Source organism: Gobio gobio, assembly GCF_949357685.1.
Source record: "Gobio gobio genome assembly, chromosome: 25".
In the NCBI taxonomy this organism is placed as follows: Eukaryota; Metazoa; Chordata; class Actinopteri; order Cypriniformes; family Gobionidae; genus Gobio; species Gobio gobio.
In genome coordinates, this window is record NC_137121.1 from 7,779,347 (window position 1) to 7,923,525 (window position 144,179).

At 38.8% G+C, this 144,179-nt stretch overlaps 6 protein-coding genes across 7 annotated transcripts in view; 3 read left to right on the top strand and 3 right to left on the bottom strand.

Annotated features, from left to right (window-relative positions):
• cyp19a1b (cytochrome P450, family 19, subfamily A, polypeptide 1b) overlaps nt 1-3,754 on the top strand; it is a gene marked incomplete at both ends in the record, with an annotated part of 9,889 nt that extends 6,135 nt beyond the window's left edge. The window contains 4 exons of the mRNA XM_079808863.1: nt 876-987; nt 1,076-1,238; nt 1,518-1,759; nt 3,488-3,754. Coding sequence (XP_079664989.1) covers nt 876-987; nt 1,076-1,238; nt 1,518-1,759; nt 3,488-3,754 — 784 coding nt within the window. The remainder of the gene's footprint in view (nt 1-875; nt 988-1,075; nt 1,239-1,517; nt 1,760-3,487) is intronic.
• Nucleotides 3,755-5,564: 1,810 nt separating this feature from the next.
• ap4e1 (adaptor related protein complex 4 subunit epsilon 1) lies at nt 5,565-23,587 on the bottom strand. The gene is made up of 21 exons (XM_079808883.1): nt 23,313-23,587; nt 21,876-21,947; nt 21,667-21,790; nt 20,954-21,027; nt 20,760-20,881; nt 18,959-19,118; nt 18,348-18,514; nt 18,150-18,223; nt 17,180-17,302; nt 16,991-17,100; nt 16,778-16,917; nt 16,281-16,393; nt 16,074-16,192; nt 14,665-14,961; nt 13,956-14,067; nt 12,981-13,119; nt 9,929-10,175; nt 9,293-9,823; nt 8,870-9,060; nt 7,500-7,663; nt 5,565-7,402 (listed from the first exon to the last, which is right to left on the bottom strand). Exons 1-21 carry the CDS (start codon nt 23,439-23,441, stop codon nt 7,242-7,244), a joined length of 3,369 nt encoding a protein of 1,122 aa, XP_079665009.1. The 5' UTR covers nt 23,442-23,587; the 3' UTR covers nt 5,565-7,241.
• Nucleotides 23,588-24,535: 948 nt separating this feature from the next.
• On the bottom strand, nt 24,536-40,872 carry gnb5a (guanine nucleotide binding protein (G protein), beta 5a). Its single transcript, XM_079810423.1, has 11 exons — nt 40,612-40,872; nt 37,199-37,335; nt 37,072-37,113; nt 36,854-36,930; nt 31,663-31,795; nt 31,438-31,581; nt 28,327-28,418; nt 28,000-28,048; nt 27,809-27,905; nt 25,375-25,541; nt 24,536-25,297 (listed from the first exon to the last, which is right to left on the bottom strand). The coding sequence occupies exons 1-11, from the start codon at nt 40,727-40,729 to the stop codon at nt 25,286-25,288; spliced, it is 1,068 nt and encodes a 355-aa protein (XP_079666549.1). The 5' UTR covers nt 40,730-40,872; the 3' UTR covers nt 24,536-25,285.
• A 1,210-nt stretch (nt 40,873-42,082) lies between these two features.
• Nucleotides 42,083-80,578, bottom strand: myo5c (myosin VC; the record flags this gene model as incomplete). The annotated part of the gene is made up of 41 exons (XM_079809095.1): nt 42,083-42,708; nt 44,547-44,627; nt 44,740-44,914; nt 45,932-46,235; nt 46,313-46,463; nt 46,966-47,055; nt 48,482-48,636; nt 48,706-48,804; nt 48,883-48,967; nt 49,391-49,559; nt 49,647-49,710; nt 51,878-51,971; nt 52,057-52,237; nt 52,321-52,398; nt 52,476-52,539; nt 52,624-52,717; nt 55,876-56,056; nt 56,158-56,221; nt 56,300-56,393; nt 56,483-56,647; nt 58,672-58,818; nt 58,899-59,064; nt 62,725-62,936; nt 63,020-63,131; nt 64,627-64,713; nt 64,830-64,927; nt 68,085-68,213; nt 68,299-68,382; nt 68,469-68,591; nt 68,935-69,075; nt 69,172-69,253; nt 73,330-73,595; nt 73,685-73,791; nt 73,872-73,979; nt 75,834-75,915; nt 75,996-76,139; nt 76,232-76,388; nt 76,525-76,669; nt 76,752-76,920; nt 80,210-80,320; nt 80,552-80,578. 41 exons carry the CDS (start codon nt 80,576-80,578, stop codon nt 42,556-42,558), a joined length of 5,238 nt encoding a protein of 1,745 aa, XP_079665221.1. The 3' UTR covers nt 42,083-42,555.
• A 9,762-nt stretch (nt 80,579-90,340) lies between these two features.
• On the top strand, nt 90,341-106,045 carry LOC307121797 (von Willebrand factor A domain-containing protein 5A-like; the record flags this gene model as incomplete). The annotated part of the gene is made up of 17 exons (XM_079809555.1): nt 90,341-90,380; nt 93,136-93,338; nt 93,422-93,635; nt 95,742-95,908; nt 95,982-96,096; nt 96,169-96,344; nt 96,428-96,519; nt 96,604-96,748; nt 99,754-99,833; nt 99,912-100,026; nt 100,113-100,271; nt 101,675-101,778; nt 101,856-102,106; nt 105,432-105,458; nt 105,555-105,673; nt 105,756-105,879; nt 105,966-106,045. 17 exons carry the CDS (start codon nt 90,341-90,343, stop codon nt 106,043-106,045), a joined length of 2,211 nt encoding a protein of 736 aa, XP_079665681.1.
• A 30,702-nt stretch (nt 106,046-136,747) lies between these two features.
• Nucleotides 136,748-144,179, top strand: part of LOC307121235 (polyamine deacetylase HDAC10-like) — a 15,263-nt gene continuing 7,831 nt past the window's right edge. Inside the window, exons 1-9 of one of the 2 annotated variants that reach the window (XM_079808768.1) lie at nt 136,748-136,969; nt 138,435-138,569; nt 138,664-138,760; nt 138,844-138,941; nt 141,800-141,904; nt 142,038-142,106; nt 142,208-142,334; nt 142,485-142,550; nt 142,964-143,023. In XM_079808768.1, the coding sequence (XP_079664894.1) occupies nt 136,905-136,969; nt 138,435-138,569; nt 138,664-138,760; nt 138,844-138,941; nt 141,800-141,904; nt 142,038-142,106; nt 142,208-142,334; nt 142,485-142,550; nt 142,964-143,023 (822 nt within the window). In that variant the 5' untranslated portion in view covers nt 136,748-136,904. The remainder of the gene's footprint in view (nt 136,970-138,434; nt 138,570-138,663; nt 138,761-138,843; nt 138,942-141,799; nt 141,905-142,037; nt 142,107-142,207; nt 142,335-142,484; nt 142,551-142,963; nt 143,024-144,179) is intronic. The other variant, XM_079808767.1, reaches the window with a different exon arrangement.

The following is a 144,179-nucleotide window of genomic DNA, read 5'->3' on the forward strand; positions in this document are numbered from 1 at the left end:
GGACTTTGGGGTGGTTTTTGGTGGGTCTCGACCGCAGGGACCAGGGTCTAAATCATGGGTGGGGAACGTTGATCCTGGAGAGCCAGTGTCCTGCAGAGTTCAGCTCCAACCCTAATCAAACACACCTGAAGCTAATCAAGGTCTTCAGGATTACTGTTACAGGCATGTTAGTGTTTTTTTCAGGGTTGGAGCTAAACTCTGCAAGAGAGTGGCCCTCCAGGACCAACGTTCCCCACCCCTGGTCTAAATGAAGTTCCGGGAAAAAAATGTCCCACTCAGAAATCTCTGCTCACGAGGTAGTATGGACCGACGACTAGGTTCAGGCTTTATTAAGCTTATATGCGGAGGACGAAATCCAGCGGGAACTGGAAAGTCACGTGCAGTCCTACGTCACCGGAATAATTTGCCTAATCTTCAGGGTACTTTAGATCGTGATGAAAACGCAGACAGCAACAGGTCTGAGAGGGGGAGACCCTGAGACAAATTGTACTTGGTAATTTCGGTGGAATCGCGGCTTTTGAGTATAGAGAAGCACCCAAGGTCTTCAGGACTACTAGAAAGTTGCAGGCAGAAGAGTTTGATCAAGGTTGGTGCTAAACTCTGCAGGAAAGTGGACTTTGAGGGCCAGAGTTGAGGGTTGATAGATTGAATGAATGATCATTTTGCACATGTGAATGTTTCCAGTTAAAGGTCATGTGAGCAATTTTTTGCATGTATTCTATTATTTTAAAAAAGTAATTTTATCAAGAATTTTGCACTTTTGACTTTGATGCTGATACATGATGGCCATTTTGAAGAAAAGGTATGTGGTTGAAAGGCTCTTCTCTAAGCAGTACTTTTTTCATGCATCCCCTTTAAGAAGTGTTTTCTTGCAGAAAAGAGCTGCAGGATGAAATGGAAAAGCTGGTGGAGCAAAAGCGACAGGCCATCAATAAAATGGAGAAGCTGGATGAGACGGACTTCGCAACGGAGCTGATATTTGCTCAGGTGCGTTAACAAACACGTACTCTTCACATATGTACCATCTCCTACAGTAAAGCAACAGAATGTGTTAACTTACCACGCGTGTCTGTAGAACCACGACGAGCTGTCTGCGGACGACGTGAGGCAGTGTGTGCTGGAGATGGTGATCGCCGCTCCAGACACCCTCTCCATCAGTCTGTTCTTCATGCTTCTGCTGCTGAAGCAGAACTCTGCTGTGGAAGAGCAGATAGTACAGGAGATACAGTCTCAGATAGGTACGGTCTTTCACAAGACAATTTTATCTAATGCAGATTTAAGGTGGCCAACCTGGTGACTGGAACGTGGTAGCTAGTTGGTTGATGGCCCAAGGTGGCTTACCAGCATAACCAAGATGGTCTACCAGGTCAATATTGGCCCCAACAGGTAGTAGTCCAATCTAGACCATTTGGACTAGGTAGAAACCAGGTTTTTTAACTGGATTTCCCATCAGAAATGATCCTTTGTGCATGATAAAAGACGTACATCACTATGACTTGTCTTTCTTGTCCTCTCAGGTGAGCGGGACGTCCAGTCAGCCGACCTACAGAACCTGAACATCCTAGAGCGCTTCATCAAGGAGTCTCTGCGGTTCCATCCAGTGGTGGACTTCATCATGAGACGGGCTCTGGAGGACGACTACATCGATGGCTACCGGGTGGCAAAGGGGACAAACCTCATCCTGAACATCGGACGCATGCACAAGTCTGAGTTCTTCAAAAAACCAGATGAATTCAACTTGGAGAACTTTGAGAACAACGTAAGAACTGGGAGAATCAGATGTTTAATATCACGCAAATCTGGATATAAAGGGCTTTTTTCTTCATAAATTGGTGCATTTGTAGACTTTATGCCTATTATTCATATTCTTCCACAAATATCCAAATACGTAAATTTTTCCTATAACAGAGGGAACAATATTGATCTGTGAAACTAGAAAATGGAAAGTGAAAATATAAGCTATAAGATAAATTTAAGATATCTATGTTTTTAGTTTCAGTTGGGAACTAGCTGAAATAAAACAAGTTTAAGTTGCTTTATATTTTATTTTACTTCAGTTAACGACAGAGGTGGACAGTAACTAAGTACATTTACTTGAGTACTGTACTTAAGTACACTTTTTGAGTATCTGTACTTTCCTTGAGTAGTATTGTTTCTGGAAACTTATGACTTTTACTTCACTACATTTGAAAGACAAATATCGTACTTTTTACTCCGCTACATTTCTATCAAGGCCCTCGAAGTAGAAAGTCGTAGCCGCTTTGAAAGTGAGTGGATGATTTTTCTTCTTTAAAACAGGATTTGTTTTTTTTTGCAGACAACCTATCAGTAATCACTCTTGTAGGATCACATGAAGTTCAATGATTTCCAAGTATTTTTTGAACACTAATCAATTGATGGCAAAATAGAAGGCGGCAGTTCCCAGACGCAGTGCGCGCAACCATGGTCATACTTAAAAGTTAAAATTCAGAAGAGCAGACGTGGATAAGTCTGAAAAAGTGCGAAGACAAGAAAGTGCACACAGAAAGCTGCCTCTCAGACGCCAGACCACAAGTACTGAGTTTTAGTCTATTGAATCTACTATAATCTTATTATAGTCAATTAAAACTAGACTAAAACTAAAACAATTCAGATGCCTAAAATGTTGTAGTCAAAAGACTATGACTAAAACTAAATCAAAATTAACACTGGTATGAAATATGGTCGGTCAAATGATTTTTATAGATTTACCCGCCAAGTTGCCATAGCCTTGTGGATACAGCGCTAACGCATAAGTAATGTTCGACAATGATGTTAGTTAGCATGCAAAAACTACATAGTTGGACTAATAATGTTAATTGAAGTCCTTTCAGAAATATGTTTTTACATAATCCTGTCAAATAAACACAATTTAGAAAGCTTTCTTTTCTAGTATGATTTTGACTTTGATAAGAGCTTTGTAACTTTTAAGCAAGTATTTAAATGAGTTCAAGATATGCTAGCATGTCAGATGGAGCATGACTGGCTTAAACCACCATGATGGAACAGCGTGCATTCATACAACAATGCAAAAATAATAAAATAATGTGTTTACTTTTACTTTTGATACTTAAGTACTTTTAAAAGCAAGTACTTCTGTACTTTTACTTAAGTAAAAATCTATCTTTATAACTTTCACTTGTAATGGAGTAATATTTAACCAATAGTACTTTTACTTTTACTCAAGTAATGGAGTTGTGTACTTTGTCCACCTCTGGTTAACGGATATTTAATTTCAAGTAAAGGAAAAGTTTTTTATCGTTTTAGTTTTCGTTAATGAGAATAACCCTGAGACATACCACCATGGCAATAATATGGTATTCTATGAACCATGTACCTTTTAATACCACAGTCATCATATAGTACTAGTTTTTTTTTTATGTACCATGGTGATATCATAGTTTTCCTCGAAGTAAATACCATTATACAGGAAAATGGGTTTTGCCATATAATACCATTACTCTCTCAGGTTCCCAGTCGATTCTTCCAGCCGTTCGGCTGCGGCCCGCGGGCCTGCGTTGGGAAGCACATCGCCATGGTGATGACGAAGGCCATCCTGGTGACCCTGTTGTCGAGGTTCACGGTTTGTCCACGTCACGGCTGCACCATCAGCACCATCAAACAGACCAACAACCTCTCCATGCAGCCCGTAGAAGAGGATCCCGACTGCCTGGCCATGCGCTTCATTCCCCGAGCTCAGAACGCCAGCGGAGAAACGACGGACAGCCACACCTGAGAACGCCAGACGCAAATGACCGAAGAAAAAACGTTTAGAGGTGCACTGAGAAATTTCCTTTTATACTGGGTCCTACTGAAGCTTGTTTCAGCCACAGAATAAAACCTTTTAAAAAGATAATTGCGACTTTTTGCGACTCGCAATTCTAACTTTTTTCTCGAAGTTGTGAGATGTAAACTCACAATTTTTGGGGGCCAAGCACAGATGGTGCGATGGCGCTATTGTATCCGTTAGTTTTCTTATTATTATTATTCTTCCACCATGGGAGTCTATGGCAGCCCATAGAACCGTTAGTAAAAAGTTGTGACATTTGGCACACTGATAGAGGTCAGTCCAAATATTTACCACAACAAATTTGGAGTCTCTAACTCAATCTCTCTAGCGCCACCAACTGACCAAAATTTCACTTATATTTATGCAAATTTAACTTTTGAACCATAAGGGCTAGAAACAAAATTCTTTTTTGTCATTTTCCATCATTCAAATTTTCCCACCAAAAAAATGTAACCAGATAATTTTCAGACCATGCTGGCAAAAAGTCATCAAAAGCTTTTTGATAAACCCAACCGTTCTCAAATTTGACGAAGAGCACGCCAAATTGGATGCAAGGCTTTATCTCCGCAATGCTTTAGCGCATTCAGACCAAACTTGGCTCATGTCATCCCAAGCATGACCTGAGGAAACATACAGTGTTTCGGCACAGCGCCACCTACTGGTCAGAAGATATACAAAAAATGCTTTTATTTTTGATTATAACTTCTGAATGGTTTGCCCAAAAATGATAAAACTTGTTAGATTCAGCACTATATTCTGAGTCAAATGGCTATTGTGGGCATCGGCCATTTTGAATTTTGTCCTAAAATGCTGTATTTTAAGAACGCATTAACACGTTACAAAACTCTGTACCATCGGGACCACGCCTTGGAGGTACTCAAAATGTTTCGAGACAGCCATATTTACTTTTTTTCTCGCAATTCTGACTTTTTTTCTTGTAACGGGAACTTTATAACTTGTTTAATAACGTTATTTTTGTCTCGCAATTCTGACTTTTCTCACAATTACTCAAAATGTTGTTTCGAGACAGCCATATTTACTTTTTTCCTCACAATTCTGACTTTTTGTCTTGTAACGGGAACTTTATAACTTGTTTGATAAAGTTATTTTTTCCTCGCAATTCTGACTTTTCTGGCAATTACTCAAAATGTTGTTTCGAGACAGCCATATTTACTTTCTCACAATTCTGAAACAATTCTTGTAACGGGAACTTTATAACTTGTTTAATAAAGTTATTTTTGTCTCGCAATTCTGACTTTTCTGGCAATTATTCAAAATGTTGTTTCGAGACAGCCATATTTACTTTTTTCCTCGCAATTCTGACTTTTTTCTCACAATTCTGAAACAATTCTTGTAATTGGGACTTTATAACTCGCTTAATAACGTTATTTTTATCTTGCAATTCTGACTTTTCTCGCAATTGAAAGTTTATATCATGCAATTTTATATCTAGCAATTCTGAAAATCAATTGCAATCGAAAAGTCCTTTATTTTTTTTGTTCTGTGGCGGAAACAAGTCTCCCAAAGATCACTTTTTTTTTTTGTTGCAATTTGACATAAATACAAATTTCAGTTGAACTTACCTCAAACTCAAAGTCGCAAACCAGTCAGTCTGCGGTAACATCATATACAGGTATTATAGACCAGGGGTTTTCAAACTTTATGATTCCAAGGACCCCCAAATATGATAAACCTGTTATGAGGGACCCCCTTCCTAAAGTCCTTCTATCAATGTGACCCTGGACCACAAAACATAAGGGTAACATTTTTTTTAATAAAGATTTATACATATATCTTCATGGAACATGATCTTTACTTAATATAGGGTAATGATTTTTGGCATAAAAGAAAAAATTATAATTTTGACCCATACTGTATTGTTGGCTATTGCCACAAATATACTCGTGAGACTTATGACTGGTTTTGTACTCCAGGGTCACTTTTTTTTTTTTATGTATGAAAAAAACATTTAAACTGTTAGATAAATAATATGACATTATAAATACAACATGTTGTTTCCAAAATTAAATTGGCTATACTTAATGTTGGATGTAAAAACCTGAAGAAGAATTTAAAATTATTTGTATAAGCAACTTTCACAATAAATGTATGTAAACAGCTCTCGTACTGCATTAGGAATACTGCCTTACAACTCCAGTGAGCGAGATAAAGGGGACTATAGTAGCTATAGTATAAAAAAACTCACTAAAGATACAAAGCAAACATGTACAATTCTTAAATTCAGTTATGATGTTCAGCAGACTTTAACCAGTCTCTTTATTCCCTGAAATTTTCTGGGAAACCCATAGACATAATGACTTTTTGTGCACCTTTAAAGTTTTCTAGCTAACTCCCAAAAAAATGCAAGAAAACTAGTTTGTAGTTTATGTTGACTGGCAATGGCAAAGACATGATTTGAATGATCCGTTTTGTCACGTGTGCTGATCTTTACATGGTACTAATCTACAATACAGAACTTTAACACACATGCATTCAACTACCAAAGTGATTACAGTAAATAGTTCCAGTACCTTATTTGCTAAAGTCTATGATCTGTAGTGCTGCATCCAAACTAACCACGTAAATTCACAACCCATTTTACTTCCCTAATGTGATGTATTTTTGATTAAAACAGTAGATTCAATGAGCAAAGCACTTGATTTTATTTACTGGAATTGATTGGATCGTGAAAAGTGGATGTTAGATAAAAGAATGCAGGGAGGGGCTGAAAAACGAGGGCTTGGTAACGTCAATCAAAAAGGAAGTTCTAGAGATCATAAAGATTATGACGACAAAAAAAAAAACATTTTCCTTTCGAATAATAATCAATTAATCATTTAAATTACGAAAAGGGACATGAGTTGAGAAAGTAAATAAGGTCAATTTTTATTTCATGTTGTTTTATAAAAATAACCTACAGTTGTCATAGTTTTGTTCAGGTTGATTATATTATGCATCTCTGAGGAGATTCTATTAAATATGGAGAAAATATTTAATAGAACAAATAGACACATGCAACATTTATAAATATCTGGAAAATATATGATGGCCATGTACACACTGCTTTTTAGATTATGCAAAACTGCTTTTTTTGCTCTAATAAATTGTACCACTCAATAAAATGACACTTTGAAAAAAAGCCATATTTCTTTTTTTTCCTTGAAGAATGAATACACCTACCAGAGAACAGACCAAACCACAGGCTGGAAATGTTTCAAATCAATAAATACTTTTTACTATATGTACTGTAAATTTGACAATGCAGTAACTGTGTACAAAAAATATATATATATATATATCATTAAAATTATTAGTCAGAGCTTAAGACACGCAATACACAGGTATTGCTTTTTTTTAAACGGTCATTGCACGACACCTGAAAACATTTAGTCCTGGAGCTTCCCTGGAAGTTTGTGCGGAGGCTTGTGGGTTGTTAGTGTTCTGCGAGAGCTCTCTGGCAGTGGTACAGGATGCAGTCTGGGAGAGCAGGATGAGGAGAGCGCAGCCACATGGCCAGAGCAGCGCCGTTCACTCTGCAGTGCAGAAGACAGGGGGCGCCACTGAGCAGCCGGCATGCTACGATTCCCTCCGAGCCTGAAAGAACCACACAGAAACGAGAGTGTAAGTTATGGTGCATGTGCAAATGGAAGGTGAAAGGTGACGGTACAATGGAAGCTATTGGTCAGTTTACCGATGATGTCCACTACATGCAGCTGCAGGGCGTCTTTGAGAGCGTCCAGGGTGGTTCTGAGCGGGTCACCACCAGCATCTGTCAGCAGTTTCAGATTCTGTTTGACGTCATGAGACAGAGACAGCCAGAGCTTCCCATATTCCTCTGTGGTTACCACCAGAGGCCTGCGTGTGGCAGAGAGAAATGAGTTCATTAAAACAAGCCATAAAAGCTCCAAACTGAAAATCTTTGGGGTGATTTGTTGTCTTGTCTTTTGTTTTTCACTTTCATTTTATATTTAGTGGAGGAAAAAAAACAAAACATGATTAGAAACTGCAACCTGGAATCTGTTTCACCTCAGTGGAAAATTCACCTACAGAAGTTTATGTTGGATAAACAATATTTATTTTCTTATGAATATAAATAGGATGAAAAATATTTCAATATTATATTTTAATTATTTCCTAAATATTATTCTTTTTTTTTTTTAAATAATTGATTAAACATTAATTTATGATAAATTAATGTATAATAAATAATTAATTGTATCATTTATTTAATTAATTAAAACAATTAATTATAATAATAATTATTCATTGTTTTAAAGTTAATTATTTTATTTATTTACTATTTTAATCCTATTTAATATTTTAATTTACTATTTCTTTTGAAAAAAAAAAAAAAATCTAACCCAAACAAACATATAATAAAAAAAATCACTAAATATATTAATATTTTACCAGGTGCAATTGTATATATTAAGATTATTATAGATAAATAAAACCACCATTTTTTTTACTTGAAATAAAATAAACATTAACAGAAATAACCTTATTTCATTTTAGCTAATTTCTTATTTTTATTTAGTTTAAATAGATAATGATTAAAACTGATGTTATTAAAAATGATGGACAAAAACGCACAACATTACTAAATATAAATATAAATGTCAAATGTAAAAATAATATTAATTCAAAGTATTAATACAAATGATAGTTTATTTTTATGAATTTTAATATCTTATGTCATTTATTATTTTACATTGATGCATTATAATTATATATTTTATTTCAATGATTATTTATTGTATTAAAAATAAATAATAATTTTCTTTTAGAGACTAGATCATGGATTTAGAGTGAATGCGGTCGTAAAAAAAAATATTTGTAAATGTATTTATGCTAAATTAAATTCTACAAAAGGTCATAATAATTATCTACTATTAGTTTGGCCAAAATTAAATTACATTAATATATGCTAATTTAGTTAATCAAATCAATTATTGCATTATTTCTACAGTAATCATTTAATAAAAATATAACCAATGTGTCTTAATTGTTAAATAAGTCCGCAGTCAGGTAATGTTTAGCGCAGTGTCAGACACACATTACCTGATAAAGTCGGCTGTGGACAGTGTCCCAGAGAAAGGGAGTGTGTTTGTGTGTCCAGGTTGTGTTTGATAAGAGACGGTCCCGCTAAAGGACACGCTTGTGTGAGGCTCGTCCATCAGCAGAGCGTAATGACACACAGACGTACTCTTTCCCTCCAGACAGTCTACGACATTCCCTCTCAAACTCGCCGTCTAAGACAGAAGAGTTTGCGTTAGATCTCATCTGCTGTCATCACTGTACACACACACACACACACACACACACACACACACACACACACACACACACACACACACACACACACACACACACACACACACACACACACACACACACACACACACACACACACACACACACACACACACACACACACACACACACACACACACACACACACACACACTCTGACCCATTACACACCTCCAGCTCCTCACAGGTCAGCTGTACCGCAACATCTTTTATTACAGTTTCCGTGGAGTTACATATGAAGATGACGAGCAGCAAAGCTTCATCTCTGAACATCCGGCAGGAGGCCAGGGACAGGCTGGGGTCAGAGGTCAGGCTGACGACATCAGAGTGAGGTAGGTCTTTGAGTTCAGGGGGTAACAGCGCGATCAGATCTGAAGACGCGGACGGAGGATGTTTGTCCTGTATCGTGTTGGGCCGCACTATAACCATATCGCTGCCCAGTATCTGAGACGTGTTTGCGCGCCTGTCGCCTTCCGTGTGTTTGCTTTGGCCCAGGCCATTGGCTGTGGTGGATTTGGGCGTGGATATGGATGTGGCCGGCTCCTCCTCCAGCAAACTGCCATACAGGAAGCTGTCAGTCGTGCTATGCGAGGAGCGGGACGAGGAGTCGGAGGATCTCTCGCTGGTGCCTGATGAGGATGACGACTCATGTGGGCGGGGCTTTTTTCGAAAGCGAGGGGGCGGGGCTTCGGATTTTCCCAGCTGAGAGGAAACAGAATTAGCATGTTCACTACAAATGCAATGCATTTCGGACTACTTCTGGACCTGTGTACTCGTATCACAAGATGATAAGATAAAATCTCTCACCAGAGATATGGAGCTCTGGGCTCCCAAACCAACAAACAAAGAGGAAGCCAGCTGCTGTTTGTCCAGGTTTTGCGTCGAGGGCTCCGGCTGTGGCTCTTTTCGCTCTGCTGCCTCCTGCTGGCCGGAGGGATGAACTGCAACGCTGGGTTCGTCCACTGGAGGCGCTGTCGCTGCGGTTTCTTTTTGTGGAAGATACCCATCTTTCCCCCAAACTCTCTTTACACCCTCGAGAATCAGAGTGCTGGAACTGAATCAAACCGTAATATTATGAGATATTATTGAAATTATTTCTATTTGAATATATTTTAAAATGTAATTTATTTCTGTGATCAGTGTTAATTTCGTTGACGCTTTTTTTCACTGATGAAAACGAAATAAAAACTAGTGTTGGATGACAAAAACTATGACGAAAATCAACTGTCATTTTCGTCAACAAATAAAAACGAGACGAAAATGTTAGGGAGGGACGATTAGGGAAGAGATCCAGTCAGAACTGATGTCCTGTGTAACAGATGCGCACATTTGATTTGAACTGATCTAACCGCTGGAGAACACGGCCTCACGCATCCCCAATACAGCTCCAGAGCGGCTCACAATCAATGAATAACACATTTATGCCACGCAATTGTTTATGAACTAATGCTGATGAATAACGACAATGTTTACTTTATGATGTTTATATAGTAATATGTTTTAGACGGCTGTAACAATGCATATTTTATCTCCCTCATCTGAACTTGAATGAGCTCCTGCAACTGCAATAGAGGGGCAGACATTTTTCAAAATAAGAGTCAATGTGTATTTCGAGCTTGTTTATAATTACAAGTCACGCATTATATGTTCGTTTTTGGTTACACAATAAACTGTATTTCATTTAATTCCCATTTAATTCATAGTCAGGAGGAAAGACCAGTATTTGACACATATTCAATAAAGTATCAGGGTTATAATAGTTCACTAAAACCATTAAAAAAATCTTCATTACTTGAAATTAAATAAATGTAAACTGAAATTTTAAATAAAAAACTTATTTGAAGCTTTAGCTTAACCTGATACGGCCTACTGACTAAAACAGAAATACAAAGTTATAAAAACTATATAGCTGTTTTTAAAAAACAAACAAAAAAGTGAATTGAGCTCTATTTCATGTCAAAATGTCAGTTCAAGTGACAGTCGGTTATGTAATGCTTAAATGCTTAATGTATTACAATTTAACTAAACTCATTAGATTTTAGGAGACTATGGGCGTTTTCACACCTACCTTGTTTGGTCCGGATTTTCGGACTTTTCAGTTTGGTCCAAATCAAAATTACAGGTGTGAAACCTCCCCCTACCACGGTCCGGATCAAACAGACGAAATTTGGTCCGACGAAAAGAGGTCGTCTCGGTCCGGATCAAACTGAACAAAGGTTCGGTTCGTTTCTAGTGTGAAAGCATTTTCTGTTTGGTTCGGACTTTCAGACCATTTACAGGAAGTTCCTGTTTATGTTTAAATATTATAATGTTATTTTTAAATTCAATCTAGGCTACATTGATTATGAAAAGTGAAAATATGCGCAATATGTCAGAAGACGGAAGGTCAGAAATGATTTTGAACGAAATTTTGCATGATTTTGCTTATGAGCCTTTCTTTAATGTGAATTTCGTTTTGTATAAATTGTATTTTCATTTTAATCAATGTTTCATCAGATAATTGCCTGGATTTAATAAATAAGAAGCAAATAGTCTATAGCAGACAATAATCGCGGGAGCGATCACATGCTTTGCAAATGAACTGGGGCACATTCAACGCTCAAACCGGTGCGCAACGTTTTGCTACGGTTTCCGGTTGAACGTCATGTTTCCTGGAAACGGTGCGCACCGGTGTGCAACAGGTTTGAGATGCGTTTTTTCTCGTTTGGTGGGTGTGTCAAATATGTCAGTCCAATCAGCAGCAACATGTATATAAACCACGCGGTATTAAAGAGATAGCTCGAACAATGGGTCCAAGTAAAGATGTTTACAAATGTGTCCGCTGCAGCTCAGTATACAAAACAATTGAAGATATTAGAAGACATGATTGTCGTAAGAGTTTATATATATATATATATATATATATATATAATCAACATGATGATGTATTTATTTATATATTTAGCTTCATTGCAAGGCAAGTTTATTTATATACCAAATTTCATATATGGTAATTGCTTGATATGCAGTGAGAAAGAAAATACAAGCTATTAAAAAAGTAAGAACTAGAAATAAAATGATTTAAATTAGAATTGATTACCAGGAGATTAAAAAGTTAAATAAATGTGATTGGGGTGTTGTCATTTATTCTGGATGGCAAGGGAAGTGATTGCGTGTATTTTGCAGTATTAAACACGTATTTATATCGATTTTATCAGACTCTGACGAAAATTCCTCAAAAAGAACACAAAGAATGGCCTTCTCGGCTGCCATAGTTACAACTCTTGCGTCAACAGAACAGGGTGTTCAACGCAGCACCGTTTCCGTTTAAAAAACGTTTTGCAACGTTTTGTCGGGGCTGAACACAGCCCTGGATCGCGTCTCAAATAAACCGAAACTCAGCAGCTACTCATCTCACAGACATGAGAAATATGTGTATATAAAGCTTGAAATGTCCACTTTTAAACGTGACGAAAAGAACATAGTCAAGCAATGCGCACCTTTCAATAGTGGCAACGATATGCGTCCGTTCCACTGATCTATATCAGTGGTCTGTTCATTCACTCTAGTCAAAGACGCTGACGTCAGACACACGTCCGTTTACAAACCAATCAATGTCAAGATGCCGCCCACATAGATGATGACGAGTGGACGCAAATGTGTCACGTAAAGTTCTTTAGTGAGCTCGCATGAATGCAATGTGAAACCAAACCAAAACTAACCGAAAGTATCAAATGCATCAAAACGTGAACTTCGGTTCGGACCTTGGTGCGGACTTTCAGGTGTGAAAACGCCCTAAATCTACTGTAGATTTAGTCGACTAAAATCTTATGATATTGATATGATACAACCAAAGACAGCGTGCCACACGGGTACCCACCTTTCCTTCTGAGAGAGTTCAGTGCTGTTGCCTGAAAGCCCTGAACTGACGGACAGCAGTGTGGGAGACTGTCTGTCAGTCATGCTACATGATGAGAAACTTACAGGCAGAGAAAAACTGTACGGCTCCAGATTCAGTGCTGAAAAAAAAGGCCAGTCATACAAGTTTGGGATAACATAAGGGTGAGTAAGGGTGTGTTCACACTTGGCATGTTTGGTTGGATTAAAACGAGCCCTGGTGCGATTGCTCTGTTCGTTCGGTTCATCTCAATAAGTGTGAATGCTGCCATCTGAACCAAACAAACGGGCCGAGTCCGCTGGAAAGACAAACTCTGGTGTGGTTCGACTGAAATATGTAAGCAAACACGGACCAAAGACATCTAAACAAACCGAAAACAGGACACAATGTCACAAGATGCGATCCTAAAAAGGGCAGAATGCTCAAGCATACCCGTTTTTTTCTCGCCATAGTCGCGATGTTGCTCATCACAGTTCGGTACAGGCGTCAGATCTTGGTTTGTGTGTGTGACGGAAGGATTCCAGACAGTTTTGACTCCTTTACACACTTTATAAGCTCTTCACGAGTTCTCAACTGGTCAAAATACCATCATATGTAGCTACGCACATACAACAAGCGCATTTGGATGTTCGGTAAGTTCCGTCGTGAAATATACGTCATAAAAGCCGGCCAATCAGGTTGTGAACATATTCCTATGCCTTTAGGTTTGGTGTTAAAATGACCATGTGAACACCAAGCGAACCAGGACTATTTTTTTTTTTTATCCGGACCTAGCAAACCAAACTACAAGTGTGAACACACCTTAAATGTAACACACCTTATATTACAATATAAAATGTGCATTTTTGGGTGAACTATCCCTTTAAGGGCAGGATAAACATACATGTGGTAAACGATAGAGTTTACTATAGAATAAATAACAATGGGCACATGGATGAGGGGTAATAATGGCTGTACCTCTCTCCTCAGAAAGCTCTTCCTGTCTTTGATGAGGAGGTTTATAAGGTGCGGCTCCTGCAGCCAAAGCCTCCGACACAAACCCATCCAGAAATGACAGAGAAGAGTCGACCTGTGTAGAAACGGGAATGTTCAAAACGTGCCTTTTGAACAAAAACTGCCCGTCACAAATTTGGGGTAAGTGCGTTTTTTTTATTTTAAGAAATTAAGATATTTATAATGTTACAAAAGATTTCTATTTCAAATAAATGCTGTTCTTTTGAACTTTCTATTCATTAAAAGATCCTGAAGAAAATCAGCACAACTGTTTTCAACATTGATGATCGTTTGATGATCATGTGATTTCTGAAGGATCATGTGACACTGAAGACTGATGCTGAAAATGCAGCTTTGATCACAGGAATAAATTACATTTTAACATGCATTCAAATAGAAAATATTTATTTTAAATTGTAATAATATTTCACAATATTACTGTTTATTTTTGAGCAAATAAAAGCAGCCTTGGTGAGCAGAAGAGACTTCCTTCAAAAACAAACCAACCCCAAACTTTTGAACGATAATGTACAGAACTCTAAGTAATATGTGTATCAATTTACAATGAAGACACACCTTTAGAAATGGTCTCTTGTTCACTTAAAGTGCTCTAAATCTGTCTGTTTTAAGAGTGAAAACACCAACAAGAGGAATTTGTCATCATGCCTGTTACCTCCATGCTGTCCCAGGGCGCTCCACGGGGCAGGACCCACCCATGGAGCTGCGAGTCCTGGCTGAGGTGACGCAGCTCCAGTGCCTGCTGACGGAGCACCGTGTCCTGGGAGGACGAAAGGCTCTCAGCCAGGTCCAGAATCAAGTCTGTCTGGCCCTCGGAGATCTTAGTCAGGGCAGAGAGAATCCAGACCCGTGTCTCTGAGCTCACGCTTCTCTGATCCAGCAGCTTCGTCAGGAGTCGGATGACCTCGCGCTGATCCACACACTCTTGGAGGTGAGAGTATTCTCCAAGAACCTGAATACACATACACACACACACAAAATCTTGAGTTTCCAGAAGAACACCGATTCATCTATTATCATTCATTTCAAAGGCAATATATATATATATATATATATATATATATATATATATATATATATATATATATATATATATATATATCTCCACACCGATCAGGCATAACATTATGACCACTGACAGAAGAAGTGAATAACACTGATCATCTCTTCATCACAGCACCTGTTAGTGGGTGGGATATATTAGGCAGCAAGTGAACATTTTGTCCTCAAAGTTGATGTGTTAGAAGCAGGAAAAATGGGAAAGCGTAAGGATTTGAGTGAGTTTGAGAAGGGCCAAATTGTGATGGCTAGACGACTGGGTCAGAGCATCTCCAAAACTGCAGCTCTTGTGGGGTGTTCCCGGTCTGCTGTGGTCAGTCTCTATCAAAAGTGCTCCATGAAAAAAACTGTGGAGAACCGGCGACAGGGTCATGGGCGGCCAAGGCTCATTGATGCCCGTGTGGAGTGAAGGCTGGCCCGTGTGGTCTGATCAAACAGACGAGCTACTGGAACTCAAATTGCTCAATAAGTTAATGCTGGTTCTGATAGAAAGGCGTCAGAATACACAGAGCATCTCAGTTTGTTGTGTATGGGGCGGCATAGCCGCAGACCAGTCAGGGTGCCCATGCTGACCCCTGTCCACCGCCCAAAGAGCCAACAGTGGCACGTGAGCATCAGAGCTGGACCACGGAGCAATGGAAGAAGGTGGCCTGGTCTGATGAATCGCGTTTTCTTTTACATCACGTGGATGGCCGGGTGCGTGTGTGTCGCTTACCTGGGGAACACATGGCACCAGGTGCACTATGGGAAGAAGGCAAGCCGGCGGAGGCAGTGATGCTTTGGGCAATGTTCTGCTGGGAAACCTTGGGTCCTCCATCCATGTGGATGTTACTGTGACATGTACCACCTCCCTAAGCATTGCTGAGACCATGTACACCCTTTCATGAAAACAGTATTCCCAGGTGGCTGTGGCTCTTTCAGCAGATAATGATAAGTGAGAAAAGTACATAACACTTACTAAGCACCAAATAATAGTACAAACAGGCTTTCCTAATTAGTACACACCCAGCTCATGACCTGAAGGAAGTGTTGGGGCAGCTGAGAAGCGTCCTCCTTCAGCACCGTCAGATACGAGTCGACAGCATACAGCCGTAACTCATCATCTTCCTCCTTAGACTCGGAGCCTGAGGCAAAAAACACACCAGGAGTGTGAAACAAGGCACCTTCTGCTACAGTCTACAGCTCTTAAGATCGCCTATACTTCTCGTTTACCCTCAGCCAGCAGTCGCAGGAAGTTGTTCGGGACGTCCTGTTGCAGCAAATCTCCACCGATGGAAAAAACATCACTCATCGTCTGAATGAACCATGAGTTATCTGGTGCAAACGTAAGGGTTTTTATAGGAACATAAGACGAGATATAAAAGCTGACATACAACACATTTCTGTTAATTTAATAGGAACTAACTCTAATTAAAAGTTGCACATTGCAATAGTCTTTTCTTCCCTATTGTGATGCATTTCTGAGTGAAACCGCTTCTCAAACAAGAACAAATGTGGGGCGGGACTTGATTTGGTCCATCTGGAATTGATTGGATGGTTGTGGTTTGCTATTGGTCGATCTCATGTGAGTGAAAGGTTGCCCCGCCCTCATGTCATCAGAGAAGAGGGAGGGAAAGTTATTTTGATTAAAGGTTATGAGGGCAATATTCCATAAAACAAACCAAGAACTGTCCATTCTGATTTCCTAGCGACTTAAATTAAAAGGATATTTTTCAGCAAGCTCTGCAACTTTTCCGACCAGATGGATGATGGTGTGCTCGTCGCTGCAGCCGCGCAGGAAGTCCAGCATCTTCTCAACGATCACGGTCACATTCTGAGCGTTTGTGATCCTGAACAGCAATTCAAGAGTCTGAGAGAGAAGAAAGCGGAAGAGATGAACAGAACGCTTGATGTTTTGGGTCTGAGTGTGGTCTGTTTGTTACCTCTCTCTTAATAGTGAAATCGGAGTGGTCCAAACACTCAATAATGGTCATCTGATGCTGCAGGGCCAGTTTAGCATCATGCTGGACGACGTACGTCAAGGCTTTCAAGCCTGAAAACACACCAGTATGTGAGCAGTTAAAGCGAGTTTAGCTTAACTAGCCAGTGAAAATCAAAAGAAGGAATTTTACCAAGATATTTGAGGTTGATCTTTGGAGACAAAACAAAATTGCCAATGCATCTTGCCGCTTTTTCCAGCAGATCAGCTTTGGGGTGTATGGTGTAGACGGCCTTCACACACTCATACAGGATTGCTGAAACAGACATTATACGTTAGTTGCATTCATTTTGCAGACAAATTACAGTTCGGTCCATTAGGTTAAATTTAGACTAATAGCATTCGTTTAAATGTTTTAAAAGGGAGCAATATGCCCTTTTACAAAGTCTTGATTTTGTTTTTTGCGTCCACATGAATAGGTTTTAATGCCTGAAATGTTAAAAAAAAACATCTATTTGATTGTTGCGGCTCCTCAGTTCCCAGTCTGTCAGTAACGCTCTGTATAGTTCCTGTCTCTATGAAGCTCCTCCTTCTGAAAAGCACAATGTGCTCTGATTGGTCGGTTGGACCAGTGTGTTGTGATTGGTCAACCGCTTCAAACATGGCCTTTACCATAACCGCAGTTTCACTACTAACAGGGCTTGACATTAACTCCCGCTAACTTATTTTTTTTAATTTTAGTCTTTTAAAAAGGCATCTGGAATAATAAACTAAGTGCAATGTAGTGCTGTCAAAAATGTAGATGCTGAAATATCTGAACCGCTTCCAACACTCATTTTCCTCAGAATAGACACACAACACCAGCGTCTCTTTCTCTCTCTCTCTCATCTCTCCGACAGCGAGTGACACACAACTCGCTGCATTCGCTCCGGAAGAATATTGTTGTTGTTTTGCTGAGTTCACACTGCCCGATTTTAGCCCCAATTTGACTTGCTGACAGGTTTTTGCGAAATCACAGACAAATGCCCAAATTCATATAGGCAAATCGGTGCTCGTGCACATGAGTGACAATCACCCAGTGTGAATTATCAAAGAAAAAAGTTGATGTCAAGCCCTGGTGATGGTCAAATTACTGTTCGGTCCATTAGAAAAGATGATTTTACCGTAAGTGATGTTGTGGTTCATTTCCGCTCTGCGCAGAGACTCATCCAGAACTTCATACATCAGCTCACTAGTGCTGAAAAATCAACAGACACATTTTACATTCGAATTTCAGATACACTGTGTACTTTCCCATGTTCTTTTAGTGCATAATGTGAGTATATTTGCAGCTTGTGATTTGCATGGCGGCCCCTCTGTACCTTTGGTCCTCTCTTCCGAGGAGCGAGAGGATCCTGAGCAGCTGGATCTGCAGCCAAGGCGCAGGAACATTGTGGTAGTGAAAATCCATCGGGAGTTTCCCACCCACCACCTGCTTCAGGATGGCGACGAAACTGCTTGTCAGATCTTTGTAGGCGTCTGGACTCTCCTGATAAAGACAAAAACATCAGATGCGACGACAAGTGAAAAACTGCACGACGGGACAAAATTTACAGCCAATTAGAACATATGTTTAATATACACTGTAGCAACCCCAAACACTATTTGGATGCTTAAACCAATTAAACATATGGAAGCTTGTTACCATCATGGATTCTTTTATCTCACTATTTGCAAGAAATCAAGTCAGAATTTCGACATATAGACTTTATATGTTATATGTTTATTTCTCTCAATTTTCATTTTATCTCTCTATATATATTTTTTTTTTTGAGATGTGAAAGTTAGAATTGTGAGATAAAAACTTCCATAAATATGAGGTTGTAGCTGGTTGGGTTATGAAAAACCTCTGATTAATAAGGAAGAAATCATATTTAAACCATTTGTATTGACTGTATTTATAATGATGTTTGCTTGAAGTTCAGATACCAACCCTGATCAGCTGCAGGTAAATGTGTAATGATGCTGTCATGACACCCGGATCTTTGTCACACAGGGCTTTCCGGAACTTGGCGTGAATGTGCTGGACTTGATTTGGAGCGAAAAGATAAAACTTATACAATGCCAGGACGGCTTTCCTCCGAATGATCTCCCTTGGACAGGAAAGAAAGACAGGTATATGAGTTATTATTAGACTGATGATCAAATTGAACAGTATATTTATTTGACCGAAATTCACACTTTTCTACTTAACTAGCTATGAGTGATTAATATTGCAACTTCTGGTAAATCTGGTTCATGTTGAATGTGCGTTTAACAATGTCAGGTAAATTAAATAAATATATCTAAAATTTATATTAAAACATTGAATTTCTGTAAACAATGATTAGTTATTGTTAAAAAGCTTCTGCATGGCGGTTATCAGACGCATCCAAACAACTGGTATTGGTTGTAAATAGTGATGTTATCATGAACTAAAACGATTAAAGGTCAGTTTTGTTAATTTAAATAAAATAAAATATACATTTTAGATGAAAAAATTTCAAAAAATTCAATGAAAAATTTGATGAGGCCTTGGCAAGTTTAACTAAAAGTACTAAATTACTTAAACTAAAACTGAAATAAAAATAAAAGTAAAGCTATACAGAAATATCTTTCTAAAAAATCTAACAAATTACTAAAATTAAAATGAAAACTAAAGATATAAAAAAGCTAAATTAAAACTGAAATAAATAAATTAAAGCTATACAGATTTTTTTTTTTAAAAATGACAAAAAGCACATTAAAAAATACTAAAATTAAAATGAAAACAAATGATAAAAATAAAATCTAAACTAAAACGGAGATAAAAAATTAATTAGAACTATATAGAAATATTTTGTTAAAAAAAATGACAAAACATAAAAAATTACTAAAATTAAAATGAAAACAAAATACAAAAAAGCTAAATTAAAAACCAAAATAAATAAATTAACGCTATACAGAAATATAAAAAAAAAGACAAAGCACATTCAAAATTACTAAAATTAAAATGAAAAAATTATAAAAATAAAAGTTAAACTAAAACTAAAATAAAAAATAGCTAAACTAAAACATAAAAATTAATTAAAAATTAAAAATGTAACAATTCAATTTAAAAAATTTTAAATTAAAGCTAAACAAAAATATAAACTTTTTTTTAATGACAAAAAAAACATAACAATTACTAAAATTAAAATGAAAACAAAAAATATAACAATAAAAGCTAAACTAAAACTGAAATAAAAATAAATTGAAGATATATAGAAATATTAAAAAAGAACTAAAATGACAAAAAAGCACATTAAAAATTACTCAAATTAAAATGAAAACAAAAAAATATAAATTAAAACTGAAATAAATAAATTAAATTAAAATGAAATATTTTTTTTAAAAACTAAAAAAAGACAAAAAGCACATTAAAAATTACTAAAATTAAAATGAAAACTAAATTCATAAAAATAAAAGCTAAACTAAAACTGAAATAAAAATGAATTAGAACTATATAGAAATATTTTATAAAAAATTACTAACATGACCAAAAAAGCACATACAAATTACTAAAATTAAAAATATAAAAATAAAAGCTAGTCAATTCAATTAGTGTATAAAAATGCTCAAATGACACTAGTTGTAGATGAACAATATCGGCCATATTTTATATTATATCTAAAGCCTGATCGATATGGCTTTTAGATGTGTTCAAGTGTTCGAATAAGAAACAACGGTTTGGGTGATTTCTGTGTGTTTCAGAGGAGCGAATCCGTCTGGCTTACTTTGGATGTGACAGCTTGTCTTCTACCAGAGGAAGGACAGCAGGAATCATGTCTTTGGGGAAAACCTGAGCTACAACAGTCAACGCCATGCACGCTTCAATGAGGTTAGTGCTCTGAAGATCCTGCCACAGAGGTATGAGACGTTCAGTCACACAGTCACATGTTCAATCCAAAGTCCTGAGAAACAAGCTCACCTTTAATACTGTGTTTACCAGCAGCAACAACAACTCATGGCCCTCGCTGAGGAACAGAGACACTGCCAGGTACCCTGAGCCCACAACAGAATACAAATCATACACATTCAGGGACCAAAATTGATCTTTTTTTTTCATAAAGAATCTCCAAATGGAGTTCTGGAGTCAAAATAATAACAATAATAGTAGTAGTAGAGTATAATAGTGTATACTATAGAAATAAATAACTAGGTTAATAGACTGGCAGTCAAAAGTTTGGAATAATTACGATTGTTTAAATGTTTTTGAAAGACATCTGCTCACCAAGGCTGAATTTGTTTAATCAAAAATACAGTAAAATCAGTAATATTGTGAAAAAATATTATGTTTTAAAATAGCTGTTTTCTATGTGAATATATGTTAAAATATAATTTATTCCTGTGATCAAAGCTGAATTTTCAGCATCAGTCATATGAGAATGATTTCTGAAGGATCATGTGACACTGAAGACTGATGCTGAAAATTCAGCTTTGATCTCAGGAATAAATTACATTTTACAATATATTCACATAGAAAACTGTTATTTTAAAGTGTAATAATATTTCACAATATTACAGATTTTTCTGGATTTTTGAACAAATAAATGCAGCCTTGGTGAGCAGAAGATTCTTCTTTCGAAAACATTAAAATTATTAAATATTTCTGACCGTCAATGTATATTCATATATACGTACCCACTCTCTTCTCCAGGACGCCGCCCTGCTGGGCCAGTTTGATGGCATGAATGTATGTGAAGGAGGCGTCGTAGCCCAGCATCTCACAGTACATGGCCCGCACCATGACCTCTCTCATCTGCCTCTGTAAGAACCAAACACACACACTGGGGTCAAATACTCAGCCTCTGAGTGGCAGCGATGGCGGCGCTAATGTGTGTGCGGCTCACCATGGAGGTGTTGGGAGACGACACCTGCTCCTTCATGGCACACAGCTCCTGCTTCATGAGGTTCTCCTCCTCCTGCACATGCACATCAAATGAGAGGCTTTACAATAAAAAAAAAAAACACTGCATTGCATTTCGATATGTGGCTGCTATGACCTTGATAATGTTTTGTCTGTATATGGGTTTTGATTCTGTGGCGACTTTTTTTGTGCATTTTTTTTAAAATACAGTGTTTTACAATATTTATTTTGTATTTTTTTATCATTTATTATTTACTATAATATTCTAATTTAGAATAAAAAAATTAATTGGCAAAAATATTAATACATTAAATAATATATGTGATGATTCTGAAGGATCATCACTGATATTATCATGAACTAAAATATGAAAAATCAGTTTTGTTAACTGAAATAAAATAAAATATAAATATTAGATTAAAAACTTTATCTTCATTTTATTATTACAAATTATAAGTTACAGTACTAAATTACTAAAACTGAAATAAAAATAAATCAATGCTATATAGAAATACTTAAAAAAAATATATATAACAAAATTACAATAATTTTTTTACATTTTAAATTTAAATTAATTTTGAAAACTAAAAATATAAGCTAAAATAAAATAAAAATACATTAAAGTGATATAGAAATATTTTTTTAAATAAAGATGACAAAAAAGCACATAAAAATTACTAAAATTAAAACTAAAAATATAAAAATAAAAACTTAACTACAACTGAAATAAACATTAATTGAAGCTATATAGAAATACGTTTTAAAAAATATAACAAAAATGACAATAAAAATGACAAAATTACCAAAATAAAATAAAAATACATTAAAACTAAAAAAAAATAAAGATGACAAAAAGCACATAAAAATTATTATTTTTTAATGAAAACTAAAAATATAAAAATAAAAACTTAACTACAACTGAAATAAACATAAATTAAAGCTATATAGAAATACATTTAAAAAAATATAACAAATGACATAAAAAAATACATAAAAACTAGAAAAAACAAAGATGACAAAATAGCACATAAAAATGACTAATTGCAATGAAAATATGAGCTTAACTAAAACTGAAACAAAAATTAATTAAATATTTTTTTAAACAAGAAGAAAAGTCATAAATACTATTCTAAATAATATATACTAGTATTATACAATAAATATTTACTTTATTTTATTGTTTTAATGAAATGCAAACCGTTAAAAATACAAATATTCTGTAAAATCAAGTATCTTGATAATTAAATAATTTTAAAATAATTATAAAATGTTTATACTTTTTAGATAAAGTAACGTTACAACACACAAAGCAAGACACTACTGTCACTGCGTAACACGTCCAATACATTATACATAAATTAATGACATGTCAGTATGTGTATTTCTGCTTATTCCTGTCATAAATATTGATTTTACTCACATGTTTAGACGTCAGTTCTGTGATGCTCTTGATTAGTTGTTTTAATCTGTTGGTGATTTTTGCAGCTCCAGTTTGAGAATCAAATAAACCCGGCAGAGCACTGAGAGTTTTCTCCACAACATCACTCATTTCAGCACGACAGAACAGATGATCGGATTATGAGACACAGCCGAGGCCCTACATAAAGATAAGTGCCCTACAGCAGGAGAAATACCATATAATACACCTACACTACAGTCAAAACACACCGAATGAAAACACAAACCATCATGACTAGACTTTCTCGCCGCCTACAGGAAGTGCGCTCGCTGCTGTTTTCATAATAAAAGTCCCACGAGTGATTTTATGCCTGCTTCACGACCTTTTTTTATATACCCCCCCCCCCCCCCCCCCCCCCCCCCCCCCACACACACACACACACACACACATACGAATTATCGTAAATACTAGTTCCCTAGTTAAAAATTAGGACCCCCATGAACCCCCTCTCAAGTCAAAATTTGAAGGTAATCACGACTTCAGAAGTGGGAAATTCCCGATAGCACGTGAAGGCATCATTACTGTGAAAGGGATATTTCACTAAAAAATTAAGTTCATACATCAATAAATAAATTAAAATAAGTGTGACTATTTTTTATTAAATTATAAATAAAATTAAATAATTGTTTCCAAAATGTAATAATTGTTATTTTTTATACTTTCACTGTCAATTAAACTATCAATTTTTTCACAAAACTATTTACAGATTTTTAAGCAAGTAGCAATATTATGAAATTTGGTGAATGTAAAAAAAATCATATTAAAATAAATGAAATAAATAAGTGACATTCTCGATAGCATGTGAAGGCATCATTACTGTGAAAGGGATATTTCACAAAAAAATAAATGAATAAAATAGTAATAATAAGTGTGATTGTTTTTAATTAAATCATAAATAAATGTCAATAATTGTTTCATTGTTTCCAAAATTGAATAATTGTTATTTTTTTATACTTTCACTGCCAATTAAATCAATACTTTTTTTTCTCACAAAACTGAGATTTTTAAGCAGAATGAAGTAGCAATATTATGAAATCGGTGAATATATAATACAAATCATATTAATATATTAAAGCTAAATAACGGAAAATGAATAAGCAAAATAATTAGGGTCCCACGGAAGGAAAAATTATGTTTTTTAATGGAGTTTGAAGTGAGGCTAAATGATGAAACGTTTAATTTTTGAATGAATTTTCTCTTTTATTGACTATACAAAACTCACTTTAACCATTAGGTGTTAATGAACAGTTATGCTAACATGAAATATCAATAAACAGATAAGTAACACATACAAAAAAACAAATCTAATATCATTAAACATGAAATAAAGAGACACCACATGGCTTTCCGAGTTTAAAATCCATTTATTTGGTTTATGTATATTGACATCTGTGTCCAACCTATATGATATTATGGTATATACACTTTGCTACAGTAAGAAAGAACAACTAAAGTGGCATAATAATTCAATGACAATCAGACCATTATGAGCAAGAGAGCATAACTAAATCTGTTATCTTGCATATCAGATATAGTGTCGGCTAAACAATCTTTCCCGTTTCACTCATTAACAATGACTCAAGTCGTCACTCTGGTAAATAATCTCTGTTGACCCTCAACCTCATGCACAGACCTAAACAACATGGGATACATTTGTATTTTTTTAGGATATTGTTTAAGATAACGTATTTCTTGGATCAATGTGTTCACACACGCTCATACACACAAACTAGAACAGCATTATAGAAGGGTAGTTGCTGCCATAGGAACCATCCCATAATACCAAGTGTGACTGTGTTGATTAGATCTGGATGGGCTAAAGTCTGTCTGTCTCATATACTCTACTGCACTCAACACATCATTCGAGTCTGCGGTTTCCTTCATTCCAGCAGTGAGAAACGTGACACACAGCCAGTCTGAGGCTCAGGCAACATTCAGGCCCAGATCTAGAGAAAGAAAGACAAACTCTGAGACGTTCATCGCAACGCTTAATGCACTGTATTAAGAAATGTTTCCCACTTACCCGTAATGTGTGATCCCAAGATCCCGAACAGAACGCTGTCCCGTCCGGAGAGACGCGGAGGGTGCTAACTCTGTTCTCGTGTCCGAACAAGATGGACACGCGTTGGCCCTTTAAGACGTCCCACACATTGATGGTGTAGTCATTGTACCCACCAAACAGCAGCCGCCCTGCCCAAAGACATCAGCACAGCATGAACAACAAACTCCTTCAAAAAGCAAATGAACCTTGGTAGCTTTTTGCTAAACAGACATTAATAAATTCTATAGTGAATGAACTAAAATGTGCTTTGCTATGGGATATTTTTGTTGACTGCACCTTTAGGAGACCAACTATGTGTGAAGAAAGAACATTTTGGCATTTTTGGAATAACAGCATATTTGCACACGTTTACAGTAAATATTCTGCATACCATTTTTTTAAATATAACCTGAATAAGCATGCACCATGCTAGGGGTTTTCAAACTGGAGCAAATAAATAATTAATAATATATTAATATTATATATATTATTACATATAAATTCTATATATTCTCTACACACACACACACACACACACACACACACACACACACACACACACACACACACACACACACACACACACACACACACACACACACACACACACACACACATATATATACACATTATATATATATATATATATATATATATATATATATATATATATATATATATATATATATATATATATATATATATATGTATGCTTGTATGGTAATTAATATATGTGTGTTAAATAAAATAGGTAAAATAATTTAATATACAACACATACAACAATTATTATTATTTATTTTTTTTACAATTTTTTACATTTTACATATATTGTAACGTATTCAATATATATATATATATATATATATATATATATATATATATATATATATATATATATATATATATATATATATATATATATATATATATATATATATATATATATATATATATATATATACAGTAAGTTAGAATTAGTTTTTTTAATTAATATATATTATTAATATATTTATATTTATAAATGCAACATATTTTATATATAAACTTCACATATATTGAATAAATAAAAAGTTAATTAAATATATATATATATATATATATATATATATATATATATAATATATATATATTATATATATATATATATATATATATATATATATATATATATATATATATATATATATATATATATATATATATATATATACCCTACCTTATGTGGGTGTGTGTGTGTGTGTGTGTGTGATGGGTAGGGGTTAGTGTAGGGGGATAAAATGTACAGTTTGTACAGTATAAAAACCATTACGTCAATGTAATGTGTGTGTGTTTGTGTGTGTATGTGTGAATGAGTGAGTAAGTTTAATATATGTATGTTAAATAAAAAAGGTAAAATTATTTAATATACAATACATACAACACTTTTTTTTTCAAATTTTTTACATTTTACATATTTTAACTTATTCAATAAATGCAAACTTTATTTATATAAAAAGTAAGTTAGAATTTGTTTTTTTAAATTAATATATATTATTAATATATTTATATTTATAAATGTTACATATTTTATATATAAACTTCAAATATATTGAATAAATAAAAAGTTAATTATTTTTATTTTATATATATATATATACCTTATGTGGGTGTGTGTGTGTGATGGGTAGGGTTAGTGTAGGGGGATAAAATGTGCAGTTTGTGCAGTATAAAAACCATTACGTCTATGGAATGTGCGTGTGTGTGCGTGAATGTGTGTGTGAGTGTATGTGTGTGTGTGATGGTAGTTTTAGTGTAGGGGGATAAAATGTACAGTTTGTACAGAATAAAAACCATTACGTCTATGGAATGTGCGTGTGTGTGTGAGTGAATGTGTGTGTGTGAGTGAGTGTGTGTGTGAGTGAGTGAATGTGTATGTGTGTGTGTGTGTGTGTGTGTGTATGTGTGTGAATGAGTGAGTACGTTTGCTTGTGTGTGTGTGTGTGTGTGTGTGTGTGTGTGTGTGTGTGTGTGTGTGTGTGTGTGTTTGTGTGTATGTGTTAGCATTCCATTCCATTCATTCTGGTTTGTAAAGACTCAGTGAAGCGACTAAATTATTCTTTCTGAATATAATGAGATTAATTACAATTATTTTATAGTTATATTTTTCTCTTCAAGTGTATAATATACATGTATAGCAATATCTTCTCAACTGTTATCAGACCAATCAGATAGTGACATTAACATAAAAAACTGTGGTTGATATCACTTCCAGTTCATCACACTGAGAGCGCACTGAATTGTGGGATACAGTTCACTACACAGTGAGGATAAGCACTGCACATTTTGCAAAAGCAATAGATTATATGAGTATACAGTATACATAACATATTACCATTAATATGATACTATGATATTTCAGACAGTGTCACTGCTTACCGCTGAGAGAGAAATCCACACTAGAGGCTCCAAATATGATGCTCTCTTTGGAATAAATGGCCACCTCTCTGTCTGCCCTCAAGTCATAGAGACGACACTATAAACACAAACAATAAGGACAAGATTCAATGCATTTTTCATTATTTCAACACTGGAAGTATGAAAAAAACTTGAGGAAAGAAAAGACTCACAGTAGCGTCGTCTGAGCCTGACGCGAAAGCATCTCCGCTTGGATAGTACCTGCAGGGATGATAATAAAATATGAGCAGTCATGTGACTGCCTCGCTCAGTAAACATCCGACAATACTCGAAGGTGCAGCCAAAGTCCTTTAGAAGACAAGTCAGATCAGTCGACGGCCATGTTAGCAATGCTTCTTCCGTGCCTATACATGGTCATGACATTTTGAGTGTTTACACAGGCTATAAATTTTGACCAGCATCGAAAAGGCCTTTGTGTAGTTTTTTTAATGCTCTATGACAGAACCTGAAGGGGGGAAAACAGGCCTGAGGAAACTTACCGCACGCTGTTGATGTCTGATTCATGAGTCTCAAAAGACTGGACACACTGTCCCGTCCGCAAGTCCCACACGCAAGCCTTCTTATCGCAGCCCTGAGAGACGTGAGAACACACAGGTCACTGCACAGGCGTGTTAACGGCTCCATTGTGCTCATGTGTCTGTGTGTGAATGCTGTGTGTGGGCTTGTTCTGCTACTCTTCTGGGTCACAGAATGTCCCCTGATGAACAGCGAAACCAGACAAAACCTCCTCGAGGGGATGATTCGAAAAAAGGTTGATAAAGTGACTAAATTTAGCTCTGATTCATATTTAAAAATACCCATCATCTACCCAATAATTCATCATGTAAAAGACCTAGGCCTGGTTTCACAGACAGGGCTTAGATTAAGCCGGGATTAGACCTTAGTTCAATTAGGATATTTAAGGAGAGGCTGCTCACTGCAGAGCAAACCCACAACTCTATCCCTCCACCCCATTGGAGCTGGCCACAATTTTGACATCAATACCATGGGGAAAAACTGCCATATAGATATTTTTAATATGATCTCATAATCTGGCAGCAGGTTTATTAGGCTGCTGTCACTTTAAGAGCTGACGCACAGATCCATTACACTGTTACACATGCGTTTTCTTTCTCAGCTGTTTACATTCACTTTAAACAGAACAGACTGTGTTTACGTGAATAGTCACCAAGGCTGGCATTTTGACATTATTTTTGTGTGTTTTTGACTGTTTAAGCGCAATAGGCAGCGGAAAAGAGATAATTTTAGAGCCAAGAGGCGGCTTTATGTGCGTTTTTTTCCATTTAAATTTTTCTGGATTCTGTTCTTTTCCCCATTACATTTTTTTGGACCCCATTTTTAAGGGTTAAATAAAATTTGAGTAATCAAAAAGCCTATTTTTTTTTCTCAAATTCCATTTTATTTTGTACCAAATTCTGTTAAATTTTTCTGGATTCTGTTTTTTTTCTCCCCATTTTAAGTTTTCTGGATTCCCTTTAAATGGTTTAATTCAACATGTCCTCCAACTAATACGCCTATATAGGTTGTTTGTCACTTCCCAGAAATACAACCCATAGGAGCGTTTAGTACAGTTGCGCCCCTATCGACAACAGGACACTTTCATTTGAATTCATGAAATACGACCCATAGGAGCGTTTACTACAGTTGTGCCCCTATCGACAAAAAGACACTTTCATTTTAATGCTTTGTTTCCAAATATTTGCGTCATATTTCGGGTTTTGCGTAGCTCAATTGATAGAGCATTGCAAAATACAACATCATGTAATCATGTGATCATGCAATCGTGGGTTCGATCTCAGGGAACGCATGTGCTCATAAAGTGTATATGCCCTATAAATCACTGGGTAGGTTTAGGGGTGGGGTGGGTGTAGTTGTTAATAAAAAAAGATTTTTGTTAAATGGAAATATGACAAATGGTGGTAAAAAGTCTGCACGCATTTTGATTGGTAACGACAGTCATACGTCATTTCATGATGACAGACGTAACACGACAATGTCATTATTTTTACACCAGCTAGACGCCGCATGACTTTAAAACGTAAATAAAGGTCGTAATGAGGTGCTTGAAAAACGACCTATAGACAGTCTGGTTTAATTACATTTTATTAATCAAAAATCATGTCTCATTAAATAAATAAATTGCAAAATTGCATTTGAATAAGATAATCTGACGTTGTTATTACCGAGACAGCTTTGCACTTAAGTTGCCTAGATCCAGGCATAAATTGGTTTTGATTTAAAGACATTCACGGCCTATCATCTGCGCGTTGAACTGCAATTATCAGAGGCAGCTGAGCGAACGAAATAGTGTATATATACAGTAGTCAGGTGTGTTGCCATTCGGGAAAGCGAACGGCTTTTGAAGCAGGTCGGCGGAGCGCGCATGTAAGTTTTGAACATATTCTTTAGTCCTGTTGCACGACTCTAGTGGCTTGATTCTCCTACTAATATTTTATTTATTTATTTTATTCAAATGCAATTTTGCAATTGGCTATGGCAGTAATACAAGGCTAAAAATCACACACAACGAAATAAAATATTAGTAGGAGAATCAAGCCACTAGAGTCGTGCAACAGGACTAAAGAATATGTTCAAAACTTACATGCGCGCTCCGCCGACCTGCTTCAAAAGCCGTTCGCTTTCCCCTTAAATATTATTTATTATATATTAAATATTTTTTTTAATATATATTTTATATATATTTTATATATAAATATTATTTATTATATATTAAATATTATTAGTGTTAGTATTGTTGTTACATTGAGACATGGCTAAATTCTACTGTACAACAGTAACATATTTCTGTCACAATTTCTTTAAGTTAAACTGAACTTTTATTTTGACGGGTTTGAAGACTTCCTGTGAAGAGTTTCTGTGTGTTTATTTTATGACGTTTATATGTTTTATTTTTATGATTGGAAATCATAGGGCCCTCAGTGTGAGCACAAAATCTGCAGAAATGAGCAAAATAATGCGCAATACGCGCAATCCCACAGTAAAAGTCAAGCCCTGTAACAGCAACAATATTCATCCGGAGCGAATGAAGCGAGTGAGTGAGAGGAGGCGGGTTTGTGTGTCACTCGCTGTCGGAGAGAGGAGAGAGAGAGAAAGAGTGTGTGTCGTGTGTCTATTCTGAGCAAAATGAGTGTTGGAAGCGTTTCAGATATTTGAGAATTGATATGTAGCGATATTTTTCGACAACACTACATTGCGATTTTATTATTTCAGATGCCTTTTTAAGACTACAATTAAAATATATATATATATATATATATATATATTATATTATATTATATATAAAATTCAACTCGCCAAAGTGGCTGCATTAATGTCAATCCCTGTGCATCTTGAGACAAAACATATTTTAAGATATGTCATGCTTTGGCAGATCAAACATGCATTTTAGTCTGGGATGTATTTTAGTTCCTTGTCTGTGAAAGCCTAAAAAAAAGAGGGATGAATCAAGTGCAATAAGACCAAGAGAGTGCATTAAGAAAGTAAATAGGGACAAGTTGATCCCATGTTGACTTTAAGGTTATGTAAGGTGTCGTGTGACATTCAAGGCGAGGGCCAGTGTTAGTTCCCACCCCTGACACGAATGTGTTTCCGGTCTCAGAGGGGGCAAGGTCCAGACACAGCACATCAGCCGCGTGTCCGTGGAAACTCTGCAGCATCTGACCGCTCTCTACATCCCAAAGAGCACACGTGCCGTCGCCGCTAGACGTCAGGATCTACCGCAAAAACACAAAACGCACGGCAGTCGGTACAATGCAAGACACCGTTACATTATTCCACCCTTCATTGAAGCATACCTGCATATCTGAGTTTGTAAAGCAGCATGCAGACAGGTAGTTGGTGTGCATGGCCACTGATTTCTTCTTGGCGGCAAGGTTCTCGTTCTTGTCCAGGGATAGAGGGTACACAGAGCACTTATTGTCCAACCCACTGAGAAAAACAACAGATACGTTAGTAAAATAAAGAAGATAGCAAGCAAATTCCCACCAATAATAGCTTCATATGTGACACTGGAGCACTGGTCATAAGTCACACGGGTATATTTGTGGCAATAGCCAACAACACATTGTAAGGGGCAAAATGATCCATTTTTCTTTTATGCCAAAAATCATTAGGATATTAAGTAAAGATTATGTTCCATGAAGATATTTCCTATTGTAAATACACTCACCTAAAGGATTATTAGGAACACCATTAGGGATGCACCGAATATTCGGCCACCGAAAATTTTCGGCCGAAAATGGCCCAAAAGTGCATTTTCGGTTTTCGGCCGAAATACTTTTATCACCGAAACAACACGGCCGAAATGTTGTGATGACGCAAACAGAAACCGCGACCTGCACGTGCTTGTCTGAAGCAGTATATTTGAGAAACACCCACGTCAGCTCAATGCATAAGCACTGACAGCCAGAGCTCATGTTCTCGATGAGAAGAGGAACAGACTTCACTGTGAGTTCCCACACAAACATCGATCAACATGTATCACGAAATTCAAACGATAAATGCCGTTTTGACGCTCTTTAATGTGGAATCACTGATCACATCACAGTTCAAGCCGCGGCGCGCGCGCGCGTGAACGCGATCATCTGTGAGCGCGATCGATCATCTCTTCCTTAAGAATAAACATGAATGAACATCTAAGGTATGTTGAGGATACATTAACACTTACTGTCACGTATCATATGTGGTGTAATCGCTCAATCAGTGTTTCAACAGCGAAAAGACGTCAATATAACTGCTTGTAAACTAGCCTAAACAATGTCATGCAACTTTAGCATCACATTTACCTCAGGCAGTCATTCAGTGTCCACAGACTTTTATTCACTAGAGTAAATCAACTCTTTCACTAAATATATGACCTATATTAGCCGTTATATTCATTATATTCTACTTAACCTGTTAATGATATCTTGATTATTTCCTGTATGTTTAAATAAACCTGTCATGAAAATGACAGACACTGTGTATAAATGATTATATTTCAACAACGAATTGGAGAAAAAACAATTTTATTATTAGATTATTAGTTATTGCAAAAACTGCCTTATGTGAAGTTTGCATGTTTGCGTACTATGTTATTTGAGTTTTGATTATTAGACCTAAAAATAAATAGCAACTGAATTTGTGCTAATAGTTTGGGCTCTGTTTTTAACCTTTGATATTAATGTGCAAGTAAGGGCTCCCTATATAGTTTACAGCAATATCTTCAATACACTTTTAGTTATAATTTAATTCATTTAAGGACAGATACTTTTTTTTCCCAGTAAACCAATAAAAATAAATAAAAAGTCATTTTGTAAAACTGCTGTACCGAGCCGTCAGTTTTGTGTACCGCTATCCCTATTCTACAGTTAACATATGGGCTCTGGCTTTGCTTTGATACACTATTATGTTGAAGGCCTACAGAGAAAATTGTTGTATCTTTAAGCAGTTGCACTTGTTCTGAATGCACTTTCTTGTAGTAGTCCTACAGAGAAAATTTTAAAATGCACTACACCTAAATGTACTTTGTTTTTATGAGAGAACATTTAATTTTAAAATCTTTCTGTAGGCCTGTACATTATTATTTAATGCACAAATGAGTGGGGTCAAGTTAAACATTTTAGTTTGAATTTTATTTTATACTGTGCATTGTTGCAATGTGCTAAATAAATATTGGCATAATTTGTAATTGATTTATTCTTTGAAACTTTAATATTAATTTATGCAATTACAATGCCTTGATTTTAGTAAAGTTAGTAAACAGTCATAGCCATAAATGCAATGGTACTAATAATTGGCATAATTTATTTCGGTGTTTCGGTTTTCGGCCTTGGTTTCCTCTTTTTCGGTTTTCGGTTTCGGCCAAGAATTTTCATTTCGGTGCATCCCTAAACACCATACTAATACTGTGTTTGACCCCCTTTCACCTTCAGAACTGCCTTAATTCTACGTGGCATTGATTCAACAAGGTGCTGAAAGCATTCTTTAGAAATGTTAGCCCATATTGATAGGATAGCATCTTGCAGTTGATGGAGATTTGTGGGATGCACATCCAGGGCACGAAGCTCCCGTTCCACCACATCCCAAAGATGCTCTATTGGGTTGAGATCTGGTGACTGTGGGGGCCATTTTAGTTTTAGTGAACTCATTGTCATGTTCAAGAAACCAATTTGAAATGATTCGAGCTTTGTGACATGGTGCATTATCCTGCTGGAAGTAGCCATCAGAGGATGGGGACATGGTGGTCATAAAGGGATGGACATGGTCAGAAACAATGCTCAGGTAGGTCGTGGCATTTAAACGATGCCCAATTGGCACTAAGGGGCCTAAAGTGTGCCAAGAAAACATCCCCCACACCATTACACCACCACCACCAGCCTGCACAGTGGTAACAAGGCATGATGGATCCATGTTCTCATTCTGTTTACGCCAAATTCTGACTCTACCATCTGAATGTCTTAACAGAAATCGAGACTCATCAGACTTCAGTCTTCAACTGTCCAATTTTGGTGAGCTTGTGCAAATTGTAGCCTCTTTTTCCTATTTGTAGTGGAGATGAGTGGTACCCGGTGGGGTCTTCTGCTGTTGTAGCCCATCCGCCTCAAGGTTGTGTGTGTTGTGGCTTCACAAATGCTTTGCTGCAAACCTCTCTTGTAACGAGTGATTATTTCAGTCAAAGTTGCTCTTCTATCAGCTTGAATCAGTCGGCCCATTCTCCTCTGACCTCTAGCATCAACAAGGCATTTTCGCCCACAGGACTGCCGCATACTGGATGTTTTTCCCTTTTCACACCATCCTTTGTAAACCCTAGAAATGGTTGTGCATGAAAATCCCAGTAACTGAGCAGATTGTGAAATACTCAGACTGGCCCGTCTGGCACCAACAACCATGCCAAGCTCAAAATTGCTTAAATCACCTTTCTTTCCCATTCTGACATTCAGTTTGGAGTTCAGGTGATTGTCTTGACCAGGACCACACCCCTAAATGCATTGAAGCAACTGCCATGTGATTGGTTGATTAGATAATTGCATTAATGGGAAATTGAACAGGTGTTCCTAATAATCCTTTAGGTGAGTGTATATCATAAATTCATTATTATTAGTAATATGCATTGCTAAGGACTTCATTTGAACAACTTTAAAGGAGATTTTCTCAATATTTAGATTTTTTTGCACCCTCAGATTCCAGATTTTCAAATAGTTGTAATCTCGGCCAAATACTGTCCTATCCTAACAAACCACACATCAATGGAAAGCTTATTTATTTCGTTTTTCAGCTTTCAGATGATGTATAAATCTCAATTTCCAAAAATTGAGCCTTATGACTGGTTTTGTGGTCCAGGGTCACATTTCGGTTTTTTTTCAAGCAAGGATATTTTGTATTTACTGAACTTGTCCTTAAAAGGATAGTTCACCCTAAAATAAAAATGAAGTCATCATTTACTCACCCTGGTGTTGTTCTAATGCCGCATGTCCTTCTTTCTTTTATGGAACACAAAAGGAGAAATAAAAAAAAAACGTCCCACTCATGCTTGTTCATGTAATGACAGTGAACAGCGAGCATCTTTAACACGACACGAAATACCTTCTTCTCTGAGGTGAATATATCCGCTGTGTTCGTCGTAACAAGTAGTTATTGCGTTCTTTACATCTGTCAACTGTCATTCTGACTGTCATCAGACAAACGGTGTTTAGGTCTGGAGATATTTGACTCATTGAAGAAAGCACACAGATACTTTTTAGGGATTTCAAGGCATTTTTGTTCATCTTGATTTCTCACAACTTACTAGCTCTTTCTGGCTGAGACGGGGTGAATTGTGGCGCTAATGGAGACAAACGAACACACAGAGAAAACCAATGGCCATGGTCAGGAATTTTTGTGTGTCTGTTTTTCACAAAACCCCGATCGTACACCCCTAGAACACTTGGAATATACAACATGTGCCACATGGGATCATTCTGTGATACTTTTGTGTCATATTTTTAAAGCGTGATGCTGTCGCCATTATAAGAATGAGCACAAGCGGGACATTTTTTTTTTTTAATTCTCCTTTTGTGGTCCATAAAGGAAAGAAGGGCATACGGCTTTAGTACAACACCAGGGTGAGTAAATGATGGCTTCATTTTCATTTTAGGGTGAACTATCTTTTTAAAGTTGAACTGTGTAACATCTGCACCAACTAGTGGCACCAAATGGGACTGCATAAAATATTGTTTCCAAACAGGTTTCCTAAAAACTCCCAAAGCCTCTTCTGCTCCGTCCACTGTCGCTGTATTATTTATATACTATTATACATTTTAATAATATTTAGAATAAGTACTTATTAAACTAACTCAACTATTAATGATAATAACCCTGTCCAGTGGTCAGAGAAACAGGAGGTCCTGTCCAAGTTCATTGCGCAAACAAAGGGATGTAATGCTCTTGATCAGAGGCGGCCTTTGCAATTCGGAAAAAAACAGTCGGAGGCCTGCCAAAAAAACACTGTATGCAATGGGACTGCAATTACTTATTTTTAAAATGTTATCTCATATTTCGCTAGTAACTCTTTCCCTGCCAGCGTTTTTGAAAAAAGTTGCCAGCCACTGCCAGCATGTTGAGGGCCCCCAGAATATTTTGTAGTATGAATATCTGAACATGCAATATATATAAAGAAAGAACAGACCTAATAGCCTATTAACTTATTGTTTATTGAATTGATGTTGAAAAATATCACACTGATATTCGGGAAAACAGCACTTTTTGCTCATGTGATATTGCTTATAAATATTAATACAAGAACTTATACAGAGACTTTTTTGCAACATATCTTGGTTTTTGGAAGCATTTTAATTAATTTTGGCTGCATTTTTGCCCCAAGTTTCCATAAATATCCGATGTGTGCCGGTGTGTGTGCTACGTGATGGCGGGCGCAAGCGCAGGCCACTTCTGTTGCAAGGCCCGTTTCAAGTGAAACACAGCAAAGGCCGCTACTGCTCTTGATTCAGAAAGGAGCCAGAGACTCACCCACAAGCCACTGCACATCCAGACGGGGCGTAAGCACAGGCCATGACCCACGTACAGGGCATAGTCACTGCATGCTCCTGTCAAGACATTTGAAACAATGAGAATGGAGCTGTGGAATATGTAATTAAAAAACAATAAGGCTAAGTTAAATAATGTTATTAAAAAAATGGGACCACACTTTATATCAACATTCGTCATTATGAGCAGTGTCTTTTCACCTTATTTGTTGTAAACGCATCCCATACAATCACCTTTCCATCCTAAAATACAGGAGAAAATGAAATAATTAATGTTAAAATGATAGCATGTAAAAATAGGCCCTTTATTGGATGTTTATAGACTGACCTGAGACGAGCTGACGATTCTCCTCTTGTCTTTACACCAGTCCATACACAAGACTTTATTCCCATGGCCTTTCAGCGTTCGCCTGGTCTTCATGACAAACTGACCCAAAGCGTCGATCTTCTCCGCCACTTGATGAACTAATTGGAAAAGTCACAATATTAACGTTTATTTCCTGTTATCCCTAATGAACCTGCCAGCATATTCCTACATCACACAAATAAGCTGGCAGTAATAATAGCCTCTTATCAAACCATTAGTGAACAAGCCTTTCAAAAAAATAAAAGATAAATAATAAATGACAAACAAAGTAATCAAATCGATTAATCGCATCTGTAAGGATCGGTTTTGGTGCTAAGACAAAAGCTGAGATACAAACCCCAGCAATAGAACAATAAAAGTCACTAATCTTGAGAGAAGATCTCACAGAAACTGTGGGACGCCACCCTGATGAAACATCCCCCCCTCCCCATTTTGCCCTTTCCTTGCCCTGTGTTCAAGTCACCAAATCCAGATATACCAGTGATGATGTATCTTGTAAATCTATTGTTTATCCCTTTCATGTTTGATGTCTTTTTAAAAACTAATGAGAACTCTGTTCTCCTTTTGAGGAGTCTCTTCAAAGATATCTGATCCACTCCCCCAAAACCAGGTGTTTGTGTTGCAAATATTTACAACCCTTTTGTTCTGGTTGGAGTATTTAAGGATTAAAGCTTTCAGTGGGAAAAAATTCTGTAGCCAGAACCCCCATGCAGTCTGTGTGAGTGTCTTTGGGACACACAGTCACACACACACAGTCACACACACACACACACACACACACACACACACACACACACACACACACACACACACACACACACACACACACACACACACACACTGCATGTATTGTGCCAGACATGATGACTCTTTGCACATTACTTTGCGATTGTGTTTTATGTTTTTACGCTGATCAGTTGTGTACCATGGATTCTTGTTTATTTATTTACTTTTCCTGTCTGGCCAAAATAAATGTTAATCTTGATTTATCTTGTAATCATTATTCTAGTATGGATCGATGTAGACTCCTTAATTACCGCAAAATCTAGTGTTATGATAGATCACACCGATGACGGCACGACTGAAGCATGGGGCGCAGCGTGCGCGATATTCCGATTTCTGACTATCGCTGGATTAGCAAGTTGTATTCCGTGGATATTACTAAAATTACACTTTTTGTTGAGTGAGCATGGGCAACCACTTAAAGGTAACATATCCACTCTGCATCCTCTGACTAATCTCAGAAGTTACATTTTGTGTCCGTGAACGCGCCTCCGGACGCGTCTGTCTCTCTGCGATATTGGGTCTCTCGATGAACGAAAATGAAAACTAGGAAGATAAAAAGAAAATCAACGATCTAAATTAAATCGCAACTAATCTTAAAATCAGCTGATAAACTCTAAACGTAACACACTTTAGGAAGTCACATAAAATTGGAGTCAGATAAAATTATTAATGGAGCCAGATTTAAAATGAGATATCAATAAATTAAGAGAACTTCACCAAAATACTGAAAAGGCTTACACGCAGAATTCCTTTAGACCAAGCCGTTAGCATCCGGTTTTTGGGCTAAATGAATGGAAGTTTACACATCTAACATAAAAGTTTGTAAATATATATGTGAGTGTGTATGTGTTTATATATATATATATATATATACACATACACACACACATACATACACATAAATACATTTTAAAGGTTTAAAAGATAAATGAAAATTCTCCTTATGAAGTATTTTTATATCATTTTAATTAGTAACTACAACTATTAGGAATTTTGGCCGATACTAATAAACGGTAATTCTTTGTATTTGAAAGCCGATAACCGATATATCGTGCATCCCTAACTACTATTTAGGTTTCTTTTTTTCTTTTCTTTTTTACTTCTGTTGTAGTTTGAAATAATTATACCATAAATGAATAAACAGAACACATTAAAAACTAATTAAAAAGGACAAAAGCACAAAATAAAATTACTAAAACTTAAACTAAATAAAAAAACAACGGTATAAAAATGTAAGTTAAAGCCACAAATATGTAATTTTTCGCCGCTAGAGATCGCTCATTCAAAACAAAGGCGTAGCTTAAAGGTGCAGTGTGTAATATTTATGGGGATCTACTGACAGAAATGCAATATTATACACATAACTATGTTTTCAGTGGTGTATAAAGACTTAGAATGAGCCATTTCTATCTATCTACACACACGGCCGGTCCCCTTAGTCGCCATTTTGTGCCGCCATGTTTCTACAGTAGCCCTAAACGGACAAACTTCTCTACAGAGCGCTAGCTACTCTCTGCTCTCTTCGACGACGGCATTTTTTGTCCTGTGTCAGCCACTGTAGCTTTTCTATGTGCTCCGAAAAGGAGAGGGGATGCAATAAACAACCTCACCACTAGATGCCGCTAAAAGCCACACACTGCACCTTTAATGATGCCTGGATTTCGCTGCACTTTTATTATGCCGTAGACAAGCGCTTCCGCTTCTTCCGCTCATGCGTATGTGGGGTAACGTAGCGCTGTTTATCATATTACACACATTTGAGTGTGTAGAAAGTTGTTATAATGCTAATCTGTGCGTTCGCTCGGCGGCTACTATGAGACACTTGTTTGCACACTATAGTAAATCGATATTAGGCGTGGTAAAACATGGTACTCGCGGTAAATCAAGAAAACGAGATTTAAACAATAAGACTAACTGTGTTGAGCTGTATAACAATGATTCGTTTTCTGTCAATGAATGATCCAAACAGTCACTCATCTGTCTAATAAAACACATTATATATTAAAGCGGTGTTTCCATGGTTTCTACTAAATACAACCGGAAATCGAGGGTAACGCGGGTATGATGTCATTGATAGGTGGTTAAAATTGCGTATTTCTTCAGATTTAAACATTCTTGGAAACATTTGGGATAACCTAAGAACACAAGTCAACAAAATATATAACACTGTTCTAGTGATTTTTAGATATTTTAATCTAAAAATCTTACATATTGTGCCTTTATTCACACAATCCAAAATATTAATACTATAAATAATACTAAAGTAACACTGATTCTTAGTAAAGACTGCCCTGTTTCCTAGAATATCATAATGTGATGCAGAACGGAAAATAAAACGCTCCCTCGCCACCTCCACCATTATCATCCTCATCACCTTTCGACACTAATCAGTTTATCTAAATGACTGATTGCTCCGATTTCCTCTTCGGGCTGATTCCCGGTACACATCCTGATACATAACGGCAGCTGTGATCCTGACGTTAAGCTCCAGACATATGTCTTCATTAAACAAACACACACACACACACACACACACACACACACACACACACACACACACACACACACGGCGGTTTAACGGTTCTTACGCTCGACATCGTGCAGTTTGGCTCTCTCCTCCTCCAGCTTCGTCTTCAGCGACTCGGACTCGGTTTTGAGCGTCGTCAGAGTGTCGCCAGGCTGCGCGTCCACCTCCTGCGCGGCCATTTCCACGAGAAAACACGAGAGAAGAGTGTTTTGTTGCGGAGAGGAGAGCAGGGACACGGAGGAGAGTCTGGAGACGGAGCGCACAGATGGATGGTGTAGCCGGCGTGACGTCACGAGGGACGCGCACACGCGCGCGCGCTCTCGCTCTCTCTTCAGCATCCGTCTGAACCCCCAGAGAGCCACTCGGATGTGCGTTATTATATTCTCCTGATGATCAATATGTGTGCTTTCAACATCTGCAAGGGATTCCCAAATCCCTGACTGGAAAATAGATTCTCTGTAACTTTACTACTCCATTTTATCAGTCTCAGGATTAACCTAAAAAAAAAAAAAAAAAACTTATTTCACAATTACTTATGCATTTACCTTCATTTAAAAATGTGATATATATATATATATATAAAGTTTAATACTAATATTTTTTTTTTAACTTTAAATAATAATACTGTAAATGAAAGCTAAATAGAAAACTTAAAATTACTAAAACCTAAACTAAAATAGATTACATAAAAATGAAATCTAATTTAAAATATTAATGCTAGTATATAAATAATTCTAAAATAAGTATCTTAGTAATGAATCTCAGCATGTTTTTCAGAATATCATAATGTGATGCACTTTATCAATCTCAAGATTTACCTCAAAATAAAAATATTAAAGTTAAACTAATTTCACAATTATTTATGCATTTTACCTTCATTTAAATTTTTGAAAATATTCTTAAAATGTTTGATTAAAAAGTGAAACCTATGTGTTTTGGAATTCCAAATAAATAAATACATAAATATACGAAGAAATGTAAAACAATAAAATAAAATAAATAAAAAAAGAAATGTAAATCAATAAATGAGTATGTATACTTTTATTTCCTTATTTATGTATAAAAGTATTTTTTACACATTTTGTATTTATTTATACATTCATTTATTTCAACTTTAACATCATTTGTTATGACTATTAAGCAACACCAATATTAATAATGATGTATTTCTTCTGGTATACAAGACGGAGGTATTGGATGTACAGTTTTTAATGCATTGATTTTAATAAAAAACGTGTACTGATAATTTTCATTACCTGATTAGAGTATGGAGAATATGCACATGATGCACTCAAAAGTAAAACATTACAGCAATGAATAATTGGGGGAAAGGCTTAATAAAAATCATAAAAGGCTTAAATGTTGGTTTTATACATATATATATATATATATAGTATATACACAGTTCAATGAAATGCATCCTGTGAGGTTTCCTTCTCTAGTCCTCAGAGAATTAACCATCATAAATATTGCATTTCCACTGCATATTGTGAGAGCTATGGTGGATGGCGAAGAGAAGGAGGACTCATTTGGCAGTTGTGTTTATTGATTTATTTCTGACGTATAAAAAATTCAACGGAAGAGCAATTTGTGACAGTAATTATTTAGGATTTACAAAATGGAACTGAACATTGGAGGCTGGTTTGGGTTATTGAAATGCATGTTACAGTGTTTGTTCATGGTTGATCTTGTAAAAAGCTATTCTAAAAGATACTGTTTAGAGAACATGTGATTAAAATATTTATAAATAAATCTAAAAATATACAAATGTTAGCAATAATGTTAGCAGTGTTTACATAATGCATTCAGGTCGGCATAGACACATCCTGATCATAAGTAATCATAATAACACAGTTAAGTCTTCAGAACTAGCAGTTTGCCAAGTACAATCAACATTTCTATGTAATTGGTTTTAGAAAGTTATGTCTCAGGAAAAAAATTAGATGTCTAAGCATGTTTGCAACTGGCCCCTGGTCCTGAAGTCACTAAGGTCCGAGGTTAAAGGTCAAATACGAGTGGCGAAGGCCAGACGGAGGCTGCTGGGCACCTGTAGGAGTTCCAGTGCTTGTGGCGACGAGCAAAAGGGAAAGGTGACCTGGAAACGATACTGTGCATCCATCATGAGCTGAGACGAGCCCTCGCGCTCCTGCAGCAATGCCTGTTGCCATGGAGACAAAAACAAAGGCCAATCAGAGGTCTAGGTGATGCTTGATGCTCAATTCTACAATAGAGTGCATTAGTTCCCACCCCTTTTTCAGCAGCGCTGGTTCCGGAAGTATTATTTCCATTCATTTTTCCCATAGGGATTTTAAAAAGGTCTTTGTTAAAGAGTTATTAATACATGAACCAAGACAATCAGCTACAAAATGAATCACAACATTACAAACTTTGACTTGAAGCAAAAAAGTATTTGAAAATCAGACAAAATGACAAGGCTGTGTACTTAACAGCTTTAATGAGGGAAAGAACTACAATTCCATGAAGCACCGCGAACAGCATTATCGAATTAAAAACAATGGAGAAATATTAAACTTCTCATGTACAAATTTTGATTTTATATATATACACACAAACATTTAAGTATTTTGAAAGCGTAGAGAGATCGACTCGATTACATATGTCGCAGTGCTTCATGGGAGTGGGTGTAGCTAAAGATCAATTTTGGCGCAAATTGCTTTTTTTGACTCACTGACTGGTGGAATTTTCTGTACTGTATTATGGGTAATGTAGTTTTTCACCAGGAGTTCTGCTGTTAAATATGATTATTTTAAAAATAAGCTCAAATGAGCATTAAAGGTGCACTATGTCAAATGTTTTCAGTAAAATATTCAAAAACCACTAGGCCAGTGTTATATATTTTGTTCAGTTGAGTACTTACAATATCCCAAATGTCTCCAACTATTTGTAAATCGTGAGAAAATGCTATTTTAACCAATGAACCGGGACGTGTGAGGGAGTCGCCTGTCGATTGTGTCATATCTGCGTTACCCTCAGTTTCCAGTTTTATTTTGCAGAAACGCTTTACTCTCACTGCAGTGTGAACAAGTGTCATAGCAGCCGCCGAGCGAACACACAGAGTAACGTCATAACATAATTTTTCAACACACTCAGATGTGTCTAATATGATAAACAGAGCTGCGTTACCTCATACTCATGACTGGAAAAGCGGAAATGGCGGCGCCGACTGTGGCATAATAAAAGTCCCGCTGCTCGCGAGGCGTGTGTTGTTCATCTCATTAACAATCGCTCCAGCGGTTCCTCAGCTCCACAACACTCGCTCCTGCTCTGCTTCAGACTACAGTAACGTTAATAATCTCATCCATGAACATGATTTCTGCCCGAGTCCTATCCCGATTCTTTTCCACCGGCTGTGAGGTGAAGACCACATGTCCCAATATTCTGCGCTCAATCAAAGGAGTTATCAAACTATGCCTTTGTTTTGAATAGGTCGACCTCTAGCGGACGGAAAAGTTACATAGTGCACCTTTAACAACCTCGTAGCTCACAGAAAGGCTGTCTAAAAGGTTTATAAGTTATTGTACAAAAATAATTTCCCTATGGAGAAAATGAATGGAGCTTTTTACTTCCGGAACCCGACTGTTGCTTGATTTGTGATTATTTACCTTTATACTACTGTTCAAATGCTTGGGGTCAGTAAGATTAAAAAAAGAAAAAGAAATTAATACTTTTAATCAGCAAAGATGTGACACTACAGACATTCATTATGTTACAAATGATTTATATTTTAAATAAAGGCTGTAAATGCTGCTTTCTATTCATCAAAGAAAGTATGTATCATAGTTTCCATAAAAATATGAAGCAGCCCAACTGTTTTCAACAGTGATAATAATAATAAATGTTTGTTGAGCAGCTAATCATCATATCGGAATGATTTCTGAAGGATCATGTGACACTGAAGACCTTTCAAAAACATTAAAAATCGTACTGATTCCAATCTTTTGAACGTCTAGCTGCTTAGAAAAAGAAAAATCTTACCTGCACTTTGCGGACAAAGGAGGGAGTCACTCGCTTTTCGAAATCATCAATGGGTGTGTAGGAGTTAAGGATTTTCACTATCTAAAAAAACAAAACACAACCAGATTTATAAATGGAGACTAAAGAATTGACACCTCTAAAATAAATTCCTCTAAAATGAATTAGTGGCAAAACGGCAGGGGTAAAGTGGCACCTGCACGGCTGAGAGCTCGGGGCATCTCTGCTTGATCTCGGCTGCGTCTTCATCTGTGGTCTTGTTGACTTGAAGAAGCCAGGCGACCTGAGACAGCGGCCCCAGCGTTTCCATGGCGCAGCTGCTCTGCAGACCCTTCTCTCGCAGCCACTCCTCTAGATAACTGATGTTACACCTGAAAAAGAAAGGCAAACTACCATGACACCCATGCTATTTGTGCAATAGATCTCAACTTAATTTCCTGAGTGATGATTCAAGTCAAACGATATCCACTGCAATCTCTTTCTTGACTCACTGTTTGATTGGTCAACCAAGTTAAGACATTTCTATGCAAACTCTAATTAAACTAATTAACATGCAACATATTGGAAACTAATTAAAAAAATATACAGTATTCACTACTGTTCAAACATTTGGGTTTGGTAAAAGTTTTTAAAGTTTTTGAAAGAAGTCTCTTCTGCTCACCAAGGCTGCATTTATTTGATGAAAAATACAGCAAAAATGTCAATTTTGTGAAATATTATTACAATCTTAAATAAATGTTTTCTTATTAAATACATATTTTAAAATGTAATTTATTCCAGTAACGGCAAAGCTGAATTTTCAGCAGTGTTATTTTAGTATCATTGATCTACTATTAGAGTTTTTATTCATATTTTGAATGTTATATATATATATATATATATATATATATATATATATATATATATATATATATATATACATTTAGTTTTTGTAATTTTGTGTGTTTTTTAAATGTCTATATAGTTTTTATTTCAGTTTTAGTTATTTTAGTACATCAAGTTAAACTACATTAAAATGTTTCCTTCACAATTAGCAGAAATAAAATAAATGTTATTTAATTGATTTAAAATATATCAAATCTATTTTATTTTATTTCAGTTAAAGGATCTTTTTTTATGCTTATTTATTGTTTTAGTTAACTATAATAACCCAGATTTTAGCATCTTTGATTTTTGAAGCATCTTCAGTGTCACAGGATCCTTCAGAAATCATTCTAATATGCTGATTTGCTGCATTTCAGATTATTATTATGTTGAAAACAGTTGTGCTGCATCATATTTTGGAGCCAGTTTTTCAGGATTCTTTGATGAATAGCATGCATTTATTTGAAACAGAAATCCTTAACTGTCACTTTTGATCAATTTTAAAAAGTGGCGCATACACGCACCTGATCTGCATGCCTTTCCGGCAGGAGCACAGGTCCTTACGGAGCAGGATGCTGTTCACCGAGGTGGATCCGATGAGGTAGAACAGCTGTCTTATGACCTGACCCTGCAGCTGCGGCTCCATGCCCTGCTGAGCCATGCTGGTGTGGAACGAGCCGAGCTGCTGCAGGATGGAGCTCACGCTGAACGCCTCACCCTCGCTGAGGTCCCCGTCATCATCGAACATGCTATTCGAGCGCTTACGGAAACCGGTGGGCTTCATGCTGGAGATTCCCTGGAGGCTTTCGTGCTCCAACATCCCGGTGACTGAACAGAGAGTGGATTGTTTAACAAGAAGGACAGAAGAAATCTACGTTGTATAAACGTATCAACTTCATCCATACTGATCATGGGAAACAGCGCGTCCTCCATCACACTGATGAACTGATGGTAGATGTTGATGGCGAGGTCGCTGAGAATCTGCCGGTGCTCTGACAGGTCGAAGTTCATCAGGCAGTTCTTGGTCTGACGAGGCGTGTTGTGCTTCATGAACTCCTGTTGATGGAGGAAAAACAAGGAATCTCATTAGTTGGTTTCAGGCATTGAGACAAGACAATAAGATACCCTTTGAAATCAGGTGTTGATGTATTAATAATAATGCGCTTTAGGAAATGGAAAATACAGAAACTACATACAATACAATAAATACAGTGAAACAAATGTTGTACGCTTTATTTTATCTTTAAAGGGGCTATATGCGTTTTTCTGAAATTTAAACTCGCGACTGACGCTCTCATTTTCTGCTCGCTCTCGCAGCGGTGGTGACGCCACATCCGCAGACAGCGCGGGAAAAAACGACCCGCCAGAAAATAGGAAAAATAGGATACAGGCTTATAGGTGCACCCACTGTGAGCGGACAAGGTGTCAGTATGCTCATCAGGAGATGTTTGAGTCATAAATGGTTAAATAAAAAGGCTATTGTTACGTTTATTTTGGGGAAAAAGTTGCATATAGCCCCTTTAATAGCGAAGGAGAAAGACACAGAAAAAGGCTTTACCTCGTCCCCGCTGTACTGTTTGAGACAGTTGAGGAAGTGATATGTGTTGGAGAGCCAGAAGGACAGAACTTCAAAATTCTCCTGGTTGCCCTGAAATCATAGTCATCATCATCATTAAGGAAACTCTAATGTCAGAGGATTCTGTAGAGCGTTGATCGTTTTCAGATGTGATCGTGTGTTAAAAAGTGGTCAAATACATGCAATTTGCTAGTTCAGTGATTTGGTGATGTATTTTGGTCATGCCAGTTTTGTAAGACTTGCATTAGTTTGCTCAAATTTAAGACATAATGCAACGTGTGTTAGTAATTCATATTTCGGCATAAAGACTAAATAAAATAATTAAGCATGTTTTTACAACTATTACATTTTTGCATTGTCATTAAAAAATAGATAAAACTTCCCCACGAATTCTCATATATATATATATACAAAGATCAGGCATAACATTATGTCCGGTGAGAGGTGAAGTGAATAACACTGATGATCTCTTCATCACGGCTCCTGTTAGTGGGTGGGATATATTAGGCAGCAAGTGAACATTTTGTCCTCAAAGTTTATGTGTTAGAAGCAGGAAAAATTGGCAAGTGTAAATATTTGAGCGAGTTTGACAAGGGCCAAACTGTAATGGCTAGACGACTGGGTCAGAGCATCTCCAAAACTGCAGCTCTTGTGGGGTGTTCCCGGTCTGCAGTGGTCAGTCTCTATCAAAAGTGCTCAGAGGAAGGAACAGTGGAGAACCGGCCACAGGGTCATGGGCGGCCGAGGCTCATTGATGCACGTGTGGAGTGAAGGCTGGCCCGTGTGGTCCGATCAAACAGACGAGCTACTGGAGCTCAAATTGCTCAAGAAGTTAATGCTGGTTCTGATAGAAAGGTGTCAGAATACACAGAGCATCTCAGTTTGTTGTGTATGGGGCGGCATAGCCGCAGACCAGTCAGGGTGCCCATGCTGACCCCTGTCCACCGCCCAAAGAGCCAACAGTGGCCCGTGAGCATCAGAACTGGACCACGGAGCAATGGAAGAAGGTGGCCTGGTCTGATGAATCCTTGGGGAACACATGGCACCAGGTGCACTATGGGAAGAAGGCGTGGCGGCGGAGGCAGTGATGCTTTGGGCAATGTTCTGCCGGGAAACCTTGGGTCCTCCATCCATGTGGATGTTACTTTGACATGTACCACCTACCTAAGCATTGATGAGACCATGTCCAGCCTTTCATGGAAACGGTATTCCCTGGTGGCTGTGGCTCTTTCAGCAGATAATGCTCCTGACACAAAGCACAAATGCTTCAGGAATGGTTTGAGGAGCACAACAACGAGTTTGAGGCGTTGACTTGACCTCCAAATTCCTCAGATCTCAATCCAATCGAGCATCTGTGGGATGTGCTGAACAAACAAGTCCGTTCCACCTCACAACTTACAGGACAATAATGACCTTTACATGATCTTTACAGATTCCTGACATTAACTCCGGTTTTGCATATCGGCCACATATATGTTTAGAGGGCAGTCCAGCTTACCGCAATGACCTCTTTTATGGCTGTAATGATGCCGTGCATGAGAGACTTGAGCTTGTTTCCATCGTTGAGGTAATCGGCGTGTCTCACACACATGAAGAGGAGATGTGCAGCCAGACCAGGGATCATTTGCACACCCACACCGCGCGGTTTCAGCTCTGCAGAATACAAATCACTGGTTAAGTTATGAGCAATGATTTTACACTAGCTTTGCATTATAGATTTACCGAGTATGAGCGTCCGGAACAGCTTGCTTTCATCCTCCTTCTTGTACTCCAACATGCCCAAGTAGTCTTTGGGCACGGGCGGTCCTGCTTTCTGATTGGCTGATGAGAACACGAAACATGCAGAGGATGAGACCGGATTGGCTAAATGTGAAATCAGGTAAATGGAGAGAGTTTTACCTGTCACATGCGTTTGAAGAGCTTTGATTTGGTCTTGAAGTCGCTTGATCAATCTGTCCTTCATGTCTAACTGCTCCTCAAAGTCCTGAATCAAGAAGACAATCATCTCAACACATCAGATTAAGATTGACAGGTCGATTTTTTGGTCTGCAAAAGACTTGAATGTCCTTCAGGGGGAACGGTGGCACTGTCTACATTTTAAATAAATGCATAAATAAATAAATCCACATATTCATGCATAAATAATAATATAAATAAATAAAATATTTTATAAATAATACAATAATAACATAAATAAAAAGAGAACGATTATTAATATTATTAATGTGTGCATTTCCTTTGCATTTCTCCAACCGTTTTTAATATATTATAATATTATTGTATTGTTTTTGAGGGGTTTATTTATTTATTTATGCATGCATGCTTTGGAAAAAGCTAAAAATTAATGCATGCAAATTCAAAATGCAATCATGAGCATGACCTTTCACACACACACACACACACACACCATATTCTCCGCTGTGAGGTGTGACGTCTCCTGTCGGAGTTTGTTCTTGGCTTCGCTCTCTGAGAGCTGAGCTTTCTGTAGCTGCTCGTTCTCCTCCTGGAGGTCAGCCATCTGTCTCTCCATCTCTTCTCTTCTTCTCTCGCTCTCTGTGATCTTCTCCTCCAGGTGTCTATGAACAGAAGCACAACACCTGCTCCTTCAGCCGTGGGCCGCAGTCTGTAGTGTAAATATGGTTTGAGGGTAATGAACGCCTCACCTGCGCTGGGATTGCTCCTCTTCAACCGTGAGCTGAATCTCACTTGATAACTCCTTTATTTTTGCTGCCACAGAAAATTGAAGTTGTAAAGAAGTGCCAACAGATGAAGCATGTTCATATTTGGGCCTACCACAACTGAATAAAACTAAACAGATATCATTTTTAATGTAACAGTATTTATTCATATATTTACAGTGCCTCTATTATACGTTTTCAAAGAATACGTCTCCTACAATAGGTTTACATGCATCAAAGATTAAAAAAAAAAACACTTCAAACTCCTCGTTTCTGAGAGCTTACTCTGCTCTGATTGGTCAGATGGCTCAGTCTGTTGTGATTGGTCTACTCTGCTCTGATTGGTCAGATGGCTCAGTCTGTTGTGATTGGTCTACTCTGCTCAGATTGGTCAGACGGCTCAGTCTGTTGTGATTGGTCTACTCTGCTCTGATTGGTCAGATGGCTCAGTCTGTTGTGATTGGTCTACTCTGCTCTGATTGGTCAGACGGCCCAGTATGTTGTGATTGGTCTACTCTGCTCAGATTGGTCAGACGGCCCAGTCTGTTGTGATTGGTCTACTCTGCTCAGATTGGTCAGACGGCCCAGTCTGTTGTGATTGGTCTACTCTGCTCAGATTGGTCAGATGGCCCAGTCTGTTGTGATTGGTCTACTCTGCTCAGATTGGTCAGACGGCCCAGTCTGTTGTGATTGGTCTACTCTGCTCAGATTGGTCAGATGGCTCAGTCTGTTGTGATTGGTCTACTCTGCTCTGATTGGTCAGACGGCTCAGTCTGTTGTGATTGGTCTACTCTGCTCTGATTGGTCAGATGGCTCAGTCTGTTGTGATTGGTCTACTCTGCTCTGATTGGTCAGACGGCCCAGTCTGTTGTGATTGGTCTAGTCTGCTCTGATTGGTCAGACGGCCCAGTCTGTTGTGATTAGTCTACTCTGCTCTGATTGGTCAGATGGCTCAGTCTGTTGTGATTGGTCTACTCTGCTCTGATTGGTCAGACGGCCCAGTCTGTTGTGATTGGTCTACTCTGCTCTGATTGGTCAGATGGCTCAGTCTGTTGTGATTGGTCTACTCTGCTCTGATTGGTCAGATGGCTCAGTCTGTTGTGATTAGTCTACTCTGCTCTGATTGGTCAGATGGCTCAGTCTGTTGTGATTGGTCTACTCTGCTCAGATTGGTCAGACGGCTCAGTCTGTTGTGATTGGTCTACTCTGCTCAGATTGGTCAGATGGCTCAGTCTGTTGTGATTGGTCTACTCTGCTCAGATTGGTCAGATGGCTCAGTCTGTTGTGATTGGTGTAGTCTGCTCTGATTGGTCAGATGGCCAAGTCTGTTGTGATTGGTCTACTCTGCTCTGATTGGTCAGACGGCCCAGTCTGTTGTGATTGGTCTACTCTGCTCAGATTGGTCAGATGGCTCAGTCTGTTGTGATTGGTCTACTCTGCTCAGATTGGTCAGATGGCTCAGTCTGTTGTGATTGGTGTAGTCTGCTCTGATTGGTCAGATGGCCAAGTCTGTTGTGATTGGTCTACTCTGCTCTGATTGGTCAGACGGCCCAGTCTGTTGTGATTGGTCTACTCTGCTCAGATTGGTCAGATGGCTCAGTCTGTTGTGATTGGTCTACTCTGCTCTGATTGGTCAGACGGCTCAGTCTGTTGTGATTGGTTGACCGCTTATAGCACGTGTTGGACTCAAAACGTGCATTATCATATCTGAATTTCAGCTCAGAGGTTTCCTCAGTGCTTGATTCACAGTGATAGAAACAGTAACAATCTGTCAGTTTGCCTGTATCAATCCGATCGTGAGTGCAGCAAAGTGGATTTGCCTTTGCAGCGCAGAAAACAGCATTTTCTGACATGTCGACAACACGTACCAAACTCTTCCAGGCCTCACCTACAACTCCAGTGTTTGAGGGCGGGTCAAAGTGGACGTTGTTCACAGGCATTATGCAAATTTGTTACAAACCAACGTAGGTTTGTTCAGGAAGTAAGACTGGAATCACTGACAACTTGTTTCAGGCAGTCGGTTCTTTCTTTTAGGGCAAAATAACACTTTGCAGACCTTTTACATTCACAAACAGCTATAATACACTACATCAAATGTAATATCCAAAAAGAATAATAGAGGCACTTGAGTGTAAGATCATATCCTGTTGCCCAGATCTGTCCAAAATATTTTTGCATGCATAAAAGCTAGTCCATTTCAAATGTGGTTGGCTCACCGCTCATCTCAGCGCTCTGATCTTGTAACTGTGTCTCAAGCTCGTGCTTGTGGCGGTTCAGTTCTGACACCTGCTGCTTCAGTTCTGGAATCACCTGCACACAGGAAGTCACCATCATCACCAGGTGAGTCTAAAATATGACTATAAACAAACATACAAGCTACATAAATGCACTCTACCATGTTCTCAGCAGCGAGGCGGGCCACTTCCTGCCCGATGCTTTGGTTGACGTTACTTTTCTCCTGGAAGAGAGCTTGAAGCTGCTCGTTCTCTTTGTTTAAATGTTCGTTTTTGAAGACCAGAGTTTCCATTTGACTCTCATACGTTTCTTTCTGCTCCCGCAGCTGAGTTTCCATCACCCTGAGAGAGAAGGACAGTAAATTTGCACGTTTGATGATATATCTAATTTGTTCATCAAATTGAAAACCCTTTAGAGGTCATACTTTGCAGCTTTCTCTACGCCGTCAAAAGCAGTGAGAAGATCAGCTCCGTCATCGTTATCTGAGGCTTCTTTACTTAGCCTAGAGTAAAAGAGACAATCTGAATCAAGCTAATCCAGATGACAATCAGCGCTGACAATCCCAATACTCTGACGCACCTCTGGATGAGATCTGGCTCTGCAGTGTTACCGAGCAGCTGCTTCATGATTAAACTCATCTTAGCTGAGGGCATAACAATGCATAAAGACAGCTCAGCGGTTTATAGTTTTAAATGTATTGCTCATTGTTTTATAGTGTGTTTTATACCTCTGGCTTGAAGACTTTGAGCTCTCGTGGTTTTATCAGCTTCAGCTCGTTGCATCTGGAGGCTGTTGATTTCTTTCCGTAAATCTGGTATGATCTTCAAATGTAAAAAAAAAAACACAAAAAAAACCTTTACATTAAGGTCCATATTAAAGGGGTGATGAATTGAGAAATCAACTTTCCTTTGAGCCTTTGTGACATTGTGATATAAGAATATCCTGTAAGTTTCAGAGCTGAAAACTTCCTTGTTAGTCAGAGAAAAGCTTTTATAGACACCAGGCCCAGAAAACGAGAGATCTCAGAATATGTTGACCACTGACGTAGTAGGACGCAGAAGCACTGGCTCAAGCCCCGCCCACTGACTCGTGGAGCTAAACGGGTCGAGCAATAAACATGCCGGTTCCAGCTCACGTGCGTAAAAGACATTGCATTTGTTCGCTTCCTTTCACCACGGAATCGATTGTAAACAAGATAAGAGGTCGAGACTGGATTTGCAGACATATTGAGATTAAAACACAATGCTGTGCTTCTATATCGGATCCGACAGAAATGGTGCAACACACTTATGTGAGTAAAACATGTTTTTATATGTGTTAGTATTGCATTGTTACAGATCGTTTGATATCTATTGATTTAATACCTTAGCACGCGGTCACAGGCTGGAGAAGCTGTTATTGGTTCATTCGGGATCAGACTCGGACTTGTAACGCCAGCTCACAAAACCGAAAGTCCCAGGGCTATGTGTTTTTCAGACGGGCTATCACGCGCGCGTGTGTGTGTGTGTCTGTGTACAGTTTGCCAGTTCATGACACCTTTAATAACCACTGTGTAAAGGCTTGTTTACACCAAGAACGATAACTATAAAGACAACTATAACAATAAATATATTAGCTTCCACTGTTATGTTCTCTGCACCATCAAATGCTCTAGCTCTTAACCTCATCCTTCCCTTGGGTAAAAAAAAACTAACAAAAGAAAAATTATGAGTGTTCATCAGAGTGGTCCTAGACCTTAGGACTTTCGTCACACTTGAACCATGAATACACACAAAACATTTACTGAATTTGAGGAGTTTTGTGGTTTAAAATAAAAAAAGTAACAAATCCTTCCCTCACGGGTCAATTTGACCCCCATAGGAATGAATGGAATGCTTCAGTACACATAGACAAACCTAACAAATGCTAAAAATTCTAACAAAAAATGCTAAAACTTTACCACAAAATGACTTTATAATGTCTACATGTGTATCTGAATGCATACTGAAGTGAACTGACTTTAGAAATATCATGTTGTATAAAAAAAAATTTCCATAAGAGGTCGGCAAAGACACCCAATGTGAGATATTTTGAGCTGAATTAAAAGGGTTATGCTAGCCTGACGTCGTCATCCTCAATTCTAGTCAGAATATGAGTCTGATCTGCTCCATTGGGCTGTGATTATGGGGTGTTTCAACCGAACCAGGAAAGAAAATGCACTCAATTGGATAGACCTACAATCAATCAGAGCAACGGAGAAAGTGACGTATGTTGAGCGACGCATAGTTGTCAACAGAACTGCACGCACGCTGGAAGAAGTAGAAGAAGAAGACGAGTGTAAATTATCTTTGACGGTGTTTTAAAAAGAATTGAAGGATACACAGAGTACTTACCAACACCATCATCATGTTTGAGAGAAAATAGTAAAGGTGAACGCATATACGAACAAGTTCTCCATTTAGTGAACGAATTCAACCCGAGCACTCTTTGGTGACGTGATGATTACGTTACTGTTGATCATCTGTCCATCATCGTATAAAGCCCGCCCTGATGATTTGATTGGTCCTAACAGCTCTGGTTTGAGCATAGTTGCTCCACAACAGATCAAGTCCAGAGCGAACTTCCCGACCTCAAATGTTGTGGGCGGGGCTATGTTCGGCTGGCATCCAGGCTAGGGTTATGCATGAAATTGTGAGTAGTAATTTATTTAAGTTGAAAGAATGTGAAGTATAAGAATAAGAAATATATTATTTATTGATAAAATCTAATAATTCAAAGGTAAATAAAATAAAAAAAATACCACAAAATCTCCAAAATATTGCATTAAAAAATAGAAAAAATATTATTAAAATTAAATTAAATAAGCTTTCTGGACAAAAAAAGTATAATTTTGTGGCTTAGGGTCATTTTGACCCGTGAGGGAAGGATTTGTTCCAAAGTGACATGTCGAGTCGAGTTGATTCTAAATTGGTGGTCAATGTTTTTATCGTTTATCAGCTTGAAAAAAAACCTTATAGTTATTGTACTTGGTTAACACTACATTTGCAGAAAGGAAAACTAGTGCTTCCAAACTGGGAAAAGAAGAACGTTTTAAATGAAGAATTTCAGGTTTTAGGCTAAAAAATCTGCAGAAACGATAAATAAGTAAACACACAAATAAATAAATATGTATAAACCACATATATAAATACATAAACCGCATAGTATAAATATATAAATAATCAAATGTAAATAATGTATACTGTATGATAAATGTAAATAATAAAATATATAATAAATCTAAAAATATTTATAAGGAGATAAAGCACACAATTAAAACTTTACATTTTGTATTTCCCTCAACATTTTTGCATTTCCCCAACCATTTGATTTATATTATTTTTGCATTTATAGCCATTGATTGATTTAATTAATTATTTGTATATTTCCTCACACATTTGATTATTTATGTAGGTTTTATTTTTTAAGGTTTCATCCTCAATATTAGGCGTTGGTTTACTGTAAATGCCTTGGAAGCAGTTTATACCTAAAACAGCCGTTTATACCTGAAAAATGGGGGGCAAAGAGAAAGGAAGAGTGCGGTGCAATGGACACGATTTTGCCTCAAAGAGGTGAATTGAGTGTCTTGCGCGAGTGATTTAATTTGGTGCTTTTTGTGCATTCACACGTTTGAAGCAAATTTGCATCTGACGCCCGAGTTGAAAAATCTGAACTTTGGTGTCTGTTCGCGCCTAGTTAACCAATCAGGAGCCTGCTTGCTGCTGTCACATGGTGAAGTGACGTGATAAACGAGGGCAGGCCCGTCCAGAGTCACTCATTCAACATGGAGGAACGACTGATATTGGCAGTGAGCAGTCATACAGAGCTATTTCGCTTCAAACGCTCGCTTTATACACGCGAGTGGATTCAAAGTGTTCAAGCGTCCAACTAGATGCGATAGAAGCGGATTTGACGCTCAATTTGCGTTGGGTGTGAACGCAGCCTAACAGGTGTGACCGACCTTGACGTGTTTGGTGAGCTGCAGCAGTTGTTCTTGCAGTTCTGCATTGACCTTCATGTCGTCCTCCACTTGCGTCTGGAGTCTGATTCGCTCCTCTCTCAGTCTACGGCTTTCCTCTTTCAGTGCTACGATCTCTTTGTCCGAGTCTTCCCTCTGGAGTTCCCCGTTGTGCTCCGCCACCCTGACAGAACAGAGAACGGACCACTTTTATGGTGCTTATTTCGTGTTTGAAACGAGAAAATGATTTTTGGGGGAACTATCCCATTAAGAAAGAGCTCTCACTTCCTGAGCCTCTCCTCTCTTTCCAGATCTTCCTTCAGTTTTCTCTTTACATCCTCAAATTGACCTGGAAAACAAATGTTTCGTAAGTTACAGTCACATACTCTTCATTATCACCGTTTTAAAATCAGTTCACACTCTTTACCTTGCATCTGCAGGGTCGTGTCTTTCAGTTTCTGCTCCACAGCTTTATTCACCTGAACAAGTTTGTCTTTATCATTCTGAAGCTGAGCGATTGCCTTTGAGAAGAGAACAAAGTGAACACGCTCATAATTATATTCAATATTGTCTCAATGCTACAGCGATATTGTACAAATCACTCTATTACCTGCTTGGCCTCTTCTGTTTTCGTTCTCGCCCTCTCCTCTAAAGCTGCCGTCTCATTGGTCAGCTTTCCAAGCTCCGCCTCCAGAGCGTGAATCTTTTCTAGTCCTTGAGCACGTGCATTAGACAAACTGGTGAGTCTTTCCATGAGGCCACGGTTCTCTTTATTCTGGAGGAAGAGAGAGAGAGGGCTTGCATTTCAGATACACTGCACTATTTTTTTATTCAATGAGCTAATTTGTACATTTGATCAGCAGTGTTAGTATTTATTAATATTTTAAATTAGCGGGGGTTTTTTTATATTTTTGTTTTTCATTTTATTTTGTTGTATGTGCTTTTGTCATTTTTATATATTTTTATTTAAGCTTTAATTTATTTCAGTATTAGTTATTTTAATTTTAGTAAATGTAATACTTCATCTTCAAATCATTTATTTCAGTTAGTTGCCTAGAGAACATTTCTAACGTTCATTTAAGCTTTTTACATTTTAATTTTTCTAACATTTATATTTTATCAAATTAATTGAATTATGAATTAGCTTTTATTTTTATATTTTCAGTTTATATTTTAAAAACTGATTTTTTTTATTTAATTTTTTTTCGTTTGGTTATGCGTTTGTCATTTTCATTACACATATATATATTTTTATTTTATTTTATTTTTTATATATATATATTTCTATTCAACTTTAATTTATTTCAGTATGTCATTTTAATTTTGGTTCATTTATTTTATTTTATTTTATTTGTTTTATGCATTTGTATTTTATTTTATAAAATATAAATATTAGCCATTTTAGTCACATTAATCATTTAATATAATGTATTTAATATAAATATTATTATAAATATTTAATGACACATATTTAATATTATACATATTTAATATAATTTATTTCATATAATATATATAAATATTAGTAATTTTAGTAAATTTAATATTGAATATAATTTATTTAATTTATATTTTATTTAAGAAAATATTAATATTTTAAATAAGCTCTTAATTTTATATTTTCAAGTTTTCAATTTAATTTTAGTTTAACTTTTAGTAATTTTATGTGCTTTTATCACTTTCATTATAGTAATTTTTTTCCGGTTCAGCTTTAATTAACTTTTTTATATACAAGTTTTTTTTAATAAAATATTTATATTTTATTTGATCAATTATCAGTATGTGTTTTCCCTGGAAATCAGACCTGCGACCTTGGCAGAGTCAAGCTTTACCAGTCGAGCTACACAAGTCACATGCTTTAAACATTCTCAGACATAATATAAAAACAATAACCAAAAACCAATCAGTAACTATAGCGACAAACACAGGAAACACTAGAATGTTGAAACGGTGTCAAAATAAGAGTCCCTGAATACACATGAACGCAACTATCTGTGACACAAATATAAATAAGATAAAATGGAGACCAAATAGAGACTTTGGTTTAAAGTCCCAGTGAACCGGAAGTTGCAACCGACTTTATTTCAGTGATTTGACGTATTTCCGAGAGAAGCGGAATACTAAATGAGCAGAACAGAGGGCGTGGTTTGTTTTTTCCTCCCTGTGACCTGATTGGATGTAGAAACGTAGGCGTTTCATTCAAAAAACGCACCTCCTCGCCATCTCTGTTTATTAGCTCGCGGGCAGTTGGATGGGCGTGTTTAATGATGGCATGTCGGTGTCGAAGCCCAAGCCGTCATACAGACGTCATCAAAAAAGGCCTACCAATGTAGAGGGGAGGAGCATTTTCAGATTTTGATTAAAGATTACGAAGCCAAATAATTTTTTGATGCGGATTGACTTGCACGGATGGATTGTTCACCACAAAACTAGCAATTTGCGCTAACAAAGTAAATATGATCAATTTTGATTTCACGAGGACTTTAAGTCTCTAGAAAAAAGAGCCCCGTGATCTCCCATCAGAGTTTCAAAAAAGATCTAGATTTACCAAGATACCAAACTCAATCTCAATATAAACATTTCTCAGCAAATGATCTGAGCTGCTCTCCACATTCATTGTATCGCTCTATATACTTATTGTACATCAACTGCTGACCCGTTTGTGTTCATTTTCCTTCATACAAAAGAATTTTATGAGAAATATCTGAGACCGTTACTTATTTGAAATCTCCATTAAGTCTCCCTGAGATATGAACAAGCATCCTTGAGCAAAAAGCTTTCTATGTTGTGTGATCGTACCTGCTCTTCCACTTTCTTGCGCAGCTGCTGGACTCTGTAGGACAGCTGCACGTTGATGACCAGCCGTCGCATTGTCTGAAAGCGCCGGCGCACCAGCCAAGCTCGAGCGTACTTCTGCAGAACCAGAGCCTTGTGCTCCGCCACCATCTACAACAAGGACATAAGATCAAATGTGTGACCTGCATGGTCAAAGACGCGTCAACAAATGAAGAGACAGGAGGCTTTGCCTTTCTGTAGCGTCTGCGGGCCATCCATCCTCTAATGTAGGCCTGTATGATGACTGCAGCCCTCAGGACGAGCTGGTAAATCTTCCGGACCAGATGCCCACGACAGTGTCTCTGAATCACCACAGCGGCCCAGCCCTGCTTCAGCGCCAGAGCGGTCACGGTGCGCCTGCCGAAGAGAAGAAGGTTTCATTTGTGTGATCATCCTAACTATAATGTTCTCCAAAAGTAGCATATAATGAAAAGTTCTGTGCTATTTTTTAACTGTCTATGTACAGACAATTCAACAACACAACAGAGCAATGCTTCACACTGGCTATATTAAGCATCTTGTTGTATTTTAATATGACACACATCATGGCTTGACATGTCTATAAGTGCCTTCTTTTCTGAGAAACGGATTTGAAAATGGATCGGACTGAGCGCTGCAACACACTTGTAGCCAATCAGCAGTAGGGGGCGTGTCCACTCATGATGGGGGAGGAGTGAAAGTGAGCCAATCAGCAGTAGGGGGCGTGTCCAATCATGATGGGGGAGGAGTGAAAGTGAGCCAATCAGCAGTAGGGGGCGTGTCCATTCATGATGGGGAGGAGTAAGAGTGAGCCAATCAGCAGTAGGGGGCGTGTCCACTCATGATGGGGGAGGAGTAAGAGTGAGCCAAACAGCAGTAGGGGGCGTGTCCACTCATGATGGGGGAGGAGTAAGAGTGAGCCAATCAGCAGTAGGGGGTGTGTCCACTCATGATGGGGGAGGAGTGAAAGTGAGCCAATCAGCAGTAGGGGGCGTGTCCACTCATGATTGGGGAGGAGTGAAAGTGAGCCAATCAGCAGTAGGGGGCGTGTCCACTCATGATGGGGAGGAGTAAGAGTGAGCCAATCAGCAGTAGGGGGCGTGTCCACTCATGATGGGGGAGGAGTAAGAGTGAGCCAATCAGCAATAGGGGGCGTGTCCACTCATGATGGGGGAGGAGTAAGAGTGAGCCAATCAGCAGTAGGGGGCGTGTCCACTCATGATGGGGAGGAGTAAGAGTGAGCCAATCAGCAGTAGGGGGTGTGTCCACTCATGATGGGGGAGGAGTAAGAGTGAGCCAATCAGCAGTAGGGGGCGTGTCCACTCATGATGGGGAGGAGTAAGAGTGAGCCAATCAGCAGTAGGGGGCGTGTCCACTCATGATGGGGAGGAGTAAGAGTGAGCCAATCAGCAGTAGGGGGCGTGTCCACTCATGATGGGGAGGAGTAAGAGTGAGCCAATCAGCAGTAGGGGGCGTGTCCACTCATGATGGGGGAGGAGTGAAAGTGAGCCAATCAGCAGTAGGGGGCGTGTCCACTCATGATGGGGGAGGAGTGAAAGTGAGCCAATCAGCAGTAGGGGGCGTGTCCACTCATGATGGGGAGGAGTAAGAGTGAGCCAATCAGCAGTAGGGGGCGTGTCCACTCATGATGGGGAGGAGTAAGAGTGAGCCAATCAGCAGTAGGGGGTGTGTCCACTCATGATGGGGGAGGAGTAAGAGTGAGCCAATCAGCAGTAGGGGGCGTGTCCAGTTTTGATGGAGGAGGAGAGAAAGTGAGCCAATCAGCATTAGTTGGCATTTCCACTCATGATGGGGGAGGAGTGAGAGTGAGCCAATCAGCAGTAGGGGGGGATGTCACTCTTGATAGGGGAAAAGAGGAGGCTTGTTTGAGATGCGCCTTGCCTCACCTGAAATTCAGCCGAGTCTAGGCGGCTGCAGTGAGGGGAGGAGTGAAAAAAGTGCAGGCAAGCCGGACAGCTTTCTCTTCTCGTAGTGCATCAGACACCTGCGAGATCAAAAGGCGGATATCGCGGGATTCACACTCGTGCGCTTTGTTGCTGATAAACTGGATGTAATTTAAGTTCTGTTACTTTTATATGAAAATAAATATTATGAACAAGACACCCAAAGTTTTTGTTATTTATTTCCATTCGAAAGACGTGTTTATCAATCATTTTTACTTTAATTAGGCCTACATACATGTTTATATATATATATATTTTTATAAATATGACAACAATCACATAACCCACAGAGATATGGCCTTTGTTAGAGAGTTTGGGAATATTCACACATAAAAACATGATCTCAGAGTTTTAAAATCAAACATTAAAAAAAAAGAACCATACATCACGGTTGTTTAAACCAATAAGCATTAAGCTGTGTCGTCAGCAAGCCGTTTCCCATCATGCTTTTGCTCCGCGCAGTCGGTGGAGAGCAAATGCGCTCAACTGCAGAACCCGACACATCCGCCTTTCGCTCGCGAGAGTTTTTTGACATACGTCAGCATGGCATCAGAGCAAGGCGGACCGTCCTCGGACACTTTTCTAACCGGAATGCATCTCGCGCTGATCACTGATGATCGGTTCTGCGCAGATTTCGCTCATCTCAAACAAGCCTAGAGAGCCAATCAGCAGTAGGGGGCGTGTCCACTCATGATGGGGAGGAGAGACTGAGCCAATCAGCAGTAGGGGGCGTGTCCACTCATGATGGGGAGGAGAGACTGAGCCAATCAGTAGTAGGGGGCGTGTCCACTCATGATGGGGAGGAGAGACTGAGCCAATCAGCAGTAGGGGGCGTGTCCACTCATGATGGGGAAGAGAGACTGAGCCAATCAGCAGTAGGGGCGTGTCCACTCATGATACGGGAGGAGAGATCGAACCAAATAGCAGTAGGGGGTGTGTTCACTCGTGATAAGGGAGGAGCGAGTGTAGGGGGCGTATCTATTCATGATGGGGGAGGAGAGAGTGAGCCAATCAGCAGTAGGGGGTATGTCCACTCATGATGGGGAGGCGGGCAAGGAGAGCCAATCAGCAGTAGGGGAAGTGTCCACTCATGATGGGGGAGGAGTGAGAGTGAGCCAATCAGCAGTATGGGTCTTCTTCCCTCATGATGGGGGAAAAGAGAGAGCCAATCAGCAGTAGGGGGTGTGTCCACTCATGATGGGGAGGAGAGAGAGACTGAGCCAATCAGCAGTAGGGGGCGTGTCCACTCATGATGGGGAGGAGAGAGAGTGAGCCAATCAGCAGTAGGGGGCGTGTCCACTCATGATGGGGAGGAGAGAGAGACTGAGCCAATCAGCAGTAGGGGGCGTGTCCACTCATGATGGGGAGGAGAGAGAGTGAGCCAATCAGCAGTAGGGGGCGTGTCCACTCATGATGGGGAGGAGAGAGAGTGAGCCAATCACCAGTAGGGGGCGTGTCCACTCATGATGGGGAGGAGAGACTGAGCCAATCAGCAGTAGGGACGTGTCCACTCATGATAGCAGAGGAGGAATCGAACCAAACATCAGTAGGGGGTGTGTTCACTCGTGATGAGGGAGGAGCGAGTGTAGGGGGCGTATCTATTCATGATGGGGAGTAGAGAGTGAACCAATCAGCAGTAGGGGGTGTGTCCACTCATGATGGGGAGGCGGACAAGGAGAGCCAATCAGCAGTAGGGGGCGTGTCCACTCATGATGGGGGAGGAGAGAGAGTGAGCCAATCAGCAGTAGCGGGAAAAAGAAGGGTTATGATCAGGCAAAAGCTTTAGGACCCACGATAATATTAGGAAAGCTTTCCAGCACTCGAGAGACCTAAGCCGGAAGGCTGAAAACAGATGCTGAGGGTGTGTCTGCTCCATACGCGGGTAACATTGTTTTTGCTATGTTTCATAGAACCAAGATATGCTGTTGTTGTAATGTTAGAGCGATAGCAACAGGACAGTTTTGAGTGTCATTGTTTGTCTGGAGCTAATGTGCTGCGACTAATAACGACATAAGCTTTAAGAAGGTCAAGTTAAATCACAGTTTTGAATCGCTAGTGCTCTGGAAACACCCACCTGATCTGTTTCTTTCCCCGCACGTACTGTTGTATAGTGATGGCAGCTTGTCTCATGTGCAGGAACCTGCGTCTCTGCCTCCAGCCCCTCGCGTGCTTCTGAATGGTCACGCAAGCCGCACGAAGATGATCCAGACGCAGCTTCTCCAGGTACGCCACCTGTCCCGCCCGGAAGAAGATCTTAGTCCGACCAAACTTGTACTGGTTGGAATCCTGTAATGCACCAAAAATGACTTTTTTCAGAACATGGTTGAAGAACACAAGCTCTCAGATGCACCACAGTGCAGTTCACTTACAGGAATGAGTTTCTGCAGAACCGTCCTGCAAGTCTGCTTCTTCTCTCCCAGCTTCAGCTCTGACTGGCTCATCAAGATACTGTAACGGCTGTAAAACTCGATATATGTCCACCTGTAAGGATAGACAGAGAGGATGAGAACTCTATAGAAAAGAGACAGACATTGCTCGTCTAGACCAAGAAGCTGCTCTGTGGCATTGGTTGGATCTTCTGATGTGTTTTTGTCTTGAGATTTGGTTGGATTTTTCCCTTTTACATTTTTGTTGTATTATAATATGCATAATTCTCACATTTCACACAAATATCATAAGGAGAAAAAACAAGAAATAATATTTTTCAAAATTATTCAAATGATGACTGATTACTTTTACAATAATTTTTTTTTTAAATACTACATTTTTTTCCCACATTACATTCATTTTTTGTGTATAAACAATCAAATAAATATTATAGCATTTATTATTTTGAAAAAAAATTGTTTTCACTTTAATTTTAGTTTAAGTTTTAGTAAGTACGTTATGTGCTTTTGTCATTCTTATTAGTTTTTCATATTTCTATGTATTTTTCATTTATTTTTAATTCTGTTTTACCAAAAAATGTATGTGCTTGTTATTTTTGTCTCTTTTTTTTAAATGTTTCTATTTAGATTTCATTTTATTAAGTAATTTTGATATGTGCTTTTGTATTAATGTATTGTATTAATTTTGTAAGTTTTATTAGTTTTTAATTAAACATTTTCAGAATACAAAGATTTTTTAAATACTACATGAATTTTTTTACATTACAATATTTTTTACATAGTATAGTATAGTATATCAAGCACATAATTTATTGTATTACAACTTTGAACTAGTTTTTGTTTTTATATTTTCAGTTTTCATTGTAATTTTAGTTTAAGTTTTAGTCATTTTGTTATGTGCTTTTGACATTTTTATTCGTTTTTTATATTTCTATGTAGTTTTCTTTTATTTTTAATTCAGTTTGACTACATTTGTTATGTGATTTGTCATTTTTAAAAACATTTCTATTTAGATTTAATGTATTTTTATTTAAGTTTTAGTCATTTTGTTATGTGCTTTTGTCATTTTTATTAGTTTTTAATATTTCTATTTAGCCTTAATTTATTTTTATTTCAGCTTGAGTTTTAGTAATTTTAGTACTTCAACCTATAACTATTTTATTTCAGTTAGTAGCCAAGTATTTCATTTAATTTCAGCTTTATTTTGAATAAATGTAAATTCTTTTATAGTTTTACTTAATGATGAAAATGAAAAATGATATCCTTCCCTAGATATATCACTATAGATATGCCTTCCTAAATATTTCTGTTTTGTGTCATTCAGTCATGTGATAACATACATATGAAGATTACAGAGTTAAAAAGGCCACATAGTGATGTTTTGATGGTGCTTTGAGAGTTTAGACTAAAGTAAAACTTGTGAGATGGTAGAAGATATCTGAGAGCTTCACATATAAGTTCTGCCAATTCACACTGAACTCCGACAGACGCCAGCAGACTCTGACAAAACCCGACAAAGTGTCTGTTGCCGTCTGCTGGTGCGGTGTGAATTGGCCTTAACTTGAGTAAGTGATTGGGATGCTGGTCACCTGGATGGGTAACTCTGGGCACTGATGCGGATGGTCTCCAGCACACCACAGGCCCTCAGCTGCTGCACCACACGCTTGGAGTCGTACCTGAGCAAACACACACACACACACACACACACACACACACACACACACAGTTTCATTTACTAGTATATACAAATAACAGCAAGTCCCAAATAAAATAATTCAGGCCTGTCACTTACTCAAATGGCAGCTTCTCCTCATTGGGTTTAATACAGCGCACATAATGAGGTGTGGTAGCGTTCAGCGTCTCCATTAACAGGTACAAGGAACTTCGAAACTGTGATCAGACAGCAGATAAAGATGTTACATATCCTGTACAGAATTAATTGACTAAGTTTATGAGTATTTATGATCACACTGTGTTTGTGCAAATAATCACTACAATTAAAGTTTATAGATTGGATCTAAACAGCGATCTTTGCTGCTCTCACATGCTGTATTTCAATGTAAGCAAACATGGCTGAGCACAGGACTCTTTTCGCAAGTTACGTTATTACACCAGTTGGTGGCGACAAGTTTCTGTCTTCATGGCTTTTTTATACTCACTAATTCACCAATATATACACTGACAAGCCAAAAAAAGTTGGAGCTGTTTGGATTTAAATAGGCAAATGCTTAAGAGTCTATGATTCGGTCATTATTGCAGTGATTATTATGTTTCTAGCATGTTACATGTTTGGCAACAGTTCTTCTAACCCTCCTTGATGGAGTGTGTAGCTTCTCATTTCTTAGGCCCTGTTTACATCTGGTATTAAGATGCATTTTAGTGGATCGGATCACAAGTGGACGACGCTAAATACAGGTGTAAACGGGTCTAAAACGTTTTGAGCTTGTCCACTTTCGACTACTTCCAGAGGTAGCAGAAAACGCACTCGACCGGATTGCTTTTGTTTTGTAAACGCTCATGTGGCGTAAATTGACCGTCTACTCTCCTCCTACCGACCTAATGCGTGAACATTATGGGAAGCGCGCTAGACAGACGGGATTTAAACTTTGTCGGCTGGAGACCCAAGTTTTGTTTGAAGACGAAAAACGTACCAAGCACAATGTTCTCTCACCATTACTGATTTCTAACACACACTCACAGCGTTCGGCTGGTCTTGTGAACAGTGTTGCCAACTATTTTCCAAGGAAAGCAGCTAAAGCCTGCTCAAAAAGTCGCTAAATGTCGCTAGATGACGTTGTGCGTCAATTAGCATATCCGTGACGTCACCAAGTCGTCCTTGCGTTCTGCCTGCCTAATGTGCTTTTTCTCCTAATCCGCTCACAAACTGTATTTTAAACTAATATAATACAGCCAACTGTCCAATAAATATGTTCTCATTTCCTATATCTTTTTGTCATACAAAAGAATGAGTATGATATAGTGAATTACAAAATTTTTATATGTGTAAAATAATCTGAATTGAGAGGTCAGAAGCTGGATGAACTAAAGCTCCGTGATAGTGAGTAATATAAGTGATAAACACAAGAGAAGAATGGAAATCATAACAGTTAAAACTAAATTCTTTAAATATAAAACGAAGGAAGCAAATAAGTGATAAATCCGTGGCAACACTGTGTGTTCATGTGTAGCTCGCTCATTCACGTCTGTCAGCTGCTGTGTGTGTTCAACGGCATGCGCTGCTGCTCCTCTCAGCCATTCACTGAACAGGTTAGACGCAGAGAGAGGTGTGACGGCAGGGAGAAAACAAGGCCTCGCGCTCGCAGGACAGCACTGGCAACATTTGTAAAGTAGCTGACGTTTGTCCAAAAAGTCGCTAGAATTGTCGCTAGTCGCTTTTTTGAAAAGTTGCTAAAGGGGTCTGAAAAGTTGCTAAATACAGCGACAAAGTCGCTAAGTTGGCAACACTACTTGTGACTGTCATAGCAGAAACAAAAGCTGATGCTCTTCGTATGTTTTTCCATCGTCTCCGGTCGCGTTCATATGTAAATTGAGTGAGCTTATTTCATCCATTAGATCAAAAGATCTGAAAAAGCCCATAGACCCTCTCCTCAGAAATCAGGACAGAAGTGATTGAAAGTGGACAAAAGAGACACCAAATGTAAACGGGAATGTGTCTCCCTTGTCTACTTGTGATCCGATCGACCAAAACGCATCTTAATACCAGCTGTAAACAGGGCCTTAAACAACCATGTAAACAAAAATGAAGAATCATTTTCACACATGAATCGACACCTCTGATGGTGCGTTCACACCGGACGCGAATGGCGCGTTTTTCGCGAGTGATTTACATGTTAAGTCAATGCAAAGAAGCGAATAGACATTCTGCGGTGCGATTCGCGCGAATGACACGCCCCGAATTGAGCATTTGACGATTAATTGAAAAATCTGAACTTTGGCGGATATTCGTGCCGCGTTAACCAATCAGGAGCTTGCTCTAGTAGTGACAACAATGAGGAGAAAATCTGGTTTATATTAATCATATATTAATATCTGGTTCAGACAAGTGTGCATATGATTATCACTGTGATGACATTAAATGACATGAAACACAACCCAGTCTCTCAAATTATAGATTCATGAGACCAAAGATCGCCCGTTACATATACACAAGACGAATTATAGCTCGAGACACCACAGAGACATCAGAGCCAGCGGCAGATGGCAGAAGGACTGGCCGAGGAAAGGTTGCCCTCGCTGGGGTTAACGAGCGCGGAGCGCCGCTGATCCACTGGAGCTCACAACTCCGAAAACGCCAGATACAATTTTCAAATAGGCGCTCTTTTTATAAATAAACCACAAATTTGAGCTTTAAACAACTACATTATCGCCTGAAAAAGTCTTAAAACTCTGTTTTGTCACACACAATAACAGTAGCATTTTAACAAAAAAGACGTGTAAACACAGCCCATGTCAGCCATTTCTCAATGAGACGAGCCGGCTGGCAGAAGCCCCTCCCATGACGCAAATTCGCATCTGTTGTGAAGTGAATGTCACGCGCGAATGAAGCGAGTAAACTCATAATGTTCAAGAGTCCAACTTCGCGCAAATTATTTGCGTCATTCGCGTCCGGTGTGAGCCGCTACATGAGTCCCATTTATTGAAAGTCTTTGGGATGTCCTGGAGGAGACTTTACAGAGTGCTGGACTCTTGCATTGGCAATACGCAAAAATGTATGCATCTCTTGATGAAAATAACATCACAACATTTATTTCCATCAAGAGGTGCATCAATTACACACTCCATCAATGAGGGTTAGAAGAACTGTTGCCAAATATGCTAGAAACATAATAATCACTGCAATAATGATCCAATCATTGACTCTTAAGCATTTGCCTGTTTAAATCCAAACAGAGACTTTTTTTTTGGCCGGGTGGTGTATGTATGTATATATATATATATATATATATCTTATTCAGTAAATTAAAATCTTTGAAAACCTGTTAATCAGGTTATCATCACTAGACTAGTATTGTCTGTGATTTTGTACCTTGTCTCCTACGGTGGTTCTCAGCTGCTTGTTTGAAGCTTTGACTCTGGCTTGTGCTGGTTTAACTTTGATCATTTTGTGGACAGAATTTGGTTCCTCCTCTTTAAAAAAATCTGCCAAGAGAGCAAACTAACAGCATAGAAATGAGATACACAACATTATAATGACATTGAACTCACAGACTCATTCTTCAAAGACCATATTAGGTTGATACCTGACTAGTGCGCATGATGTCGACCAACTCTTCATAAAGCTGGTCTCTGTTCTTCTCCAAAAAACCTTTACACTGGTATTCTACCTAAAGAAAACCGTTTCAGTTCTTTAATGCACCATTTTCACTTTATTTTTGATATAAGACAATATAGAGAAGTAATAGTCTCTCACCTTATCAGCGAAATGCTGGATCAGAAAAGAGTCATTAGACATACGAGGCTTCTCAAACAGCGAATTTGAATCTAGAAAATTGTACAGCTTTTGCAGCCAGTTTTTATCAGTGCCCTGTGGGAACTGTGAGAGAACATTCAATTAGTAAGTTATCAGAGAAATCAATGACATTAAATAGACAGCAAATGGAAACTTTGTATGAAATCGAGTTTGGAATTGGAATTTCATTATCGCATTTGACAATTTGTGTCTTAACCAGGTAATTTTTCTGTCCTTGATATACTATAAAAAATAACAGCCAATCAGATGCTAATATTCAGCTGTGTGCAACCAATGAGGTTTCAGCGTGGGCGGGGCTACCCAGCAAGTCGCATCCAAAATATACAGTAAATGGCCACTTTCTTGTAGCGTGCCGTGATTTAAGCTGGTTTAGGGCAGAAAACTTTCACAGCAGTGTTATTCTCACCAGACACTCCTCATCCAAAAGGTCCAGGACGCCCATCTTAGCCTCGATGAGATCAATAACGGGCTGATTGTCGTAGAAATCGATCAGCGTCCATGGAATGTCCTCTTTCATGTACTCCTCCTGCTCCAGTTTAAACACGTGCTGATGGGATGATAAGGATCAGTGATGTGTTTTCATGAATAGTTCCACTTTAAATCAAATCATATTTCTTGCAAAAGCCAATCAAAAGGAACGCACCAGGTTGAACTGCTGTTGCAGCTTCTCGTTGGCGTAGTTAATGCAGAACTGCTCGAAACTGTTAACGTCAAAGGTCTCAAATCTAGAGGAAGCCGAAAGACAGAACTTTAGAAAAATGCTACCCTAATGGACCCTTTGTTTTTAGACTGTGGTGACACAGATTTCCACAGTTGTTAACATTGTAACTGTACATCTAGCAAAGTATTTTTTTTTAATGCACATTTATAACACTATACTTTGTGTTATATTGCCTATGCATTAAAGTAACCATGAAATCAAAATAGACAATGCTTGATGCATGGAATATTGCAGTATTCATTATAAAGGATTTATCCGTGCACATCATTTTTTTACATTCATGTGCCTCATAATCTTTAATCAAAATATCTTCCCCTAACACTTACAGTGACATCTCTTTTCTTCTCTGATGATGCTTTTACTGTCATGAGGGCGGGGCAACCTGTCACTCACATGAGATCGACCAATAGCAAACCACAGCCATCCAATCAATTACCCATGGACAGAAACCAAGCCCTGTTCTAATTTTGTTCTTGTTCAAGAAACCGTTTTACTCGTATATTCGTCACAACGTTTCATGCCAACTTAAAAATGACAGAAAACTGCTTCTTCGTGAGGGACATCACATCATGAATTTATCAGAATCTCTCCAATTTCTGTTCCTCTTTTGTAAAATCATAGAAACTAGGGATGCTCATTACGCTTAATTTTCCCGACCGACAACCGCCGCTCATTATCCGATTATTAACCGTTAACTGGTAAGATTATAATACTGAATTGGCATTAAATAAATATACAATTGAAGAGTGTCTGTAACCCGTTAAATAGACACTTTTTTTCCAAGGGTTTATTTTACTGTGCAAACTGCAGCATACAGAACAGATCAACAACAACATCAGAACCTGCACATTTTCACGCACCTGCAGCGTTTCTGACAATTGACAACAGAGAAAAACAGAATAAAATATAAATAAAAAGCATAAAATAAATAGGCCTACACTAAATATTTTTCACTTAAATAATTAACAAATTAAGATGACAAAACAAAACACTGCATCTGTTTGAAGCTTTGAAGAACCGGAATAGTTTTTTTTCCCCTTCAAATTAAGTTGTTTTCATCATATAAAAATAGCAGGCCTACCTCAATCCACACCTTGACTGTTTTGTTTTTTTTTTTTTTAAGTACCATGTCTAAGTGGTGCAGGGGTGCGACGGAAGTGGGGGTGCTGCAAAGGATTTCAAAGGATCGCAAATGCAATGCAAATTTTTGTTCATTTTATTAATTGAATAATTTATTTGTAATAAACATTTTAAGTGGCCCATTAAAAAGTATTATTTATATGTTGATTTATGATTTTAAAACAGAGGTCATATTGTGACTGTTGCGGTGTGTGCGTAGAAAGAGCGGTAATACTTCCTCCAGTGGAGAGCGTCTTTCTGAAGATCCCGTTAATTTCTGAAGCTCATTCGGCTCAGCACCGCGCGCTCAACCCAGAACTCCCTTTGTGACATGCTGGATCAAATATAGGCCTATCTGAAATAAATAGTAAGGGCTGCCCCTGACTAAAGTTTTTTTATTTTCTAGTTGTTCATTTAAGCCGTTGTTCACGCTGCGCAGCCGCCTCCATGTCATTGTTATATATATCTGTTATAGGCTATTTGCTTATTATTTATTAAATCCGGGCAATTTGGTAGATAAAACATAGATTAAAATTAAGATACAATTTACACACAACGAAATTCAATTTTAAGAAAGGCTTTCAACAAAACCAAGCTTATTGAAGTGTTATTGAACTTATTGAAGACCCCCGTCTTCTGACATTATGCATCTTATGTGTCCTGTTGACTTTTCAACGTAAATGAAATTAAAAAATAACATTATAATATTTAAACTGAAACTAATTACGTGTTTTAATGGCTACATGTATAGTAGGCTAAAGTACTGAGAAATTTCATGTAGGAGCGGGATTGAGCGCACGTCATTTTACCGCTGAGCAATTCATGAGTGAAGCTCCGCTTTGCTTTGCTCACATGGTCTGGTAAGGTAGGCAGGTTTTTTGCATTAATTTTTATTTCCTGTCGCTGTGCAAGCTTGTTTATTGTATATGACTGTGTAAACCTTTTATTTAAAGGTTTAATGTAGTCAAATGCAGTCCATGCTGTTTAAACGAGTGTTCTCACCGATATATTTATAGACTCGATATTGTTTCTTTTAAAAATGTGGTGACCATGCAGCAAAAAAAAACAATAAACCTTTTAACTGATAGTATTAATCGGTCAAAATCAGGGCTCTGAACCGGTTCAAGGAACGAAAACGAAAACCGGAAACGAACGAAATTTTAAGAGGAACAAAAACGGAAACAAAATCAAAATCAATTTGAATCGTTCTGAACAGAAACGATAATTTGAAATGACCATTAACCGGTTAATAACGTTATTTTATCGTTCTCTTTAATATTTTAATTTGGCAGTGACCAATCATGAATAGAGTAGTCCAGCATGTGACGTTGACATCAAGCGTGAGTGAAATGCCCACGCACCATCATCTATGAATCTACCGTCAGTGCAGAGCGCGCATTTTCATGCCTCAAGTACATTTCTTTCCCCGCTGAGGTCTACAATGAAATCGCAGGTATTGGAGGACATTATTTTCGTACGTTTAAATAAGCAGTACAGACTTTAAGCTCAAACAGACAGCTAGTTTATGGATTTTGTTTAAGCCTGTCCAAGTCTACTAGCATCTATCAAACATTTTTCCTATAGTCTTTCAGATTGCCAATACAGGACAGGTCAATGTTTTCTATATAGACGGTTGATGCTTCGTATTAAATGATATGTTATATTGCATTAAATTATCAAGCTTTATTAGCTGACTGAATTTGATTATGTGATGCAAGGACGTGTTGCGCAGTGTTTGCTTTGAAATTAGCAGTTGACGGTGCATTAAAAGAGCAATGGTTATCCAGTTTATTTATTCTTTATTCATGCAATTTTTAAAACAAGTCGTGTTGAAAAAAAGTTATGTACAAAGAATGTTATCACTCTTCTGAAAATAATTAGGCATAAGAGCCACTTTCGATTGTCTAACGCTCCATTAAAACAGGTCAATATTTGTCCCGCTGTTTATGCTTTGTAATTCTAATGCATGTATTTCTGGTTTTAAAAATGTTATGAAATAAATATTCAAGTTTAATTACCATGCGTTATATTATTATTGAGTGAAAATAAGTCTATTTATACATATTTGTTTAAAGTATAGACTAAATTAAAATAACGTTATTAACCGGTATTTTTTCATATCAAACCGTTTTCGGAACAGTAATGTTTAATGAGGAACGCAAAAACGGAAACGTTAAAATATCGATTCTGCTCGGAGTGAACCGATTGATATTTTTTTCCGTTTTTAAGCCCTGGTCTAAATTCTTACTATTGGTTAATGGTTAAACGGTCAATATGAGCATCCCTAATAGAAACATTTAAAAGCGTACTCGCCACTCAGTATTTTCCCTGGCCACAATTTTGACATCGATACCATGGGGGAAAACTGCCATAGAGATATTTATAATATGATCTCATAATGTGGCAGCAGGATTATTAGGCTGCTGTCACTAAGACCTGACGCACAGATCCATTACACTGTTACACATGTGTTTTCTTTCTCAGCTGTTTACATTCACTTAAAGGGGCACTTCAAGAGGAGGAGGGTTTGTGTGTAACTCGCTGTCGGAGGGAGAGAGAAAGAGACGCTGGTGTTGTGTGTCTATTCTGAGCAAAATGAGTCGTGTCGGTATGTATCGAAAAATTGATATGTTTGTCAACACTACATTGCACTTAGTTTATTATTTCAGATGCCTTTTTAAAAGACTACAATTGAAAAATTTATTATATATAAAATTCAACTGGCCGAAGTGGCTTGTAGGAGTAACTGTTACACGCCACTGCTAAAGTAAACACGCATTTGGTGGGTTGGCGGGTTTTAATGTCAAGCCCTGAAATGCTATTATGGATTTTTTGATATTGGAGCAAACTGGAAAGCTAAATGGGAACGTTTCCGTTCACCTATGATGACTTGTGAGAACCGTGGAAATGAGAAAGTGGTCCATACTCATGCAAATATACATGTAGATGAATTCAACGTACCCATAAATATCCAACACCCCAATAAATGAATGTTGCTTGCCAGGGACCATTAGTGCCTGGTTGATTTTGTGGATGACCCAGTCGAAAAGATGGGCGTAGATGTGTTTGGCCATGGCATCACGAGCGTTGATGGCACGTTCCTTTGGCTGTGGTTTCACCACCGTCTCTGCTGACAAGACTATCCGTCTGTGACATAGCCAGCGGCACATATTCTCCATGTTGACGCCCATCAGGTCACAGAATATGGCCAAGTGAGGGTCTCTGGACTGGAGAGAAAGCAGAAAGAATTACAAAATGGAAACTCTGTGAATTATCGATTGAAAAACAAAACATTAAGATTGTCTTAAACTCTTACACCGATGGATGATCTCTCAGAGCTGTTCGCCTTGATGACGACGTTTCCTAAATGCAGAATTGCAGCGAGCACCTTAAACACATCAGCCTGAAAACTGTCCTTAAGACCTGAAGAGAAACAAGACCAGATGGAAGTTAACTGATGGACAACCATGTTCTAGATGAATATGCTAAAATGAATCTGTTACCCAGTAGACTGAAGGTTCTGAGTGTTTCTGCCATATCAGCGCGGTCGTCCACACCCTCGATCTCTGTCTCACCACCCAAACGGGTGTAATTAAACTTTTCTGCGCCCACTAATCAACAGATGAAGAGCATGCAGGCATTACAGACGGAATTTCCACCCTACATCATTAATATCATTTTACTTATACATTTATAAATTGAAAGCTGTTTATATCTATCTATCTATCTATCTATCTATCTATCTATCTATCTATCTATCTATCTATCTATCTATCTATCTATCTATCTATCTATCTATCTATCTATCTATCTATCTATCTATCTATCATCTATCTATCTATCTATCTATCTTTCTGTCTGTCGGTCTGCCTGTCTTTCTGTCTCTCTGTCTGTCTGTCAATCTATCTATCTTGCTGCCTTTCGGTCTGTCTGTCCGTCCGTCTTTCTGTCTGTCCGTCTATTTGTATGTATGTCTGTACGTCCGTCCGTCTTTCTCTCTGTCCGTCTGTCTGTCCATCCATCTTTCTGTCTGTCAGTCCATTTTTCTGTCTGTCCATCCGTCTTTCTGTCTGTCCGTCTATCTGTCTGTCCGTCCTCTGTCCGTCTGTCTGTCTGTCCATCCGTCTGTCTTTCTTTCTGTCTGTTTGTCTGTCTGCCTGTCTATCTTTCTTTCTGTCTGTCTGTATGTCCGTCTGTCTGTCTGTCCGTCTTCTGTCCATCTGTCTTTCTTTCTGTCTGTCTGTCTGTCTTTCTGTCCGTCCTCTGTCCATTTGTCTTCTGTCTGTCTGTCCATCTGTCTTTATGTCTGTCCGTCTGTCTTTCTTTCTTTCTGTCTGTCTGTCCATTCGTCTTCTGTCCGTCTGTCTTTATGTCTGTCTTTCTTTCTTTCTTTCTATTCGTCTTCTGTCCATCTGTCTGCCCGTCTTCTGTCCATCTGTCTTTCTGTCTTTCTTTCTTTCTTTTCTGTCTGTCTATCTTTCTGTCAGCCTGTATTTCTGTATGTCTGTCTTTCTGTCTGCCTGTCCATCCATCCGTCTGTCTTTCTTTCTTTCTGCCTGTCTGCCTGTATTTCTGTCTGTCTTTCTGTCTGCCTGTCCATCCATCCGTCTGTCTTTCTTTCTTTCTGCCTGTCTTTCTGTCTGCCTGTCCATCTGTCTTTCTGTCTGTCCGTCTGTCTTTCTTTCTTTCTTTTAATGCCAATTTAATCATTTCTCAATCATGATAAGGACTTATTTTGGTATTTTCATATGCATTTTTAAGTATTTTAAGTATTACTACAAAACAGTATTCATTATGCAATCATGCATTATTATGGATCTATCTTTCTTTCTTTCTTTCTTTCTTTCTATCTATCTATCTATCTATCTATCTATCTATCTATCTATCTATCTATCTATCTATCTATCTATCTATCTATCTATCTATCTATCTATCTATCTATCTATCTATCTATCTATCTATCTATCTATCTATCTATCTATCTGCCTGTCTTTCTTTCTGTCTGTCTGCCAGTCTTTCTGTCTCTCTGTCTGTCTGTCCATCTATCTATCTTGCTGCCTTTCTGTCTGTCTGTCTGTCCGTCCGTCTTTCTGTCTGTCCGTCTATATGTCTTTCTGTCTGTCCGTCTTTCTGTCTGTCCGTCTATCTGTCTGTCCAACCTCTGTCCATCTGTCAGTCTTTCTTTCTGTCCGTCTGTCTTTCTTTCAGTCTGTCTGCCTGTCCATCTTCTGTCCATCTATCTTTCTTTCTGTCTGTATGTCCATCTTCTGTCCATCTGTCTTTCTTTCTGTCTGCCTGTCCATCTGTCTTTCTGTCTGCCTGTATTTCTGTCTGTCTGTCTTTCTTTCTATCTGTCCGTCTGTCTTTCTTTCTGTCTGTCTATTTTTCTGTCTGTCTGTCTGTCCGTCTAGCTGTTCCTATTTCTGTGCTTAGTAATAAAATATAACATGTACAGAAACACTCACACAGCCTCAAGCCTCTGAACTCCGGCTGATTTGCACAAGCACACATTTGGTAGAAGATGTGATAATTTCTCTCATTCTCTGACTGCAGGGGCAACAAATGAGACATTATGAGTTTTGCACCTTTATTATTTAGTTCATCTGTTGACAAAAATCTCCTTTCACCTGAAACACAACCCTCGACTTCTCCAGAAGGTACGTCCTCATGTTGGCACCAATGATCTGGTATCTTTTGTCGAAGCTGATCTCAGTGTACTTCCCGAATCGACTGCTGTTGTCATTTCTGGTTGTTTTTGCATTTCCAATGGCCTGCAAACACATCGGATTATTTTGGTATGATGAACCGGCGATCTGATCCGGCTCGTAGAAACATGGCGGTTTGGTTAAAAACACATTTTTACCTCAGTGATGGGGTTGGAGGCCAAAACTTTATCCTCCACCCGAGTTTTGCTGCCAGATTTGCTGACCATAGCGAAGTACCTCATAGCATACCGAGCTGATACGGTCTTTCCAGCCCCGGACTCACCGCTCACAATGATGGACTGATTCTTGTTATTCCTGCAGTTTGAAGAAAAAAATTTGCTCAAAACCTGTACAGTTGGTTATTCAGCAAATATTTGCGTCAATCCAAAACACAAAGTCTTCCTGAATCAACTGAGGTTTAAAAGGGATAGTTGAAGACATGGCGCTTCACCTGGCCATTTGTTTGTAGGCCTCTTCAGCCACAGCGAATATATGAGGGTCCAGGTCGCCCATGTTTTGACCAGAGTACGCATTGATGACTGCATCTCCATAGATGGGAAGCTGCTTGTATGGATTGACTGCCACCAGGATAATTCCTAAGAGGGTAAATATCATAGTGATGTTCTCACATTAAAGAAAGAGGTTCACATCAAGGAAGCCATTCTACAGTCAACCTACCACAATATGTATAGATGATTTTGGACTCTACGAATCGGACTTTGAGGTTGTGTAGCACGGCCGGCTCGTGAAGGTAGCTGAGGGCCGTGAGGTCATTCTCACCCACCAGGATGTCCGGGTTACGGAGGGGTGGCAGCTTCTCACCCCCTTCCAGAGGATACTGCAACTCCTGCAAGAGAGATTCACACGTCAAAAGTCAACGTTTCTATTAGGGTGATTAAACTGATTCATTTATAATAACTTTCATCGTGAACATCAAGAAGAATTTTAACAATGCTTGATAGATCAGAATTTAATGTACTTTCAAATAGGTACATTAAAAATAGAACTAAAAATACCAAGTCAGTATTTACAAATAATTTATGGGGAAAAACAAAATTTAAAAATACTACAGCAAAAGTGGCCAAAAAAGTTTACACTGGCATTTGTAATGGCACCACTTTGATTTTACTTGACATATTTCTTTTATAACTGTATATAATTATAATAATTTTTCTCCATTTTTAGATTTTTTTTGTCTTTACTATTTTCAATCAACATTAATAGTTTAGGTTAATATTTATCTGAATGTATTTTTTAGGTCATTTAACTGGTCATTTAAAGGGATAGTTCACCCCAAAATGAAAATTCTCCCATAATTCACTCACCCTCAAGTCATCCTAAGTGTGTATGACTTTCTTCTTTCAGCCGAACACAATTGGAGTTATTTAAAAAAATATCCTGGATCTTCCAAGCTTTATAATGGCAGTGAATAGAGTCTTTCTTTCTGTCTGTCCGTCCGTCTGTCTGTCTGTCTGTCCATCTGTCCGTCTTTCTGTCCGTCTTTCTGTCCGTCTTCTGTCCATCTGTCTTTCTGTCCGTCTTTCTTTCTGTCTGTCTGTCCGTCCGTTCGTCTTCTGTCCATCTGTCTTTCTTTCTGTCTGTCTTTCTTTCTGTCTGTCTATCTTTCTGTCTGCCTTTCTGTCTGTCCGTCCGTTTTTCTGTCTGTCTTTCTTTCTGTCTGTCTGTCTATCTTTCTGTCTGTCTGCCTGTCTGTCCATCTGTCTTTCCGTCCGTTTTTCTGTCTGTCTTACTTTCTGTCTGTCTGTCTGTCTATCTTTCTGTCTGTCTGTCTGTCTGTCTGTCTGTCTGTCCATCTGTCTGTCTGTCTGTCTTCTGTCCATCAGTCTGTCTGTCTGTCTGTCCGTCAGTCTTTCTTTCTGTCCGTCCGTCTTCTGTCTGTCTGTCTGTCTATCTTTCTGTCTGTCTGCCTGTCCATCTGTCTTTCCGTCCGTTTTTCTGTCTGTCTTTCTTTCTGTCTGTCTGTCTATCTTTCTGTCTGTCTGTCCATCTGTCTGTCTTCTGTCCATCTGTCTTTCCGTCCGTTTTTCTGTCTGTCTGTCTTTCTTTCTGTCTATCTTTCTGTCTGTCCATCTGTCTGTCTGTCCGTCAGTCTTTCTTTCTGTCCATCCGTCTTCTGTCTGTCTGTCTGTCTGTCAGTCCGTCTTCTATCCATCTGTCTTTCTTTCTTTCTGTCTGTCTCTTTCTGTCTGCCTTTCTGTCTGTCCGTCCGTTTTTCTGTCTGTCTTTCTTTCTTTCTGTCTGTCTGCCTGTCTGTCCATCTGTCTTTCCGTCCGTTTTTCTGTCTGTCTTTCTTTCTGTCTGTCTGTCTGTCTGTCTGTCTATCTTTCTGTCTGTCTGTCTGTCTTTCCCTCTGGCTTTCTTTCTGTCTGTCTGTCTATCTTTCTGTCTGTCTGTCTGTCCATCTGGCTTTCCGTCCGTTTTTCTTTCTGTCTGTCTGTCTGTCTATCTTTCTGTCTTTCTGTATTTCTGTCTGTCTGTCTTTCTTTCTGTCTGTCTATATTTTTGTCTTTGAGAATTACCAAAATTGGAGTTATATAAAAAAATATCCTGCCTCTTCCAAGCTTTATAATGGGAGTGAATAGAGTTTTTGAAGCCCAAAAAAGCGCATCCATCCATCATAAAAGATATCCATACGTCTCCAGGGGTTCATAAAGGCCTTCTGAAGTGAAGCCATGCATTTTTGTGAGAAAAACATCATTATTTTGCGGAAGAGTGACCTCTGACCCGACACATGACGTATTGATGAATGTAGAAGCACAGAGGATTGAGCAAAACAAAACACCAGTCATGAATTAGACTCTAAAACGAGAAAAGAGAAATATTTTTAAAAGAGAAATGTGGGAGGAGCTTGAGTTTGTTGCCCAGCTCTATTTGTTTGAACCGCGAGAGGCGTCTACTCTCACCTGAGTATGCGCTACTCCTACATCCTACGCCATGCATCGGGTCAGAGGTCACTCGGAACTAGACTGTACAGCCGTTACCGGAAGCCAGTGATTATAGTTTATAAAGATATAAAAATTTATATTTTTCTTACAAAAATGCATGGCTTCACTGCAGAAGGCCTTTATTAACCCCCTGGAGCCTTTAAAAACTAAAGTACAATTCACTTATAAAGCTTGGAAGAGCCAGGATATTATTTAATATAACGCTGATTGTGTTTGGCATCAAAGGTTCACTATGTAACTTTTCCGTCCGCTAGAGGTCGCCTGTTCAAAACAAAGGCGTTGTTTGATGACGCCAAGTTTGAGCGCAGAATCTTGGGCCATGTGGTCTTCACCTCACAGCCGGTGGAAAAGAATCGGGATAGGACTCGGGCAGAAATCATGTTCATGGATGAGATTATTAACGTTACTGTAGTCTGAAGCAGAGCAGGAGCGAGTGTTGTGTAGCTGAGGAACCGCTGGAGCGATTGTTAATAAGATGAACAACACACGCCTCACGAGCAGCGGGACTTTTATTATGCCACAGTCATTTCAGCTTTTCCGGTCATGAGTATGAGGTAACGCAGCTCTGTTTATCATATTTGACTCATCTGAGTGTGTTGAAAATAATGTTATGACGTTACTCTGTGTGTTCTCTGGGCGGCTGCTATGACACTTGTTCACACTGCAGTGAGAGTAAAGCGTTTCTGCAAAATAAAACCAGAAACCGAGGGTAACACAAATATGACACAATCGACAGGCGACTCCCTCCTTGGTTAACATAGCAATTTTCTAATTACAAATAGTTGGAAACATTTGGGATATTGTAAGTACTCAACTGAACAAAATATATAACACTGGCCTAGTGGTTTTTGGATATTTTACTGAAAATGTTTTACATAGTGCACCTTTAAAGAAGAAGTCATATATACATAGGATGGCCTGAGGGCGAGTAACTAACCCTGTAACCATATATATATTATTTTTGGGGAATTTCCATAGAACCACATGGAAAAACCTGAAGCAACATTGTTTCTTCCTGATAAGGTTCTTTAACTTTTTTTAAGAACCAATTTAGAACCGTAGTGCAGCGAATTATGTGTCGAAAACGCTCATTTATTAAATTATGAAAGGAATATTCTAAACAGCTCCTCAGTTTTCAGATGTAAAGCTTTAATACAGTTGTTGTCCTACCGTCCCATCCTCCAGCTGTACTTCAAGCTCAGTGTCTCCAGGCTTGAAATCTGCCAGAATCTCCGCAGATTTCCAAACATGTTCGGAGTCAGGGATCCACACCCTGTTATACTAAAACAGACAGAAAACTCACATGAGCTCTTATATTGTTGTGCTTGCACTGCGCTTTTAACAATAACAAAGCTTCTGACCATATGTCACACCTTTTTAAGTTTGACTCAACAATTTCGTAAATAACGTCTTTGACAAGATCATTTTCTTCTCTAATGCATCCATGCAAGACTAAAATATCATGTAAAGCAACTTTCTAAACACTTTGGAAAAGTGATTTGTTCCTCATACCTTTGTATACAACTCCGACAGAGCCATGGCAACAGGAGTCGCTTCCGATTTATTTCACATTGAACCGCTTTCTCATGATACTTACACGCGAAACTAATATTCATACGCCTAACTTTTTAGTCATGACACCTGCTTAAAGTCTGGAAATGACGGCGGGAACTTCCTCGCTCACCTGCGATCGCCGGCGAAACTACAAGTCCTACTATGGCGAAGGATCGGGCTGCTTAATATTCATGAGATTCACGGAGCAGTTATAAATATTCATTAACACGCGGTGTATTCTACAAATTATTATACTCTGAGCATTTCAACCTACTAAAATTTTAAATATTATGTTTATAAGTTTAGTAATAGTCTTACTTTTCTAAATAAACTCAAAGTGATAATACGTCTCCTACACCCTAAAGTAGTTCATTGCACTTTGGATTTAATAACTGATTAACAAAGTAGAGTTAAAACTCAATAAAATTAAGTACAAATGACAGAAATTATTATGACAAGGAAGAGGTATGGAAAGAGAAAATAGTATGAAAATACATTCAACATTTCTAAAAAATAAAAAAGGGGGGAAAAGAAATACGAATGTTTTTAAATCACAAGTGCCTTAATATGTAGTATAGCCTGTAATATTAATGGCATTTATAAAAATAAAATAATAATAATATATTTTTTTTTCTAACTTATAAGGTCTGTGAGATAATCCTTCGCCATAGTGCGGTTCGTTTTCGCGAACTTTGCTTCCCACCGGGCGCGAGCGAGTCTCGTGACGCTTTGCTTACCGTAGGGGTGTGTTCATTTGTACAAGGATTTGACACCAAAAGGAACAGGATACTCTTACTCATTCAGTGACTGCACAAGTATGCAGACATATGATCCTCAGGTTGTCAGACACGAAGACAAGTTTTCTCTTGGTTTAGTGCAGACAGATTTGAGGACAAGTCTATACTCCTTGCTTTTAAATTATTCCACCCGAATCCAATCAAATTCATATGGGATTAATAATGTGACAATATATAGAAGGTCTTTGTAATTAGTTTAGCATGTATTGCAGGTAAAATGCAATGCTGTCAAATATGAAAAGTGAAACCTGTTGCATTACAGAGGATGTTAGATCATCAAGATCAGAATGAGGAAGATCAGGTAATACCAGTTCGTCTTATCCGTAGTGCTAGAAAATACTTATGACAAAAAAAACTTGCCAATTAAAAAAAAAATAGCGTAAATAATTGAAGCATAGGCTAAGGCTTGAATCCTGTGCAAATCTGTGAAAAAAAACAATAACAATGCAGGAGCCTATGCAAATAGTTACCATTCCTAAGATTCAAAACTGTCTGCAGACAGAGTCTGGATAACCTAAGTGGCTCAAACGGAGATAATTCGAAAATGAGAAAAAATAATACATTTATTTGTAGTCTAGGGGATGTATAATTTGAAAGATATTAAGTTACATATTTTGATGATTAGTAGGCTACGACAAACATCAAGAAGCAGTTTTGCAGGATTTCTAATCAGGCATCCAACAGAATACCCACACATCCAATGGAAGGGGTCCTCACCTGCTCCAATCATAGGCTCCAATGGCTACCTCCAAAACTTCACTTCTCAGTCAGTGGCTGAATTTGCACATTGTACTACCATACTATTTCTGCCAAATAAAGATATTCAACTAATTACTTTATTGTCATATTTTTTGTAGCCTGTGTTCAAATTTCCAAGGTTCAGCATTCTCCACTAAAACTGATAGGGCAAACCAAAACATAAGTCGTAGAGACTTGAATCTTTGAGGGATGGTAGTACCCAGCCCGTCTACAACGTCACCAAGACTCGCCCCGATCGTCCTGGCACTACAGTGATCAAGTGTCTAAAGCTGCGTTCACACCAAACGCCAATATAGAGCGTCAAAATCGCGTCTACCGCGTCTAGTTCGACACTTGAACATTTTGAATCCATTCGCGCGTCCGCGGCGAATTGGACATGCGTAGAAATCAAGCGTTTAAAGCGAAATAGACGCGCGTTCAAGGCGCTCCAGGAGAAATGTCATAAAACATAAAACTCTGCCTCTTTTCATTTTCATTAAAAATATATATTAAGCATTAATAGCCACACAAATGTGGTCCAGGCAACTCCTACATTATCTTCACTGCTTGTGTATTTAAATATCCATAAAAAATAAAGTTATGAAACTTCTCTTTGCCTAAGTCAAAACGATTTGGCAGATAACAAATTATAGATTCATGACACCAAAGATCGCCCGTTAGATCCACACAAGACGAACCACTACAGGACATCAGAGCCAGCGGCAAACGTCAGAAGGACTGGCCGAGGAAAGGCTGCTCTCGCCGGGGTTAATGAGCGCTGAGCGCCGCTGATCGCCTGGATCTCACAACTCCAAAAACACAAGACTATTTTTTTTTAAATAGGCGCTCTCTTTATAAATAAACCACATATTTGAGCTTTAAACAACAACATTCTCACCTGAAAAAGTCTTAAAACTACATTTTGTGACATAATTGTAGTATTTTTAAATTATGCAGGGTTTCTCATCACGTCACTTTACCATGTGACCGCAGCGAGCAGGCTCCTGATTGGTTAACGCAGCGCGAATTCACGCCAAAGTTCCAATTTTTCTACTCGGGCGCCAGACGCGAATTCGCTTCAAACGTGTGAATGCACAAAAGCACCACTCGCGTGTATCGCACAAGACGCGTCCAATTTGCGTCATTCGCGCGAACTGGACGCGCGAATGAAGCGGATTCGCGTCCTTCATGCTGCGTGAAACGCGCCTTTCGCGCCGCGGGACCTCCAGATGTGCGTCAACCATTGACTTAACATTGAAATCACTCGTCACGGACACTACGTCCATATTTCTATGCTTGTGCTTCATGCACAAACGCTGTCTGCAGAGTCATTTTCTAATAAGGCAGCGAGGCAACGAGTCAGCTGCCTAGGTTTTCGGACGCAGCCATTGTGTTCTCCTTCAATCATGTTTTGCCATGTTTTGTGTTTGTGCTATCAGTGACACCTTGTGCTTCATGTGCTTTCCTTTCCCGTTTATCCAGTTGTTGGATTTTGTCATTGTTCCTGTGCATTTTGAGCACTTTTTGTGCAAAATTATATTTATTTTTTCCATCAAAAGTGTGCATTCACTTTAATTAAACTGCTCCCTGTGTGAATGGACTCATTTGTTAACATGCATGGCAGAAAAAATACACGCTGTGACTGTGGAGCGGGAGATTGAGCAGATCGCCCAACGCGTCCGTGGAGCGGGACATGCGCCGTTCACGATTGCTTTTGAAAGTTTGACATTGTGTGTTATTCTGACTCTGAGTATTGTTGAGAGTTGTATGATACATAGCTTGTGATGTTCCCCATTTGTACAGTTGCTTTTGGTTAAAGCGTCTGATTAATGACTAAATGTATTTTATTTCAGATTTTGTTTGTACTGGCTGGATGGACAACCAGAATAAAACAAATGGAGCTCTGACACCAAGTTGGCCGAGACAAGGAGCTCTGATCCCTGGACAGCTGTGGCAGGAACCTCTGAGACATGACAGGAAACCCTGGGTTCAAGCTGGCATTACAGGGAGCCTGGAAACCAGGGCATCTCATACCCCTTTTCCACCAGAATGAACCGGGTGCTAGTTCAGAGCCAGTCCTAGTCCCAGTTCATAGTTTGTTCGACTGAGGAGCCTTCTAAGAACGGTTTGCTTTTCCACATGCTGAGAGCCACAACAGAGCCATGTCTTACGTCACTGTATCCGTCTCATCTCTCTCAGCAACGCTAGCGAGGCAGCGGCAGTGTTGCCAAGTCTGTGTTTTTTTCCGCGGAATTGGGCTACTTCATCACTGTTGCCCCGGGCTGTTTTTCATGTCCGTGGGTTGAAGCGACCCCAATTATGTGATATTTAGCCCCGGGAATGCAAATTTTAGTAGGCAACCATGCCAAAAAACCCCACATATTTTACCCCCAAATGTGATTTTTACCAGGAAAGCCCCCCTGAAACGCGATTGGGCTTGTTTTGAGTAGCAATTGGGTGGGTTTTGTTGTGAAAACCTGGCAACCCTGGGGAGCGGGAAACACAAACACAACAGGCTTGTTCGAGATGCATCGGCGCTGCGCACACCGATCCACGTATGATATAATAAAAAAAAAACGCATGAGTGAGTCAAAAGCATAAGGAGTCATATGCTCTCGCTGGACTCGTTATCAAACGGCGATCGGTCTGCACAGCACCGCTGCGAACAAGCCTTCCATCAACAAAGCAAACGTTGCGTTACAAGGGATTCACATGGCTTTACGATCCTACATCGGCATCAAAACACAACGAAATCACAGGGAATCCAACGCATTCATGCAGTTCGCCATAATTTGTATAGACGGAGATTACAAACGAGCAGCAGCTGTTAGCTCCATTAGCTGCTATTTCAACAATGGCGGAGCTCAAGTTTGTGTTCGTCTTGTTGACCCCGCCCCCAGCGCCTGACGTAATCGGTTCTTACTTCTAGCCCTGTTCTAGTTCCTGTTCAATGTTTTGGTGCTACTTAAGAACCACTTTTCCTGGCTCGGAGCTGGGGCTTTGGGTGTGGAAACACAAAGAACCGATTTGAAACTAGGCTCTGGCTCCGAACTAGCTCTAGCACTGCTTTGGTGGAAAAGGGGTATCAGGCGTTCTGATTTTTTTAGCCGGTCTTAGGTTCACTACCTTAAACCAGTTGTGGGACATGATTATCCCCAGATCAAGTCGACGGCTTGGCTTGTCCTGCAGGAGAGCCCCGAGCAGATCACAGCAGTCTGTGCAGGAAGACGGGAGGGACGTCTGATTGTTACAACCCAAATCAGAAAAAGTTGGGACAGTATGGAAAACGCAAATAATAAAAAAAAGAAGTGATTTCTAAATTTACTTTGACTTGTATTTCATTGCAGACAATATGAACACAAAATATTTCATGTTTTGTCTGGTCAACTTCATGTCATTTGTAAATATGCATCCTTTCCTGTCATTCAGACCTGCAACACATTTCAAAAAAAGTTGGGACAGGAGCAATTTAGGGCTAGTAATGAGGTAAAATGGTTAAATAATGATGTGATTTGAAACAGGTGATGTCAACAGGTGATTGTAATTATGATTTGGTACAAAAGCAGCATCCAAGAAAGGTCTAATCCTTTAGGAGCAAAGATGGGCCGAAGATCGCCAGTTTGCCAACAAATACGTGAGAAAATTATTGAAATGTTTAAAAACAATGTTCCTCAAAGAAAGATAGGAAGAGATTTGGATATTTCACATTCAACAGTGCATAAAATAATTAAAAGATTCAAGGAATCTGGAGGAATTTCAGTGCGTAAAGGACAAGGGCGCAAGCCTAAGCTGAACAACCGTGATCTCCGATCCCTCAGGCGGCACTGCATCAAGAATCGTCATTCATCTATAAACGATATCACCACATGGGCTCAGGACTACTTTGGCAAACCTTTGTCAAGTATCCACAATACGTAGTTACATCCACAAATGCCAGTTAAAACTGTACTGTGCCAAAAGGAAGCCCTATGTTAACAGTGTCCAGAAGCGCCTTCGACTTCTCTGGGCTCGGAGGCATCTGGGATGGACCATCACACAGTGGAAATGTGTACTGTGGTCAGATGAATCAGTATTTGAGGTATTTTTTGGGAGGAATGGATGCCGTGTGCTCCGGACCAAAGAAGAAAAGGATCATCCAGACTGTTACCAGCAACAAGTCCAAAAGCCAGGGTCTGTCATGGTATGGGGTTGTGTCAGTGCCCTTGGCAAAGGTAACTTGCACTTCTGTGAAGGCACCATTAATGCTGAAAAGTACATAGAGATTTTGGAGCATAATATGCTGCCTTCAAGAAGACATCTTTTCCAGGGACGTCCATGCATATTTCAACAAGACAATGCAAAACCACATTCTGCACACATTACAAAGTCCCGGCTGCGGAGGAAGAGGGTACGGGTACTTGACTGGCCTGCCTGCAGTCCCGACCTGTCTCCAATAGAGAATGTGTGGCGCATTTTGAAGCGCAAAATGCGACAACGAAGACCCCGTACTGTTGCCCACCTTAAGACTTGTTTGCAGGAAGAATGGGACAAAATTACACCTTTTGTCCCAACTTTTTCTGATTTGGGGTTGTACTTTAAACTTTACATCTGCTCTATTTGATCATGTTAAAGGGTTAGTTCACCCAAAAATTTAAATTCTGTCATTAATTACTCACCCTCATGTCGTTCGACACCCGTAAGACCTCCGTTCATCTTCGGAACACAAATGAAGATATTTTTGTTGAAAGCTGATGGCTGAGAAAGGCTTCAGATAGGCCTCCATTGGCATTCAGTACATTTACACTCCCAAGACCCATAAAAGGCACTTAAAACGTCGTTACAAAGTCCATCTCACCACAGTGGCTCTACACTAATTTTACGATGCGACGACATTAGTTTTTGTGCGCAAAAAAAATCAAAATAACACCTTTATCCAACTTGTTATTGCCTTCCGTGTGTGCCTCCACGACGCATGCGCGAGAATATGACGCAGATCCGGCGCTTGGACACATGACCCAGAAGCGATTTGTTTACAAGCAGAGGAAGACGCGCGTATCTAAGCTGTTGAATTCTACATTGATCGTGCTTTAGGTCTCGGTGTAGTTCTCAAAATGGGGTTAAAGTGTGCATTTCATGGATTCCCGAACGCTGGCACTACGTCATATTCACGCGCATGCGTCATGGAGGCACACACGGAAGACAATAACAAGCTGGATAAAGGCGTTATTTTGATTTTTTTTTGCGCACAAAAACTATTGTCGTCGCATCGTAAAATTATTGTAGAGCCACTCTGGTGAGATCGACTTTGTAACGACGTTTTTAGTGCCTTTTATGGGTCTTGGGAGTGTAAATGTACTGAATGCCAACGGAGGCCTATCTGAAGCCTTTCTCAGCCATCAGCTTTCAACTAAAATATCTTCATTTGTGTTCCGAATATGAACGGAGGTCTTACGGGTGTCGAACGACATGAGGGTGAGTAATTAATGATAGAATTTTCATTTTTGGGTGAACTAACCCTTTAAGGTGTTTTGTATGATTGTGAATTATTAATTCTAGACCTCACCGGTTGATGATCAGGTCACGGTCACTAGGGAAATGTCCGCAGAGCATCACGAACATCAGGATCCCTAGTGACCATGCCGTCGCCTGTCTGCCGTCCTACTGCCCCTGGGCGTGGTACTCTGGAGGCGAGTACTTTGCTGTGCCTGAGGAAAGAGATTTTGTTTGAGTAAGTTTGCATTAACGCATAACTCATCACTGGAGTTGAAGTGCCAATACAATACAGACGATACATACCAGAGAATGACCTGTACGGAGATGTCCTCAGAATGTCCCCACACCCGAAGTCTATCAGCTTGACTTCTGATGTCTCGCTGTTTATCAGCAGGTTTCCCAGCTTTATGTCACGGTGGAAGACTTCTCGAAGGCAGCACACGCGACCTGCCTCATGACGTGACGTGCCTTCTCTTCTTTGAGTCTTCCACCGTGACGCCTCAGGAACTGCGCCAGATTCTCACATGGAGAGGGACATTCGAGGATCATCACGAAGTGGTCAGGGTGGTCCTGCCAGTCCAGCAGCCTGACGGCCTCTGGCTAGATGGAGGTGGTTTATTACATGTGTTCATTTGAGATGTTTTATAGTGTTTATGTAGTGTAACATACTTACAACAAATAAACATTTCATGTCCTGGGTCTTCGTGACATATTTCAAAGCCACCTAATGAAAAAAAAAAAGAAAACATACACTAACGATGAGGCAGGGCAAACATTTTCTGGTTTGATAATGTGTTGTTTATTTTGACTTACTTTGAGACCATCCTCCAGACGTCTCCCTTCATAAACCACACCAAAACCACCTTTCCCCAGCTCATCACCAACACTGTAGCGGCTGAAGATGTAGTCTATTAAAAGACAAAAATAACATATTTCAACCTGTGACATGCTGTATTTAATATATTTAATCCAATACTTATTTAAACGAACTTTCATATAATTATGAGTTTTAATGACTGTTTTAATTAATTAATAGAGACTATAGAATATGCATAAAGAAAGGGCATTAGAGACTTCATTCTGTGGGAGAGTAAAGTTCCCTTAATTCATTATTTTCCAATTAATGGATGTTCATATATAGGTGATTAATTTTACATGAACATCATCAACGAGAGAAACTTCTCACAAGATGGTTGTGTCATTTACCATCACTACTTCTTCCTGGCTGTTTTCTGCCAGCTCTGAAGAAAGAGTGCAGCCCCCTCCACCACACCTTCCTCTCCTCTCCTCCTTTTCACAACTTTCTCCTCTGAAGAAAGAGGGCAGCCTCCTCCATCACTTCATCTTCTTTGTTTTCTCCTGCACTCCTTGACTCCTTCCTCTCCTCGCCTCCTCCACTTTCTTCTCCTTCTCTCTCCATCACCCTCATCAACTTCCTCTTCCTCCATCACCCTCCTCAACTCCTCCTTTATTCCTCTCCTCTCTCCTCCTCAACTCTCTCATCTCCTTCCTCTCCTCCTCCTCTCTCCATCTCCCTCCTCTCTTTTGCTTGGCTGTTTCCCTCACCAGCATCAACAGGGGTGTCATCGCGAGGATGAGGATGTTGAACCGCCGTGTTGATGCCGGGTTTTGGGGGTGCACTCAGATGTTGATCGCACACCTCGCCAATCATCGGACTCACTTTACAAACTCGCTGTCCCATCGCTGTGAAAACACACTCTCGACCACTACAACCCAAAGTGTGTGAGAATGTCAATGCCTAAACCCCAATTCGAACGTGCTCTGTGAAACAAGCACAGAGTAGCATCTGCTTTATCTCAATGTTTTTAATGTTTGAATGATTTTTTTAAATCTAAGCAAGTTTGTAAATGTTCTAAATATATTCCTATTGCGTTAAGAAATCCTGCATATGGGACATTTTCATGATTGATCGCTGTTATTATTAATATTTTTCACAAAAACTGATCAAAGTGGTATAATTAACGTGTAATATATATTAATATATATACGTGTTCAGATTTGATGGCAGTCTTTTGGCATTTGAACGTGTAAACCTCCTCTCCCATGCTGAAGATAGCTATATTAAATTAGGAAAAGTTATTAAAGATACAATGAAAAGTTTCTAAAGTAGAATTATTACCTCTAGGAATCAGTCATACGCTGCTGTATAGAGAATCTCAGCTTTACGTCGCTTCTGCGGTTAATTAATATTCATGAGCCCAAATCTGCAAAAAAAAAAAAAAACTGCTATTAGTTTTTCTTTGTCTGTTTTTTACTGTCTATGGTTGGACCGGACATCAGGATACTTTCACACAGCAGCAGAATAATGTTTGGAGTGCTTATTATTATGTTTACACATTGGTTCTGAAAAATAGTCACAAAAAATGACGCACAAAAAATTAAGATCTGCAATTTAAAAAAGTTTCTAAAGGATTATTGATGAATCCCCCGTATTGAATATTCCATTTGAAATTCCACTTGGCTCAAAAGTTTTTGAATATAACCTTCATGAGATAATATTCATGAGACAAACTTGGTACGTCACTTCTGTTTACGACGTAATTAATATTCATAAGCCATGCAGTGGTGAGGTGCCACGGCGATTCACTTCAGATATCAAATTTACTCATTTAATGAGTCGGTCTGCGAAGATTTTGGGCACATTAAAAGGTAGTTTTGGTGTTTGAGTTTCACTTTCGACTGGAAATAAAGTCGTAATTTCCTCTAACGGAGCGCGAGAATGATGAACTGCGGTCTTGTGTCTCAGAAAAATGAGCCAGGTATGAATTCACCTACGACTCGACTTCACGTTAACGTTACCTAGTTTTTAATATGTTCGACAGCTAAGGTGTTTTTTTCACACAGGGACGTTTGTCACGAGGGCTTTATCTAAATATTACTATAATATTGGATGAATGTAGATTTTAACCGACAGATTGTTCTCAAAGGATGACATCTATTTTTGCAACGGTCAACTGGGAAAAGTGACACATTTTCAAAATGGTAACTGGGGCATGTTGTCACATAGACTGTAACAAATATGGACGACGCACCTTCACTCTCTTCCATTTTAGAAAAGGTAAAGCCAAGCCACCAAATGTCCCAAAATGGCGCTGACATCTCGAGCTGATTTGGGACCCGAGTCTGCGCAGTAGTGACCGTGAAGTGAAGCCTCGGGATCAAGGCCTCCCCACACTCGATTTGTACAGTTTACAGAACAACTCATGTCGGTGTGAAATAAACAATTATGGAATTGTGATATTAAAGCTACACTGTGATATTTTCTCCCATCTAGCGGTGAAAATTAGGGGTGTAACTATTCGTTTTAACAACGATTCGATTCGTATCACAATTTGAGGTTGTCGATACGATTCAAGGACGATATTGGTTCATTTAGAACGATACGATCCGAAACGATTCAGTGACTTGAAATCGATTCAGTAACTTTTTAGCCAAAAATTGTGTGACTGAAATAAATATCTGGATACTGCTCAATGCAGGTGAAGTTTCCTAGATTCCTGTTGTTTCTTGTAAGGGAATCAATTAATTATGGATATAAACAAACAAGTAAACAACAATTAATGGCAAATGCATTCAAATTTTATTTGAATAAAGTGCAACCAACAGTTTAGGTTGAATTAAAAGGAAGTTAACCTTTTCTGCTCTCATTTTCAATTTTCAATACATTTTCAATAAAAGCACAGTAAGTGCAACCAACATTTCAACAGTAGGTTAACCTGCTACTTCTGCTTTTGTTTTCCAACATAAACATTACAATATTAGTATAAAAAATAAAGTGCAACTAACTACTCTTCAGGTTTAATTAATAGTAGGTTTACCTGCTACTTTTGCTGTTGTTTTACAACATTAAAATAATACAAATACAATATTAATATCAAAAATAAAGTGCAACCAACATTTCTTCAGGTTGAATAAACTGGCTGAACCTGCTACTACTCTCAGTTTAATAAACAAACAATATTTAACAAAGATAAAATGTAACCAACTACTCTTCAATGACTCTACAGATTTCTTTTTCAAAAATATCAACATGATCTGACCGCAGAACACTTCTCTGTGCGTTCACTATGTCGCCAGCAGTACTACAAACTCGCTCTGCAGGCACACTGGTGTCAGGAATTCACAGGTAACATTTAGCAAGGGTTGAAAGTACAGGTAAAACGTTACTAACTCAGCTCTTTCTCCTGGTGGCTAGATAATTTCTCGCACGTTGGCTTCTCTGTCATCCGCCATGCTATGTTTTGTTTTCTTAGCGCTGCTGCTCGTGCGTGTGTTGCGATGATGTCACAGATAGGCAGACTTAATCGAGTAACGTTTAACGGCTTTATCATTAAAAGTGCTAAGAAAAAATATCCATATAAAGTCTGACGTGCTTAAATCTAATGCGTTATTTCCCATGATCGATACAATCGATTGATTACCCTTTAAAACGATGTTAGATCGATATATGTCGTCCGGAAGGCCATCTTGCCGAGCACAGATCGATGTAGTTAGATCATAGGAAAATAAATCGATACATCGATGTAGTAGATGAATCGTTACACCCCTAGTGAAAATGTATATGACCATCCAGTGAATATTAGTTTCTGTTCCTCTCAATTCCGATTTCGTTTTAACTCCTACGGTGGCCGATTTAGTCCAAGATTAACATGGCTTCCAGTTCGACCTCGACCACATTCGACACGGTGCCATTGAGTGTTAAAACGCGAAAGGCGAAGCTTGAATTTACGGGTATGTCCCTCTTTGGCTAATGTACTTTCAAGATGGAGGGGCAACATGGCGACCGGCATTCGAACCCCTCACCCGTATGTATTTTCAATGGCATATTATAAACTTACGAGAATACTTTATTACTTGAAAGAAGTTAAATATACATCAATGAGCACATATATTTTTGAAAGAACTAAGTGTTTTTAGCTAAGAATAAACAAAAAAAGTTACACAGTTTAGCTTTAAAGTTAAAGCTCCAATCTCCCGAAAAAACAGAAAAAAGTCTGTTAGTGCCCCAGTGACAACTTCACTCAGAGAAGCTGTCAATCATGACGTCAAACCCCCAACAAACACCTCTGTCTTTAAAAACTAAACTAAAACCAAACTTATATATATATATATATATATATATATATATATATATATATATATATATATATATATATATATATATATATATATATATATATTAAAAAAAAACATTTTTACAAAAGGCGTAATTAAAAACTGCCTGAAATGAAAAATTGTAGTGTTTGAAGTATAATTTGAGTGTTCAGTTTGTCTCACGTCCCATTCGATTACATGGAGAGGGCGGGGTTTAGGACCAGCCACCTGGGGGGCGATCAAAACATTTTGACTTCACTTTTCAGGACTTCTGCGGCACACTTGGTTGTTGTCACACGTCCAGTTCTCATTTATTCCACTATTAATGTTGAGTCTATTAAACTCTTTATTTATCTATATGTCTTTGAGATTTATTGGTGTTGATCTGTTGTGTTTGTGATGTTGGTTTGTGTGACTCAGTGCCTCTGAAGAGCATCTCAGTGGAGGTTCGTGTTCAGGATCATGTAGCCTCAGTCTCCTCCACTCTGCAGTATGTGAATGAGGAAGAGCGCCCCCTGGAGGCCTTGTTCGTCTTCCCTCTGCCTGCTGATGCTGCTGTCTGCCACTTCAGTGCCAAGATCGGAGAGCAGGAGATTGTGGCAGAGGTGCAAGACAGAGAAACCGTGAGTCTCAATATAAGTCTGCAGGAAACTTATCTGCATATATTTTTACTGTACACCATGTAAAACAAAAGTGTATCTTGCAGGCGAGGGATCGGTATGATGACGCTGTGAGTTCGGGTCATCAGGCGTTTCTGTTGGAAGAGAGCGCAGAGAGTCCTGATGTGTTCAGACTGAGTGTGGGGTGTCTGTCTCCGGGTCAGAACGCTGCGGTCACCATCATCTACGTCACCGAGCTCGCTGTGCAGGCCGACCACTCGCTGCGCTTCTGTCTGCCGGCTTCAGGAAGAGACAGCATCGGTCATACTCCCCTCTCATGATCAGCGGGACACCGGTAGAGAGAGTGAGCAGCTTCAAATACCTGGGTGTGAACATCTCCGAGGATCTGACCTGGACTACACACATCCAGACACAGGTGAAAAAAGCCAGGCAAAGACTGTACCACCTGCGCCAGCTGAGGAAATTCAGGGTTTCACCAGCCATCCTGAAAACTTTCTATCGAGGGGCGATAGAAAGTGTCCTGACTCAGTGCATCACAGCGTGGTACGGGAACAGCACCAGTCACGATTCCAAAGCCCTGCAAAGAGTGGTGCGCTTATCCGAGCGCATCTCAGGCTCAGCTCTCCCGTCTCTGCAGGACATCTACACCAAACGCTGCAGAGGTAGAGCTACTAAAATCATCAGAGACATTAATCACCCTGCAAACTCTCACTTCACCCTGCTGCCATCTGGTAAGCGCTTCCGTAGCCTGATGGCAAAGACTGAAAGACTCAGGAGGAGTTTCTTCCCCCAGGCCATCAGACTCCTGAACTCAGTCACGTGACTTCACTTCACCCCGCACACGCATAAACATCCAGTTTAAACATTAACATCCACATACTGCCATTGCACTGCACTTTACGTTCCTATTGTTACTGTGTAACAACCTGTAATAAACCTTGCACATTATACTTCTTTATATATACATATATATATATATTTTATGTTAACCACTTATTTTTAAGTCTACAGTTTATCTCACTTATCATATCCACATATTTTTTATATTTTTATTTTATCTTATTTCCAATTTTTATCTTTACTTGATTTATTTATAATCCTACTTATGTTAATACTTTTTATTCTAATTTTATTCTATTTCTATTTTAATTTCTTGTAACTGTTATTTGCACTGTCCATGGAGCGGACCTGTTTACATTTCACTGCCAGTTGTATATTGTGTATATAACTGTGTATGTGACAAATAAAACTCTTGAATCTTGAATCTTGAATCTTGAATCTTGAATCTGTACTCAACCCCAGATACACACCAGCAGGTCCTACAGCTGCTGCTGACACACACTTTACTAGCGGAGCAGTGTTTCCCACAGATTAGAAACCAATTTGTGGTGGTGGGGGTCTGGGGGGGTGGGGGGTGGTATTTGGGGTTGGTGATTGGCACAAATATCGATTTAGATCTTGATTCAGTATCAATTCATATGTATATAGCCTACTGTACATATAAGGACAAATAAGTTTTCCTTAGCACTATTTTAACACTATTTAAAAAATGTTTTGGGTTAAATTATATTTGCTTGCATTCATTAATATTCACTTGTGTGTGCTTAATTAAGTATCATTAAAAATATTTGGATGTAAGTTATTAACATTTAAAAATGTCACATTTAAAGAATTCTAGTGTTTGATCATATCTAAATATGTATTCAAATGTAAAACCTAAAAATAAGTAAGCAGTTATGATCTGCAATACTTTTTTGAGCAACTAGACTAGATACATGTATATTTATTAAAGAGCCATACAAGCACCTATAGTGGGTAAACCATGGCATTACAGATGAAAATTATTATTTTTCCAGCCACAAAATGACTCTGATTTGCCTCTTTGCATTGGAATTCTCTATTTTAACCTTAATTACTACACTAATTGTAATATAAATACGAAAAATATTAGAAGATAAAAATTTTAATTAATTAAATGGATTCTTATCAGGAACTTACTCAAAAACCTTATGAGGGCAAAAATGGAAAGCAAAAAAGAAAAATAATTGTTCATTAATCATAATCAAGGTAAAATGTTCAATTAATCAAGGTTTTTATTTTTGGTCAAATCGTTACAGCCCTAGCTTAGACTTTGTTTCTTATCAAGAGCAGGTTTGGCCATTTGAGAGCGAGAGACGTGCGTGAGTGACAGGGGACGGAGGGAGAGCAGGCAAAGGAAGTGCAGCTGAACGCATTTGCTGCATGTTTTAAATAGCGTAAAAAAGAAGAAAAAAGAATAACGGCAAGCAATATGTGGCGGCCGGTGTTGATTCTGTGCCACTAATTAGTCTATGTGTGGGAAACACTGCGGATAGAAGCTGATTCTAACACACTCTGTCTGTGTGTGTCTGTGTGTGTGTGTGCCAGGTTCAGGTTCAGGTGCTGGGATAGTCTCAGAGATTTCATCAGGAGCTGTTCCCTACACGCTGACTCTCAGTGTCCATGTGAGCTCTCCAAAGCCCATCTCCAAACTAGAGTCCAACTGCACTCTGGATCCTCTAGTGTTCCTCCTCTCTGATCACACTCAGGCTACGGTACTGTGTGTCCTCGTGTGTTTATCTGGGTGTGTGAGCACAGCCGTTTTATCATGTGTTTGTATGTGTGTAGGTGAATCTGAGTCCTGGTCACATGTTTGATAAGGACGTTGAGCTGCTTCTGCACTATCAGGAGACCCATCAGCCCTCTGCTATAGTGGAGGCAGGAGATTCCACCGCCCCATCAGGTAGGACCTGCAGCTCTCTGGGATTATGGGATTTAGAGATTCAAGCTGTCACTGACTCTCTCTCTATCTCAGGCTCTCTGATGAGGGACCCAGTGGTCATGATAAGTTTGTACCCCGAGTTCCCAGAGGAAGTGATGTCGTCACTGTCAACAAAAGGAGAGTTTATTTTCGTGATGGACAGATCAGGCAGTATGGATGAAAAGATGCATCATGGGAAAGGAGCACCGACGCGCATAGAAAGCGCAAAGGTAAGATTTAAAATGTACCTTTGGGTCTGTTGACACGTATTCTGATGAGACACACTTGAATACCTGTCCATGTCTCTCTATAGGACACTCTGCTGTTACTGTTGAAGAGTCTGCCCATGGGATGCTACTTCAATATCTATGGATTTGGCTCTGGTTTTGAGTGCTTCTCGTTTCTGTAACTAGATCTTCATTCAAAGATATTTAGATAATCGGTTTTGAAATGTATCAGAGGGGATTAGATGTTTTTCTGTCTTTGCAGTCAGAGTGTACAGTACAATCAGGACACAATGGATGAGGCTGTGAAGAGTGTAAAGAGAATGAAAGCAGACTTGGGCGGCACTGAGATTTTACAGCCTCTAAAATACATCTACAGTCAACCCTGTTACCGCGGCCACCCCAGACAGGTACAACACCTCAACATGCATTAATTAATCACTGTAATTACATTTATGACAATCTTCCGATCATTCATGATTTTATTTAATATTAAAATAAGAAGAAGTAGAAAGCTGCACCTTTTTCGTTTTTCTTTTTTATGAAGAAAACTAAAATTTGTTTTGGTTGAAAACGAATAATCCTCTTGAATATTCGATCTCTACATGTGGGCGGGAGTTAAATGCCCCTTTCCGCTGATTGGTCGACCAGACATTAACCCGTGCCGTCATCAGTTCCTCTCAACAGAATAATAGTGTTATTACAGCAAAACATCAAACAACCAGACTAGCTAATGGTCTGACACAAACTGAACCGGGGCAGAGTCGTAGGCATAACTTCAGTAAACTACACATGAAATATTAGTCTTTTTCATAAACATTTATTTACTCCGCATCTGCACACACAACTACCCCGGGCCTATAACTTTGGCACACTGTCTGTTTTATTTAACCTAACTGACCAAATACAAAATCTGTGTGGCAAAGCTGTGTGATGCACTAGACAGCACAGAGCCAATGTATTTACATTGAAGGAAAGCGCAAACGTAAAAAGTGCAGTTTTCTTATTTTTCTGATTTCAATATTAAATAAAAAAACAAATGATTGGAAGATACCCTGATTTATGACATTAAAAGTGATACAGCACAAATTTTAAAAGTATTTTCCCCCCTAAACATCAATGCTTCATTGAATGACAGAAGACAATGACGTTAAAAAGATGTAGAGTGACAGATAAATTAATTGCAATCATTTTAAATGAATTAAATTTACCATATTTAATAAATTAAATCTGTCATGTACACTTGCAATTTATTCAACCCAATTTACAAATGTAAGCTTTTCTAAAGATCCAGAGTTTATCTTTTTAAATATATAGCACTAAGCGATAATGTCAATATATTGTATATTTTAATGTTTTTTTAACTATAGTATTTTTTCATAATATAGCAGCTGTCTTAATTATTCAAACCTTATTCAAAATTGCTATTTTAAATCACTCACTAGGGAACAAAAATATACTCATCTCAGTATAACAATATAGTTTAGGAAAAACCAATATGGTGTTTACTACTGTAAGTATGTGTAGAAAACAAACCACGCGTCAGCTCCATTCATTCACACAGAGACACACAGAGCATGCAGGATTCATATTTAAACTGTCTTTTTGCGGTTAAATATTCACATACACTAGATATGTAAGCGATTAGAATAAAGAACAGAATAAACGTAGGTCTACCCGTCACAATCCTCGGCTGGATCCGTTGCCCTCGAAATGAAACCAGCTCTTCTTCTGAGCTAAATTATTCCAGGATTATTCCTCACCGCGTCTCAAAACAATGTAAAGTACATGAGCCTCACTAAACTTGATGCAGGCGGGGAGTACATGCTTGGACCGCATCAGAATTTTCCTTTGAATAGAGCGCAATGGCTTGTCTGGCTATCACCAGACCGAACTCAATTTTAGATTGAACATTGGTCTGGGGCGTCTGCTCTGTATTTTCTACTGCACAAGAGGTGTGATCAACGGGCATAGTTAAAATGACTCTGTATGCAATTGGATAGTCCTTCAACCAATCAGAACACAAGAGGCGTGATCACCAGCCACCGACCCATCGCTTCTCTATCCGTCATCGTGTTAAACCCGCCAATAGCGCGCCAGGTGGAAAAGCCAGTCTGTGATACTGATTGGTTCCCGCAAAAGTGTAACAGAAGCAGTAGAAATGAATGTACAGGTTTCCAGACTGAGTTGCAGGGTGAAATCAAATCGACACAATGGCCGCATTAGTGGATAATGAGGCAGTTCGCGAGCTACTGACATCTCTCTCTTTTCAAACAGATTACAAAAACAAAGAATATTTGTTTTCGATTTTATTTACATTATTTAAAACCTGACATTTAAAGTGTCTCATGTTTGTGTGACAAGTATTCACTAAGTTCATTTTCTGACAAGTATCAGAATGGACTTCATTGAGAGAAAGGTTGCAGCAGCCATATCACCCTGTAGCCCAAGACTGGTTTCCCACTGAAGCTAAGCAGGGCTGAGCCTGGTCAGTACCTGGATGGGAGACCAACTGGGAAAACTAGGTTGCTGCTGGTAGAGGTGCTAGTGAGACTATACTATACTGTCAATAAGCACCATCCTTCAGATGAGACTCTCTGTGGTCATTAAAAATCCCGGGATGTCCTTCGAAAAAGAGTAGGGGTGTAACCCCGGCATCCTGGCCAAGTTTGCCCATTGGCCTCTGTCCATCATGGCCTCCTAATCATCCCCATATACTGATTGGCTTCATCACTCTGTCTCCTCTCCACCATAAGCTGGTGTGTGGTGGGCGTTCTGGCGCAATCTGGCTGCCGTCACATCATCCAGGTGATTAGATTAGATTAGGAGATGCCTTCCTTCCATGTAAAGCACTTTGAGTACCCAGAAAAGCACTATATAAATGTAACAAATTATTATTATTATTATTATTAGATCAAGCATCATGTTTGCTTTCTTTATTTTGCAAAAAGCACAACATTTAGTTTTTATTGTGAGTATACACTTAACAGTTTATAATTATGTAAAATACTTGTCTGTATGACCATAATCGACTGAGTATTTTGTGTCCCTTTCGTAATGATAAGAAAAAAAGGTGGTATTGCCGGCGCAACCTCTTGGGGTTAATAACTTGGAATATTATTAACAGTAAATTGTTTAATTTTTTCCCGGATGAGATTGCAAGATATTGGTTGAAAATATTCAGATTCTTTACTATTGTACTTTATAGTTGTATTCTTTTCCACTTTTATCTGTTTGAAACATTTATTTATTTACATTCATACATTTGTTGTGTATTGTTTTTTGTATTTAAAATGTCAAAGTTCTTTTTTATATGAAACGAATTATTCCAGATGAACTTCAAACACATTTTCAAATTTAGTTAAAAGGTCCAGCCCAAGGATTTCCTATGTCTGATATAAATTGTTCTCTTCAGCTGTTCATCTTCACTGATGGAGAGGTGGAGAACACTAAGGAGGTGCTGGACCTGGTGAAGCATCACGTTCACTCTCACAGGTAAAGGTTTGGTGGGTTTGATCTTCCCATCATTCATTTCTTCATCACTTACAGTAACAGAGTTTATTGTGTGTTCAGGTGTTTCTCATTCGGGATCGGTGAGGGTGCAAGTACCGCCCTCATCACAGGAATGGCCAGGGAGGGATCTGGTCACGCTCAGTTCATCACAGGCACCGACCGCATGCAGCCCAAAGTAAAACTCTCCACTGGATTTCACAGGCACAAATGTTTCCTAGTCAAATGTCTCAATGGTTTCTCTTTCTCTTCAAACTCTATCAGGTGATGCAGTCCCTCAGGTTTGCGATGCAGCCCGCTGTGGTTCAAATCTCTGTGAATTGGACCCGTCCACGTGGCATTACTGTTTCCACACTGTCTCCACGCGTCAATGTGCTTTTCCAGGGTCAAAGGGCACTCATTTTCGCCCAACTTAAAGGAGAGGTGAGATAATGTAGCATGTGTTTTTTCATGTATTAATTAGACGCATGAATTAGAATAATTTCTGAATTAATCCATTGAAATCCATTTGAAGCCTGAAGGTTTCACTACCTATTATATTTAAATGCTTTGAAAAGAGGCCATTAAACTTTATTTAAAGGTGCTGTATGTAAGTTTTTCACTTTACTAAATTATAAAAAAAAACATAATACGTTTGCAGATATGTAGGAAACATTCTAACCTACTTGTTTCTCTGAAAAACAAAGCTACAGCCAGTTATTCTACTTTGAAATGTGCGTTCCGGTTGGGAATGTCTGTTTTTGTTTTGGTCTGTGCGATACCGCACGCCGCCAGTTAATCCAATAGTATTTCAATACCCCAGGTTGCCAGTTGGCGGAAAACACATTGAATTGTTGCCATGGAAGCCAGCAAACAAACTGGGTCGGAGATTCTACCCGACCTAAAAAGCCTCAGCATCCCAGGGTTTCCGTTGTCCGGTAATTACCGGACATTGGCCGGGAAAAAAATTAAATGTCCGAAAAAATTAAATCTTTTCGGTCAAATTGTCAGATTAAAATTTCAGATTAAAATCTGACAAATAGCTCTCCAAATCTGACAAATAGCTCTCCAAGAATATGCAGAACCAGCGATCAGAAGGATTGTTTGCCATTTTACAAGCCTTCTGCGGACACCGCTCTTCTTATCGATACCGTAAGCCTGCGACGTGATGCCCTCGCTGTCATGACAGCGCTCCGTGGCTATGGAGGATTGCATTTCTCCACAGCCTGCGAAGTCCTCATGTGATTTCAGCGAAATGTATCCAGAGTGGACCAAGCTCGCCAAGATAGCCTGTGTAATCCCTGTCTCGAGTGTAATAAATGTTATTTTATATATATATATATCAGAGTTTCCGCTAGAAAAAATGGAGAAAATAACAGCGTCTGATGGCGACAAACGCAAACGAACCGAACCGAACACAACACTTCCTCTTCTCCACGAGGGAGCAAAAAGACCACACCCCCTTTTCCGCGTATTCTTGTGGGCGGAGGTTAGTCAACAAACTGTTCTACTGACGTAATTAAAGCAGGAAGTACATGGATGTAGTCCAAACCGGCCGTTCGCTGTAGGCTTTGAAAGAGAACTTCTGTTAAATAAAATATCTCGCTTGGCATTGAACTTTGAGCTTTATAATTTTACAGGTATTATTTATGCTCTAACAGCAACATTACACACTAACTAAAGTTTGAAAAATGGGATCACGAAGAACAGGACCTTTAAAACGCGGATAAATATTTTGAATTTGACCACTTCAACCCATTTCAACCACTAGGTGTGAATCCTGCATACCGCACCTTTGATTTATCTGCTATTAATCCTTATTCTGTCATCGTTTCCCTCTCTCATAGAGTTCAGGACGCTCTGAGGGAGCAGTGACAGTCAAATACAGACTAAAAGATCGACGAGTAACAAACAAGCTCCACTTCTGCATCAAACCAACTGAGGAAACAGGGTAACACACACAAACACACATAGAAACACAGTGGAAACACAGAGTTTGTTGTACTGTTTTCCTCCATGTTGTTGCAGGTTGTCCATCCACCATCTGGCGGCTCGGACCCTGATCCGTTCTCTGGAGCAGAAGGAGAGGGCTGGTGAGACAGATTGGTTTGCCACCAGTAGCAGGATAATGGGTAAAATGAATCGCATCAGGAGCAGGATCGTGAAGACCAGTGTTCAGACAGGACTGAGCAGTGTTCATACATCCTTCATTGCCATTAATAAAGACAGCAGACAGACTGTGAACGGACCCCTGCTGCAGAGAAGAGTGCGGACACACGGTTAGTGCAAGGATTGTGAACTTCACACGAAGGTCTGTGTCTGTTTTTATTATCATTTCAAAACCAATGTACCCTTGTACATTTAAAGGGTTAGTTCACCCAAAAATGAAAATTCTGTCATTAATTACTCACCCTAATGTCGTTCGACACCCGTAAGAACACAAATGAAGGAACACAAATGAAGATATTTTAGTTGAAAGCTGATGGCTGAGAAAGGCTTCAGATAGGTCTCCATTGGCATTCAGTACATTTACACTCCCAAGACCCATAAAAGGCACTAAAAACGTTGTTACAAAGTCCATCTCACCACAGTGACTCTGCAATAATTTTACGATGCGACGACAATAGTTTTTGTGCGCAAAAAAAAATCTAAATAACGTCTTTATCCAACTTGTTCTTGTCTTCCGTGTGTGACTACACGGCGCATGCGCGAGAATATGACGCAGATCCGGCGCTCGGACACATGACCCAGAAGCGATTTGTTTACAAGCAGAGGAAGACACGCGTGTCTAAGCTGTTGAATTCTACATTGATCGTGCTTTAGGTCTCGGCGTAGTTCTCAAAATGGGGCTTAAGTGTGCATTTCATGGATTCCCGAACCCCGGCGCTACGTCATATTCTCGCGCATGCGTCGTGGAGGCACACACGGAAGACAAGAAGAGGTTGAATAAAGTCGTTATTTTGATTTTTTTTGCGCGCAAAAACTATTGTCGTCGCTTCGTAAAATTATTGTAGAGCCACTGTGGTGAGATGGACTTTGTAACGACGTTTTAAGTGCCTTTTATGGGTCTTGGGAGTAGGGCTGTACGATTAATCGAAAAATAACCGAAACCGACATTCAGAACCTCTAACCGATGTATTTTTCCCATGTCGGTTATTTCGGTTTTCACGTGACTCCGCCCCGTCAGTAACATCAAGTGCAGTTTGCAGGCACACAGAGATGCAGGAGCGGTAATCTGTGTTGATAGATGCCCAGAATCACTATAGTAACTGCATGTTTTACACAGTTTATACAGGTCAGTGAATTGCTGTTCTTATAGCCTATACGCGCTGACACACACACACACACACACAGAGAGACGGCGCGCGCAAGCCCCGAAGCCAGATCGCTTTCACTTTCGTGCTCATAAAGTTTGTCAAGTATGCGTTTAAACTAAAGTTTCAACATTTAACGGGATTGTGCCCTATTCAAAAACAAAAATACGGAAAACTTCTCCGTTCAGTGCTCAGCTTTTTTCTGTGACACAGAGCCGAGCCGTGTCGCGTCTCTCACAACGCGCGCCCCCTGAAGGCAGATCGCGCGCAGTGAACGCAGTGTCAGCTGTCCTGTGACTAAAGTAAAGTCACTAAAGTAGCTTAGAAACTCAACCGTTATAGGCATGTATTTTAATACCTTTGAAGTAAGTACAGCAGCTTCATAATGAATAGAGACGGTATGAGTAATTCACACACACACACACACACACACACACACACACACACACACACACACACACACACACACACACACACACACACACACACACACACACACACACACACACACACACACACACACACACACACACACACATCACTCTCTCATTAATGCATTCTAATAAATGTAATGTAGGCCTATGTGCTAATGTATCTGTATCTGATGTACAACAAACAGAAATCTGCCCCATAGACAATAACTGCTGAAAGTGAACCGTTTCCTTCAAGTACTTTAAAATCACAAAGAAATGCAATTTTTCATTAGAAAAAAAAATCCACCTTTAATAGTAGAAAATATTTACAGTACAAACCTTATCAGTGAACTTGCTCAAAAACCTTATGAGGGCAAAAAAAATAAATAAAATCAAAATAATCGTTCATTAATCGTAATCGAGGTCAAATGTTCAATTAATCGAGGTTTTTATTTTTGGTCAAATCGTTACAGCCCTACTTGGGAGTGTAAGTGTACTGAATGCCAATGGAGGCCTATCTGAAGCCTTTCTCAGCCATCAGCTTTCAAATAAAATATCTTCATTTGTGTTCTGAAGATGAACGGAGGTCTTACGGGTGTCGAACGACATGAGGGTGAGTAATTAATGACAGAATTTTCATTTTTGGGTGAACTAACCCTTTAATATGTTAATCGAAATCAATTTCTGTTTTAGCGTCTTTATATTTTCCGATCAAACCACTTCTAAGAGGAGGAGGTCCCGGCTCTGATTGTGTGAGTACGAGTCACTTTTACTGTCAGTTGACTATTTACTTCAGTACATGTGATGTTTTCTCTTCAAATCAAGCTTTGGATATGTATCTAGGAATTTCCACGTTGCCTTTAAGATGTGAAATAAATTTGTTTTATAGGAAAGTGATGAGGATCCTTGCAGGGTAAGATGAGTCATATCTTGCGTTTAGTGCTCTGTATGGATGTGTGTTTTTTGTGTTTGAATGACGGCAAGGATTTCAAATGCTTTTCAAATCACTTCCCAGTTTACAATGTCATTTTCTTCTGTTTTAGGGAGGATGTGGTGAGTGATTCTTTTCAATCTGTGTGTGCCCGTGAGAATGTATTTGTGTTGTTTGCTAAGACAAGAGTCACAACTTTATACTTGCATCCATTCAGTAAGATTGACTGGGAATGAATGGTAAAAACAGCTTATGTTATGGATTCATTGACATTTGAAAAATAAATACCGGCCTCGGCCTTTAGGATTATACTAAAATCATTTTCAGCCAAAAATAACCCTATCGCAAAACTTTTCTTGTGTGTTGGTTCTTTTGGATGTGTCTGTTTTTGTCTGTTTCTCCAGATCTGACTCTGTTCTGACCTTTGGTTTCTCTTGTAGCCACACAGTCACGGGTCAAGTCCACGTCACGGCTGGGTAAATGCACCCCAATGTAGTGTTAGTTTTGTGAAATTGGTACATTTAAGTATTCCTTTATTTAAATGTTTGTTCATGCAATTATTTTGTTTGAGTTCTTCATAGTATCAAGACTGTACATGTGTTCATTTAGTTTATTAAAAAAAACCTAATGAGACACAGTGAATAGAAGAACGAGATTGAAGCGCAGTCCAGCTGCTACTACAGAACCAAACCACATTCAACAAGAGCACAGAATGCTGGTCTCGAACCATTTGTGCGACTGACATGAACAAATCCCTTAAACTCATGTGGCTTGTTGAGGTGAGGTGTTATTTTCTAAGCTATCAGATGTAGGGTGTTCGTCTGGGAGCTGGTAAGAAACCACCCACAGTATGTTAGCATGGTGGCTACACATTCATGTCAGAATATTTCCATCACATAACGGTGTATATTCAGTATATACCTCTTGAAATGAGTTTGTCTTTTAGGTAAGCGACGCTGGTCTCACAACTTGGGTAAGATCATTTTTATGTTTTATATTATGTAGTAGACCCTGATCCCCAGAAGGACACGCTACTGAATGCACATATAACTTCTTTCTCTAACTGTAGACCCGTTACTCCAGCTGGTTTCTCTCCAAAAGGCGTCAGGCTGCTGGGAGCTGGACGCCACACTGGCTGATGCATTTGGGAAGACGGAGGATGAGCTGACCAATCAGAAACCAGCACAGGTGAGAGATGTGATTAAACAATAACACATGTAGCAATGATTGTGTCCAGTAACAAATGCAGGTGATGATGGTTTGTCCACAGGTGGAGGGGTCAGTATGGGCCACTCTCCTGGCTCTGATCTGGTTATACGGCTGTAAAATAGACCAGCAGGTCGAGTGGCAGTTTGTGGCCATGAAGGCAGCGTCATGGATCGGCTCTCAGAAAGGTGAGATCTCCATCAAGAGACGTTTGAGCATATATCTTCAGTTCTTGGACACACACTGATGATTTGAGTGTGTGTGTGTGTTTCAGTGGGCGATCTGTCTCAGTGTGTGTGTGTGGGTAATGTCCTGCTCGGATGTCAGGTGACCGGAGAGACTCTGGGAATCTGAAGACGTCTGTGTTTCTACATGACAAAAGAACTGTTATAGTTTAATTTACTGTTTAGGTTTCCTTAAGGTTTAATCCATTTAATTTGTTCAAATCTACACCAATGTATAGATATATGTGAGTGACCTGCACCATCATTTGAGTTTTATGTACCAGAGTAAAAAATAGTTCCAGCAAATAGTTTATATACATTTTTTCCCCCAAGATGTAATCATTTAAAGTGATCAGGTCACACATAAAAACTGTTCTGTTCTGTTGTTTTGAAATCGAAAATAATTTGATTCAGATTTTAAAAAAAGTGTTTTAAAAAGACGAGTCTTGTATGATGTTTTCAACATTTCAACACTCTTCGTGTAATAGTGGCTAGCATTGGTCATTCGCTCATGTTTGCTCTGCCGTTGGGTCATTCGAACTATTCCTGCCATTTCAGCTGAGTAACTTTCTATTAAAAAAATGTTAAAATGTCCATGATTAAATGATTTTATCTAAAGAAGGGCTTGTTACACTACAAGAAAAATCTATTGGTCCAGCTCAGGATATTATTCTTTAATAATTTCCACCTAATTCTTCACATGCAAAGCCAAACGTCCACCCTGTCACAAGACATTCTCAGCTCAATGAATAAGTGTTTTGAATGCAGTTATTTTTCTAAGACCTAAAATGTCCCTCACTTTACCTTGATGTATTTTAACAGAGTTCATAAACAAGCATTATCTTGGAAAAAAAAAAAGTATTTTAAGGCACAGTGTAATTTCGACAATTCTTTTAGAATAAAAAATAAATTTAAATGGAATTTCAGTCCCATTTTAAATTATTTAACTTTGCCATTTCATTCCTTACAAGTGACCACAAAGAAATGCATAGCATTTGTTGAACTTAGTTTATTAACATAAAAAAACAGAGGTAACAGGGTGGACAGGACATCTCTCTCTCTCTCTCTCTCTCTCTCTCTCTCTCTCTCTCTCTCTCTCTCTCTCTCTCTCTCTCTCTCTCTCTCACACTCACACACTCACACACACACACACACACACACATCACACTGACACATACATTGGGGACAACGGGGCTAAAGGCAACTTTCCGAAACATCGCTTTTTCAAGATGCACGTGGAAAGTGAGAGTCTGAAGCGATGACTAAATAATGGAAGAAGTATTAACTACCCTTTTCACATTTCCAGGTTTCTCAGAGCGGAAGTCGTCATAGTTGGGTTAAATATTAAAGCTGTGAATGAGAGAAGAAATTGTGTGCCCATTTGCTCAAATAGTAAAAGAAAAATGCCAGAATAGTGATTTCACAACGTTCAAAAAGAGGGAAAAAATATAGTGAGATTGATAACGGCAGTCAAAAGAGAAATTTTCATTTTTACCATCACTCCCATAGACGCTGTATTAGAAACACCCTCACAGCAGCGGTAACTTGTTTTTTGTAATTTGATGCTAAAGTAATAAAATACAAAGCATTAGTGTCATAAATGTACATATATTTTTAAAAAAATTATGAAAATACAAAAAACGATATTTATGATATTGATGACTTTTAAAACGCGTCATCAGTCTGTGAAAAGGGTCTATTCAACCCGAACCTTGAGCTGAACGTTTCTCAGTGATGTTACTCAGTTTGAGGAACATTGAGACGTTTCAACTGTAATTCCTCACCGTCAGCATTAACAAGTGTGCGTACAGGTGCTGGTCATATAATTAGAATATCATCAAAAAGTTGATTTATTTCACTAATTCCATTCAAAAAGTGAAACTTGTAAATTATATTCATTCATTACACACAGACTGATATATTTCAAATGTTTATTTCTTTTTGATGATTATAACTGACAACTAAGGAAAATCCCAAATTCAGTATCTCAGAAAATTAGAATATTGTGAAAAGGTTCAATATTGAAGACACCTGGTGCCACACTCTAATCAGCTGATTAACTCAAAACACCTGCAAAGGCCTTTAAATGGTCTCTCAGTCTAGTTCTGCAGGCTACACAATCATGGGGAAGACTGCTGACTTGACAGTTGTCCAAAAGACGACCATTGACACCTTGCACAAGGAGGGCAAGACACAAAAGGTCATTGCAAAAGAGGCTGGCTGTTCACAAAGATCTGTGTCCAAGCACATTAATAGAGAGGCGAAGGGAAGGAAAAGATGTGGTAGAAAAAAGTGTACAAGCAATAGGGATAACCACACCCTGGAGAGGATTGTGAAACCAAACCCATTCAAAAATGTGCTTCAAGAACCTATACGCACAGACGTATGCAAGACATGGGTTTCAGCTGTCGCATTCCTTGTGTCAAGCCACTCTTGAACAACAGACAGCATCAGAAGCGTCTCGCCTGGGCTAAAGACAAAAAGGACTGGACTGCTGCTGAGTGGTCCAAATATATGTTCTCTGATGAAAGTACATTTTGCATTTCCTTTGGAAATCGGTCCCAGTGTCTGGAGGAAGAGAGGAGAGGCACACAATCCACGTTGCTTGAGGTCCTGTGATTCGTTGCTTTTCAGACTATGATCCTGATGTCACACTGTGGGATCTCAGTGCATTAATGGCAGGCTGTACGTTAATCGGACACACGAGGACTTGTCCGAAGTTTTACATCAACCCATTCACCTTAGTGAAATTATTCAGGCCAAAATTGCATCACGGCGTTGGTGAGCATGTCAAACTAACTATTAAAGACATCAGATTTTATTCCAGGGTCAAAGGAATTTTTAGGATTGTGATATTTGTCTCATACTGCAAACACGACCAAACTCACACAGTATTATCCTGGCTTAGGCTATCAAATGATGAATCTCGCATTGATCTCTTTCATAGGTTCGGTAGCTGCGTCGGGTTCTATATAGCTAGTTGTGGTTTTATTAGCTAATAAAGCTTAACCGTATAAAACACTCTTTTCTTTTGCAAGGGCATCGTCCGGCGTTCTCAATCACAAGCGCACGTTACGTATCGGTCATGCTGATCCGGTTTATTTTCTTTTGGGGGTTCTTTCAGCAGGTTGACGGTTTGATGGTGTCAAGCTGCGAGTGGGAGCTACGCCCAGGGGTTTAGAATCCTCCTAACTGCAGATGGAAAGAAATGTGTTCTCCAACTCACCTGTGCATGGGCCATTCTTTCAGATCGGTGTTGCTCAATCAAGAAGCATCTGAATGCGGGATTCCATGATGGTCAAGATGGTTTTCTTCAGCAATGCTCAAACCATCAGGCTTGTTCAGTAAACTCTCCCAAAATTCCAAAGGTAAAACTAAGATTACCTACTTGTTTTAACAAGCATCAGGTAATTTCAAAGCTTTTAATTTAACTCCTAACACTTAAATCGTAAAGGTCGCTCTTCCACTTACACGATATTCTGCTAGAAGCCGTGTTTTATCAGCCCTTTTCGGCTTCATGTGTCCAGGGAATTCACTTTAGAAAGTAATCAGTTTGATCCTACTCTCTGCCTTTTCTATTCTGATCTTCACTTCTTACTCAATTTCTTTACTCTTTTCCTTAAGCATTCTAGCATGACTCTAAAGGTTCTGGTATCACATTAACAATTTCTAAGATGAATAATAATCTCTGTCCCTTCACTTCCATGGTTAAATATCTTCACGTTCGTCCTAAGACTTCCGACCACTCCCCCCTATTTATTTATCTAATGGAGCACCTCTCTCTAAGGCCTGGTTTCAGACCCACTTTTATACTGACCTTAAAAGCTGCAGTCTACCTCCTTCTCTTCGTAACGGACTTTCCTACAGCTACGAACGTGGAATTTCTAGGCCAGCATCCAAGCTACTGGGGAGATGCCGTTCTTCTGCATTCGAGTCTTTTATAAGACCTGATTCAAAAATCCTCCTCGAAGCTCAGCAACTCTCCAGTAACGGTTCAGGTAAATCCTTATGCTACTACTGGTGGTGGTGTTCCTGCCAATTCGGCAGTATGTTATGATAGCGTGGTCTTCTACTATATCAAAAGATGGCTGTAGCCATGTGTCCTATCTAAAGATGGTCAGTGACCATGCGTCCTATCAAAAGATGGTCTGTGACCCATGTTCTCAATCAAAAGATGGTCTGTGACCCATGTGCCCTATCAAAAGATGGTCTGTGACCCATGTGCCCTATCAAAAGATGGTCTGTGACCCATGTGCCCTATCAAAAGATGGTCTGTGAACCATGTGCCCTATCAAAAGATGGTCTGTGACCCATGTGCCTATCAAAAGATGGTCTGTGACCCATGTGCCCTATCAAAAGATGGTCTGTGAACCATGTGCCCTATCAAAAGATGGTCTGTGACCCATGTGCCCTATCAAAAGATGGTCTGTGAACTATGTGCCCTATCAAAAGATGGTCTGTGAACTATGTGCCCTATCAAAAGATGGTCTGTGACCCATGTGCCTATCAAAAGATGGTCTGTGACCCATGTGCCTATCAAAAGATGGTCTGTGACCCATGTGCCTATCAAAAGATGGTCTGTGACCCATGTGCCTATCAAAAGATGGTCTGTGAACTATGTGCCCTATCAAAAGATGGTCTGTGACCCATGTGCCCTATCAAAAGATGGTCTGTGACCCATGTTCCCAATCAAAAGATGGTCTGTGACCCATGTGCCCTATCAAAAGATGGTCTGTGAACCATGTGCCTATCAAAAGATGGTCTGTGACCCATGTGCCTATCAAAAGATGGTCTGTGAACTATGTGCCCTATCAAAAGATGGTCTGTGACCCATGTGCCCTATCAAAAGATGGTCTGTGACCCATGTTCCCAATCAAAAGATGGTCTGTGACCCATGTGCCCTATCAAAAGATGGTCTGTGAACCATGTGCCTATCAAAAGATGGTCTGTGAACCATGTGCCCTATCAAAAGATGGTCTGTGAACCATGTGCCTATCAAAAGATGGTCTGTGAACCATGTCCCTATCAAAAGATGGTCTGTGAACTATGTGCCCTATCAAAAGATGGTCTGTGACCCATGTTCCCAATCAAAAGATGGTCTGTGACCCATGTTCCCTATCAAAAGATGGTCTGTGACCCATGTGCCTATCAAAAGATGGTCTGTGACCCATGTGCCTATCAAAAGATGGTCTGTGAACCATGTGCCCTATCAAAAGATGGTCTGTGAACCATGTGCCTATCAAAAGATGGTCTGTGACCCATGTGCCCTATCAAAAGATGGTCTGTGACCCATGTGCCCTATCAAAAGATGGTCTGTGACCCATGTGCCTATCAAAAGATGGTATATGTCCCATGTGCCCTATCAAAAGATGGTCTGTGTCCCATGTGCCCTATCAAAAGATGGTCTGTGACCCATGTGCCCAATCAAAAGATGGTCTGTGACCCATGTTCCCTATCAAAAGATGGTCTGTGTCCCATGTGCCCTATCAAAAGATGGTCTGTGACCCATGTGCCCAATCAAAAGATGGTTTGTGACCCATGTTCCCTATCAAAAGATGGTCTGTGTCCCATGTGCCCTATCAAAAGATGGTCTGTGAACCATGTGCCCTATCAAAAGATGGTCTGTGACCCATGTGCCTATCAAAAGATGGTCTATGTCCCATGTGCCCTATCAAAAGATGGTCTGTGACCCATGTGCCCTATCAAAAGATGGTCTGTGACCCATGTGCCCAATCAAAAGATGGTTTGTGACCCATGTTCCCTATCAAAAGATGGTCTGTGAACCATGTGCCTATCAAAAGATGGTTTGTGACCCATGTTCCCTATCAAAAGATGGTCTGTGAACCATGTGCCCTATCAAAAGATGGTCTGTGACCCATGTGCCCTATCAAAAGATGGTCTGTGACCCATGTGCCCTATCAAAAGATGGTTTGTGACCCATGTTCCCTATCAAAAGATGGTCTGTGAACCATGTGCCTATCAAAAGATGGTCTGTGAACCATGTGCCCTATCAAAAGATGGTCTGTGACCCATGTGCCCTATCAAAAGATGGTCTGTGACCCATGTGCCCTATCAAAAGATGGTCTGTGACCCATGTGCCCTATCAAAAGATGGTCTGTGACCCATGTGCCCTATCAAAAGATGGTCTGTGACCCATGTGCCCTATCAAAAGATGGTCTGTGACCCATGTGCCCAATCAAAAGATGGTTTGTGAACCATGTGCCTATCAAAAGATGGTTTGTGACCCATGTTCCCTATCAAAAGATGGTCTGTGAACCATGTGCCCTATCAAAAGATGGTCTGTGAACCATGTGCCCTATCAAAAGATGGTCTGTGAACCATGTGCCTATCAAAAGATGGTTTGTGACCCATGTTCCCTATCAAAAGATGGTCTGTGAACCATGTGCCCTATCAAAAGATGGTCTGTGAACCATGTGCCCTATCAAAAGATGGTCTGTGAACCATGTGCCCTATCAAAAGATGGTCTGTGACCCATGTTCCCTATCAAAAGATGGTCTGTGTCCCATTTGCCCTATCAAAAGATGGTCTGTGACCCATGTGCCCTATCAAAAGATGGTCTGTGGCCCACGTGTCCCATTAACAGATGACTGTGGCCCATATGTCCGTACGTCACGGTAGCTGCGAATCTCGCGTTAGGAACTAAAGATGGCCGGCGGTTTTGCATCTTAACCCAAAATATTACATGGTTTAAAATCTATTTTTCTCTTCTCTCTCCATTAGGAACTTCAAGATTCAGGACCCGTGAGTATACTTCATAAACCGTTCTTTTGGGGTGAGCCCCGTTCCCGGTGGATCCTCCTCCACCTATCTTTGGGGGTGGGCTGCGCCCCTGCCTTCGTCTTCAGGCAGGATACGCAGATTCCGTACCCTCGGAATGCGAATTACGAATGGGGCCTACGCCAAAGAACTTGATTGCTTGCTGAGCTCCTAAATAAATGTTATTGTAACAGCATTAATTCTCCCGAGTCTTTCTGGTAGAACTTTTATTTCTAAAGACTATTTAACACTGAAAACGAAAAACATTTTAAATATCCACAATAAATGAACAAAACAACCAAAAACAATAAAAGCAATGGAGTCTCAGTCTGTTAACAAAAAAATTAACTTGAATAAATACCAAAAACAAATAAAATGGTTGAAAACTGCAACGGATGATTGTGGTTTAGGTGCATATTTGCATATTTGGTTTAGGTGCATATTTGAGATATTCACAAAACCCACGGTTCGTATCACGGTTTTCAGTTCTGTACGGTTCTTGTTGTTGTTGTTTCTTTTAATCGTTAACACTCCAGAAATGTACTTCAGTAAATAATGTTTAGCTTAATTATCCACAATTTAGGATACAGTATTAAAAAAATGGTTATATCATGTAATCATGCACAAACTGAATTTGACTCGACTTTAAGGACATTATTGGGACCATCTCTGAGGAAAGCCAGGGGCGATTTTGATACAGCAAGAGAGAAGACATTAATGACATGCTTTTCATTTATTTGGCAAAAAAAGGAGAATATGAATTGCTATCTCTACAGGAACTTATGTACCTTTTTTGCACACAAAGATTGAACTTGAAGCACACAAAGATTAAGCTGAAGAATTAAAGGGTTAGTTCCACCCAAAAATGAAAATTCTGTCATTAATTACTTCCCCTCATGTCGTTCGACACCCGTAAGACCTCCGTTCATCTTCAGAACACAAATGAAGATATTTTAGTGTAAATCTGATGGGTCTGAAATGCCTCCATTGGCACAATGGCACGGTTCACTCTCAAGACCCTTAAAAGGCACTAAAGACGTCGTTACAAAGTCCATCTCACTACAGTGGTTCAACAATAACTTTATGAATCGGCGAGAATAGTTTTTGTGCGCAAAAAAAACCTAAATAACAACTTACATAGTGATGACGATTTCAAAACAAGGCATCATGAAGCTTCGAAGCGTTATGAATCAGCGAGTCGATTCAGCAGTTTGGATCGCCAAATTTCAGCAGTTTGGCGGTTTGACACGCAATCCGAATCATGAATCGGCTCGCTGAATTATAACGCTTCGAAGCTTCATGATGCCATGATTCGGATTGCGTGTCAAACCGCCAAACTGCTGAAATTTGGCGATCCAAACTGCTGAATCGACTCGCTGATTCATAACGCTTCGAAGCTTCATGATGCCTTGTTTTGAAATCGTCATCACTATGCAAGTCGTTATTTAGGGTTTTTTTGCGCACAAAGACTATTCTCGCCAATTCATAAAGTTATTGTAGAACCACTGTAGTGAGATGGACTTTGTAACGACGTCTTTAGTGCCTTTTAAGGGTCTTGAGAGTAGGGTTGGGCATCGTTTTGATTTGAACGATTCTGATTCCGATTCCGATTCTTAGTTTCGATTCCGGTTCTTTTCGATTCTCGATTCCGATTCTTTGAGGGGTGGAGTCACAACATCTCACAGGCTCATTTCACAGAGGAAAATTGTATTTTGATTCAATAATGAGTTTTAGTTTTGGGACTTTCTCCGCTGGCATTTTCACTTGCTTTGCTGCAAAGGTGAATGGAGTTTCACATGAGTCCCGGTTTAGCAATAGCATTAACAGCAGTCATATTAGGACTGCTACTAGCGTGGGCAATTTGCGTATAGCTACATTTAAATCTACAAGGGGGAAAAATAATTTCAGTAACGTTGTTGTTCACCACAATTCGCAATTTGGTCAAGGGCTTTGTTATTACACTACCTGATTATGACGAGGTGGGATAATGTTAGTTCACCCTGAAATGAAAATAAAGCCATCTTTTACTCACCCAGCTGTTGTTCAAATGCGCGTGTTCATGTGTGTGCGCACTCCAAGCCGCAGTAGCCTCGTGCAATATTGTCATGACAACCGGTACACAATATTCACTTAAGGAGGTTATATTATTAGTATTATTTCTTATCATATACGTTATAGAAAAGACGAGAATCGCGTTTTTTTCTATTGAGCTTGATTTCTCCAAATGGTGCGTGTGTGTGTGTGCTTATCCTGGGTGCAATGACGAGTGCGAGTTATTATAGTAGGCATGAGCGCCGGCGGCTGCTGACGGCTCATAGTGTACACAGAGGAGCGCGCTCAGAATAACGGCTGAGCTCAGTGTTTTTACTGAATAATACGGTTTCTTTCTCGCAAAACCTTATAGTGTGCCCCCTGAACACTTTCCATATGGCGCGCGGATCCCTGTATCGTTGCGGGATACATTTGTTTATTTTTTGTAATGTTTTAGCTGATCGCCATTCACTGCCATTCCATAATAGGAAGGAGCGCGTGCAGAAACAGTATTTTAAATGTCATAGGACATAGGGCACTGGGACAACATCAGGGTAAGTAAAAGAAGGCTTTATTTTCATTTCAGGGTGAACTATCCCTTTAGTAACGTTGGTTAGCGCAGGGTTGCCCTAGGAGGACAGACCTGCGCAGCATTTTAAACACGCTACACTCGTTAATTTATACACCACATATTTGTAGTGCATCCTCCCGTGCACGAAATAAGTTTGTCATATGTGTTGCACTGTGCCGACCCAGGCTTTTTTTTTTTTAAGTGAAATAAAGCCACACTTTTGAGCGCCGATTGCCGTGCTCCATGGCTGCAACAGAACAAACGGGCGTGGCAAGCACTTCCGAAAACTTGCGCGTTTGGAACCGATGATCGGAATCGAAAACAAAATTTCTAAACGATTCCAATGGCATCGTTATTTTTTAAACGGTTCCAAGTTGGAACCGGTTCTCGATGCCCAACCCTACTTGAGAGTGAACCGTGCCATTGTGCCAATGGAGGCCTTTCAGACCCATCAGATTTCAACTAAAATATCTTCATTTGTGTTCTGAAGATGAACGGAGGTCTTACGGGTGTCGAACGACATGAGGGTAAATAATTAATGACAGAATTTTCATTTTTGGGTGAACTAACCCTTTAACTTGCATTTATCAAACTGCCAACTTCAGTGTAGCACACAGTCAGCCAGAGAGAGAGAGAGAGAGAGAGAGAGAGAGAGAGAGAGAGAGAGAGAGAGAGAGATCATTTTTTTATCTTGCAATTAATTGATTTACTGACTATCGCGACAGGTCTAAACTGGATAAACTGGAAACAGACGTTTCCTCGCGACTGGATGGTCCCAGGACAGACAACTCTGAAACAGAATCATCTGGACCCAGACTGGATGGGCCTGAGACAGGGGACAGCTCAGGAATGTCCGGATAAGGGTCAGCTGTCCACTCATAATAAGATGGACCTGGATCAGCTGACAGCCAAGAGAGGACGGACACATGTGGCTGGAGATCTGCTGGATCCCAGTGAGCCATTGGGTTAAATCTGCATGGATCTGGAAATAGAAATGGAAAAGTGTTATGCAGTAAAACGGATTAAGCTGAGTTCACACCGAACGAGCGACTGATTTCCATGTTAAGTTAATGTGAAGATGTGTTGACGCGCGTCTGCCTCATTCTGTCCAACAAAATACAACGTTATTAAACGTAGACGTATTTTGCGGGGAGGTAATTGCTTTATCACGGGATTTGTAGATTTATCACCACATACGTGTACCAACACCAAAATCCCCCAGAAAGAACTACAACACACCAAACGAGCGCTCTGAGGGCGGAGTAGCAAAGACTCTAGAGCTCCGCTTTGTCGTCTACGATTCGATACCATTTTGCTACTGTGTAACGTTAATAACTTTCTGCCGTCAGCGTTTCTGGAAATGAACAAGGATAAAACCTTTTTTTAGACCTAACTGAATGAAATTTAAGACCTCGGATGAAAATCTAGCCGTTTTTAAGACATTTTAAGGCCTTAAATTGAAAAAAAATATATATTTTAGACATTTTAAGACTTTTTAAGACACTGCGGGAACCCTGATAACTGCAGTTGCAGATTTCGAACAGAGATGGCGACAAAGTGGAAAAACTACGGACTGCAGCTTTAATGAATGCAAGCTAATATAATTTAGCCCAAGAAAAGTTTAAACTAGTGCTAAAAATGCTAAGTTATTTTTCCTTATATGTACAGTAGACTATACACATATGAACTGATACTGAATCAACATCGAAATCATATTTGTGCCAATCTAATTCTAATCTGTGGGAAACACTGCAAAGACTCACCAACAGCTGGCCCTAAACCAGATGGACCTGGTGTCCCAGAATGCAGTGCGGATGGACCCGGGACAGGGGGCGGCTCTGGATCAGTCTGATCTGCTGGATCTGACACCGGCTCGTCTGCAATCCAATCTGGGGTCACTTTGTTGCCCTTTAGACAGCGGCGGACAGAACGCTTTACAGCCCTCCATCTTCGGTGGAATAGCTCACAGATGGCTTTCATCCTCCTCTTCTTTTGTTTCCCTAAAGAAAGATAAAAACATTACCACAAGAAAGGTAAGACAAGATTATAGGCGAGACAACTGATAAAGAGAAACAAATTAAGCTTTATCATCTGAAAAAGCATAAATGCTTAATAATTAGGCACAAATGTCAAACGGCAGTAGAATAATAATGACCAAATTCTGTGCCACAGAATCAACATCATATTGCGTTATTCATTAACAGATTTTTTTGGTTTGTTTTTGTAAATGGTCTATTCTGAAGCAATATTCTCACCAGAATTCAATTAGCTTTGACATATTTAAATATGCATATTTGTGATATTTGTACCTTTTTATAAAGGGCATTTTTCCATAATCTTATTAATTATAGGCTATGCTTCAGCTTTCATTTTATATTCTTAAATTTGATCTATAAATTAAGTTAGAATAAGACACTATAGGCTGTTACCATTCAAATTAAATTATTTACACTGAAAAATTACAACTGCATTAAATAATGTTATGAGATTATTTTAAATATTTTTGAATATACAAATAAGAAATGTCGGAACGATGAAACTAAACCACCAGTAGGTGGCAGCAGGAGACCGTCTAAATGAGCGAGTCATTGAGTCGATTCAGTGAAACGGCTGATTCATTCAGGAATTAGGTGGTCGTTTATGAAAAGGTCATTGAATCTTTGATTCAACCGATTCATTCAAACGCTGAATCATTCAGTAACACACACTGATGCTGTGAGATGAGTTATGGTTCTGTTGTGATCTTTGTTTGGAACTATTTTCGCTGCTGAAACAGAACAAAAACACTCAATATTGCGTCTAAAATGTAAGTGACTTGATGTTCATTAATTGTTTATGGAACTGGCGTATGAAATCAGTGTCATGTTCAGTCGTGATGGTATTCAGGAAAACAACACTCTTGCTCATGTGATGTTGCTTAACTGTATCATATGTTATAAATATTTCGAACAGAGATGGCGACAAAGTTGAAAAACTACAGACTGCAGCTTTAATGAATGCAAGCTAATATTATTTAACCCAAGAAAAGTTTAAAATAGTGCTAAAAATGCAAAGTTATTTTTCTATATACATATGAGCTGATACTGAATCAAGATCAAAATCGATATTTGTGCCAATCACCCATGCCCCCCCGCCACACATTGGTTTCTAATCTGTGGGAAACACTGCAAAGACTCACCAACAGCTGGCCCTGAACCAGATGGACCTGGTGTCCCAGAATGCAGTGCGGATGGACCCGGGACAGGGGGCGGCTCTGGATCAGTCTGATCTGCTGGATCTGACACCGGCTCGTCTGCAAGCCAATCTGGGGTCACTTTGATGCGCTTTAGACAGCGGCGGACAGAACGCTTTACAGCCCTCCATCTTCGGCGGAGGAACGCACGGATGGCTTTCATCCTCCTCTTTTTCTTTCCTAAAGAAAGATAAAAACATTACCACAAGAAAGGTAAGACATGATTATAGGCGAGACAACTGATAAAGAGGAAGATCTTCTCTTCCGCCTTAATACGTAATATCAGTAACAGCGCAAAATAAACATGAATGAACATCTGAACGAGTGTTAAATGATAGAGAACAACTTACTGAAATCTGTATCATGTCACAAGGAATCAACATATCAAACATATCCAGTGTCCATAAACTCATTAGTCAGCTAGAAAAATTGACTCTAGAGAGGAGCATTTTGCTAAATATATGCACCATATTCCATATTCATTATAATTTGTAATGTTCTTCAATATTTAATGCATGTTTGAATTAATCTGGCAAGTTTTATGACAGCCACCATTTAAATGTTTATATTTTTAAAAATATGTATATGATTATGTAATTTCTAAAGTTAATATTATAACTTTATTATTATAAAAAACATGTAATTTCTAATTTAGTGTAATTTAAGTGTTTGTACAAATCAGTTAATTTTTACTTTTAATATTACAGTACAACTGACTCCCATAGTTTACAGCATTAGTTCAGAGATTTGTTTTCCCAAATTTGTTTTAGATTTTAGATTTATCGCAAGATTCCAAAATTTGCCATGTATTGTACCTGATAATATATATCCAAAATAATCAATATTGGACCGAGCCTTTCCAAAGTTTTTTTGTGACAATTTATTTATTTAATTTAACTTTTTTTAATGACAAAAACAAAATAGTTTGTCAGTTATCACAACTGTTCTAACACTGGCTATTCAATAAACAGATATTACTGTTACTAAACTCTGCTCAAAAGAAATTTAATTCCAAATTGATCCATATCGTGATGCGTATCGTATCGTGGCATTGGTGATACACAGCCCTACTATACACATATGAGCTGATACTGAATCAACATCGAAATCATATTTGTGCTAATCTAATTCTAATCTGTGGGAAACACTGCAAAGACTCACCAACAGCTGGCCCTGAACCAGATGGACCTGGTGTCCCAGAATGCAGTGCGGATGGACCCGGGACAGGGGGCGGCTCTGGATCAGTCTGATCTGCTGGATCTGACACCGGCTCGTCTGCAATCCAATCTGGGGTCACTTTGATGCGCTTTAGAAAGCGGCGGACAGAACGCTTTACAGCCCTCCATCTTCGGCGGAGGAACGCACGGATGGCTTTCATCTTCCTGCTTTTATTTGTCCGGTTTTCATCAAACCATATGTCAAATACTGAGGGAAGAACACAATTGTTAGGTGAGAGTGGGACAATTAAGCCTCTGCACACCGGGACGATTATCGACGCGTCTGTGTGTTCATACCCAAGAGATTTTCACGATTCACTCCCAGACAGTAGATGGCGCTTTAGGTTTGATTGCGGGTGAAATTCACCATTGAATCCTATTTGATCTGCGCTTCCTCTCCATAATAACTTCCTCTCATGGAGATGTGTGTGTGTGTGTGTGTGTGTGTGCATTCGCTGTGGCGTTTGTCCTGCAGTTCTGTGTGTTCACACTAGGGATGCACCGAATCCAGGATTCGGGTTCGGATTCGGCCGAATATTGGGCTTTTCTCCACCGAACTGAACCCTAGGCTTGCACTACTTTCCTCCACTGGCCGAACGTAATGACGGCGCCGGTGATTATGGGAAGGCGACGGCTGCTCATTATTAACCGTTAACTGATAAGATTATAATATTGAATTGGCATTAAATAAAACTGTGATTGACGAGTGTCTGTGAGCCGTTAAAAATACACTTTATTCATGGGTTTATTTTACTGTGCAAACATCAGCACAGATCAGATCAAAAATATAATAAAAGGAATAAAATAAATAGGCCTACGCTAAACATTTTTCACTTACATAATTACCAAATTAAGACGACAACACGAAAATACACTGAATCCGTTTGAAGCTTTGAAGAACTGGAATCGTTTTTTTTTTGGTCAAATAAAAATAGCAGGCCTGCCTCAATCCACTGTATGTGTGTTTGTTTTTTAAGTAACATGTCTAAGTGATGTGTGTTAGTCTTAACCAGTGGATTCGGTCACGAGGCGTTCGGTGATAAACACGTCCCGGTGTGAACAAGCCTTTAAGATTAATCGTTAGAAAAAGCATAAATGTGTCGGCATAATGAAAGAACTGAAGTAGAATAATGACCACAGACTCACCAAAAGCTGGCCTTAAACCAGATGGACCTGGGGTCCCAGAATGCAGTGCGGATGGACCCGGGACAGGGGGCGGCTCTGGATCAGTCTGATCTGCTGGATCTGACACCGGCTCGTCTGCAATCCAATCTGGGGTCACTTTGATGCGCTTTAGAAAGCGGCGGACAGAACGCTTTACAGCCCTCCATCTTCGGCGGAGAAACGCACGGATGGCTTTCATCTTCCTGCTTTTATTTGTCCGGTTTTCATCAAACCATATGTCAAATACTGAGGGAAGAACACAATTGTTAGGTGAGAGTGGGACAATTAAGCCTCTGCACACCGGGACGATTATCGACGCGTCTGTGTGTTCATACCCAAGAGATTTTCACGATTCACTCCCTGACAGTAGATGGCGCTTTAGGTTTGATTGCAGATGGAAACTCACTAGTGTTAGACTGATATATATCGGGCCGATATTTCTGATTTTTACGTGTATCCGCATCGGCCGATTAAAGGCTGCTGTGTTCGCCGATATTTTTCCCCGGCATTATTTACAGACAGGCGTCCACGGGCAGCTCTGAGTTGCTGGAGACTAGCAGAGCTGGAATCTGCTCTTCAAGACAACGATACGTTTTAAACTTTCAAAGAATCTTTTAACTGTTTGACTTAGTTGAAATATTGCCATACACTTTGAAAGTGAAAACGCTGAACTCTTTTTTTTCTTGTTCTAGCTTACCTGTTTTTACTATTTGTTAAATATTGTTTTTTTTTTTTGTTCAAATAATGTTCCTTTTTTACATTTTAAAATGTTATCATCATGATCATTGTGTAATTTTTATGATGTGAATTGAGGAGCAAAAGCTGCATCGGCTCCAAATATCGGCTCAAGAAAATCGTTATATATATATATATATAAATTCCACCAAATGTATCAATATCTTTGTAAAATGGCACAGCTTTTCAAATATCTGAATGTTCACGCTTAACATCAGTCAATAAAGCATTAGACTATGTTATGATATTATGATAATCAAGCATTAGACTATGTTATGATATTATGATAATCAAGCATTAGACTATGTTATGATATTATGATAATCAAGCATTAGACTAAGTTATGATATTATGATAATCAAGCATTAGACTATGTTATGATATTATGATAATCAAGCATTAGACTATGTTATGATATTATGATAATCAAGCATTAGACTATGTTATGATATTATGATAATCAAGCATTAGACTATGTTATGATATTATGATAATCAAGCATTAGACTATGTTATGATATTATGATAATCAAGCATTAGACTATGTTATGATATTATGATAATCAAGCACTATTTAATGACAGAACTTTAGTAATTAGCACTAAAACTGTTGGTAAGCATGTATTAATGCATATTTGTCATTTAACTGAACTTTGGACTGGTGGTGGTGCTTAAGATATTGTTGGTGTTTCTGTAAAAAAATAGATAATAGTAATTATATTATATTGTTAAAAGATAATAAAAATACTAATTCTACTACTAATAACAATATAGAACGCACTAAGGATTGATGAGCTGCTGGGTTCATGAATATTAATCACGTTGACAGCATTCGCTCAAACTGATTTGCTGAAATCAAAACAGGGACAGGAAAAGATGAGCGCCAGCCAATGAGATTGCTGTTTGCACATTAGCTCCGCCCATTACCGGAAACAACGGCATATCTTCTGCTTGTTCTTAAAAGCTGAATAATTCCAAATGAACTGAAAATACAACAAAGAATATTATGAACATGTAGCGCGGCAATTTTGCATGGTATGTAAGACTCTCGCGCTCTCTCTCGTGTGTGTGGGTGTGTGTGTGAGAAATGCGCTCAGCAAAGCGTCAGAGTTCTTCAAACTAGAGTTTACGGTACGTCAGATGAGCTGATTTGTAATCGTATAGATCGCTTGACGAGAGCGAAAGTCTCAAGCGCTCATTCAGAGTGTTCAGCGAGTAAACATATATTTATGCTGGACTTATTCTTAGCATCACACACACACACACACACACTGGCGAGTAAAATCTGAGAATGTATTAGCCAATGGCTAATGATGGATATTATTTAATCGCCCAGAGTGACGATTTACTCGCATATGCAAGTGTTTTACTCGCTTGTAGAGGGTTCTTCTTCTACTTCCGCTTCGTCGTCTTCTCAGGTATCAGTGTGTGCTCGCCCAGACCGTTTTGTGCTTGAGCGCCACCAAGTGGTGTTTTACAGTAACTTCAGCAGTTCCAGGCATGCGGACAAAAGCACCAATCTCATTGGTCAGCCAGTTTTTAACACGGCGCGCACAAAAAACCCCCAATATTTTAATTACGCTTTTAACGCCTGCCATTTTGCTCATGGTTGTGCCCACTTACATTGGCGGCCTTTGTTTGGTCACGAGACGTTCGGTGATAAACACGTCCCGGTGTGAACAAGCCTTTAAGATTAATCGTTAGAAAAAGCATAAATGTGTCGGCATAATGAAAGAACTGACAGTAGAATAATGATCACAGACTCACCAAAAGCTGGCCTTAAACCAGATGGACCTGGGGTCCCAGAATGCAGTGCGGATGGACCCGGGACAGGGGGCGGCTCTGGATCTCTCTCAGGTGGCGGCTCTGGATCTCTCTCAGGTGGCGGCTCTGGATCGCTCTCAGGTGGCGGCTCTGGATCGCTCTCAGGTGGCGGCTCTGGATCGCTCTCAGGTGGCGGCTCTGGATCTCTCTCAGGTGGCGGCTCTGGATCGCTCTCAGGTGGCGGCTCTGGATCTCTCTCAGGTGGCGGCTCTGGATCTCTCTCAGGTGGCGGCTCTGGATCTCTCTCAGGTGGCGGCTCTGGATCGCTCTCAGGTGGCGGCTCTGGATCGCTCTCAGGTGGCGGCTCTGGATTGGCCGGACCCATGTCAGATGTCAGCTTGATGCTACTAAAGCTTGGTACAGGTGGCAGCTCATGATCGATTATATCTGAGACAGACACCCACTCCATCGCTCTCACTCCATCGCTCTCAGGTGGCGGCTCCAGACTGGATATATCTGACACAGACAACAGCTCCAGATCGGCCGGATCTGCGGTAATGGGCAGCTTGATACCAGATGGACCCGGATCGACTGATAACGCCCATCGAAGTCCAGATAAATCTGGGTCATCCGTGGGGTCACTGCATGCTATATTGTCCTCACCGCAACACAGGATGTGACGCTTTATAGCCTTCCCTATTCTCCAGCATAACGCACGGAAGCCTTCCTTCTTCTTCTTCCTCTTCTTTTGCTTTCCTAAAGAAAGGTAAAAACATTAGACAGAAAGGTAAGACAAGATTGTTAGGCGAGTCAACGTCATAAATGCTTAATCATTAAAAACAATACAATCGATATAATAATGGCGTAAAAATGGCGTCTTCACTGTAAGGAGCCGGCGGTGTGTGTAGATAGAAACGCTCATTCTAAGGTAATAAACACATAACGGTCCATTACTCCACTGAAAACACAGTTATGGATATTATATTGCATTTCTGTCAATAGATCCTCATCAATACTACACCTTTAAAATTAATTTATACAGTAGTGGCCAAAAGTGGCCCATTATTTAAATATCATGTGTAACTGATTGTGTTGTAGTCGATGTTTGCGTTTTCCTGTCAGCTTTTATTTTATTTTGCATGGTAAAATAAAACCTGTAGGCGTAGTTTGACTTTTGATTTTGTCAGATGCCTTCACCAAGTCTAGTTTCTTGTTTTTCCCACATATTTACTATTAATATTTAATTAGAAACAATATTTAACCCTCTATGGTACAGCGTTGCCATATGGCGACAATTCATTTCTAGTAATTTCCTTGTTATTCAGAAAACAATACAAAAAATTGCACTATGGGAATTAAAAGGGCAGGCCTTAAGGGAGCCAATGATGTGCTGTAGCATCTTTGATAAGCAAATTATATATTTGTATTCACAAATCAACTTTGTCTAACATAGTTTTACTGTAAATTGAGGAAATATCAATGTAATTTCACCATTGGGATTTTTTATGCATAGTAGCGTCAACAATATGACTGCAGTTATTTAGTTATTTATTGTAGTATAGTTGTGTTTATGTACAAGTAACAAAATAATTTCTTCTTTTCAGAAAATTAATATCAATATTTTACGGAAAGGGCAATAGGAAGAGTGCAGAACGATAGGGATTCAATGATGGGGATCTACTTATTTTTGGTTTCCATGAGTCCCAAATATATAAATCTATCAATTTCTAAAAGAAATGTGCATTTAAATGGAAAAGAAAGTCAACATTTAATAAAAAAAAATACTTTTTTGACCATTTTCCATTGTGGCTCAGCAAGTACCCTCCAACAAATCTTTTTCGGTTTGCCTGATTGAAGCTATTTCATGTAATAAAAATGTATTTGAATTAATATTTCATGGTTAGAACATAATGCGTCCCATAGAGGGTTAATTACTTAAGAAAACGGATTACGCATATTTTGAGGTAATAACCCTCTGGACATCAGTTAGCAACAGTGCCAGAGGGGTATACACCCAATATATATATATATATAATTATTATTATAATTATTAACAATGTTAACAAATAAAAAAACAGTCACAAATTGACAAACATTAACATTATGAGATACATATATTAAGAAACGAAAAGAAAGAAAAGAATCTGATTTTTTATAACGATTCCAAGTAGGAACTGGTTCTCGATGGCCAATACTAACAATGGCTACCAAACGTTCTAGAGCTCTTTAGTTCCTACTAAAACATGGCGTGTCTTTCCACTTGCCCATTTGATGGTCATTGCAAAAACTGTCCTGCAGATCGCCTGAGGATGAGAACCGATGATGGTGAATTTAAATGTTACTGTAACTGTAATCATAGGCGAGCGAGATGATTTGACAGGACGATAGCGGAGGCACAAAAAATATATATAAACATTCGTTTGAAAGTAATTAAAGAGGAAATAAGCAATATCATGAGGAAGAGTGCTATTTTCCAGAGTAACGTTAGCCTATATCAGCACGATTGCAAAATGTGGTATTAACAGTTCAATAAACAACAAAAGTTGTCATTTTTTACAGTTTTGCTCTATTTTTTCACCAAAAATAGATTCAAACAAAGTATAGGTTTCGTTCTCACATAATTCACAGTTTTTGAACAGTCGGTTAGAACAATAGTTGAATGATTCTAGAATCCATTACGCCGCCAACTATACTGGCAGTTTATAGTTTCATAGGCCTGGAATAATTAACATTTTCCCAACATTTCATATTTCTATAATTCTATAATTATATTTAGAACATAAATCTAAAAATCTCATTACATTATTTAGGCAATTGTAATTACAGTGTAAGTGGATTTTGATAAATAGTAAGATGGATTTTGTTGATCCTTATTTAATTGAATTCGTATAACAGCCATCGTGGTAAATAGTGTAATTACTTAAAAAGATGGTCAACAATATGTAACTTTACCATATAAGAGGTGTGCCCTAAAAAGTGAGCATGCAATTTTGAGAACACCAAGGAAAGAGTGCGTTAGCGTTCTTTAGTCTGTTTGGACACTTCAAACACAAGTTAAGAGCGCGTTTTTGTGGTAAACCACGAGTTTTGCTGTCAAATCGCTGGCGTGCCCACTCGCGAAATTCCATTAGTATCCAAAATTCTATTATGGAATCTTGAGGGCGCGAACTCGAGCCTGTTAATCCTCTAACATGTTATATAATATTGAGGAAATACAGAAATGATTTAGAAACGCACAACAGCAGCTACAAATAGAAAATACAAATATATATACATATATATTTTACACCATCGCTTTGACGCCCCCACGCGCCGCTTATAGCGCAGACCCACTTTTTGCGCCACTACCTCTGGACTTCAGTTTTGGCCACTAATGTTTATGTAAAGCCACTAACAATCACAGAATTAGCCGCAAAGAAAAATAACCAGCATTATTTTTTAAACATACATAGAAAAAAGTTAACTTTTCACTGTTTGTGACTATGATTATAGTTATGCATCGCATGTTATTTCTGCTAGAGTTGTGTTTGTGTGGATCTCTTACCCGGCGGCGGGCGGTTCTCCTCAGCGGCGGGAAAAGCTCCTGTTGGGTCGGCGGGGTTTCCTCCAGCTGTCCGTGTGGAGTGGCTGATCATCAGCCGAACATCCGCGGACACTGGAGCCCTGCTCCTGACCTCCACTGGCCCCATCAGGACAAACGGACACACTTTCTGTGTGTGGAGAATATCGCTGTGAAACTGGAGTGTGTGTGTGTGTGTTTTCACGGTGTTTGTTCGCGTGTGGATAATATCGTTGGGAAACTGTAGTGTGTGTGTGTTTTCACGGTGTTTGTTCGTGTGTGGATAATATCGCTGTTAAACTATATTGTGTGTCTTTTCTGTGTGTTTGTTGGCGTGTGGATATTGTCATTAACTCGAGAGTGCTCAGGTGAGAGAAGCGGATTCTGACGGACTGAAGCGACAGTTAGAGGATTAAATAGAGCGCGCGTTCTATAGTCTCCACTGTGACGTCACATTCTCACATTCCGGGTGCATTCCATTCGACAGGGTCCCTTTCAAATTGAAAACTATATAATAAGCATATACATTTACAAAACACACAGTATAGGCCATTAGTACTGTCCATTAGTTTTATTAGTTTGCTTATAGGCCTGTATTGACTATGAACAGATTTGAAGCTGCACCTGTCATTCAAGATGAAAATACTTTGATTTGGTTAACTATGTATAAATGTAGGCTATTCTTAATTTATGGTCTTTGTAGCGTCTCATCTCGTGCGCTTTCTTTCCCAAGTGCAGCTGCAGAGTAAACATTCCTGAGGTAAATAAAGTAAAATATAAAACATGACAGCCCTCAGGTGCTTCTCAACTCTTTTAATTTGTTTACATATTCATAAAAATATAATATACAAATGTAACAGTTATTGCCATAACCATTCATAAATACTCTAGTTTGTATAATAACTATGAATATTCAAATGCATATGTAAACTCCTTAATCGCAGAGCTGTTTAAAAACTCTTCCAACCAACAGCTCTGCACCATCATTAGTTCAGACAAAAGACATGTGGGTGATTTTCACTCTCTACTTCCTGTGAAGTGATGTATCGATGTTCCCTTCTTCCCTCATAAGTGGACACCAGAGGTTTAAAAAAATGACATGACATGACAGGCAAAAACAATGGGATTTTTATTCATTCTTCGATCAATTTTCATTTTTTTTTAACCAAACTTTATTTGAAGATGATTCTCAACTGTCATGAAAGATATAACGGAACTAATTAATATCATTTTACTTTATGTGTGTGAAATATCCATACATGTGTTTTCCCATTCAAAGCCATGTGTCACAAAAACATCAGTTTCTGAAAATCACTGGCAATTACAGAGTAAAAATCCTGGATTTTTTTAAAAAAAACATGTAGTTTTGATCAAGACTGAGGATGATGAACAGATTTAAACAAAAAATATTAATCTGATCATTTTTACAGCAGTTTCATTTAGTGCATGTTTTCATCCCGAACACAACGAGAGGCTCGTGAATTTGCCCACCGTGTGTTGTTGAGTTTTCAAAGCATTTTCCCAAAATATGTGTCAAAATAAGATTAGTCAGCAAAAATCATTCCATTTGCTGAAACACAGAGAAAGTTGAGGCCAAATTAAGACTCAACAGCACCTCATAGTGGACGAAAACACCCCAACATCACATAAGGGTTCATAAATTGCTGTTAAATTGTATAGCAAATGAAAAAAACATTTTAGGGCCCTACGGAATAAATTTCTCTCCCAAATTCCATTTTATTTTGACCAAATTCTGTGTTTTCCATCACTCACAGTAAATGGATGCAGACAGGATGTTCATTATTGGGTGAACTGTGATTTATTCATCCAAAAGTTGACAAACCCCATAACATTCCGCATTAAATCCCATTTTTATGAAAGGATTCTGCGATTCCGTACCCATTTTGTGCTTCACAGAAATCATAGGGCCCTGATTTAATGCCATGATATTGAATTTAAGACTTTCTGCTCCATTTGAAGACATTTTTAAGGCCTTAGGATTGTAGAAGGTGAACTTAAGAGCCGCAGAAACCCTGCTAGTGTGAAAGATTCACTCGATATGGCGTTTGTCATGAACTCCAAACAAGAGAAAGTCTGTTCCCAGAGCAGTTATAGAAACACATTGGCCATGATAAACGTGTTCCCTATTGAATAACCAGTGGCCAAGATCTGTCTCCGAGATGCTTTCTGAAGTCACAGGCATTACAGAAACTAATGGAGCAAAGTCACCTGGGACATAACGTTTTAATTCAAATACAAAATGTGTGGAAATATTGCAAAAGATGCTTTGCTTTGGTCCACAAACGGTCCAATAATAAATAACGGCTGATGTCAGATTCAGGTTGTACTGGTTTTATAAAATGGCTGCTCTGCCGGAGAGCAACACACGCCTACAAACGCCATTCATCTGAGTTTACACTCGCAATAAATTAAAATATATGAGCTTAAACTATTACTGTCCTTAGCAATCAACTCATTATAATATTCCCAACATAATCCACAGTGTAAGCGCCGACCCAACACACTCCGAGTGAGAAGACGAACGCCACAGCCTGAGAGGAAGATCTCAAAGGCCCATCAGAAACTGGAGGCAGAAGACGACCCAGAAGCCCTTTCTCCTCGTGATGTGTTGATCTCATTGGTGGACGGGATCCTCCAGCAGGCCGTACTTGCCCTCGAGTACTCTAACCGTAGCAGAGAGAGCGCTGCAAGAGACCAGACAGGAGACGGGTCACATGACCACAATACACAAGTGGACAGACTGGATTGATATTTGACATCTTGATGAAACTCTGTTTGTAAAAGTTGCATTTTTAGGCGGCTCTGCCTCGGGGGTCTAACAGTGCACGTCAAAATGATTGAGACAGCCAATCAGATCAAAGGAGGCAGAGCTTAATGTTCAGAAGACGAGTGTGACGCTTTAGTCTTACAATGAAAGAGTGTGAAGCAGGATTACTCTAAAAAAAAAAAAGGTTCTATATTGCACCAAAAATGGTTCTTGGCTCGTAATCACAGGGGAACCTTTTTTAGTGCTATATAGCACCAATTTTGGTTCTTTAGTGGCTAAATTAACCAAAAAAATAAGGCTTCAACTTCTGATGATTGTAAACAGCACAACAGTAATGACTTTATGAACTTCTTCACATGTAAGATTGATAATATTAGGAACAATTTTTTAATCATGCAGCCGTCTACTACAGTATCACATCAGACAGAGCATTGTAGTGTCACTGAGGAAAAATTACACTCATTCACTGCTATAGAAGAAGAAGAATTGGCTAAACTCGTTAAATCATCAAAATCAACAACATGTATGCTCGACCCTATACCTATAGGCTATTAAAAGAGATGCTACCAGAGGTCATAGATCCTCTTCTTAATATCATTAATTCATCTTTGTCATTAGGATATGTACCGAAAACTTTTAAGTTGGCTATTATTAAACCACTTATTAAAAAACCGCAACTTGATCCTACAGAATTAGTCAATTATAGACCAATCTCAAATCTACCCTTTCTGTCAAAAATACTTGAAAAGGCAGTGGCTTCACAATTATGTTCCTTTTTAGAAAGAAATGGTATCTGTGAGGATTTCCAGTCAGGATTTAGACCGTATCATAGCACTGAGACTGCTCTCGTCAGAGTTACAAAATATTTACTCTTATCATCCGATCGTGGCTGTATCTCTCTATTAGTGTTACTCGATCTTAGCGCTGCATTTGATACTATCGACCACAACATTCTTTTGAATAGACTCGAAAATTATGTAGGCATTAGTGGAATTGCTTTATCATGGTTTAAATCATACCTATGCGACCGTTATCAGTTTGTAGCAGTAAATGAAGAGATGTCACACCGATCGCAAGTTCAGTATGAAGTACCACAAGGCTCAGTGCTAGGACCGCTACTCTTCACCCTGTACATGCTACCACTGGGAGATATCATTAGGAAGCATGGCGTTAGTTTTCATTGTTATGCTGACGATACTCAGCTCTATATTTCTTCACGCCCTGAAGAAACTTACCAATTCACAAGATTAACGGAATGCATAGCTGATATAAAACATTGGATGACCGGTAATTTCCTGCAACTCAATTCAGAAAAAACTGAATTTTTAATTATTGGACAAAAAAGCTCCACAAGTAGTAACCTAGAATACTGTCTAACACTTGATGGCTGCTCTGTCAAGTCCTCGTCGTCAGTGAGGAACCTGGGTGTGCTCTTTGATACCAATCTTTCGTTTGAAAGCCATGTTTCTAGCATCTGTAAAACTGCTTTCTACCATCTTAAAAATATATCTAAATTACGGCACATGCTCTCAATGCAAAATGCTGAACAGTTAGTTCATGCGTTCATGACCTCAAGGCTAGATTATTGTAATGCTCTACTGGATGGTTGCCCTGCTCGCTTAATAAATAAACTCCAGCTGGTCCAAAACGCAGCAGCTCGAGTTCTTACTAGAACCAGGAAGTATGACCATATTAGCCCAGTTCTGTCAACACTGCACTGGCTGCCTATTAAACATCGCATACATTTTAAAATCTTGCTTATTACTTACAAAGCACTAAATGGTTTAGCTCCCCAATACTTGAGCGAGCTCTTAACATATTATACTCCATCACGTCTACTGCGGTCTCTAAACTCTGGCCAGTTGATCATACCGAGAATATCCAAATCAACTGCAGGCGGTCGATCCTTTTCCTATTTAGCTCCGAAACTCTGGAACAGTCTTCCTAACATTGTTCGGGAAGCAGACACACTCTGTCAGTTTAAATCTAGACTAAAAACACATCTCTTTACTGTGGCATACACATAAAACACTTTTTCAATGAAAGGATTGTTAGGCTGCATTAGGTCAGCCGGAACCGGGAACACTTCCCATAACACCTGATGTACTCGTTACATCATCAGAAGAATGGCATCTACGCTAATGATAGTCTCTCTGTTTTATCCCGAGGTTTACTGCAGTCAGCCGGATCCGGGCCGTATCCAGTTCAGATGGTGGACCTGCACCCAGAGAAGACCAACACAGGACCCCGAAGTGTCTGGGAGACCGTGATTAGACTCCCCCTGCAACTGCCTCATCGACACGGCATCCTCAATAAACCCGTCTCCAGCGTGTTGACTCAGATTGTTTGAATATTACAATTAAATAATACTTAAATCGATATGTCATCCTCAATAAACCCATCTCCAGCGTGTTGCCTCCGATCATTCGAATATTGCACTTTAATGATTATTTAATCAACATCAGCCTCAATAAACCCGTCTCCAGCATGTTGCCCCCGGTCCCTCGAATATTCTGATCTATTATGACCTCTGAGCTGTAAAGTTGACTTGACTTGACTAGACATTTGAGTGTGGACTTTACGGCAAACAAAATGGGAAAATGCAAGTTTTCCGAGGGCTGGCTTGCCAATGCTAAATATAAAGCCTGGTTAGACAAAGATTTAAAATTTACAAAGAAAGCTATTTGCAAACTTTGTGTCAAATTATTTGACATCTCCAACATGGGGGAGGCGGCAATTGTAAGCCATATGCTAGGCCAAAAGCATTGTCATCTCATCACAGCATCCACCACACAAAGTCTCACAACATTAATGGCCCAGACCAAGGTGGGACCAAGACCGACCACATCAAGTCACGAAGCCCATAATGTACCGATTGACACAGCACTTTGTAGTTTGAGAAAGCAAGTTGGGTTTGAGTCGATGGTGGAGTTCTTAAAGGAATAGTACACCCAAAATGAAATGTGTCATTTATTCACCCCCATGTCTTTCAAAACCATAAGACTTTATTATATTAACACACATTAATATATATATTTTTTAAATCTGAGAGATTTCAGTCCCTTTATAAAAGGACTAGTTCACCCCAAAATGAAAATGTCCTAATCATTTACTCAATGCCATCCAAGATATCAATGCCTTACTTTCTTCAGTGAAAAATAAATTAAGTTTTTGAGCAACCAACTGAGTTGTTTGCCATTTTGGATGGCATTGGGGTGAGTAAATGATTAGAACATTTTCATTTTGAGGTGAACTAATCCTTTAAATATCTTCATGTGTCCAAGATTTCCAAGATTAACAAAAGTCTTATTAGTTTAGAATGACATGAGGGTAAGTAAATGATGATAGAAATTTTATTTTTGGGTAAATTAATAAAACATTTTTGACTGATTTCGCATTTTGATCGTTAAGGTCACAAAAGGCAATAATTTAATATAGGATTTCGAAATATTTTATTTATAATTCGCCTATTGGTTAAACAGTCTTTACAAGTTTGCTGTACCTAAGCATTGTCAATTGACTTTAGCTCTATTTTCTAATTTTCTGGTTAATTGTACATGAACGTCCCTTCTGTTTCTGTAGGGGTTTACAGTTATTTAAATGTACAAAATTACAAATATGAATAACATTGCACTGATTTAGCATTGCAGTTTTAATAAAATGCTGTGCTTTGAACTTGACTGGGTTTGGTGTTAAATTGACTTGTACAAGCAACAGTAGCTACATTTTTCAAATTTACAAATTTAACATGATAGCCTACATAGAGATTTTGACTCAGAGTGTAACATACTTGTTGGTGCCGATAGCATTGTGGGTAAGTGCGTCGCCATGTAGTGCTGTTGTGCTTCGGGAGACCCGAGTTCGAGTCCTGCCTCATGGACTTTTCCCAATCCCGCCCCCCTCTCTCTCCAACCTTACTTCCTGTCTAGCTACTTTCCTATCCTAATAAAAGGCAAAAACGCCATTACTAAATCTTTAGAACGTAACATACTTGTTAGCAGTTGAATTTTAAAACAATTTATCAGAACGTGTTAAATATGGTCGGAAAAATCTGTAGGGAAGTCTGGAAATTTGACTCTGGAAAAGTATGGAATTTTGAAATGAAAATTGTGTAGGAACCCTGTTTAATATATGATGTGTTTTACTCATAGACTGTAAAAAAAATATGGACGTAGTGTCCGTGACTTCACCCATAGGATTCTGAAGAGCCGTTTTGAAGCGTAAAGTTGGGACGAGCTGGCCGTCGCTATCTTGGCAGCGCGTCAAAATGGGCAAAGGGGCGGGACATGGGCGGAGCTGAAGTGACGCGATGACTAACAGACAGCAGACAAACGGCAATCCACCTGTCACTCAAAGTGGCCACACCCTTAATTATGCAGAACTTTAATGCTTTATATAATGTAAATGAATGAGGTATAAAAAAATTCACCCCCCTCACAGTCATCATGAAGGGCAAAATTAGCTGTATAGACCAAAACCACAATTTGTACCAGACTGGAAACATGTTTATTTCTGCTGTAAAGTTGGGCATTTTAACATGGAGCTCAATGAGATTCTGCTCCTTCTGGAGATTGTCTCTAGTGGCCAGTCGATGAACTGCAGTTTGAGTCACTTCTGTATTGGCTTCAAGAGAAACTGGAGGAGGTTGCCGCTTGGTTTTATTAGACAGGCTAGCAACTGTTTAGATCATTCATTGAGTGAAAATTATTAATTGTTATACAGCTCAACACAGTTAGTCTTATTGTTTAAATCTCGTTTTCTTGGTTTACCATAGACAGTAAAAGAAATGGACACAGCGACCCCATTGACTTCACGGAGAAAAAGTGAAGTCAGTTAGAAGCACTCACTTCCTGATGGCTGATGTACTGCGCAGCCTCAGACTGACAGATGTGACGTGAGCAACCTGTCTGACAGTTGTAAGTCTTCTAGTAGTTGTGCAAAGTGAATTCTGAATCACGTTGTTGAATTTTTTTGTCCTGTTGCTTTTGGCTCTCTATGGGCTTCTCCCCTTGCTTCTACCTTGACTTTATTGGACTTTATGCCTTCACGTCCCCCCGATTGCCTCATAGACAGTAAAAGATTGCCTGCGAGCTTCTCCTCCTGTCTATACGGTAATTCCTCTACTGTGCGACAGAGTCGCGTGGTTATGACGCAATCGTTAGCCTATTTTTTACAAAAACGGCTTCTACAGGGCGATAGTGTAAGATACAAGGTAATGGAGCCTTTTATACATTGTCGTGTTTCTTTAGAAATAAACAATGGACAAATGGAGTCTTTAAACACCTCAGATGTAAAGTTATTCACTGTCAAAGTGACGCCAAAATGAATGGGAGTCAATGGGATGCTAACAGCAGGTGATGGCTTGGTTAGCAATGGCTGCCCCTATGGAAGGTACGCTTTTCGGGTGCTGGATTACCCCCTTGGGTTTACCGCGGGTACCATGTTTTACCACGCCTAATATCGATCTACTATAGTGTGCAACAAGTGTCTTATAGTACACTCTAAAAAATGCTGGGTTAAAAATAACCCAAGTTGGGTTGAAAATGGACTAACCCAGCAATTGGGTTGTTTTAACCCAGCATTTGGGTTGTTTTAACCCAGCGGTTGGGTTAAATGTTTGCTTAAAACAATCCAATTGCTGGGTTAACACAACCCAATTGCTGGGTTAGACCTTTTTCAACCCAACTTGGGTTATTTTTAACCCAGCATATTTTAGAATGTAGCCGATGTGCGAACGCACAGAGTAGCATTATAACATAATTTTCTACACACTCAAATGTATGTAATATGAGCGGAAGAATCAAGCTACGCCTTTGTTTTGAACTAGCGAACTCTAGCGGCGAAAAATTACATATTGTGGCTTTAAAGGAGCGGTGTGTAGGATTGACACTTGGTACTGCAGTCCAAATTCTAAATATTGGAGAGCGCCGCCCCCTCCTCCTCAGACTCGATGCTCACGTGGGTTGCCAACTTAAGGACACGGAACAAGAGCGAGCGCGATTGACAATGAAAGCTGAGAAGACTTACACACAGTTGAAGAGGTGATTTATCCGCGTTTTAATATGCTCTCGTTCACAGAGATTTTTAGATGGATGCCGAGGCTTTTTAGGTCGGTTAGAATCGGCAATCTCTGACCCAGTTTGTTTGCTGGCTTCCATGGCAACAATACGATGTGTTTTCCACCAACTGGCTAGCCTGATCCTACCTGACTCTCGAACATTTCATTTGTACAGATAGTCTGGCCACTCTCCTTTGACAAGCGTTCACTTCCTTGAAGGCGGGAACTCTGTTGAAGTTTAAAACTATTGGATCTGCCCAGAGCCACTCTGGATCTGCCATAACCAATCGCTAACGTTTGGTCGTAATGTATGTCATCTCAAACTAGCGCACGACATCAACGTCATCGTTCTCAGCCACTCCCTCTGTTCACTGATTGGACCGGTTAAAATTTGACCAGCGAAAACCAGAGAATATACCACAATATCCAGACAGAGTACTGAAGGAAAATGAAAAATTGAGCGGAAGTACGTACGTAGCAGGGCGGAGCCAGGCTACCAACTGACAACCTGGGGTGTTGAAATACTATTGGATAAACTGGCGGCATGTGGTATCACACAGACCAAAACAAAAACAGACATTCCCACACGGAACGCACATTTCAAACCAGCATAACTGGCTGTAGCATTGTTTTTCCTGAGAAACAAGCATAGCTAGCATGTTTCCTACATATCTGCAAGAATATTATGGTATTTTTATGCTTTAGTAAAGTGAAAAACTTACATACAGCACCTTTAAGTTACAAACAGTGCATTCTTAAACAACAGAGACAAAAAATCTAAGCAAATGGTCAGTAAGATACACACAAATATGCTCGTGTAGATTAATTTTGATAGCATAAATAACAGTTAGTCTCTAAAGCGTAAAACACTTTTATATCACTACTTTTAACCCGTTTCTCAGATTATTTAATTGATCATGCGGTAGGGGGCGGTAATGCAACAGCCGCGCCGTGTTCCTCGAGAGAAGAAAAAGACAAACAAGAGGCAGAACTTTTTTTGAACTAAGGGCACTATACCCTATAAACCATCACACTGATGATATACAGTTATTAATAATTTATTTCTATTGGCATCATCCAGAGCAGAGTGTAAAATGGCGTCAGGAAGCGCACTGATCTTTGATGAGGAAATGACTCGTTATAAACTCCTCTGGACAGAGTAAGTCATCGTTACAAAAGTGTCGTGTTATATTAATTTTAGATATTATGATTGTACCACAGCGTTCAATGAAGTACCTCACAGTTATATATGCAAATACCAGGGTCAAATGATGAACGTAAACATTCTGTATGCTGCTTGATTTTTATGCAATATTCTAGAGATGTTAGTTTCATATTTTGTGATATTTCTACAATTTGTGACTGTAGCTAAATGCCATTTCAAGATATATCCGGTTAGTTAAAATAAATAAATATGTGAAATTAACATGGACATTAATTAAAACCAAATGACAAATAGTTTACATTTTGTACACTGCAAAAAATGCTTTTCCTACTTAGTATTTTTGTCTTGTTTTCAGTCCAAATATCTAAAAGATCTTACATTAAGAAGCATTTACTCGACAAGCAAAAGTTTTTGTCTTGTTTTGGGGGGAAATAACTCAAAATTAAGCGACTTTTTGCTTAAAATAAGCAAAAGAATCTGCCAATGGGGTAAGCAAAATAATCTTGCTTTCTGTTTGAATTAAGATTATTTTGCTTACCCCATTGACAGATTATATCAAGAATAGGCCTTTTCTAAAGTAAAAATTCAGTGTTAATTTATAAATTGTTATTAATATTTTGAATTAGATTTATTTTGATACTTTCCATTTTCATTTCAGATAAGTTTTAGTAATTCTGTTGTGTTTTTTTAATGGTGGTATATTGTTTTTTTATTAACAAAAATCAAGTCTAAACTAAATGAAAATGTGAAATGTTGCCTTGGCTACTAGCTGAAATACAATACGTTTTAAAAATATTTTATTTTATTTCAGTTGACGTTTATTTCAACAACTTTTTTTATGTATTTAGTTTCAGTTGTAAAAAATAACCCTGGTAAAATTAATTTTTATTATGTGTTTTTAGTATTACCAACCTCTTAGAAAAGAGTAATAATCGCAGTTTGAATACAATAACAACATTTCAGTAATTACTGATATCACTAAATAGTTTATCACTGCGAATAATTACATTTTTGATAGTGATAGAGCATTTAATCTGACGATATTTGGCTGTTTTGAATATATCGCCATTTAAAATAACTGCACGCTTGGCAGATTTCATTCTTGTCAGTTCTTCTCAATGGCTAGTTTTCACATAAATATCTAGTTCAGTCGCGAACCTCTAGAGGGCGCAGGTCGGTTGCTCTTTTACATGCAACCTGCAAGCAATCACATCATTAGGTCATGGCACAAGCTGATTGGCTCTGCTGATCCAGCAGCCAATGAGATTGCTTGCTCAACATTTAAACAGTCTGGTTCAGTGTTTGCTGTAGGATAGACCTGCAGTGTGTTATCCTCTGAACCCCTCCACCTCCCCAGCTCCACCTGCCTAGATCTGTTACAGCGTTTCTGTGTATCTGTTAGCAGTAAAACTATTCAAAGAGTTGTCATGATTGAAGTATTTGTCTTTGTTCTGTGCAGTCCAGTCTGTGGGATCGAGGTGCCCGAGCGCTTGACCGTGTCGTATGAGGCGCTCAAGATGCACGGCGTGGCCCAGAGGTGCACACAGGTGCCGGTCCGCCAGGCCACCGAGCAGGAGATTTTACTCGCGCACAGGTCGGTGGACTTTTGGCACATGACTTTAAACAAGGCCCCGTTTCTGTTCCTATACAGTGAAGTTTTGTTTCGAAATCTTATGTGTTTAATGTAGTGAGGAATATCTGGAGGCCGTTAAGCAGACTCCGAACATGAGCGTGGAAGAGCTGAAGGCATTTACCAAGAAGTACAACGACGTCTATTTCCACCAGGTACGTCCAGATCAGGTCGTTCGTGCTTGTTGGGTTCAGATGACTGCAAACGCTTTCCAACGCAGCCTCTCGTGTGACTGCAGAACATCTATCACTGCGCTAAGTTGGCGGTGGGAGCGACGCTGCAGCTGGTGGACAGCGTCATGAAGAGAGAGGTCAGGAACGGCATGGCGCTGGTCAGGTGAGCGTACAACCGACGGCTGCTGCTGTCATGATCAGACATAAATGACCAGGGGGTTTCCACCTACGTACCTGCATAAAGGTCAAGTGTGTGATATCTTATCTTGGACACTAAACAGAACTGCAATCTCTTTGAGCGGCTCGACATAGTGCTGTGAGTTTGAGGCTGGACTCCCTGTTTGTCTGAAACAACTACAATAAAATGAAACTGAAACTAAAATAAACATTTGTATTATTATTAGCAATATAAATGACATTTAAATATAGTGTTTTTTAATTGAATAATACATTTAATTATCATTATTAGTAATATTTAATTGTTAATAGTAAGTATTACACTCTAAAAAAAAAAAGGTTCTATATGGCACCAAAAATGGTTCTTGGCTCGTAATCATAGGGGAACCTTTTTTAGTGCTATATAGCACCAATTTTGGTTCTTCAGCGGTTCTTCAGAGGTTCTTCAGCGGTTCTTCAGAGGTTCTTCACCGGTTCTTTGACTAAGGTGCTATATAGCACCTCTGAAGAACCGCTGAAGAACCACTGAAGCACCAAAATTGGTGCTATATAGCACTAAAAAAGGTTCCCCTATGATTACGAGCCTTTTTTTTTAGAGTGTAGTAATATTTAATCGTATTTTAATTTAGTTTTACATTTAGTTATGAATTACTGTTGTTTGTTGTTGTTAGTATTATTAACAATATTAATGTATAAATACAATATTTAAATTTAATGTTTTTAATTTAATCATTTATTATTAACAACAATTAATTGTGTTCATATTAAACATTAATAATATAAAAATATTGTTATTGTTTAGTATTAACAAAATGAATAATGAATGTGTTAATGGATAAATATAATACTTAAATGTAATGTTTTTAATTTAATGCATTATTATTGTTATTATTATGAACAATATTTTATTATGTTTATATTAAATATGTAATTATTTAATAAAATGTAAATGCATTATTTTAATTGAATAATACATGTAACATAATTAGTATTATTAATAATGTATAATTTAATGTTTTTAATTTAATTTATTATTATTAAAAACGAACAATATGATATATATTTAGTATTATTAATAATGTATAATTTAATGTTTTTAATTTAATTTATTATTATTAAAAACGAATAATATTATATATATATATATATATATATATATATATATATATATATATATATATATATATATATATATATATATATATATATATATATATATATATATATATATATATATATATATATTAATAATGTTAATTATATGAGCAATAATTTAATAAAATGTTAATGCAACATTTTAATTGAATAATAAATGTAACAATTAGTATTATTAACAATATTAATAATGTATAGTTTAGTATTTTTACTTTCATTTATTATTATTGATAACAGTATTAATAATGTATCACTTAATGTTTTTAATTCAATACATTATTATTAAGATGTTAATATTAAATATTAGTAATTATTTAATCAAATTAAATAACATTTTAATGTAATAATACTTGATTTGTTTTTAATTTAATAATACATGTATTATTATTATTAATAACAATATTTAATTGTTCATTCAAATGTTTTATCATATTTAATACAATTTTAATTTAATACATTTAATTTAATTTCTAAATTATTATTATTATTATTAGTGGTATTAAAGCTACACTATGTAACTTTTCCGTCCACTAGAGGTCGCCTGTTCAAAACAAAGGCGTAGTTTGATGACGCCACGTTTGAGCGCAGAATCTTGGGCCATGTGGTCTTCACCTCACAGCCGGTGGGAAACAGTCAGGATAGGACTCGGGCAGAAATCATGTTCATGGATGCGATTATTAACATTACTGTAGTGAAGCAGAGCAGGACCGAGTGTTGTGGAGCTGAGCAAGGCCGCAGGAGCGATTGAAGAGCGGGACTGTTATTATGGCATAGTCGCTGGCGGGACTTTTATTATGACACGGTTGCAGGCGCCACTTCCTCTTTTCCAGTCATGAGTTTGAGGTAACGCAACTCTGTTTATCGTATTAGATATATCTGAGTGTGTTGAAAAGAAGTTATGACGTTCGCTCGGCGGCTGCTATGACACTTGTTCACACTGCAGTGAGAGTAAAGTGTTTCACTGAATAAAACCGGAAACCGATGGTGACGCAGATATGACGCAATCGACAGGCGACTCCCTCACACGCATAGCTCACACGTCCCGGCTCCTTGGTTAAAATAGCAATTTTCTCACGATTTACAAATAGTTGAAAACATTTGGGATATTCTAAGTTCTCAACTGAACAAAATATATAACACTGGCCTAGTGGTTTTTGGATATTTTACTGCAAAAATCCTACATAGTTCACCTTTAACAATATTAATAATGTATACTTTAATGTTAAAAATATTATTATTAGTGTTTAATTATGTTAATATTAAATATTAATAATATTTAATAAAATGTAAAGATGGCATTTTAATTTAATAATAAATGTAATTCATAAATGTACTGCTTTTAATTCAACAATACATTTAATTGTTTATTATTATTAATAATAGTATTAATAATACTATTCAATAATACTGAAAAATATATATTTTTAGACAAGAACATTTAGATAAAAAATTTAATAATATTTGTATAAAATGCTTGTTTGCTAATGAACTGATGATTTTATTATGTAAATAATAAATATGTCAAAAAACAGTAATTAAAAACAATAACTAATCACTTCTGCATTATGGTTATTGAACACTTAAACATAAAAATTATTTGTATTGGTCATAAACAACACAATTGTTGTACTCTAGTTTTTAGTAACTCATTGTTGTTCACTTCCCTCTTTTCTTGTTTGTGCCCCTCAGGCCTCCAGGACACCACAGTCAGCGCTCTGCTGCAAACGGCTTCTGTGTGTTTAATAACGTGGCCATCGCTGCTCTTTATGCTAAAAAGAGCTACAACCTGAACAGGTGAACGGGTGTGACATTCTTCAGTCATTTACACCTGCAATACTCGCTGAGGGAGATATAAACAGCTGCCATTGCAGATGCAGGATTTCCATCTGTTCCATCAGTTGAGTTTGAGCTTGTGGTTTCGTTCCAGGGTTTTGATTGTGGACTGGGACGTCCATCATGGACAAGGTGTCCAGTACTGCTTCGAGGACGACCCAAGGTGAGTCAGTGAACCTGCACAGTTTGAGCAATGAGCATTTGTAGTAGTGATGCCTTCCTTATTAATTTAAGGGAACTTAAACTATTTTTCTTTTATCATAGTGTGCTTTATTTTTCCTGGCATCGTTATGAGCATCAGACCTTCTGGCCCAATCTCCCAGAGTCGGACTACACCAGCGTTGGGAAAGGCAAAGGATCCGGTTTCAACATCAACCTCCCCTGGAACAAGGCAAACTGCCTTCAAAACACACCACTGAATCAGTTCTTACACGGCAGTGCATGCCAATCAAATCAAAACAAGACAGACTATTATTACCTTTCCTGATTGATTTTTCCCCATACGTGATGCATATGGTTTCTGTGGCTTGTTTTTTTGCAGGTGGGCATGACGAACAGTGACTATCTTGCGGCCTTCTTCCATGTTCTTTTACCCGTCGCATACGAGGTACCCTTCGCACGAGAGTAAAGGCCGTTCACACCACGGATGATAACTATGACAATCGTGATACAGATGTAGTTCTAAAACTCGTCCTAAATATAAAAGAATATCAGAGTCCACACAACAACGTTAACGGCACAGAGGAACAATATCAATTTGAATCACTTTCACTTTCAGAACTTATTTTCCCAGCTGTGGAATGATTAAAAACATTGACAGCCAATCAGAATCCAAAGAGATTGAGCATTTAAAGCGACACACACCACAACTTCTTATAATAAACAGAATGATATTGTCCGCTGGTGTGAACGCTAATATAGTTATTGTCTTTATAGTTATTGTTCTTGGTGTGAACGGGCCTTAACTGTTGGGCCATTGGACCATTTCTGTTGTCTCTAAGTTTGTTCTTTCTCTTTCAGTTTGATCCTGAGCTGGTTTTGGTGTCTGCTGGTTTTGATGCAGCCATTGGGGACCCAGAAGTAAGAGATTTTTGTGTAAATTTGTGATTGTCCGAGACGAGCTCCTTAAAGAGGTCATTGATTATGATTTCACTTTTTTAACTTTAGTTAGTATGCAATGTTGACACTCAAAGTTCAAAGCAAAGGGAGATATTTTCTTTTAAAGAAATCGCTTTTTAAGGACTACAACTAACGGCTGGTAGGGACTACAACAAGCTTCTTCACGGGTTAGTGACATCACTAATGGTGCGTTCACATCAGACACAGACCAGAGTGATTTACATGGTAAGTCAATGAAAAGACCCGAATAGACATTCTGCAGCGCGAATGATGCGTTTCGCGCAAATGACACAGCGCGAATTGAGCATTTGACGCGTGATTCGTGCGAATGGCGCCGCGTTAACCAATCAGGAGCTTGCTCTAGTAGTGACAACAATGAGGACAAAATCATATGTGGATACAGGAATAAAAAGGATCTTGCTTGGAAGAAAGTGAGTGAGGAGATCGGACAATCTGGTAAGTTGTAAAAAACGCACTTTACTCAATTTGAGCTATACATAGGGGTGATTTCAGGGTGATTGGGACTCTTTTTGCCATTGAGATGACTTGGAAAAAGTGTCCCAATCACCCTGAATTCACCCTATTGAGACTATTATAAGCTAGTTAAAGCGAGCAAATTGAGCTTATTCGCTGTATTTTAATACAATCCATGTCAGCCCTTTCACAATGAGACGAGCCGGCTGGCAGAAGCCCCTCCCATGACGCAAATTCGCGTATGTTGTGTAGTGAATGTCACGCGCGAATGAAGCGAGTAAACTTCAAATGTTCACGCCAGTGTTAATTTTGACAGCAAATTTTGATTTAATTTTAGTCATAGTCTTTTGACTAAAATGCCATTTAGTTTTAGTCATATTTTAGTCACCTGAATTGTTTTTAGTTTTAGTCTAGTTTTAGTCGACTAAATATCATATGATTTTAGTCGACTAAATCTACTGTAGATTTAGTCTCCTGAAGACTGAGTTTAGTGAAATTGTAATACAATAAGCATTTAAGCATTACATAACCAACTGTCACTTGAACTGACATTTTTACATCATTTTGTTTTTGACAATAAAAATACACGAAAGAGCTCAATTCACTTTTTTGTTTGTTTTTTAAAAACAGCTATATAGTTTTT

Bases quoted from the DNA above. Each gene is read 5' to 3' on its own strand.
- ap4e1 (XM_079808883.1), bottom strand. From the start codon at position 23,441: ATGAGTGATGTTGTGGAGAAAACTCTCAGTGCTCTGCCGGGTTTATTT. The intron at 20,882-20,953 runs GTGAGCTTGTTT...CCTCTGTGGCAG, and splicing joins TGGTAAACACAGTATTAAAG to GATCTTCAGAGCACTAACCT. The intron at 13,120-13,955 runs GTACAGCCATTA...CTTTTTTTTCAG, and splicing joins AGAGCTTTCTGAGGAGAGAG to CACTGAATCTGGAGCCGTAC.
- gnb5a (XM_079810423.1), bottom strand. From the start codon at position 40,729: ATGGCCGCGCAGGAGGTGGACGCGCAGCCTGGCGACACTCTGACGACG. The intron at 37,114-37,198 runs GTCAGTCTATAA...CCTGTATTTTAG, and splicing joins GAATCGTCAGCTCGTCTCAG to GATGGAAAGGTGATTGTATG. The intron at 28,419-31,437 runs GTGGGAACTAAC...CACGTCTCTCAG, and splicing joins GAAACACATTCGTGTCAGGG to GGCTGCGATAAGAAGGCTTG.